Source organism: Polypterus senegalus, chromosome 4 (assembly GCF_016835505.1).
Source record: "Polypterus senegalus isolate Bchr_013 chromosome 4, ASM1683550v1, whole genome shotgun sequence".
NCBI lineage: Eukaryota > Metazoa > Chordata > Cladistia > Polypteriformes > Polypteridae > Polypterus > Polypterus senegalus.
In genome coordinates, this window is record NC_053157.1 from 243,736,848 (window position 1) to 243,881,026 (window position 144,179).

General features: G+C 40.3%; 3 protein-coding genes and 1 long non-coding RNA gene across 5 annotated transcripts; 2 read left to right on the plus strand and 2 right to left on the minus strand.

The window, feature by feature from the left end:
* Window positions 1–29,384: 29,384 nt before the first annotated feature.
* On the minus strand, window positions 29,385–69,025 carry LOC120528370 (zinc finger protein 665-like). 2 transcript variants are annotated; one of them, XM_039752525.1, is made up of 4 exons: window positions 68,677–69,025; window positions 52,287–52,832; window positions 35,233–35,718; window positions 29,385–30,588 (listed from the first exon to the last, which is right to left on the minus strand). In XM_039752525.1, exons 1-4 carry the CDS (start codon window positions 68,723–68,725, stop codon window positions 30,467–30,469), a joined length of 1,203 nt encoding a protein of 400 aa, XP_039608459.1. In that variant the 5' UTR covers window positions 68,726–69,025; the 3' UTR covers window positions 29,385–30,466. The 2 variants fall into 2 exon arrangements, with proteins under 2 accessions (XP_039608459.1, XP_039608458.1); XM_039752524.1 differs by lacking the exon at window positions 68,677–69,025 and adding an exon at window positions 56,646–56,786.
* LOC120528386 lies at window positions 56,851–67,141 on the plus strand. The gene is made up of 3 exons (XR_005633501.1): window positions 56,851–56,931; window positions 64,957–65,178; window positions 66,993–67,141. It is a non-coding gene; the product is annotated as an uncharacterized LOC120528386 (long non-coding RNA).
* An 11,775-nt stretch (window positions 69,026–80,800) lies between the features above and the next one.
* LOC120528972 lies at window positions 80,801–82,014 on the minus strand. Its single transcript, XM_039753040.1, has one exon. It carries the CDS (start codon window positions 81,980–81,982, stop codon window positions 80,801–80,803), a length of 1,182 nt encoding a protein of 393 aa, XP_039608974.1. The 5' UTR covers window positions 81,983–82,014.
* Window positions 82,015–97,701: 15,687 nt separating this feature from the next.
* On the plus strand, window positions 97,702–102,488 carry LOC120528380 (gastrula zinc finger protein XlCGF49.1-like). Its single transcript, XM_039752538.1, has 2 exons — window positions 97,702–97,724; window positions 98,891–102,488. Exon 2 carries the CDS (start codon window positions 98,962–98,964, stop codon window positions 99,751–99,753), a length of 792 nt encoding a protein of 263 aa, XP_039608472.1. The 5' UTR covers window positions 97,702–97,724; window positions 98,891–98,961; the 3' UTR covers window positions 99,754–102,488.
* Window positions 102,489–144,179: the final 41,691 nt, after the last annotated feature.

The following is a 144,179-nucleotide window of genomic DNA, read 5'->3' on the forward strand; positions in this document are numbered from 1 at the left end:
ATGTGGCAAGCAATTCTCACTCCTTAATTCTCTGTATAAGCATACGAAAAGTCATCCTGGCGAGAAGCCTTACAGTTGTACTGAATGTGGAATGCGATTCTCATATACCAGTTCCCTTCACAATCCTAAAATAATTCTGGTCAGATGCAAAGCTGTTCTGCCTGTGCTAAGCTTTTCTCAGACAGCACTACTCCTAAAGATCACATGAGAATTCATGCTGGATAAAAACCTTATTGCTGGCCAGATTGTGGCAAACGATTCTTATGTCCAAGCGCACTTCGCTGCCACAGAAGGATCCAAATTGGAGAGAAGCAGTACATCTGTTCTGAATGTGGTAAAGGGTACTCTTCCAGAAGAAGTTTTTGTAGACACACACAAAGACATATTGGAGTAAAGCTTGTCCCAGAAATGACAAATGATCTTTCCATTGGATCCTCAAGGGAAATAAAAAAATGAAGAAAAATCTTCTCAATTAAGGTAAATGACTCTAGTTGAAAATAGTTAATATGTACATAAGAATAGTGGAGAAAACACTGAAAGTAGCAAACAGATCCTAGATTTAAGGTGACCTCAGAGCCACATTTGAATTCTGTGGAAGAATAATTTTATGGTACTGGCATTCATCTTAAAGATTTAGAAATAAAGAGTAAGTAAATGTGGGAAAACAAATAAAGGTCAAGTGAACAACTAAATGTACACTGAAATATAAGATCTGGTTTAGGATAAGTACTTCGATGGTCAAGTAAATAAATAAATAATGTACCAGAAGAAAGGTGGATGTGATATACACCATGTACTGAAGGATGATTACGACATCAGCAGATGTAATATAAGCAACAAGAATGGACAATTGTTATCTGCACGGGTAGTGGTGCAACTCAAAGGTTTAAGAAGAGCAAGAATATAATACAACTGACTTTTATGTTATACTAGCAAAATACCCGCACTTCGCAGTGGCGAAGTACTGCCTTAAAATTTTTATTAAGAAGAAAATTAAACCTTTTTAAACTGAGGGAAATTATACCAATAATTATTTGTTAAGGATCTCTTTGTATACCACATTGTGAGTTTGGCCCTCCGGTTGTAATATGACCCAGCTGTACGCTGAACTTACTCTTGAGCATGCAACGTACAGTTGGCCATGTGAACAGTAATCTTGTTTCAAATCTCACAGCTTGGATTGCTGCTGTCATAATCGGTTTGAGTTTCATGGTTTGTTTCAATTACGACAGTATTTGTAGGACTTGTGTTTAAGTGACATTCGGCATCTGTCAAGCGTTGTAAGTATACAACCAGTTTCATCGATAACTTCACATCCAGCTTTTAAGAGTTTAAACATTCATAAACATCAAAGTGTCCACTACTGAAATCGTTACTTGTGAATCTAAGATGTTTAAGAGGCATTGGCGGTTGTCGAAAGGTGTAAAATATTTGGCCATTACGGTACACTTGAAAGCGACAACCAAACAATTCAGCGGCAGCCATCAACTCACATGCAGATCCATAGGTGAAGGGCTTAAGCCTTTCACTCTTCTAGTGTTCCTGTGTAGTCTAATTATCTCCTGTACCGTCATCAGTCCACACCTTGAACCTGTCCCAGTCATTCAATACATAAGACACAATGTTCCTCCGGATATCAAGAGCGAGCCTGATATGGCCGTGCAATATGTAACAAAGAGAATGGAAAAGGAAGGTGCCATCTCTGGGCATGGAAACCACTCGGTAAGTGACAGTTTTTTGATTGATGGTGATCATCTCGATAGACATGTTAATGGGGGTATTGTTGGAATGATAAAGGAAATGGGTACCTGAACAATGTAAAGCAAGTCTAAAATACCTACACAATAACTTTAATCGTAATAAATGAACAATAAAACAGCGGAGAAGCCGTGGATTAAATAAAAAGGCTGTAGTTATCAGAAGGGAGACGTGAATCCCGTGGCGAAGCAAGGAAGGGAATGTAGAGACCGATGCGATAGACGGTCTTATATAGGCAGGCAGCCAATAACGTGAGAGGCGTTGGGATGGGGGAACCTAATGCCGCCTGACACGGTGACCGAGCGGTAGGCTATGGACATATACGTACATTGGTTTCGGTTAGCGCAGGGAAGCCGCCTACCAAATTGAAGATGGGGCCATGAATAAGAAAGTTCAACGTGGCGGACGTTGTTGACCATTATGACCGTTACGCGTAGAATTTCGAAATGAAACCTGCTTAACTTTTGTAAGTAAGCTGTAAGAAATGAGCCTGCCAAATTTCAGCCTTCCACCTACACGGGAAGTTGGAGAATTAGTGATGAGTCAGTGAGGGCTTTGCCTTTTATTAGTATAGATAAATCATTTGGGTGTAAACCAACGAACCAACCAGAGTAGTATGTATACATTGATTGACACTGTATGCAAATTCAACAGTTTGTAAAGTGAACCTCTATCCTCATTTATTCTGACCATTCTGATCAGGCTGTGACAGACTGCTTTTGATAAATGCTTCCTCCAAGACATTTTGCTGAGGAGTAATTAAAAGATACAATGAACAGCTTTTCTCCTGCGTGATTACTAAATTGTCCTGTTAGAGGATGTCTCTTTTTTTAATTAGATGTTAAATTTTGAGCACAATTCACACTGGAATGAGCACACTGCAATACACACATAATTCACAAACAGCAGTAATCTTCTTCATCAACTTCTAGGTGCAAGAAAAACCTCTTTGTTGTCCGAAATATGGTGAATGCTTTTCAGACAACAGTGGCCTTCATTGTCATAAATGACTGCCTTACTTGTGGTAAGCCTCTTAGCTGTTCTGAATGTTGAAAGTGGTCATCCTGTATCAGCCATCATCAGCAACATGCAAGATTTCATAAAGGACTCAGAAATTGTACTGCAAGGACATCAGCCATACAGGGACTGATCATCTCTGCACCACTGCTGTGACATAAGATGGTGAACAATACAAATACCAGACAACAGAATGAAGTAGCAACAGTTCTGTGCGGAGATAGCAACTTCAACCATCAAACACAACTGAAAAAGTTCAATGTAATAATAAAAAATACTGAAATCAAATCCACAGTGCAGTGCCAGCTACCAGGAGGTGCCACTGACAAGGAGAGGAATATTTTTGTTTCAGAGATTTTGAGAGGGGACTTTATCTGAGTGGCAATGATCCTGTACCATCTCTGGGATGTCATCTGATGGCTGACGCCTGGACTGAGTGCAGACTTTCGTTCTTAACCCTGATAAAGAAGTCATTTAGTGATGTCAGCTGACAGCCAGTGCTGTCCAATCTGATACTGGAGGAGGACAGGAGACTAAAAAGAGAGCCGTCACATGACAGACTAAAGTATAGGGGCTTTATAAGACTTTTACACTAATAGGTTATCATTTATAAATGACTAGCAAAATACCTGTGCTTCGCAGCGGTGAAGTACTGCCTTAAAATTTTTATTAAGAAGAAAAGTAAACCTTTTTAAACTGAGGGAAAATATACCAATAATTATTTGTTAAGGATCTCTTTGTATACCACGTTGTCAGTTCGGCCCTCCAGTTTTGATATATTGATAGATAGATAGATACTTTATTAATCCCAAGGGAAATTCACATAATCCAGCAGCAGTATACTGATACAAAAAAACAATATTAAATTAAAGAGTAATAAAAATGCATGTAAAAGCAGACAATAACTTTGAGTAATGTTAGCATTTACTCCCCCGGGTGGAATTGAAGAGTCGCATAGTGTAGGGGAGGAACGATCTCCTCAGTCTGTCAGTACTACTCCTCTGCCTGGAGATGACACTGTTCAGTGGATGCAGTGGATTGTTCATGATTGACAGGAGTTTGCTTAATGCCCGTCGCTCTGCTACAGATGTTAAACTGTCCAACTTTACTCCTACAATAGACTCTGCCTTCTTAACAAGTTTGTTCAGGCGTGAGACATCCTTCATCTTTATGCTGTCCCCCCAGCACACCACCGCGTAGAAGAGGGCACTCGCCACAACCGTCTGGTAGAACATCTGCAGCATCTTATTGCAGATGTTGAAGGACGCCAACCTTCTATGGAAGTATAGTCGGCTCTGATCTTTCTTATACAACAACAACATCTATACTAATAAAAGGCAAAGCCCTCACTCACTCACTCACTCACTCACTCACTCACTCACTCACTCACTGACTCATCATAAATTCTCCAACTTCCCGTGTGGGTGGAAGGCTGAAATTTGGCAGGTTCATTCCTTACAGCTTCCTTACAAAAGTTGGGCAGGTTTTATATCGAAATTCTACGCGTAATGGTCATAACTGGAAGCAGTTTTTCTCCATTTACTGTAATGGAGATGAGCTTGAACGCCGTGGGGAGTTTCGTGTGACATCATCACGCCTCCCACGTAATCACGCAGTACATAGAAAACCAGGAAGACCTCAAAAAAGCGCTGAAGAAAACATGCATTATATAATTGAGAAGGCAGCGAAACAATAAGAAGCGAGCGAGTGACATATACAACCATATTCATGAGTTCTGCTACTTCGGAAACAAAGCACGATGTAAACCTACACTTTAAATTAAGTTCATAGACAGGCTGCGCTGGCGTTTGTAATTTAGTGCCTGCCCATATAAGGCCGTCCGTCAGCGCAATCCAATAGCAAACTCCCACTAAATATTCACGGGTGAAGGACTGTGCTTATGGAGAGGAAGATGAGATGGTCAGGGTGGTGTTTGACACAAACTCAGCTTAAACTGCGAGAGAAAGTTTTAAGTGCCAGGACTAAGGTAACATTAAATACAGCCATGGACATAGCACGAGATGGCACCAGCACAGCTGGGAACCTTCGATGCATGTACACCGAGTGGCTCACGTGAACTGACGAGTGCACAGATAAAAGCAACAGTTCCAAAGAGCTGAACAAAACCAATTACACAATTGAAAAGGCAGCAAAAATATGAAGCGTCTGATAAGCATATTCATAAATCCAACTACTGCGGAAACAAAGCACACGGTGGAAAAGTCAATGTCCCGCTAAAGGAAGACAGTGTAAAAAACCCGTGCATGCAGTGTGTCAGGTCTCAGATAAAGAAGAAGACGAGCTGTTTATTGATGCAGTAAGAAACGAATCGATGAATGAAACCTGTCATCTTTACAACGATTGACAAACACGGAATGTAACTTGAACACAACACATCCTACAAATACGAACCTGATTGAAAGAAATAATGATAATCAAATCCTTGATGACAGCAACACTCAGTAACACTCACAAAACAAATACTGTATATTGACAGTCATGTTACGTTATTTTTAAAATGTTCCCTTTTCTTTTCTAGCTTTTTAACACACTACTTCTCTATGATACGCTGGTATATATATATGTATATATATATATCCCGATCTACATACTCGAATAATGGATACTTTATTCGCCATCAATGATTGTTTTGGTAAAGCCATACTCAGTGTATTCATTAGATGAACGGTAAAAAGTAAGAGCGAGGGAGGATGACTTATTGAGGCATGTAGTGCGTCAACTCTATCTGAATTGCGATCACATTTGAAAAATATATCTTTTCAAGTTCTATTTAGTCCATATGTGTCAAACTCAAGGGCATGGGCCACATCCGCCCGCGCGTAATTATATCCGCCCGAGATCATTTTATATACTGTATTATTGTTATTAAAGCCCGGTAATATGAAGCGCTGGTAACACAATAAACTACAGATCCCATAATGCAGCGCTTCAGCTGCCTTGCCGAACACTTACGCGCTAATCAAGTCTACCTTATGATGCTGCAAGTTATTGCGAAGCTAGCTCACACGATGCTGAAGAGAAAAGTTGATTCTGAAAATAGAGCCTTTAAAAACCGATGGGAGGCTGAGTATATGTTTACTGAACCCGTGTGTCTCATTTGTGGAGCTAATGTGGCTGTAATTACAGAATTTAATCTAAGACGGCACTATGAGACAAAACATCAGGGTAACCTGAACCTGAATGCAATGCAGAAGATACAGAAAGCAGAAGAATTAAATAAGAATCTGACACTTCAGCGGACGTTTTACCCGTGCACAATCACAAAGTGATTTCAAGTGAAGCTGCTTTTATGGGAGACACAAATGCACCAGTGCACTTGCCCCACTTTCCCTGTTGCCAAGTAATGTTAAACCAAGTCGTCACTACGGTGTTCCCAAATACGCACTTTGCTGATAAACTGAGCGCACTGAGTTTGCACGGCGCTTTGGTGACTTTGAAGAACAAAAAGTCCGTCTACATGCGGCTCGAACCTTGTGCATGTTTGGTAGCACATATCTGTGTGAGAAGCTCTTCTCAGTGATAAAGACTAACAAAACAGCACACAGGAGTCGCCTCACTGATGAGCACCTGCAATCCATCCTGAGAATCTCCACAACACAGAACCTCACACCAAACAGAAACGAACCTGTGGCCAAAAAAGATGCCAGGCGTCCAGCTCTAAAATGACATATGAGCAAAGACAACTGAATGATTTGATTTGTTATTGCTGAAAGGAACACATTTTATTTATATTTCCAGGTTTTGTTATGCAGCATGTTCATATTTGAATTTGTATAATTTTGACAGGATATATTTTTATGGAGAGCAAAATCTTTTGGGATATTTAAAATCTAAGTTTATTTTTATATAAAATTACATAAGAGTAAAGAAATTTGAATGTTTGTTCTTTTAACGTTTACTTTATTTCTAACTTGTATAATTTAGACAGGATATATTTTTATGGAGAGCAAAATATTATAAGTTGTTTAAGGTTTGAGTTGATTTATTCAGGAATAATATTCCTGTCTGTTTTACCATTCCTACCAAAGATATTTCTGTCGACTAAATAAAAATTCCTTCTATTTAAAATTTAAATAGAACTTGAACAAATACGATAGTTCATAATATCCACGCAGACTTGCACGTAAGAGCGGAGTCATCCGTTTTAACAAACAGCGTATTGCACTGATAATGAAATAGCTGTGTGTGTATATATGTAGATATGTATGTATATGTATATATATGTTTATATATGTGTGTGTGTATATATATATATATATATATGTATATATATATATGTGGATGTGTGTATATATGTGTGTGTATGTATGTGTGTATGTATGTGTATATGTATAGATATATATATATGTGTTATGTGTGTGTGTAAATATATATATATATATATATATATATATATATATATATGACAGCAACACTCATCACTCACAACAGTGACAAAACAATAACATTGACAATCATGTTACGTTATTTTCAAAATGTTTCCTTTTCTTTTTCATTGCTTCTTTAACACACTACTTCTCCGCTGCGAAGCGCGGGTATTTTGCTAGTTTATTTCTATAGCACATTTTCATACAAACAGTAGCTCAAAGTGCTTTATATAATAACGAATAGAAAAATAAAAGACACAATAAGAAAACAAAATAAATCAACATTAATTAACATCGAATAAGAGTAAGGTTCAATTCTGCCAGGGGGGACAGAAAAAACAAAAAAACTCCAGACGGCTGGAGAAAAAATAAAATCTGTAGGGATTCCAGGCATATGAGAACGCCCAGTCCCCTCTGGGCATTCTACCTAACATAAATGAAACAGTCCTCTTTGGATTTAGGGTTCTCACGGAAGGGCTTGATGATGATGATGGTCACGTAGACTTCTGCCTTTAAATCCATCCATCGTTGTTGGAGCATCATGAAGCTTTGAGTAGGTGGAGGTGGCGCAGGCCACCACCACAAAGAAACCGGAAAAAGAAACAGAAAAGAGAGTAGGGGTCAGTACGGATTTTAGAGCCACCATGAGTAGTTAGTTATTATAAGGAAATTGAACATACAGAGTATAAGGATTAAGTTAAATTAAATTAAATTGAAGTTATAGAAAGGCCATGTTAAAGTAATATGTTTTCAGCAGTGTTTTAAACTGCTCTACTGTATCAGCCTGGCGAATTCCTATTGACAGGCTATTCCAGATTTTAGGTGCATAGCAGCAGAAGGCCGCCTCACCACTTCTTTGAAGTTTTGTTCTTGGAATTCTAAGGAGACCTTCATTTGAGGATCTGAGGTTATGATTTGGAATATAAGGTGTCAGACATTCCGATATATAAGATGGAGCGAGATTATTTAAGGCTTTATAAACCAAGCAGAGTAGAGCATCAGTATTGGCAGTCCAGTCCAATTTGTCATCCAGCTGCACTCCCAGGTATTTATAGGTCTGCACCCTCTGCACACAGTCTCCTCAGACGATCACGGGGTCCATGAGGGGCCTAGGCCTCCTAAAATCCACCACCAGCTCCTTGGTCTTGCTGGTGTTCAGGTGTAAGTGGGTTGAGTTGCACCATTTAACAAAGTCATTGATTAGCTTCCTTTACTCCTCCTCCTGCCCAATCCTGATGTAGCCCACAATAGCAGTGTCGTCAGCGAACTTTTGCATGTGGCAGGACTCCGAATGATATTGGAAGTCTGATGTATGTTGGCTGAAGAGGACCAGAGAAAGTACAGTCCCCTGCGGCGCACCTGTGTTGCTGACCACAATGTCAGACCTGCAGTTCCCAAGACGCACATATTGAGGTCTGTCTGTAAGATAGTCCATGATTCATGCCACCAGGTGTGAGTCAACTCCCATCTCTGTAAGCTTGTCCCTAAGGAGCAGAGGTAGGATAGTGTTGAAGGCGCTAGAGAAGTCCAAAAACATAATTCTTACAGCACCACTGCCTCTGTCCAAGTGGGATAGGGATCGGTGTAGCATATAGATGATGGCATCCTCTGCTCCCACCTTCTCCTGGTATACGAGCTGCAGCGGGCCGAGGGCGTGACGGACCTGTGGCCTCAGGTGGTGAAGCAGCAGCTGCTGCATGGTTTTCATCACATGTGACATCAGATCAACAGACCGGAAGTCATTCAGCTCACTAGGACGTGATACCTTTGGGACTGGGGTGACACAAGATGTTTTCCAAAGCCTTGGGACTCTTCCCTGTTCCAGGCTTAGTTTGAAGATGAGCTGTAGTGGACTCCCCAGTTTCAACGCACAGGCTTTCAGCAGTCGTGGCGATACACCATCTGGACCTTTGCTGGCATGAAGACTTCTCAGCTCTCTGCTCACCTAGGCTGCTGTAATTGTGGGTGGGGATGTCTCACCTATGCTGGTATCAAGAGAAGGATGGTTGGAGGATGCAGTACTCCGAGGTGAGAGTGGGTTATGGTGGTCAAACCTATTAAATAAGATGTTCATTTGGTTTGCTCTCTCCACGTCTGTCTCGATGGTGGCACCCCGCTTCAGGCTGCAGCCAGTGATAATCTTCATCCCATCCCACACTTCCTTCATGCTGTTATTCTGCAACTTCAGCTCCAGCTTTCTCCTGTACTGCTCTTTCGGCGCCCTGAGCTGGACTCGGAGTTCCTTCTGCACGCGCTTGAGCTCATGCTGATCACCGTCTTTAAAAGCCCTTTTCTTCTGGTTCAAAAGGCCTTTGATGTCACTTGTAATCCATGGCTTGTTGTTAGCATAGCAGGGTACTGTTCTTACTGGAAGTACAATGTCCATACAGAATTTGATATAATCAGTTGTGCAGTCAAAAGCCTCTTCAATGTTCTCACTATGTGACCCCAGCAGGATATCCCAGTCCGTAGTTCTAGTCTCGCAGAGCCTGCTGTGCCTCAGTGGACCACTTCCTAAATGAGTGTGTGGTTGTAGGTAGCGCCTTCACTCTTGGTTTGTAGTGAGGCTGAAGCAGAACCAGGTGTTACAGTCCACATACTGGAAGAAGGCAGGTAATGTTTTATCCAGCGTCACATGGTTAAAGTCTCCAGAGATTAGCACAAGTGCCTTAGGGTGCTGCGTTTGTAACTTAGCAACTGTGGAATGGATGATGTCACCCGCTATCTCCACGTTTGCCTGAGGGGGGATGTAAACAATAACAGCAATCACGTGTCCAAACTCTCTGGGCAAGTAATAGGGACGCAGACTTACGGCCAACAGCTCGATGTCCCTGCAGCAATTGGAGATTTTAATGTTTACATGTCCTGAGTTGCACCACTTTGTATTGACATAGAGAGCGAGTCCTTCTCCTTTCTTCTTCCCGCTGGTATTTGTGTCACTCTGTCCACTCTAACTGTGCTAAACCCGGGTAGCTCCACATTAGCATCTGGGAATGTAGTTGTTAGCCACGTTTCACTAAAACACAGCAAGCTGCATTCTCTGTAGGTTCTGACATTTTTCACCAGCACAGCCAGTTCGTCGATCTTATTTGGTAGTGAGTTCACATTTCCCATGATCACAGAAGGCACCGACGGTTTATAACGCCATTTTCTCTCAAGCTGCTTGGCTTTTATCTTATATTTTATCTTTGCGCCGGCTCAGCTGCCCTGATATCGTCTTCTTACCTTGTCAGGTAAATAGGGAACCACACCGGCATAAGCATTTCTTCTCAGTGCTTTAAGTTGACTATTTGAATAGGTGAGTCTTGGAGTGTAAAAATCCATGTCAAGTAGTAAATATAGTAAAAAGTGTCCAGGGAGCGATTCCATATAAATGAAAGTGGTAGAAGTGATCAGTGAAATAGAGAAAACAAAAATCGAAAAAAAAGGTAAAAAGATAAAGTCCACTCACATGCGGCGCCGGAAATTATACTAATTTGACCAAGCTCTGTGCTGAGCTTACTCTTGAGCATGCAACGTACAGTTGGCCATGTGAAAAGCAATCTTGCCTCAAATCTCACAGCTTAGATTACGGCTGTCATAATCGGTTTGAGTTTCATGGTTTGTTTCTATTACGACAGTATTTGCAGGACTTGTGTTGAAGTGACATTTGGCATCAGTCAAGGATTGTAACCATACAACCGGTTTCATCGATAACTTCGCATCCATCTTTTGAGAGTTTAAACATTCATAAACATCAAAGTGTCCACTACTGAAATCGTCACCTGTGAATCTAAGAAGTTTAAGAGGCATTGGTGGTTGTCCAAAAGTGTAAAATATTTGGCCATTTTGGTACACTTGAAAGCGACAACTGAACAATTCAGCGACAACCATCAACTCACATGCAGTTTCATAGGTGAAGGGCTTAAGCATTTCACTCTTCTAGTGCTCCTGTGTAATCTAATTATCTCCTGTACCGTCATCAGTCCACACCTTGAACCTGTCCCAGTCATTCAATACATAAGACACAATGTTCCTCCGGATATCAAGAGAGCCTGATATGGCCGTGCAATATGTAACACAGAGAATGGAAAAGGTAGGTGCCATCTCCGGGCATTGAAACCACTCGGTAAGTGACAGTTCTTTGATCGATGGTGATCACCTTGATAGACATGTTAATGGGGGTACGGTTGGAACGATAAAGGAAATGGGTACCTCAGCAATGTAAAGTAAGTCTAAGGTGAATCGCGCTGCAGTCGTAGTAGAAGAAACTCCAGGCAATCGACGAACAGATTCAGAAACTCCTGTCCCGGCGAAGATACCTTAAAGATCTGACGGCCCGGCTACTGGATAAACCATCCTCGCCATCTGTAATTGGTATAACATCAACCCCGCGTTGTGCCAACCTCACCCCCTCATCTCGTAGGAGCGACACCACTGATGACCTTGGCGGATTTCAGCTATGCAGGCGGGGGTTCAAGGCCAGAGCACCTCCATCGGCACAGGCGAGCATCCTAACTCAGAACCGGTTCGACCCTCTCTGCGTCCCCAGTTCGGCCTTAGCCCCTGGTGATGTAATAGTGGTAGGTGATTCTATTGTTAGAAACCTTAATATCGCTAGCCCTAATGGAAAATCGTTTGTTTCCTGTTTTCCCGGTGCTCGTGTCATGAGACGTACACCGGCAATCTACGAGAAGCACAAGAACAGGGCAGTTGCAGCAATCGTTTTGCATGCCGGCGTAAATAATATAAGGCACCGACAATCGGAAATCCTCAAGGCTGACTTCGCAGCTTTCATTAAAGACATGAAGGAGAGGACCCCATCGGCAAAGATCTTCATTTCGGGTCCACTACCTCTCATCAGACGATCCAACGAGTACTACAGTCGTCTGCTAGGATTAAACAACTGGCTTCAAATTTCTGCAAGAAGCAAGACATTGGGTTTATCAACAATTGGAACCTCTTTTGGGAAAGGCCGCGTTTCTTCAAGCGAGAATGGCCTGCATCCGAACATCTTCGGCGCCCGGGTCCTCTCCGAAAACATATATAAGGTAATTCGTTTATCTTGACTATCTATCTCTGCTCTTAACCCCTTCCGAAATGATAATGTTGTGCTAGGACATGATAAGTGTTTAATAGAATCTTCTGTTAAATTCCACAGCATTAATACTGTAATAACCAATCTCAATGCATGTAGAAAATCTAGGAAATACGGCATAAACATAAATATGGCATTATTAAATATTAGAGCTCTAACTAATAAAACGTTTTTTATCAACGATCTTATTAGTGATAAAAAAATAGATTTTATTGTACCAAGTGAAACGTGGCTCAGCTCAGAAGGGGTGGCTATTTTAATCGAATCTGCGCCTCCGGATTACAGTTTTACTCGTGCAGATCGCCAGGGAAAAAGGGGGTTATTTGGCAAACATTTACATGAGCCGGTTAAAATGTAAAGATGACAGTTTTTGTAAGTTCGAGTCCTTTGAGTATCTCGCCGTTGTTATCCATGGAGAATCTCAAGTTCTAGTATTATCTGTGTATAGACCTCCCAAATTCAACGTGTCTTTTTTTGAGGAATTCTCTGACTTAATGTCAATTTTAATTACTAACTATGACACACTCCTAATAGTTGTCGACTTTAATTTTCATATAGATAATCAGTGTGACCTAAAAGTAAAAGAATTTATGAACCTCCTGGACTTTTTTGATTTGAGACAGCTCGTTAATCAGCCTACACATAAAGCAGGTCATACGTTTGACTTAGTGATTACTAAAGGACTTAAGTTGATGTAAAGCAGGTCATTGATATCGGTCTATCAGACCATTTTCTTTTACTTTTTAATATAGAAATAATGATACAAAACACCATTGAGAAGCATATTGTTAAAAAACGCTTCTTTGACTCATCAGAAGCTTTAAAACTTACAAACATTCTAAGCAATCAGTCCGTTTATAGTGCCAACTATAATAGCAAGGATAATGTAAATAGTAAGGTGGAAAGATTTAATACTAAAGTGAGAGCTGCTGTTGACAGAGTCGCACCTGAAAAGACAGTTAAAAAATCTTCTAGTATTGTTAGACCATGGAAGACCCAAAGAGTGTCTGATTTAAAGAGAACATGCCGTAGAGCTGAGCGTAAATGGAGGAAGACTAAACTTACTATCCAGCACGAAATATTGAAGGTTAAAATAACAGAATACAATAACACAGTCCGTCTTGAGAGGCACTGCTATTCCTCTAAGATTATAAATAACAATGCTAGTAATCCCAGAGTCTTATTTTCTACAATTGATCGTCTTTTAAACCCAGGTAACACAAAGGAATGACCACAAAATACTTCCAGTGAAACCTGTGAGGCTATTGCTGTATTTTTCTATCAAAAAATTAATGATATTAGAGATAACATAGTATATCTCCCCAACACTAAGGATCCTCCTAAACCCCAGTACTCCATTATAAACAAATTCAATTCTTTCACTAGGATAGATAGATAGATAGATAGATAGATAGATAGATAGATAGATAGATAGATAGATAGATAGATAGATAGATAGATAGATTTACCTGATTTACAAAAAATAATATCTCAATTAAAACCCTCCACCTGCGTCCTTGACCCAGTACCATAAATTATTTTAAAGAAGTATCGGTTGTGCTAATTGACAATATTCTTGACATAGTAAATTCGTCATTAGATGTGGAGGTTTTCCCAGACTGTTTTAAGACTGCTGTAGTTAAACCCCTGCTCAAGAAAAATAAACTCTACCCCTCGGCTGTTGAAAATTTTAGACCCATCTCTAACCCGCCTTTCTTAAGTAAAATTCTGGAGAAGGCAGTCATTATGCATTTAAATGACCACCTCAATAAACCTGCTATTCTTGATAAATTTCAATCGGGTTTTAGAACAAATCACAGCACAGAAACTGCACTCGTTAAAGTAGTAAATGATTTGCGGGTTAATGCAGACAGAGGCCATTTATCTGTTCTCATCCTCCTCGATCTGAGTGCCGCATTCGACACCATTGATCATAATATTCTTAGAAATCACCTTAGTCAATGGGTGGGCCTCTCTGGCAGTGTCTTAAATTAGTTTGAATCCTACCTGGCAGGGAGAAAATTCTTTGTTAGTTGTGGTAATCACATCTCAAAGACACATGATATCCTATATGGTGTTCCACAAGGCTCTATCCTGGGTCTGCTGCTCTTCTCAATCTACATGCTTCCGTTAGGTCAGATTATCTCAGGTTACAACGTGAGCTACCACAGCTATGCTGATGACACACAGCTGTACTTATCAATAGCACCTGATGACTCCAACTCTCTTGATTCACTAACACAATGTCTGACTTTTATCTCAGAATGGATGAATAGTAACTTTCTCAAGTTAAATAAAGAGAAAATCTTAGTGATTGGCAATAATGGATACAATGAATCTATTAGAAATAAACTGGATACATTAGAATTAAAAGTCAAGACGGAGGTAAAAAGCTTAGGGGTAATTGTTGACTGTAATCTGAATTTTAAATCGCATATTAATCAGATCACTAGGACAGCATATTTTCACTTAAGCAACATAGCAGAAGTTAGACCTCTTATATCACTGAAAGATGCTGAGAAATTAGTTCACGTGTTTGTTTTTAGTCGACTAGATTACTGTAACGCACTCCTCTCAGGACTACCCAAAAAAGATATAAATTTTTAATAAGGTTTATAAAGCCTTAAATTATCTCGTTCCATCTTATATATCGGAATGTCCGACATGTTATATTCCAAATCGTAACCTTAGATTCTCAAATGAGCATCTCCTTAGAATTCCAAGAACAAAACTTAAAAGTGGTGAGGTGGCCTTCTTCTGCTATGCACCTAAAATCTGGAATAGTCTTACTGCCAAATGAATCCCGTTTACCCATCACCATTCCGTTTGCGAGGTGAATAATAGTCAGTCTCCAACAACCGCCGGTCTCTCTTAAACGCCGGGCCGTCCGAATAATTTTTTGAATAAATGCCAGGGCTACAATTGGAAGATATACGGTAAATTAAATTAGTTTTGTGTCATCTGCAGGGTTATGAGAGAGGCATTTGCTTGGGGGAAAAAAGGAAACAAAGTATAATGAATAAAAGCTTGTCTCTTTTGTCCATTTACAAAGTGCAGTGGGACGTCTTCACAGACTATATGTGCGCCTTTTGGGGAGCGTCGCGGCTGGTCTCCTGTAGGAGTGGGGGAGGGGGGTAGTGGGGGTTTGCTCCGACATTGACCGGCCAGGGTGGCGTTGTCTGTCTTCCACTCGTGCGCGTGACTCCCGCGACCTCATAGCGGAGGTGGAAGAGAAAGGGTGAAGCGCCTCAGAATTAGTTTGCTGCGGTTTAGAAAATTGATCCTGTAATGGCAGTGGTCCGGGCAGTACCTCGGGGAAGAGAAGAAAAATAAAAAAAAGCTTACTTTCAGTTTTATACAGAAGCGCAGTCTCGTATCAAAGGCTGGCACAGCTATGCGCGTGCTCGCCGACTGCTCGCACTTTGTAGTAAATGGTCGTGAAGGGTATTGCTGCAGACCGGAGACATTATGGGCGGATCTGAAGGCGGGATAACTGTAAATGCAAGTGGCTAATTGGCTAATTCAGAATTTCAACGAATGAGATTATTGTTACTCTATGACAATCAAAAATTCACCTGTCCAATTATCAACGTTTGAAGTTTCACAGTTCGTGATCCCTATCTCTTTGCGGTTCCGCCTTATAGAGTTTCCTCTTAAATAACCTGCCGTTGTACCAAACGATGAAACTCCATTAGACAAAAGAAGAAGAAGCGACAAAACTAATTTTTTTTGTATTTTTGACAATGGAAGTAAGAGTGCTTCGAAATGAAAACGTTTGAAAGTTGCAGTTTTTTTCGTACTTTTAATAACTTTGTTTTGCATGGTTATGTTTGTCCCGTGAACCTTTACATTTGTATTAATAATCATTTTTACTGTAGTAATTCATTTATATTCAGTGCTTGAAGTGGATCGGCACTCAGCGGTACCGGTAACTCTTCAAATTCCACAAGGCAAGTTTCACGGGAACTCCTCGACTGTGCATGGAAGACAAAAAGCAAACTTTTACAAGCATCTAGGAAACACTTGATCATTTATTCTATCTTAAAGTAGACTTTTGAGAAAGTTCAGACTGACTACAGTGGTGCACGATATTACCTTTTTCTCTTTTCAATTTAGTTCCTTATGTTGGAGTAATGTGTCTAAATTGTAATACCAAATAATCTGCGATGTTTTTGTACCGTCAATTTGAATAGAATTTCATGGTAGTTTTGTGCAGATGATGCCTGCCATTTCTAAACTGTTAAAGACTTTCCTGCAATGGGCAGTGCGCCACTAAATTATACGTGAGTCAGACTGACAGTCGCGATGTTCACAGAGCCTTTCGATTTAATTACAAAGGACATTTAGATTTTTGTTCCTTTTAGCCAGCTTGCTACGAGAATATCTTATGGAAATTGGATGTAAATCAAAAATCAGGTAAATAGCAAACACCCATTTGTTAAACTTGTAATTCACTTGTCGTGTTTGACTTTCACGTGTGTCTTTTTTTTTTTTTTTTCTTTTCTTTCCTTCTTTTCCTCGGACATCCCTGTTGGTTCAATAGACCGTGGAGTAGACACGTTGATGGTGTTTGAATATGAACTGTAGGCTTTATGTAGCTTTAGATTTGTGTTTAGATTGTGTAGGAGTTCAGTTCTTTATCTCTTATTCTCTCTCAGTCTGCTCTTTATCTGACTATGGAGGAACCCTTTGATTTATCTGCTCTCAGACTTTTAAAGATGCTGATAATATTTATTTTTTATCTTCATGTGTGGCATACCTTTAATTGTGGCATTCATTCAACATGCCCTCCACTATTAATGACACCTCTTTTAAAAATGTCAATTTTAAAAATATTTAATTCTTGATGAGGGCTTTGTTTTTCTTTGAATTAAATTGTTTCAATTAAAAGTCTGATGTTTCTAATTTTTTCATTCCAAGGTGACATTTCTTCAGCAAACAGGGATTTTTTTCTAACCCTTCTTATTAATTTTTACAAGGGGTGCCAATAATAATGGAGAGCACTGTATTTATCCTTTTTATCTTAGGATGACATGCCCGTGACTTGCATATTACTTTAGGTAGTGTCCAGATTGGGGTAGTCATAATACTCTGAAATAATTGATGTATTCTAAAAAACTTTTGAGATAACCAGGAACGAGAGTTTTTGTAGTGAAGCACAGAGTAATCCTCCCAGTTTGAAGTTCATTCCAAAGTGTCCACTTTTATGAGAAAACAGGAGTGTTCAGACCCAAACCAGACAGTTTGCACAAGACAAACACTACATGTGACAGTTTGATGTTTTATTTGTGTGTCCACCATGTAGGAGAGCAGCCTGGCTGTGTGGCTGAAGTGGGGCGGCTGACTCGAGAACAGGAGGCTCAGGTTTATGAGGCTGCAGAGATCAGCAGGGCCTCCAGGAGAACTCAACATGAAAAACTGTTGGAGTTCATCATAAAGGTCCATGGAGCAGATGATCACTTACTGGAAGCTAAGTTCAGATAACAAGTAAAACTTTGTTATTGTAATCTATCTAGTAGCAGAGAGCTATGATGACTTTAGAGCACCAAACTCTTGGATTTGCTTATCCAACAGGCTGTTGTATCTAAAAAGGTGTCATCCAAATGGTTCAAAAATGATGAAGATCCTAAAGGTCACCGGGTAATGACCTCTATACAGTAGAAGATGAAGAGCTGACAGATGGCCTCTACAACTACCTGATGAAGTGATCTCAAGAGCTGTAGGCACTTTTGAAAAGATCGACACCCCGAGTTCACATCATTCTGGATGAGCTGATGCCGGAGGCTCATTTGGCTTCAGTGAATCTCTGATGAGTACAGAAAGTGTCTCCATGAGTAAGAAGCAAAAGGTCTGATCATTGATGGACCAGCAGACAGTGAGTGGGACGTCATGTGGTGTTGGCGAGCAGACGGTCCTTTCTTTTTATTTTCAGCACCATTAGTCTGTTAATCAGAATACCATTTTACTTGTAGTGAATTTAGACAAGAATATAAACTAAACATATAGAAATATAAATATATGTTGAAAGTGAAATTTAAAATACGCGTCAATACACTTTTAGTATTGGGGAAAGTAAATCTTTTGTTTTGTTTTTTTAGTGAGTAAAGAGTTTGACACACTTGAGCGCCAACTGTTGGAGTTCGAGGACAGACAGCATTACTGAGGCATCTCAACTTGGGGTTCCATCTCAACGCCTCCTCTGATAAACGTGTCACTGGCTTTACTGGTCTTTGGCCTTTTTGATTTCTGACTGTTAAACTGACTGTGCATAATAGTAGAGTTGTGTAGATTTGATTTAACTATTGATGTAAATAATAAAGGACACTTTGTTGATTAAGTTGTGTATATTTGAAATTTTCTGTGTATCTGTTTTAGCCAATTCATGCCATCTGCATTTATTTTAATTTTTATAACTGCATTGTACAGTTTGATTACTTTTTTGAACATTAAAAGCAAACATGTCTATTCCCACTAAATATTCTTTATATATAATATATAGAACTGGGCGTACTTCAGTATATTCCCCGATCAGTCAGTTTGTACAAAGAAGATTATTTTTTCTTTCAGTTCAAATGACCCATCATTATTGTTAATTGTAAATATTTTTTGAAATGGTTGTACAATTTATACTGAATAATTATTAATAGCATTTTGTTTTTGGTAGTGACAATACTGAGTATTTTAATTTGTGCTGACCAATCACCTCATGTATTAACATAACTAGAACTGATAGATTTGAGCAGAGCCTCCTCGTGTATCAACACCGTCTACAAATGGCACTCACTTTACTGAACTCGCCGGTAATCCTACAGCTTAGAAACTGAGCATCCTGATCAAGACTTTGCTGTTCACTTACAAACAGAGTCTACAACAATATGGGTCTTACTTATCTTTATTTAGGAGTCACATTTTCAATAAAACTTGCATTGCCTTTAACAGAACATGCAGCTTGTATATACAGGAACAAAATTAAAGGAAAAGGATTGAATACTCCTGATAAATGGAGAGTGAAAACATGTGAAGCTCAGAATTCTAAAACCACAACTCAGAGCTAGAACCTCGTTATATGATGGTCTTGACATTGTGTGTCTGTGTGAACAGGTATGGTGATGTGTGGGGAACGAAAGGATGGAAATGAAAATGATTAACGTATAGAGAGCGGGCTGAATACAAAAACACCCTGAAAATCAAAGGGAAGAAATGATGTGGCAGGCAAGCGAGTCCATTTTGCCAAAATTTCATTGCAGCAACTCCAAATTGTACTCAGTAGTTTGTATACCCGCCCATTCACACCAGTAGCCTGCTTGCTGGAGGTCATTTTGTAGGCTCTGCCAGTGCTCATCCTGTTCCTCCTTGCCCAAAGGAGCAGATACTTGTGGGTCCTGCTGATGGGTTAAGGACCTTCTACGAGGGGCCCTGTCCAGCTCTCCTGGAGTAACTGCCAGTCTGTCTCTTGGAATCTCCTCCATGCCCTTGAGACTGTGCTGGGAGACACAGAAAACCTTCCGGCAATGGAACGTGGTATTGATGTGCCATCCAGGAGAAGTTGGACTACCTGTGCCAGCTCTGTAGGGTCCAGGTATGGTCTCATGCTACCAGTAGTAACACTGACTGTAGACAAATGCAAAATGAGTGACAAAACAAATGAGGAGGGAAAAATGTCAGTGGCCTCCCTCCACCTGTTAAACCATTAATTCCTGTTTTGAGGGTTGTCTCTTTTATTTTTGCCCCTCTAGTGCACCAAAACAGCTGACACTGATGCACAAGACCCTCTGCTACTTAACTGACCAGATCAATAGCCCACAAGTTTCATTCATTTGATGCTAGACTCTCATTCAAAAGTGTTCCTTTAAATTTTTTGGGCAATATATATATATATATATATTGTGAACTTTGACCCGGACACACACAGACGGACATCTTAAATTCACCACACACTGTTTAATTACAATAACATTTACACAAACAAGTCACGTGCACAAACCCCAGTGCCTCCAGCACCGATTACCCCAATGTCCAGGCCACACAGTCCTGTGCCTCTTTTCCTCCTGGTCGCCTCCAGTCCTCACTCCAGCTCCGTCCTCTTCCACCCGACTTCCACTGCTGACTGGAGGGAGGCGGCCCCTTTTATGGGAACCCGGATGGGCTCCAGCTGCTCCCCGGCACTCCTCCGCAGACACGCCCTTGTGTGGCGGAAGTGCCGCTCGCACTGAAGTCGTCCGGTGTCCCCTGTGTCTTCCCCGCACTTCCTGGTGTGGCGGAAGTGCGGGCTCCCGGATAATTAGGCACTGGGGCGCCGCATGGCGGTGGCCACGGGTCCCTACATGGCTGGGCTTCCAAGCCCTCTACCCGAGGCCTCCAGCATAACCAGGACGGACGCCCCCTCTCGGTTTGGAGGAGGCACAAGCCCTCCTCTGGTCCGTCTGGGCGTCCCGGCCGGACTCCAGCTCTGGCCGGGGACCACACGGGATATACCGGCATCGGGGCGCCGCCTGGCAGTGGTTACGGGTCCCTACAGGGCTGGGCTTCCAAGCCCTTTACCCGAGGCCCCCAACATAACCAGGACGGACGCCCCCTCGCGGTCTGAAGGAGGCACCGAGTGGGCGACCCAGCCGGACCACAATATATATATATATATATATATATATATATATATATATATATATATATATATATATATATATATATATATATATATATAAACTACATTGATGTAAACCAGTTTTTCAGTATAAACCTATGACAAACGAGAAAAAAAAATGTCTTACCAGAAATATTATTGTCAAAATAAATTTCCAGCTGTTCAGATTGAATTATTTAATGGCTATGACTTGACAGACTCAGTGCAGTGTGTGCTAAATGACAGTAAAGTGGAGTCGTTTACAGCTGTACAGGTTCTTATGTCAGAGCCATACTGGAGTATACAGACTCTCTATGCTCTTAATATGCAATTTGCTTGGATACTCATATAGGATGATGTCCAGCTCAAATATCTGTCTTCTCTATCTTGTTACCAGTCGTGATGCTGATGCCCATCAGTGCCTGTTGTACTGTTGGACTCCTGGCCTCCTCCAGTCTCAGAGACACTAAAGACAGGCTGATGTGTTCAGCACACCACTAGGACCTGATGGAGTCAAATGGAGGATAAATGAGATATGAACTACAAACAAACATCTGTCATGTTTTAATCTTTAAATGTAACTTTTGCATGAGTAATATGTGTTATAATAAACATATATTTGATGATCTTAAAGAGGTATTTAAAATCCCAAACGTAATAAAGATCCAGTTAAGTCAAATAATTGAATACCCTGATTAACAGGTGCACAGTCACAAAAACTGCAAAATTATTACTCTTTTGAAGGCACAATATTTACTCTTCACAGATCGTTTAACATAATAAACTTCATTATAAAAATAATAATTGAAATGTGACTATTAGTACTATGAGTGTGTCTTACATTTAACACTGATAACATGTAGAGACAGCCAATGGATTCTTTAAAGTCACTGTTTTATTGCCAGCTTTCTTAATGTTGTCTAATCCTGATACATGAACGTGAGAGTGTCAAGTATGTTATTTGTAATATTCTGTAATCACAATACAGCTAAAAACGAACTTGATTATGAGATCCACAGGTTAGAAACTCACTAGAGCTGCTGGTGTGTTGAGGACAGACATGAAGAGCGCAGAATATCTGACAGACATCAGCAAACAAAGAACTGAGGCTGATCTGCAGGCAGAAGGGGGGGCAATGGAATATTAGGACTGCTAAAATAAATAAACGTGGATAAATAGTAATGAAAGTAATAAAACGCATTTTAAAGTTGTGTATTATAGAAGTAAAGATTTAACTCGGACAGTTTATTCAATGTTTAAAATTGTAATACGTTTATAGCCCGTCTTTAAGGTGACCTGTTAAATGTAGGCGACTATTTCATTTGGACATTCGAGTAAACAGCAACAGTCAAACATTTGTTTTAATCTGCCTGACTCGATCAAGTAGAGCCCACACTTAAGTCCACGTCAATCGATTAAAATTAGGCGGACACAAAATTGTATTGTTATGTTCATTTAAATTTTCTTCAGACGTTGTTCTGTGACGATAAATATCTCATATCCAAACTTTTATTATTGTTATTTTTTCAGAATCGCTAATCATAAATGACGGTGGTAAAAATACACTGCAGTCTTAATAATGCACTCGACGGAGTGTTATGACATTGGCACTAGTAGACTATCGTCGCAGGTGTATTTTACGATTATACACTCTTTATCTTGACCGTCCACCTTTAGAAATTTCAAAGGGAGCAGGCTACTCTCTGAGTGAACATCGTGATGAAGTTTAGTATGCATTATATGCTGTAATACTGGCCTATGTAAAAAGTGCCCAGAGATTATGAATGATTTGGCATCACAAATAAATCTGTTTTGACCTGCTCAGAAAACTTACTAATTAAGGTCGATTTAGGCTACAAATGTTTACAGTTTTTATGTGCCGTCAGAAGCTGAGCCATGGGGGGGCGGTAGGCCTGATGTGTCCACAGAAAGTGCTGCTGGCACTGTGAAGGGTTTAGGTGAGGAGCTCATTATGGGATGGATTAGGTCAGTTTCACTATAACCAACTTTTATGCCTCATATTACTACAGACTGATTCTACTTCTTCTACATGTTAAGTTTGTAAATACACAAAATCCACTACTGAAAGTGAATAGAAGGTAAATAAGACTGTATTTATCAGTGAGACAAATTTTAATTGTTTTGTTAAAAGCGTGTAATTTCCATGTCAATCGTGCTAAAGCCTTACAGAATGTTGCTTTTTATTGTAATGCAGGTGCATATGAGTCTCATAGGAATACTGAGGTACTGAAGTGTGAGTAAAAGAGAGGAGATTAAACAGGCCACAGCAACTCAGCAGCAGAAATGTGAAGATGAGACTGTTGATCATAACTTTGATTACTTTGCTCGTCCTCAGTTACAGGACATAAATGCATCTTTTTTCATTTCATCCACAACAATCTCCATGTTGTCCTATATTTTCACTTAAGAAACATAGCTAAAGTTAGACCTCTTATATCACTGAAAAATGCTGAGAAATTTGTTCACACGTTTGTTTTCAGTCGACTAGATTACTGTAACGCACTCCTCTCCGGACTACCCAAAAAAGACAGAAATCATTTGCAACGAGTGCAGAATGCAGCTGCTAGAATCCTAACTAGGAAAAGAAAATCCGAGCACATCTCTCCAGTTTTAATGTCACTACACTGGTTACCTGTGTCATTTAGGATTGACTTTAAAATTATGCTTATGGTTTATAAAGCCTTAAATAATCTCGCCCCATCTTATATATCGGAATGTCTGACACGTTATATTCCAAATCGTAACCTTAGATCCTCAAATGAGTGTCTCCTTATAATTCCAAAAGCTAAACTTAAAAGAAGTGGTGAGGCGGCCTTCTGCTGTTATGCACCTAAAATATGGAATAGCCTGCCAGTAGGAATTCGCCAGGCTGATACAGTAGAGCACTTTAAAACACTGCTGACAACACATTACTTTAACATGGCCTTTTTATAACTTCACTGTAATTAAAATCCTGATACTCTGTATGTTCATTTCATCATAATAACTATTCATGGTGGCTCTAAAATCTGTACTAACCCCTACTCTCTCTTCTGTTTCCTTTCCGGTGTCACTGGCCTGCGCCACCACCATCTACTCAAAGCATCATGATGTTCCAACAATGATGGATGGATTAAAAGCCAGATGTCTGTATGACCATCAACATCAAGTGACTCCGTGAGAACCCTAACTACAAAGAGGACTATTTCATTTATGTTAGGTAGAATGCCCAGAGGGGACTGGGCGGTCATGTGGCCTGGAACCCCTGCAGATTTGAATTTTTTTCTCCAGCCGTCTGGAGTTTTTTTCTGTTTTTTCTGTCCACCCTGGCCATCGGACCTTACTCCTTTTCTATGTTAACTAATGTTTTATTTTAATTTCTTATTTTGTCTTTTATTTGTCTTTTCTTCAGTATGTAAAGCACTTTGAGCAACTGTTTGTATGAAAATGTGCTATATAAATAAATGTTGTTGTTGTTGTACCACAAGTTTACAACAGAAAAGATGGAACCAACTCTAAATGGTTGAAGTTCTGTGAAGAATATCAGTCCCTGTACTGTACTGTGTGTCTGGCATTTCCTTCATTTTCTAGTGATAGCCCTTTTATAAAGGGAGGCATGAAAACATGGAAACACGTTCACCAAAGAATAGGGCAGCATGAAGAAAATAAGATGCACAAAGATGGTGAAGATGTCCACTTTCTGAAAGCACAAATGGCAGATATCAGAAGCCTATTGATTAGCAACGAAATGTCATCACATGTTGAGCAAGTTAAAAAGAAACGCCAGGTGATGGAGCGTGTAGTTGATATTCTAAAAGTTATTGGCAAATGTCGCCTCAGCTTCAGAGGTGATAAAGAAGAGGCTGCTTATAGCTTAGAAAACATTGCTGTTAACCATGGAAATGTCCTCAAAGTGATTTTGAAATTAAGCAGATGTGACATTTGCCTTCAGCAGCATGTAAATGCCTGCATAGAAAGTAGCAAAAAGCAGCACGAAACTGGTGCAAAGGGCAGAGGCTCTCTAGTTACCTTGCTGTCTAAGGACATGTTCAATAAAGTTGTGGATGTAATCAGTCAACTCATAAAGAGAACAATAGCAGAGGACGTTAGACATGTTTTCTGTTCAGATTGACACAACGCAGCTCTAAAGACCAGTGCTCTATCATATTTAGATATTTAACGGATGTCATCCATGAAAGACTCATTGCCATAGTGGACTGTGAGTCACCTACAGGGCAGCATTTTGCAGAGAGAAGCTCAGTATTGACATCGGCACATGTGTGAGCAACTCAACAGATGGTGCAGCAGCTCATATGCAAGGTTTTCTGCCTTTCTCTCTCTTGTCCTTGCAGACACAACAAGCAGTATTGTAGAAAGTGCTTCCCTCTTCTCACTGCTTCATGAAATAGCAGTTTTCTTGAGAGAGTTGTCCAAGTGCATGCAGAAGTGGGAACAGATTCAGAGTCAGGACACACACCGCAGAAGACTTTGCCCAACAGGGCACACTAGGTGGTGGGCTAAGGATCAGGCACTGAGCAGCAAAGTATTTGGGTGTTTTGGGAATTCCTCAGGGAGCCTTGTTGTTTGAAGTGCTTTTGACTTTACACACCGTTTTAGAGGACAGGGCACAAAAGCCAACTGTGAGGTCCAAGGCGTAGGGATTCATAGAACGCCTTCTGAAGTATGAAACAGTGCTCAACACTCAAATTGTCCTACGCATTTTTGAGCAGACATCTCCTTTATCAAAATTCTGACAAACAAAGGGACCTGATATTATTACAGCTCAATGGCAGGTTGAAGGGACAGAGGACATTCTCAGGAAGAGTGCTAAGGACTTTAAAGGAGTTAAGTTTGTGCAGTGGGCTAACAGAAAGCTGCAGGAGGAAGAAGAGTGTGAGCTGGTGGTGCAAACTGCCCTTTCTGAGCGAAGGGGAGCTTACAGAAGATGAGCCATTAACATCAGCTATCACTCACTTCAGTGTTAATGTTCACAATGTCACTTTAGACACAGAGACTGACAATATCCATAAAAGGTTTTCTGCTAATGGAAAAGTTTGTTCAGATGTTGCCTATCTGGATCTTAGAAACTTTGCTCATGTGAGAGAAAATGGGCTTCCGAGTTCAGCTCTGGAAAAAATAATCAGATGTCTGCTTAAGTTTGACAGCAGAACTACAGTTGGCACATTATGTGGTGAACTGTGCAGCCTTGCATTCCAGTGGGAGAAGTTAAAGATGTCCCCCATGCAGTGTTATATTGTCAGGACAGCCAGTGAAATTTCACAAGGACGTCAGGAGGTTCTTTCCACGGAACAGCAAGATGCTGAATTAGAGAACAAAACCTGTTCCTCCTGTAAAAACTGCACCATTTGTACATATCTCATTCTCTCCCAGCACAATCTTCTAAATGGTGCATACCATGTGATTGGACTGGCCTAAAAGTTGTTATTAACAGTGTCCATCACACAAGTAGCCTGTGAGAGAAGCTTCTCAACAGTGAAGTTCATCAAAAACAGGCTGAGAAGCACTTCAGCCCAAAAGAACCTGCTGGATGCACACCTCGTACATGTGCACTGAGAAATAAATCCTCACGTCTGAGGACAATGATGGGATTAGAAACAAGGCTGCAGAAACCAGTTCACTGCTTGGGCATTCATTAATCCTTTACAGTTAGCCAGGTGTTCATGAAGATACAGAGGAAAAACAGAAAGTTACACTGCGTAACAAACAAGCAAAGATCAGTGCAAAGATTCAACTGTTCTGTTTCTCTTCTCGGCACTCAAATGTGGCACTTGGTGCCACGACCCACCTGCCAAGTTGTTTTGCCTGCCTATGGTAAAGTCTTCCCTGATGGAGGATTGCAGGAATCATGGGAAAGACAGGTCCTTTCATCGGATTGGCTGGCCCAGCGCTGTTTCAGCCAGGGTATGGCCAAATGGGGGATGCAGCTTGATGGATGAGGTCTCCAGGACAATAAAAATATCCAAATCTTATTATGTGATTTCATCTATTGTTAAATTCTGCTCCGTACTTCTAAAATTTTTATTTTTACACTGTATTGAGGATTTGTTCTGTTCTGTTTACAGTGGAACCTCGGTTCACGACCATAAACTCTGGTCGTAACCCGATTTGGTCGTGAACCAAAGTAATTTCCCCCATAGGTTTGTATCTAAATACAATTAATCTGTTCCAGACCGTACAAACTATATGTAAATATATTTTTCTTAAAGATTTTTAAGCACAACTACAGTTAATTATACCAAAGAATGCACAGCGTAATAGTAAACTAAATGTAAAAACATTGAATAACACTGAGAAAACCTTGAACAGAGAAAGATAACACTGCAAGAGTTTGCGCTATAGTTCTACGGACCGTTCGCTAAAAACACTTTTTTTTAATGAGTTTTAAGCGCAGGGGAAAAAAATGAACATTTGAAAAATCCGTAATTTAATAAACCACCAAGAAAAGTAACATTGCAACAATGTTCGCTACGATCCGATCACTGTAAACAGAGGTGGAGGTTAAAATCCCAATAGAAAAAAAAGTCTTCATTAAAAACAATGAGGTTAAAACAATGCTCGGATCTGTCTCTTTAAAAACAAGCCTTATGCGTCCAGCCGTCTCTCGCGAGCCTGTGTGTGTGTCTCTCTCTCTCTCTCTCACGCACTTGTGTGTGTCTCAAGTGCCTGTGTGTGTCTCTCTCTTGCGCACCTGTGTGTGTGTGTCGCGCTCGCTCTCTGGCTCGCTCGTTGCACAGGGAGAGACTGAACACGTGCGGAAATCATCGGCGCGCACAAACCGAAAGGGAAACTGGTCTGTTTGTATACCAAGTGTGTGGTGAAAAGGTTTGGCGAACTTTTTGGTCGTAAACCAATTTGTACGTGTTCCGAGACATTCGTGAACCGAGGTTCCACTGTATTGTATTGTATTGACCCCCTGCTATTGACACCCACTGCACGCCCAATCTACTTGGATAGGGGTCTCTCTTTGAACTGCATTTCCCAAGGTTTCTTCCATTTTTCCCTACAAGTTTTTTTTGGGAGTTTTTCCTTGTCTTCTTAGAGAGTCAAGGATGGAGGGCTGTCAAGAGACATGGCCTGTTAAAGCCCATTACGGCACTTTCTGTGTGATGTTGGGCTATACAAAAATAAACTGTATTGTATTGTATTGTATTTTATCTCCTGCCCATATAACATAGCTGGTCTCACTGCCATCCTGTAGACCTTCCCTTTCACTCTTGCTGATACCTGCTCTAAATCAGGGTGTCCAACTCTGACCCCACAGGGCCACAGTGGCTGCAGGTTTTCCTTCCTGACACTTTCTTAATCAGTAAAAAATTTCTGCTGTTAATTAATTTCTTTTCCATTACCTTGCCTTTGTTAATTGAAGAATCCTCTGAATTGATTCTTTTCTTCCTTAAATGGCAAACAAATAAAAATGAGATGTGAAGTGAACCAACGATTGACCAGCCAGAGGGTATCAACATGACCAGTTGGGGTATCAAACTCCCACCAGTTTCACTCTAACAAGTTTCTTAATTAGAAGCCAATTATTGTTGTTAATTGAACTCGTTATTTAATTCCATGGCTGTGCTCTCGTTTGACCGCAGCAGAAAGCAGATCAGCATCACCGAGACCTTCATCTTTCCTTATTTTCTGTTACTGTATGACAGCAAAGGTTATCTGGTCAAGTGTTGGGTCATTTTGTATTTCATTACTGTTTGGTTGCTAATTAAGGAATAAAAAAACAGATACGGGGTTTGAGTCTTAAACAGTAAATCAATTAAAATGAAGGGGAAAAAAGTTAATTAGTGGCAAAAATGGGTCATTAATTAAGAAACTAGTTAGAATGAAAACCTTTGGCCCTCCAGGATCGGCGTTGGACACCCCTGATCTAAATTAAACAAGAAAACAGTCAAGTCTCCATGTGTCTCGTGTGTTCTTGAAAACGGTGATGGTAAACAGGCGTGTGTGTGTAATGAAGAGTTACTGTAAAGGAGAAGACATCTATCCCACCATACAGCAATATATTGTACCTTGTTTTACAAAAGCAAAAAATATAAAATAAATAAATATTAAAAGATAAAATGACTATGAACATGTCTAACTGTCCTTACCTTATTACCTTAGTCTATCCCACTGGACTCCCTTTCACTCGTCTAAAGCATATCCAGCATGAGGTATTCTCAGTTTTACGTCTAAACCCAAAGCGTCAAGTTCTTCATCTGACCGGTGCTGTAGACTCCTTGAGGAGAGGTTTGCTTCAGCCATACACCTTGATACACACACAGCCAAGGGACTGGCAAAGCAGGGAATGGGATTAACAGTTGGATCAGCAATCTTGGATTCTGCCTCACGTGTGATGAAGGGTGTGAGGTCAAGCGTCGGTGATGTGGCACTTAATTCTAGGGAGGCAACAGTGCAACACGTCCTAACAACACAGTCAAGAAGGATAAAGATACAAAATGGCAACAGGCCACAATTACAATTTAGCATTAAAAACAGTTTATTAATTATCAATTCATTATTAACACCAAATGCTCATGTATTAATAATCTCTAATGTACAAGACCTCCAAGAACTCAAAGTAAAGAAGTAGAAAAAATATTTAAAGCAAAACAAAATGTCAAGAACGTTCACATTGTAACAGGCCTGGCTCATCTTGGATTAACTCTGCTGTTTATCTGATTAAACGCAGAAAGCAAGCTGATGAAATGTCGGCTAACATGAGCGCCGCAGAACAATCCCACCATTCAGGTGAGTCCTTCTGAATGAAGACAGACCAGGGAGGGCAGCTGGCTTTGTTCACGTCTTACAAGTCTGTCCTTCTCAGAGTGCCATCCACTTTGTGCTCCAGTCCCAAACTCCAAATGTGCTACGGGGTGCAGTGGTGTTGCTGATCTGGAAGTGGCACTCTATACAGGGCTGATGAATGGTGCCATAAAAATCAACAAAAGTGATTGATCACAAACGCTACATTACATGTTTGTATGATCTTTGTGATGACATTAAAGTTTCAGAACATGCTAACTGCTAAATAACAGACTTATTCAGTGTATGGTCACAGATTTGAAATCAAAAACACATGAACTCTGAAGTCTCAATGCCACGGCTGTCCTCAACAGTCCACTCAGGTGTGACTGACAGTTCTTTCCACCAATCACCTTTCTTCTTTTGTTTTCAGTTGGTACCTGCCTTTTCTATGCTGTCCTTTCTAAATTTTGTCCTCGTCACCTCTGCCACTGAGCATATTTCATCGATGTTACCTCTTCATTTTGTGGTTTGCATTTTTTTTCATATTTTTATGCCTCCTTGCATTTCATGGCCAATGTACCCTTTTTAGATAAGTCCTTGTAAGAGTCAAGATATACTCACACATTTGAGATCATCAATGAAAGGAAATGTAAAAAGAGTGTGGCCAATAAATGAAACATAAACTTACAAAATACAGAAAGTCCAAGCAGAGTGAACCAACGACGAGTAGTGAGGGGGTCAAATTTGACCTTCAGTGGTGGGGGTACAGAAGGGGTCAGTTCTGCTTTTTGGAGTTTTCTGTAAAGTAAATGAAGCCGAAGCTTTGTGTAGCTGACATTCTCAGAGCAGAGCTTTCTAATCGTCAATCCTGCTGTTGGAGTTTATTGAGCTCCTGTGGCCTCCAGCTTGTAGTTTTGACATGAAGAAACGTTGTCTTGGGAATCGATATGAAGAAGGTGCTGAACTCAAACTGAAACCTGAACAAACACATTCAGAGTATAAAGCGTTCATCACACACCATCCCAGTATATACTGACATGTAGCAAAGGAACTTCTGTTATATTTTTAGGTTAATTTATCAAATTAACAGCTGGGGCAGTAGAGATCCCTGTGTGTTTCTGCTTTGACTTTAATTTTTCTCCTATATGTCAGACAATAAAATCAGTTCATTTTCATTGTGTTCTGCATTCATTATGGCGTCCCATTTCTTATAACATACATATTATTATTATTTTAAATAATATTCCTTTTTGTACATCTATACTAATAAAAGGCAAAGCCCTCACTGACTGACTCACTCATTACTAATTCTCCAACTTCCCGTGTAGGTGAAAGGCTGGAATTTAACAGGCTCATTCCTTACAAAAGTTAGGCAGGTTTCATTTTGAAATTCTATGCGTAACGGTCATAACTGGAACGTACTTATGTACATATATACCGGCCATTGCCTGCAGCTCGGTCACCGTGTGAGGCGGGATTCCGTCCCACATCGTCACGCCTCCATTGTAATTGAGTGTCTGCCCTTATAAGTCCGTCTGTCAGCGGCAGTCCAATAGAAACACTCTACTGCTAAATATTCAGACGAAGATGAGATGGTCAGGGTGATGTTAGACACAAACTCAGCGAAACTGCGAGAGAAAGTGTTGAGTGCCGGGTCTTAGCTTACATTAAATAAAGCCATGGACATCGCGAAATCACACAAGATAGCACAAGCACAGCTGAGAAGCTTCGATGCATGTACTCCGAGCGGCTCACGTGAAATGACTATGAACGCAGTAAGCAGAGAACAAGCAAGACCTCCAAAGAGCGCTGAGACTTTTGATCACGTGAAATTGTCTGCAAAAAGTGGCGTCTCCTGCCCTGCCAAAATACTACAAAAGTCGAGCAGCCAGCGCGCGCGCGCGCGTAGCTATGCCAGCATTTGAGACACTGACGGAGCATCTGACTTAAGAGAAAGTAAACACTTTCCTCCTTCCCCTGAGCTATAGCCCAGACAACTGCAAACACGGGATCCCATTTCTAGACTGTGACAAACTAATATTAAGGTGCTTCGCACTTTCTTTTGCACATATACGATTATGAGGTCGTCAGGTTGGATTATGAAGACACGCACAGGAGTGGATGACCAACAGTTACCATCCCGGCCGGTTAATGGCAGGGCCATCTCTCCAGTCTAAATGAGACCCACCGAGACAGTCTCCAAAAGGCGTTCATCGTCAGCGAAGACGTCTCTCTACACTATATAAAAGAAAAAGGCAAGTTTCCTTTCTTTACACCTTTTTTCCTTTTATCCCAAACCAAAGCCTTTCTCTCTTAACACTGCAGAGGACAAAAAACTAATTTTCGTAAATTTCTGGTAATGCCGGTAAGGCACATTACCACAGGCAGAAATTTAGAAGTTTACATAGAAAATGTAATTTCTATTAATTTCTATACCACAGCCGTCGTGTAGCACCTATCAAAAGGGATCTGCTACCGAGAGATGATCCATATACATTTTAGCTGCTGTTAGTACAACTTACCTGTTGTGTTCTACTGTCTTTAAAATGCAGTTTACCCAAAACCACTCCAGTAGTGCTCATTGTATCTTTACTTCTTAAAATGTTAATGTTTTACTGTTTAATAACTTATAGACTACATTTTAATTTTTTCCCTTGCGCTCAGTGACCAAAGCCAATGGGTAATCAGCTATATATATACATAATATATAGATATATATACATAATATATACATATATATATATATATATATATACATATATATATATATATATATATATATATATACACATATCTACATTATATATACAAACACATACATACACAAACACACATATATATAATATATATATGTGTGTGTATATATAATGTAGATATTTATATATATATATATATATATATACTGTATATATAAATGTATATATATGTAGATATGTATATATATATATATATATATATATATATATATATATATATATATATATATATATATATATATAGACTCAAACCGATTATGACAGCAGCAATCCAAGCTGTGAGAAAACACTAAAAAGGAGGCGTATCAGACGTTGTGGTACATTTTCTGATGCAGGTAGACGAAAACAACTCCGTGACACTGCCGCCAAATACTCGCAGAAAAATCCACAAGTTAATAGACACACTGTTGCTAAATACTCGCAGGCTAATCCACAACTTAATAGAGACGCTGCCGCTAAATACTCGCATAGCGATTTGGGTAGTGAATACTTCGATGAATGAAACCTGTTATCTTTACAACGGTTGACAAACACGGAATGTAACTTGAATACAACATGTCCTCCAAATATGAACCTAATTGAAAGAAATAATGATAATCAAATCCTTCATGACAGCAACACTAATAACAGTGACAAAACAATTACTTTGACAATCATGTTATGTTATTTTTAAAATGTTTCCTTTTCTTTTTCATAAATTCTTTAACACACTACTTCTCCGCTGCAAAGCGCGGGTATATTGCTAGTTAATTGATATTCCTCATAACTGTGGTCCCCTATGCTAACCCTAACATGCTGTTGTGACTCCCTCTTCAGGTCTTAAACATTTCTCTTTGAACCCTGAATGTTTCATTTAATTCGTATTTAGATCTTAAATTCCCACTTTTGGACTCACCCTTGACATACAGCCGATGAATGTGTTTTGTTTGTAAAGACTCTTATCATTTATAAATGATAATCTAAATTAGTGTAAAAGTCTTATAAAGCCCCTCTACATTGGTCTGTCATGTGACGGCTCTCATTTTAGTCTCCTGTCCTCCTTGACTGTCCCTCCCCAGTATCTGATTGGACAGCATTGGCTATCAGCTGACATCACTAAATGACTTCTTCATTTTCAGGGTTAAGAACGGCTGTCTGCAGTCAGCCCAGGCGTCAGCCATCAGATGACATCCCAGTGACGGTACAAGATCATTGCTACTCAGGTAAGGCCCCATCTCCAAAGCTCAGAAACAAAAATATTCCCCTTGTTGTCAGCGGCACCTCCTGGTAGTTGGCACCGCACTATGGATTTGAATTGATTTCACCTCTCCATTTTTTATTTTTACATTGAACTTTTTCAGTTGTGTTCTGTGAACGAAGTTGTTATCACGGCACAGTACTGTTGCTACCTCATTCTGTTGTCTGGTGTTTGTATTTTTCACCATCTTATGACACAGCACTGATGCAGAGATGATCAGTCCCTGTATGGCTGACGTACTGACAGTACAGTCCTTAATGAAATCTTACATTTTGCTTATGATGGCTGATACAGGAGGACCACTTTCAACATTCAGAACAGCTAAGAGGCTTACCACAAGTAGGCCAATCATTTATGAATATGAAGGCCACTGCTGTCTGAAAAGCGTTAACCACATTTAGGACAACAATAAGGTTTTTTCTGGCACCTATAAGTTGTTGAAATAGATTCTTGTTATTTGTGAAATATGTGTTGTATTCCAGTGTGAATTCATATGTGGCTCTGAAGTTACCTTACATCTACGATCTATTTGCCACTTTCCGTGTTTTTTCCACTATTCTTATGTACTTATTAACTACTCTCAATTTGAGTCCTTAACCACATTCAGAAGCCTGAGGATCAAATGGAAAGATCACTTGACATTTCTGGGACAGGCTTTACTCCAAAATGACTTTGCGTGTGTCTCCGAAAACTTTCTCCAGAAGAGTAACCTTTACCACATTCAGAACAGGTGTACTGCTTCTCTCCAGTGTGGATCCTTCTGGGGTTTGACATGAGAATCGTTTGCCACACCCTGGTCAGCAATAAGGATTCTCTCCAGCGTGAATTCTCATGTGATCTCTAGGGGTCGTGCTGTCTGAGAAAAGCTTGCCACAGTCACAACAGCTTTGTTTCTTACCAGAATGAATTACTTTATGATTGTGAAGAGAACTGTTAAATGAGAATTGCAGTCTACATTCAGTATAACTGTAAGGCTTCTCTCCGGTATGACTTTTCTTAAGCTTATACAGAGAATTGAGGTGTGAGAATTGCTTGTCACATTCAAAGCAAAGTGGAGGTTTCTCTCCGGTGTGACATCTGATGTGACTTTTTATGGTGCTTTGTTGTGAGAACTGTTTATCACATTCAGGGCAACAATAAGATTTATCTCCAGTATGAGTTATAATATGGCACTGAAGTGTGCTTAAATATCAGAATTGATTCTCACATTCAGAACAGCAATGAGATTTTTCTTCAATATGGATTTTGGCACTTGGATAGAGACATTTTTTTGGCTTATATAACATTTGCCACATTCAGAACATACATACTGCAGTTTTGCTTGAGTGAGAATTTGGGTGTTTACTTGAAAAGAGCTAATGTTTAAAACCTTTTTCCACATTGAGAACAGCAATATGGCTTCTCTCCAGTATCAATTTCTGTGGGCCATTGAAAACTGTATTTGTCAGAAAATTGTTCTGCACATTCTGGTCAATAATGAGGTTTTTCTCCTGTGTGGCTTCTTCTGTGGTTCTGAAGACAGCTTCTCCTTAAGAACGACTTACCACATTCTGGACAACAATGCGGTTTTTCTCCTGTGTGGATTCTTCGGTGCCTCTGAAGATCGCTTACACATGAGAATGACTTACCACATTCTGAACAGGAATGAGGTTTTTCTCCTGTGTGGATTCTTCTGTGGTTCTGAAGATTGCTTCTCCTTAAGAATGACTTACCACATTCTGGACAACAATGAGGTTTTTCTCCTGTGTGGATTCTTCTGTGGTTATGAAGATTGCTTTTCCATAAGAACAACTTGCCACATTCAGAACAGCAATGAGGTTTTTCTCCAGTGTGAATCTTCATATGTTTATTAAGATCACTTTTGTGTGTGAATTGTTTGCCACATTCCAAACATTTTTTTCCAGTATGAATTTGGAGTTCTTTCTCCACTTGTTGTCGATCAGTTTTGATGGGTTCTGTCGGTGTTACTTCAGTAGCAGGGAGAAAACTGCACTGCAAAAAGGCTGCTGTCAGGTTCTCTGATCCTCTTGCCAATTTCTTCATATCTTTCTTTTTGTATTGAAGATAGGGCTGATCAAATGAAGGTGTAGAGAAGCTGCCATTCTTCTGTAAATCTGAAAGAACACAAACATTTTAACTATATTTCCCCCGGACACCGCCATCCAAGGCAACTTACAATATTTGAGACACAATTGGTTACATTTTTCTTGTCCTTCAAAACTGAAGCACAGGCAGGTCATGTGAAATGCTCATGGTCACATGGTGTCAATAGCTGAATTTGAACCTGCAAGTTCAGAGTTTGATGTCGAAATCCCTAAGCACTACCCGTCTTTTAAAATAAATAACACAATACAAGTTATGTGGTGGCATACTGGTTGATATTCCTTCCTCACACTAAGGTAGCATTTATGGTTTGGCCACTCCATGTTTGTTATTTATGTTCTGCTGCTGTCTGTTCAATTTCTCCACCTTTCTCTCATATCTGAAATACAGGCCTGTTCTGATCAATTGATCACAAATCAAAATCAGCCAATTTTCACTCCAAATGACTTGACTGATGATCAGCAAATTATCGGATCTTAACATCTAATCTTGAATGATAAAAGCATGCAAGACAAAGTTCTAACATTACCAAAATACAGAAACTTGTCCTCGCCAGTCTAACAGTTTTATTGCCCTCCTACAAGAGATAACAAATTTGTGGTTTGTAATATATGTGCAAGAAGAAGTCAGTAATGAAGGATTCTCTGCTAACACTTTCAAGAATACAAACCTTATTCAGCATTTGAGAAATCAACACAAAAGGGACTGGTGTGAAGAACGAGCTCTTAAAAAGCTGAGACGACCAGCAAGCTTAGTCTGGCTCAGAGGCCTACTCTCACTCGGCCTCCAATAACGGCAGCACTTAGAAAACTCAGCCTTATAATACTAACAGCAAGAACGCCAAAGACTTACAGTGACAGCAAAAACAGCAGAATTCGTAAGGCTGGACAACCAGCTTGATTCTCTTGATTCACTAACACAATGTCTGACTTGTATCTCAGAATGGATGAATGGTAACTTTCTCAATTTAAATAAAGAGAAAGCTGAAATTTTAGTGATTGGCAATAATTGATACAATGAGGCTATTAGAAATAAACTGGATACATTAGGATTAAAAGTCAAGATGGAGGTAAAAAGCTTAGGGGTAACTGTTGACTGTAATCTGAATTTTAAATCGCATATTAATCAGATCACTAGGAAAGCATTTTTTCACCTAAGAAACATAGCAAAATTTAGACTTCTTCAATCTTTGAAAGATGCTGAGAAATTAGTTCACACGTTTGTTTTCAGTCGACTAGATTACTGTAACACACTCCTCTCAGGACTACTCAAAAAAGACATAAATCGTTTGCAACCAGTGCAGAATGCAGCTGCTAGAATCCTAACTAGGAAAAGAAAATCCGAACACATTTCTCCAGTTTTAATGTCACTACACTGGTTATCTGTGTCATTCAGGATTGACTTTAAAATTCTTCTTATGGTTTATAAAGCCTTAAATAATCTCGCCCCATTTTATATATCGGAATGTCTGACACCTTATATTCCAAATCGTAACCTCAGATCCTCAAATGAGTGTCTCCTTAGAATTCCAAGAACAAAGCTTAAAAGAAGTGGTGAGGCGGCCTTCTGCTGCTATGCACCTAAAATCTGGAATAGCCTGCCAATAGGAATTCACCAGGCTGATACAGTAGAGCACTTTAAAACACTGCTGAAAACACATTACTTTAACATGGCCTTTTTATAACTTCAATTTAACTTAATCCTGATACTCTGTATGTTCAGTTCTTCATAATGGTGGCTCTAAAATCCGTACTGACCCCTACTCTCTCTTCTGTTTCTTTTTCCGGTTTCTTTGTGGTGGTGGCCTGCGCCACCACCACCTACTCAAAGCTTCATGATGCTCCAACAATGATGGATGGATTAAAAGGCAGAAGTCTACATGACCATTATCATCAAGTCCTTCCGTGAGAACCCTAAATCCAAATAGGACAGTTTCATTTATGTTAGGTAGAATGTCTAGAGGGGACTGGGCAGTCTCATGGTCTGGAATCCCTACAGATTTTATTTTTTTCTCCAGCCGTCTGAAGTTTTTTTTTGTTTTTTCTGTCCCCCTGGCCATTGGATCTTACTCTTATTCTATGTTAATTAATGTTGACTTATTTTGTTTTCTTATTGTGTCTTTTATTTTTCTATTCTTTATTATGTAAAACACTTTGAGCTACTGTTTGTATGAAAATGTGCTATATAAATAAATGTTGTTGTTGTTGTTGTGTAGCTACTTTCACTTCTGGAAGATGTCACCTTCTGGATCATATAGATGCACAATTCCATCTGCAAGTGAGTGTTTATTGACCGATTTATTTGTATAACTAGCAAAATACCCGTGCTTCACAGCGGCGAAGTACTGCCTTAAAATTTTTAATTTAGAAAACTAAACCTTTTTAAACTGAGGGAGATATACCGATAATTATTTGTTAAGGATCTCTTTGTATGCCACGTTGCCATTTCGGCCCTCCAGTTGTAATATGACCAAGCTGTGTGCTGAGCTTACTCTTGAGCATGCAACATACGGTTGGCCATGTGAAAAGCAATCTTGCCTCAAATGTCACAGCTTGGGTTGCTGCTGTCATAATCGGTTTGAGTTTCATGGTTTGTTTCAATTACGTTAGTATTTGTAGGACTTGTTGTGTTGAAGTGACATCCGGCATCTGTCAAGGATTGTAACCATACAACCGGTTTCATCGATAACTTGGCATCCAGCTTTCGACAGTTTAAACATTCATAAACATCAAAGTGTCCACTACTCAAGTCGTCACCTGTGAATCTATGATGTTTAAGAGGCATTGGCGGTTGTCCAGAGGTGTAAAATATTTGGCCATTTCAGTACACTTGAAAGCGACAACCGAACAATTCAGCAGCAGTCATCAACTCACATGCAAAACCATAGGTGAAGGGCTTAAGCATTTCACTCTTCTAGTGCTCCTGTGTAGTATAATTATCTCCTGTACCGTCATCAGTCCACACCTGAAACCTGTCCCAGTCATTCAATACATAAGACACAATGTTCCTCCGGATATCAAGAGAGAGCCTGATATGGCCGTGCAATATGTAACACAGAGAATGGAAAAGATAGGTGCCATCTCCGGGCATGGAAACCACTCGGTAAGTGACAGTTCTTGGATCGATGGTGATCACTTCGATAGACATGTTAATGGGGGTATGGTTGGAACGATAAAGGAAATGGGTACCTGAACAATGTAAAGTAAGTCTAAAATACCTAAACAATAACTATAATTTTAATAAATGAACAATAAAACAGCGGAGAAGCCGTGGATTAAATAAAAAGGCTGTAGTTATCAGCAGGGAGACATTAATACCGTGGCGAAGCAAGGAAGGGAATAAAGAGACTGGAGCGACGGACAGCCTAATATAGGCAGGCAGCCAACAACGTGGGATGTGTGGGGATGGGGGACCCAACGCCGCCTCACACGGCGACTGAGCTGCAGGCTATGGATGTATATATGTACGTAAGTAGGATTCAGTTAGCGCTGGGAACCTGCATACTAAATTTCGTGAAGATGGGGCCATGAATAAGAAAGTTCAACATGGTGGACGTTATTGACCGTTACGCGTAGAATTTCGAAATGAAACCTGCTTAACTTTTGTAAGTAAGCTGTAAGGAATGAGCCTGCCAAATTTCAGCCTTCTACCTACATGGGAAGTTGGAGATTTAGTGACATTAGTGAGTCAGTGAGTGAGTGAGTGAGTGAGTGAATGAGTGAGTGAGTCAGTCAGTGCGTGAGTCAGTGAGGGCTTTGCCTTTTATTAGTATAAACTAACAAAATACCCGCGCTTCGCAGTGGAGAAGTAGTGTGTTAAAGAAGTAATGAAAAAGAAAAGGAAACATTTTGAAAATAACGTAACGTGATTGTCAATTTAATTGTTTTGTCACTGTTGTGAGTGATGAGTGTTGCTGTCATATATATATATATATATATATATATATATATATATATATTGTCACGCATGCATGAGTAGGAGACCGCGGATGGATCTTAAAACACATCGAAGACGTTCGCCGCAGGGAGTGGCGGGTACTAACCTTTCTCCTTTGTTTTCCAGGACCAAAGACGCTCCGCCATAACTCTTTCCCGCAGTACGTCTACTTCCGCCCTTCCTCCGCCATCTTCTATGACGTCAGCAGTCCCACCATCCCTCATGCCTCTTTCCCAGCATTCCTTCACTTCCGGCTCCTCCCTTATAAAATTGCCACCGACGCCCAATATGGCGTCGCACATATGAACTGTTTAGTTTATAAGTTTGACCTGCATTTTTTTTTGCTATTGTGGATCGTCTACAATATATGGGGCTGGAATACCCCAAACCTTTATGCTGCTTGTTGTTGCATCTTTTACAATATATATATATAACACATATATATACATACACACACACACACACAAACATATAAATATCCATACATATATACACATTTTATATATATATATATATATATATATATATATATATATATATACATATATATATATATATATATATATATATATATATATATATATATATATATATATATATATACATAATATATACATATATATATATACACATATACATATATATATATATACTAGCAGAATACCCATGAGAAGTAGTGTGTTAAAGAAGTTATGAAAAGAAAAGCAAACATTTTAAAAATAACGTAAGATGATTGTTAATGTAATTGTTTTGTCATTGATATGAGTGTTGCTGGCATATATATATATATATATATATATATATATATATATATATATATATATATACACACACACACAGACACACATATATAAACATATAAACATATATATAAATATATATATATACACATCTATACACATACATATATATACATATACATATGTATATATACACACACATATATATACATACTGTATATACAACATATACATATCTACATATATACTGTATATACACATATATATACAAATGTACATATATATCTACATATATATATATATTAGGTGGGACTCGATTAAAAAATTAATCCAATTAATTAGAGGCTGTGTAAGAATTAATCTTGATTAATCGTATGTAATCGCACACGAATTTGCCCCAAATCGCAAATGTTTTTTTTTTTTTTTTTATTTAAAACGGTTTTAGTGGGCTTACAGAATCAAATAATAGACATGGACATGAATATTGTAAACTGAAGCTGTTTTAATTTCTGAAAAAAAGCCTTTAAACTGCATTTGAATTCAAAACAGAAACAAAAATATCATCCCTGGTTAAAATTGGGCAGACTTAAAAATAAAGTGGTAGTTTAAGTACTTTAAGTACATTTTCAGAATAGTATTGTCTTTAAATAATAATAACCAAAATTTCACCATAAAGTGCAGTTTTTCTTCTTAAAAAAATAAGTCAGAAACATAAAAGGTAATTTGACCAGCTTACTCTTTAAACTCTGAGTAACATTAGCCAAAATTATTTTGTACATTAGGCTAAAACAGTGTGATCATTGAACATTTTGTAATTAGATGTATTTAGAATTACTAACGGTCACGGAAGTCCAATGATCCCCAGTAAGAGCCACAAAGTCCGCTTTCTGTAATGCATCTAATTTTGCTTGCTTTTCAGTGTGCACAAAACCATGCTTTTATCAAGGCTTACTCGGGAAGTCGAAATGATCAGTCGTAGGAACGCGCTTTATTCCGACTCTAACATTTTTGTAGCTCTGATGTGTGCATCAGTGTAATGGATGTACCAGGAAATCATGCATTGACAAAAGTTCCCGTTTGCTTGGAATTGAAAGTGTGATTAAATGCGTTATTTTTAACGCGCTATGGAGTACATGCATCAAGCTTCTCAGCTGTGCTTGTGCTAAGAAAGGGAAAATTTTAAAAATAACGTAACATGATTCTGCGCTAACCTAATATTTTTCATACGTCCCAAACCAAGGAGATGCGAAGGTAAAATGAATCGGTAGCGCGTACATAGTCAGTACATCCCTCTCGGAATCGAACCTCGAATGTCGGCATTAGAGGCGAAGACTCTACAATTGCGCCACAGCGTGTGGCTTGTCTATGCTAAAGTATACATTTACATATATACCCGTGTATCGCAGTGGAGAAGTAGAAGTTATGAAAAAGAAAAGGGAACATTTTAAAAATAACGTAACATGATTGTCAATATACAGTAATTGTTTTGTGAGTGTTATTGAATGTTGCTGTCATCAAGGATTTGATTATCATTATTTCTTTCAATCAGGCTCGTATTTGTAGGATGTGTTCAAGTTACATTCCGTGTTTGTCAATCGCTGTAAAGATAAGAGGTTTCATTCATCGATTAGTTTCTTACTGCATCAATAAACAGCTCGTCTTCTTTTTATCTGTGATGTGACAAACTGCATGCACGTTTTTTTGTTTTTTTTACACTGTCTTCCTTTAGCGGGACATTCACTTTTTCCACCGTGTGCTTTGTTTCCGCAGTAGCTGCACTTATGAATATGATTGTATGTATAAGACGCTTCATATTTTTTGCTGCCTTCTCAATTGTGTAATTCGGTTTTGTTCAGCACTCTTTGGAACTGTTGCTTTTGTCTGTGCACTGCGTCAGTTCACGTGAGCCGCTTGGTGTTCTTGCATCGAAGGTTCCCAGCTGTGCTGGTGCCATCTCGTGTAATGTCAGCTAAGACCCGCACTTAAAAGTTTCTCTCGCAGTTTCAATGAGTTTGTGCCAAACACCACCCTGACCATCTCATCTTCCTCTGCATAAGCACAGTCCTTCACCCGTGAATATTTACCGGCAGTGTTTGTATTGGATTGCCGCTGATGGACGGCCTTATATGGGCAGGCACTAAATTACAAACGCTAGTGGCAGCCTGTCTATGAACTTAATTTAATATAAACTTACGGTTCACGCCGTGCTTTGTTTCCGCAGTAGCTGTACTTATGAATATGCTTGTATGCATCATTTGCTTCATAATGTTTTTCTGCCTTCTCAATTGTGAAATGGCGTTTTGTGCTGATCGCTGTTTGGAGTTCTTCCTTGTGCTCTACATACTTACGTAGGAGGCGTGATGATGTCACACGAAACTCCGCGGCCATCTCCAACTCAACTCCATTACATTATATGGGGAAAAATAGGTTCCAGTTATGACCCTTACGCGTAGAATTTCGAAATGAAACCTGCCCAACTTTTGTAAGTAAGCTGTAAGGAATAAGCCTGCCAAATTTCAGCCTTCTACCTACACGGGAAGTTGGAGAATTAGTGATGAGTCAGTGAGTGAGTGAGTGAGTGAGTGAGTGAGTGAGGGCTTTGCCTTTTATTAGTATAGATATATATATACACATACATACATCCACACATATATACATATCTACATATACACACACACAGTCTTTGGGGTGTGAGCAACTGTTGCTGGGGGTGCCAGAATCCATGAGGGAGGAAAAATGAAAAACATTATTTGTACAAAATCTTAATTTATTTATCCATTCCTAAATAATTAAATGGGCAGGCTATTTCGTATCAGTGCAATACGCTGTTTGTTAAAACGGATGACTCCTGCTCTTACGTGCAAGTCTGCCTGGATATTATGAGCTCTCTTATCTGTTCAAGTTCTATTTAAATTTTAAATAGAAGGAATTTTTATTTAGTCGACAGAATATTATTCCGGAATAAATCAACTAAAACCTTAAATAACTTATAATATTTTGCTCTCCATAAAAATATATCCTGTCAAAATTATACAAATTCAAATATGAACATGGTGCATAACAAAACCTGGAAATATAAATAAAATGTGTTCTTTTCAGCAATAACAAATCAAATCATTCAGTTGTCTTTGCTCTTATGTCATTTTATCAGAGCTGGACGCCTGGCATCTTTTTTTGGCCACAAGTTCGTTTCTGTTTGGTGTGAAGTTCTGTGTTGTGGAGATTCTCAGGATGGACTGCAGGTGCTCATCAGTGAGGCGACTCCTGTGTGCTGTTTTGTTAGTCTTCATCACTGAGAAGAGCTTCTCACACAGATATGTGCTACCAAACATGCACAAGGTTCGAGCCGCATGTAGACGGAGCTGGAGTATTTCTGCGGGAATGGAATGAATAAACTGTGCAGGCCCTGCAGTATCGTACTTTGCCTTCAGTGTGCCATTACACTGCAGCTCAATCACCTCCATCTGAATCTGCACAGGTGCAGTTTCCACATCGATGGCAAATGGGTTGCGAAACAACTCAAAATCATTTTTTTGTTCTTCAAAATCACCAAAGCGCCGTGCGAACTCAGTGTGCAGTGCGCTCAGTTTATCAGCAAATTGTGTATTTGGGAACACCGTAGTGCCGACTTGGTTCAACATTACTTGGCAACAGGGAAAGTGGGGCAAGTTGCACTGGTGCATTTGTGTCTCCCATAAAAGTAGCTTCACTTGAAATCACTTTGTGATTTTGCACGGTTAAAACGTCTGCTGAAGTGTCAGATTCTTCTTTACCTCTTCTGCTTTCTGTATCTTGTGCATTGCATTCAGGTCTTTCAGGTTATCTTGATGTTTTGTCTCATACTGCCGTCTTAGATTAAATTCTGTAATTACAGCCACATTAGCTCCACAAATGACACACACGGGTTTACCGGCAATGTCAGTAAACATATACTCAGCCTCCCATCGGTTTTTTAAGGCTCTATGTTCAGAATCACCTTTTCTCTTCGGCATCGTGTGGGCTAGCTTCGCAATAACTTGCAGCATCATAAGCTAGACTTGATTAACGCGGTAAGTGTTCGGCAAGGCAGCTGAAGCGCTGCATTATGGGATCTGTAGTTTATTGTGTTACCAGCGCTTCATATCCCCAGGCCATTAATAACAATAATATATAAAATAATCTCGGGCGGATATAATTACGCCAGGCGGATGTGGCCTGCGGGCCTTGAGTTTGACACATATGGACTAAATAGAACTTGAAAAGATATATTTTTTCAAATGTGATCGTGCAATTCAGAACATTGAGCCCGCGTGCTATTGTGGTTTTGCTTGCGTGCCTCAATAAGTTACCCTCCCCTCGGTCTTACTTTTTTACCGTTCATCTAATGAATACACTGAGTATGGCTTTACCAAAACAATCATTGATCGCGAATAAAGTATCAATTGTTCATAAAGCTTCAATTGATGATTTGTCTTTCTGCGTTAACCGCATATTTTTTCATACGTCTCAAACCAAGGGGATGCGAGGCAAAAAATGAATAAAGTGCATCCCCTCTCGGGAATCGAACCTTGGCGCCAGAGGTGAAGCCTCTATTATTGCGCCACGGCGTGTGGTTTGTCTATTTGAGCGTAGCAGTGTAATGCGGTTTTTGTTCAGCACTCTTTGGAACTGTTGCTTTTGTCTGCGCACTCGTCCAGTTCACGTGAGCCGCTGAATATGGTTTTATATGTCACTCGCTCGCTTCTAATTGTTTCGCTGCCTTCTTAATTATATAATGTATGTTTTCTTCAGCGGTTTTTGGAGTTCTTCCTGGTTTTCTAAGTACTGCGTGATTACATGGGAGGCGTGATGATGTCACACGAAACTCCGTCCCCCACTGCTTTCAAGCTGAATTCCATTACAGTAAAATGAGAAAAATAGCTTCTAGTTATGACCATTATGCGTAGAATTTCGAAATGAAACCTGCCCAACTTTTGTAAGGAAGCTGTAAGGAATGAACCTGCCAAATTTCAGCCTTCCACCTACACGGCAGGTTGGAGAATTAGTGATGAGTCAGTGAGTGAGTGAGTGAGGGCTTTGCCTTTTATTAGTATAGATTAATTAACCTGGCATTAGATGTTTTGACTAAAATCCCTTTTATTAGCCCTTCAGTGAATGTGTAGGTAGATGGGAGGAAAGGGACGCAGAGTTTTACCGAGCTGGTACATAAATATAAATTGTTATCAAGTGGACGTCGATTAGTTAGAAACTGTCATCAGCCCTCTTATTTGCATGTTGGGTAGAATGATACAAACCTAGTTTTTGGACCTAAATAAAATAAAACTAATTACACATAGTAAGCACTGAGTGTGAACAGTCACTATACAGTTATGAATTCTGTAACAGATGTTATAATCATAATGATTTTTTTCTCAAAATTAAACAAGGGTACAAGGACACGTATTTCACAGATGATTACAAATCTCAAACACATCAACCGCTCAGTGCCGGTGTCTCAACCACACAGACACACTCGGAGCAACAGACAACAGCCGAAAGATCCAAAGAAACATGAAGAAATTGTCAATAAAGATAAAAACTACATCTGAGTCAGCAGCATCAGAGGTGAATCTTTATCTCTGTGAACCTTATACCACAAGAGATGCTGGGCCACTGGCTTTCTGGAGGACCAATAAAAGTTGTCATCCTACCTGTGCCCTCCTTATACAAGTGGGGACAGCAAGGGTCTATTCAGTACAGCAGCACACGTCGTGGATGACAGGAGGACCAGACTGTCCTCAGAATATGCAGAGATGGTTATATTCTTAGATAAGAACCTGAAGCGTTCACCAAGACTGTCTCGTTTTTCTCTTGTCGTAGTCGATGGCTACAAATATCTAATTGAACATTTGATTTGATTAGAAATGTATAGTATGATTAAGACATGCCTTTTGTTTGGATCAGCTTGTTTTTGTTCCAGTATGTGTGCATTATGGGTAAATATTCTTTGTGTATGCTGTATGCAGTAGCACTTTATTATGGAATGTGAAGTTTACACATGGCTAAAAATACATTTATTATTTTGAAAAGAAAAACGACGGTATTATTATGATTACTAGCCAACACCTGTCGTAGCATATGGCGGTGTAAGAATAGGAACGAAAAAAGGTGAGAAAGGAATTCTTGAAAGACGCAGTTGTGAATAGGTGTTTTGCTGGAGATGACAGATAATGAGTCGAAAGATCTAACCCCAGAAAAAGCCACGTACAACTGACCATGGCTTAAGACTGGTTGTTGTAGATTAACGCAAATCTTTTCAAACGTTTGTCCTTGGGACTTGTTGATAGTCATGGAGAAGGCGAGTCTGAGTGGGAATTGTATGCGTTTAAATTTAAAAGGGACATTGGAGTCGGATGGAAGAAGAGAAATTCTAGGAATGAAGATTGTTTCAGAATTTTGATTAGCGATCTGTTTGCACTCAATATGTATATGTATTTGGGTAATGATGAGTCTTCTTCCGTTGCAAAGACCTTTTGATGGTATAATATTTTGGAGGCGCATGACTATGGCTACCACCTTTAGATGAAGGATACTGGGAGGCATACCAGTTGGTGTGAGGGTGTGGAAAAATTCCTGTGGGTACGTTAGTTGATCATTAGGATCATCACTAACCACTGTATCTACACTCTTGAGGGTCACTTTTCCACCCTGTATAAGATCAAGAACTTTGTTATTAATATGTAGAGAATCATCATTTGTGATGCTCAGTATTGCTCTTGCAGCAAGTTCTTGGGGAGTCACAGTTGAGAAATTAATATCACCGTAAAGTTGAGCAACTGGGTCTTGTTCTTGTGGTAAACTTTGAAAAGGTAGTTCTCCCGTGTCTCCAGTTTAACCTTCCCCATCTTGAAGAAGCCATTGAACAAATTGAGTTTCACTTTCGAGAGCTCTCATATTTTTTGTGAGTTTTAGGACCTTCATTTCATTCCACAGCCTGTGCTTGTTGATGCAAGAGGCAATGGTGAGGGCTCGAGAACCGCAGAAGATAACAGGCAGTATTTGGCATAAATCTCCACGGAGAAGAATGGTTTTATTAATGAAAGGTGCATTTTTGTGAGTGAGATCTCGCAGTAGTCTGTCAACAGCTTGAAATGCATAACAATGTGTCATTGGTGCTTCATCCCAGATGATAATTTTTGCTTCAAATATATTATTGGCATTGTTGGTATTTGGCTTCACGTTGCAGGTTGATGTTGGTGTGGTTTGAAGAGGTATTTTGAACACGGAATGTGCAGTACCGGCGCCAGGTAGCAAAGTTGCTGCGATTCTAGTTGAAGCAACCGCTATTTCCACGTCTCCTCTAAGTCTTACAGAATGAATGAGGGTTTTGTATACAAAGGTCTTGCCTGTTCCTGTGGGGCCATCAAGAAAGAAACATTTCTTGGAATGAACAGGTGGATTGTATATTGCCTGCAGTACTGTTTGTACAACTATTCGCTGATCGTCGTTAAGTTGTTGTGTGTAATCTGAAGCTACTTTTTGTTCATGGAGAATGTCAACACAGGTTGGAGTAAATGGTGGGATGAATTTGGTGACTGGGAGATGAAATTGTTGAAGAGTCATACCATAGCACTTGGGTATTTCATTTCCGAGACAGTGTACATTGTGGTAGTGTCAGTGAAATATTTAGTAAACAGGTCTTCGCAAATTGCCAGTTTGTGTGTTTGCCATAGGTCCGGGACGTTGACAGGTTCCCCAAAGGCAAAAATGATAGCAAAGAATTGTCTCATATGTACGGGCATCTTAGTTTGTTTAGCTTCATAAAGAGTGTTGTGCCAAATCTTGTCATCGTTAAGGAGACCTAAATCTTGACATGCTGCTTTAAATGAGCTGCATATGTTTCCATTTATGGTTCTAAGCTCCTGGAAAGTAGTAGCGCCTGGAAACCACGTTAAGAGGGCACGTAAGTAGTAGCGTTCAGAGTCTTGAATAGAGACAATTGGCATTCTACCTATAGCGTTACTTTTTCCAGAGTCGTCGCTTCCACATGCTAGCCTTGAAATCGAAAGTATAATAGTGTGGAATGTCTATATAGTGGAGTGATTTCGCATGAGTATGCATCTTATTCAGGTCAAACCATGCTGTTAGCATGGCTTTTCTCGTTGCTTCTCGATTTAAGGTTTCTTCTTCGAGACCTTCACGAAACAGGACAGTTTGTTGTTTGTGAAGATGGACAGGTAATCGTATAATTCTGTGAGATTTGTCTGATATACTGTTCTCACTAAGACGCCACATAGCTTCTGGAGCACTAACATATCTTCCGTCCAAGAAAGTCTTGATTTCATCATGAACCAAGTCATCGTTAGGATGTTCTTGCTGTAAGGTAATGGAATCTGCATCGTAACCTTTGTGAACATATTTGTAGAGATATTTGATGGACTTTATAGATGAGCAAACTTCGACATTAATATATGCATTGAATTTTTTACTCAACCAAAGGTTGTATGGAACTATCCATCGATTATCAATTATAAACTTGCCTATTTGTGCAGTTGGCCATTCTCTTCTATGGTAGATTGTGTACCCGTTAATGTTTTCTTGTGTGTGTTTCTTGTAATCTTTCGGGAATTGCTTGGTGCAAGTACCATCCTTCATGCACAATACCGTTGGGTTACCTGCTGTACCGCATGGTCTGTGTACTACACATATGTAATACTACATTTTTCTTTATGTCACTGTATCTGGACAATACTGTTATGAGTTTTATTCACATGTGCATGTTAACTGTGGCACACAGAGGCTCAGCAGTTAGAATTGCTGACCAAGCATTGGATTAGATAGCCAAAGACAACTGGAGGCTTGTGTAGTCAGCTTAAACACAGGTTAGGGTATTTCTGTCCTCTATCAGCACAAACCTTCTTTCCTTCTTGGGAGAATGAGAATCGACATGTAAGCACTATGATATTTCTGTATTTTGTGGGAGAGGAATTCAGCCCTTGTTTGGAAACGAGAAGACCAGCAAATGAAGCAAGAACCATATAAAAGGTCTGGACAGTGGCCAGACCCTTCGAGGCTGTGTCGACACCAGGTGTGTTGAAAAACCTCCCAGCGTAGGGACGGAAAAAATGGCTGACTGTGTTGATCCAGATTCCCACCTGGATAAAGTCTGTCCATATGCCTCCTCGTCTGTAACTGCGTAAAACGTCAGTAAATGTAAGCTAAAAGATATTTTGTCTCATGTGATTCTTGTACCGCCCGTAATCACTATGGGAGGGATATCGCCTTTTCTGGTATATTATGATATCGTCTAATTATTTAATAAGCCACAATATTAAAAGAACACATTTCCAAGAGAGCTAATGCCTCTGCAGGAAACAACATATAGTAACAATTTCAACTAACTTACGGTCAGTGTCAGGGTTAGAGAGTTCAGCAGAGACATATTTATCAATATCATCTTTGGTTCTTATTTTAGGATTATTGTGAAGAGTAAACAGCATGTGGGCGTGAGGAAGGCTGAGCTTCTGAAATTCGATTACGTAAATATAAGAGATAACAACCCCAATAAGATGTTGTTGTAGAATGTCTCTACGAAATTCCTGCAGCTTGATCCGAAAAACCTCGTACTACAATATCAGGTCTGTGCTTTCGCTGCATACAGAATTTGCTTTATTTTGTATGCGTACTTCAATAGTTTCTGCTGTGTCAAAAACACAACTGTCCATATCCTGGAGAGGTAGAAGTGTCAGCGTATAGTGGAGAGATTTGGTAATAAATTTGCCTGTGTATTTTAAAACAGTATGATCCGTGGCCAGGAGGTCAAGCTATCTGTAAACCCATGGAAGCAAATGCTAGAGAAGAGTTGTATTCTTGAATGCGTTCACGATAATTTTTACCTTCTGATGTTTGCTGTGTAAGAAGCTGTTGTAAAGACACAGGTGGCTCCCGCAAAGGTGGTAAAGCTACTTTACCGTCATGGCAGCACCTCGAGTACTTGTTGGACGTATTACGCTCAGCAGGCCAGTATAGTGCATGACAGTGTTTGCAGTGCTGGTCTGGACAAACCAATGTTGTACTCTTGGACGGGAAGACAGGAATGAGGTGAAGAAGTACCTGTGGTAACAGGAAGAGGATTGTGTGTATGTCTGTTGAGACTGCGTTGGTTTGGAAATGTTGCTTTGCAGATGTCGCATTGCAGGCCCGGTCTTAGGTATTATGGGGCCCTAGGCGAAAGGGGGGTCCAGGGCCCCCCCTGGAAGCTCTGCGAAATGCATGAAAATTAGACCAAGGAGACGTTTTCTTGTAACGTTATGAGGTCATCACCCTGCGTCCCTTTTTCGCCCGGAGTAGTTAGCAGCTACAATTTAGCCAGTTTGAACTGTTTCCATTGGGCACCACGTGGCGGTATGTAGCTAAGCCCAGCTTAGTTTTTTTGTATTTTTTCTTTTTTTAGTTTTTTTGTCCTTTATTTTTTGGGACATTTGAAACTTTTGTTACCAGCACCAACTCTCACAAAATTAAGCAAATCTCCTCTCTGAGACGCAATGAAAGCATCAGTATCAGCTTTTTTCTTTCGCTTAGCTGCTCCAGATTCGTATTTACGCTTCAAGGACATACTGACAGACAAGGGTTTCGTTCGTTCTCGCAACTCAGATTGCGGTTCTGCCTTCCTGCTCCCATGCCACCTGCTGCCACCGACGAGGTGGAAGGATTTATGAGATCTTGACTTCTTTCTTCTTCAACGAATGATGATGAGGGCTGATTCACTGATGTGAATGTTCGACCCATAGAGATCTTGACTCAAACCGCTCCGCTTTTAAAGACAGCCGCCCACACGGACACACCCCCGCTGGCGCACATAATTTAAACATGCGAGGGGAGGGGCGGGCCAGGGGCCCGGCCGCCGTCAATCCGGGGCAACCTAGACACTGGGGCCCTAGGCGGTTGCCTACTTCGCCTATGCCTAAGGCCGGGCCTGCGCATTGCAAGACTTGTGAATGAGTTTTGTTGTGTTTAGTCAGACAATCCTATGCAGTGAACATCTTATTGCATTTCTGGCACTCATATAGTTGTTGGGAAGAATGCCTTTTCTTGTGTTTACCAAGTATGGTTCGCATTTGAAAAGTTTTGTTGCAGGAATCGCACTGGAAGAATGTGTTTACTGGAGTGGGAGTCGGGTAATTTTTCAGCAGAGTGAATTTTTATGTGTTTGAGAAGTGCAGGTGAACATGCAAGTGATGTGGAGTGGTGACTCCAAATTGACCCGATGTGACTGTGGGAGATGGAAGGGCCCAAGATCATCTCCAATTGAAGATTTCAAATCACTGCCAACTTGTCCAGGCCCTGCTGCCTAAGCAAGTTCAGTCTGAGAGCAGAACACAAGATACGGAAAGAAGACCCTGAGACCCCTGAATGACATGTCTCGTTCAGGTAGCTCGTCACTGTTAACATCAAAGTGCACGAGATTACCATTAGAAAGATGAGGCACATATAAGGTGTGCACTGGCTTGAGCAAATTCACGCTTATTTAGTGCACAGGGGTGAGGATTTTATTCTTACTTCTTTCTTTCTTTTTGTGGACATTTCTGGCTTAACTGCCACACAACTTAAGAAATATACATGTGTTTAACAAAATATGACTGTTGATATTTTCATTGAATGTAATGCGCTGTTGGCCTAACATACGTCACAGCTTCAGTCAAAGCCTCATGATGTTCAAGTCATGCGCTCAACACTTTAGAAAACTTGGGTGAATAAGGAAAAATTTAATTTATCATTTATTAGGTAACCTATTGTTTGTTATCATGGGCCTGAGCAGGTGGACTTTTATCCAAGTTCAATTAACCGTGTCTTCCACTCTCATTTCAATTTTTTAAAAACATCAAAACACCGACCGCTAGAATTTATAAATGCTTTCTTTCTTTTATATTTAATCAATTACTCACTTATTCCAACACTCCCAGATGATTCTTCTCCTTCTCTCCCATTTCCCTCGGTGATTTTCTCTTCAGACAGTGATAACTCTGATTTCAGCTCTGCAGAATTCTCCTGTGTAGCCAGTCGTCCCGTATTAGTGGACCAGGGCTGTAAACTGGATGGAGATTCTTCACAGGCCTCGCGCTTGAAAATATCCTCAGTTTCATGCTTTTGAAGTTCAAGACTACCTGAGAAATAATTCAAATCCTCAGCTTTAATGGCAGCAGTCACCTCCCTGAACTCCTCCTCCTCTTTACAAACTGAAATTCTTTCTTCGTGATCCTCCAGCTTCACACACACATCCTCTGGTGTGAGCCACTCACAGGCCTCTTCTTTAATGTCCACCGTTCTTTCATCCACTCCATCTTCTTTGGCAGAGGCCATGCTCTGTGGGAAACTCTTCTCTCTCTTTAAAATGTCTGCCCTTCTCTTCTCAGATTCACTTCTCACATGGACAGCCCTGAGCTGGAGGCCATTAAACACCTCAGTGTACAGCCATGTGAAATGGGAAAGCACTGTGAAAATAAAAGTGGAAGAATTAACTTCATAAAGTCAGTAAAAATAATGAGCACACTTCAGGGTCACAGTTGATTTCCTCTTCTGCTTCACAGGTTAAAATTACAAATCACACAATTCATATGTGATCAAAGTGCACTGCAGACCTTCATTAAAGGGGATTTGCATACATTTCAGTGCCACCATGTATATATGACAACACTTTATCTACACGGCATCATCATGTTTGGACACAGCAATGGCAGGTCTAGTAAAGCCATCATATTTAGGGCTTTGTTGGATATCCTCGCTGGACTTGAACATTTGGAGGTTCATTCTGTTAAGTTGTTATATTCTATATCTTATATATGTACTCCTATTTGTGGGATTACGGGACTGCATCCCGACTGGGAGTAGGACATTCGGGGTTTGAGGAGAGTGGGTTTGTAGGAGGTTACTCGTGATGTTTTATGAGAGAGAAGAATAAAAAGCATGTGGCTAACATCAAAGGTGTTGTGTTGTTATTTAAGTTTAACATTCGTAGTAGAGAATGTCTGCTAATTATAGAATCCTGCCTGTATCTGACAAGAGAAAGTCATACGAGAGCTGGAAAAATGAAGATTTAATATGGACACGGGTTACTAGGCTTAGAAATAAACAACACACACTTGAGGTTGGACTGTCGCTTACAGGGACATCATTGAGATGTCAATTTGAGCAGAAGACCTGAACAAAGATGAAGGTGAGACTATTCTGATAGAAAGGCTTGATGTTGTGTTTAAAGGAGACAAAGGATCGTATCTATGAGGATATTCAGATTTTACAGAGTTAAAAGGGCGAGTGCAGTTTCTATGGTGGATTAGATCATCGATTTGAAGCAGAGATACTCCTGATGGGTAATTCCACGTCAAATCATCACACTTTTGGACCTCACTAACACAGATTTTAACAAAAACAAATTTTCTGGAGATGTTCATGACATTATAAAGGTAGCTTTAGTAAAAAATAGGCCAATTTTAAAATTTACTATTCAGATTTTAACATTATAATCACTCATAACATGGTCATTTTTTCATTTTGGAGATAGCATAGTATTTTCACAAACAATAGAGCTGGAAAAGATCTTTAAAACGACATGAGAACCATTTCTGAGGAACTTATATTCAGGTAGAAATAGCTAGTCAAATCCTAACCAGCACAGTATTCAAACTTTTTTATTTTAAATCTCATTATTATTGTTGATCCAAGAAACGTGCAATTTCAGTTCCATGGGTCACTCAGATTACCAAATCAGCAGGCCAAGTCTCGTTAAAATCTGTGACAATGAGGTCCATAAATGTGATGATGTGACATGGAGTGACCTGCATGTGTAGATATAACATGGCTGTCCCTGATGCTGTGTGAGCTTTAAAGCTGTTGGACACGACGCGTTTAGATACAAACCAAAGGCAGCTGGGATTAACAGCATGGATGGCACTTACTATTGCTTCAATGGAATTGGTACAATGAAAATTTTTGTAGTAAAGTCTGGTAACAATGGGTATTACTGTTACTCATGAAACTGTGTATTTCACCAGTAAGAGACAACACAACAGGTGGCATTCAAAATGCAGCAAGAAGAAGTCACCATTGCCAGGCAATAATCTGTCAGCCAAATATGGAAGGAGATCAAAATGCATTATTGTCAGAGCACTGGGCTAAAGAATGCAGAAAAATAAATGAACAGATGATAATAACAGAGGAGACTGAAATACAGAGAACTGTGAAGAATGAAACATGACGTAATTTACAAAAGAATCAAACTCGGGCACATTTAGTGTTTTGTTCGAATCTTTAGGATTAGCGGCAACTGATTCTACTTACACTCTCACAGTCTATGGAGAGAAATACTTAGACAACGACATTAGTCAGTCTGACCAGAATGAAGTCAAAAAGCTGAGGAACTCAAACATTTCAAACAGAAGAGCTTTCATATTTGGAGGTGGTGAAGTTGTGCATTCCACCAAACGAGTGAAAATTCCTGTAAAGTTTGGAGAGACATGATGTGGCACTGAAACAGAAGTGGTGCCAGCTGAATGAACAATGTTGTTCAGTAAAACATCCTTAAAAAGGGCAGGGACACGTTTAGATAATGAAAATGACAAAGCAGTGATGTTTAATCAGCCAGTGAAGTGGTAAAGTCGACGGTAAAGGTGACAATCGACATACCACCAGCAGTGAGAGAGGTGAAGAGAGAGATTTATCTAACACTACATCAGATAATGAAGACACTGGAGATGAGAAGGAGACTCTAAATTCTTCAGTCCCAGTAGAAGATGTCGATGCTGAAGTTCAGCAAAGTTCAGCAAACTCACAGGTTAAGACGGAGTCCTTGTATTTGTCTAAAAAAGGGGCAAACTGTGAGATATGTGGGCAGAGATGGTGGCATACAGATAAAGATTTAGATTGGGCTGGCAAAGCAGAAATTGGTAAAATTTAGAGTTTACAGATCCTGACAGCACTGCTGACAAAGAAGGGTCTGTTGACACATCAAGTGTGGATAATCTGCAAGTTGAACCAGAAATTAAAGAAATATGGGACTTGTGGGTGGAAATCACGGAGATATCAGCTGAGTCAGCAAAACAGGAAGAGATAAGCAGCTGGAAAAGAAAAAGGAGCATCTGAGGAGGGGGGAAACCACAAGATGGATATGCCCTTTAAAAAGAGACTTCAGCAGTAACCGTACCTAAAGACCACCTAGTGGCATGAGGGTCTGAGGGACAAGATAGGAGTGGGCTCAACGGGGATTCAACAACATGGGCATCAGAATCTGCTCACCAAGGTCTCTGACTCGGCACTGCCACTTTAAACAATGAGGAGAGACAGTTGAGCTCCAGCCCATAATAGTCGAGTCGCGGCTCTGCAGTTTTCACATTTTGTATTTAATCGCTTCATATGGTCCGACACAAACAGCCCGACTGGCTTGAGTCCGGTTCTTCATTTAACACGGCCATCTCTAGTAAGCTAAATTATCAAAGTGTACAGAAATACTGAAAGTAGTTGTAAAGGATAAAAAAGACATTAAATAAAACAATACCGTTTCAAATATCACAAAAATGTATTCGCAATGCCACGCCAGCTGTAGATTTTGCTGTATCCCTCCAGCAGCACTAGCTTGTTTGATGTTTGTATTTTTTTATTTCCCATTAAACAAATCAAAGTGTCTCTGTTACAGTGAAACCGCACGAGCATCTTTCCTGATAATACAAAAAAAATAATTTTAAAATTATTATCAGTACGAGAAAAGCTTGTGGAAACAAAAGCTAAACGCGTCCTGTAAAGTTACATCGTGCGACGCCACTTCAACAAAGTTACCGATGACGGCTTTAGAAGAAAAGGCAAAAAACACGAACAACACGCAGAGCTCGAGAAAAATCAGAAATGAACGACGGGGCCGTGCGGGAGTGAGCGGCTGAACAAGCGCGTGCCCGACAGACAGCACAGTTCAGAGCATGCGCGAAATCAAAAGGAGATGCGGCGCGGAAAAGTGCACGAGCGCAAAGAGGGCAGAAGCAATCCCGATTTAACGAGCCTCCGCCAAGTCAGATGTAGAATTACATTTTATGGGACACCGAACGGAAAATAAAGTAACGTAGCACTAGCAAAAAAAAAAGTAAACTCGCGAAGGTGCGATTTGCGGTGCCGCCTCCTCCTGCACGTAGCGCTCAAACACCAACACTTAAAAGCGAACCACGCGGCTCCTCCTCAAATTTAGAGCCGCTCAGCATGTCGCGATGTTCCTCACTGCTGGCATTCCCACCCGTACGCGATCCCCACGTTCGTCTTTGTCTCACCTTCCGCACCTTTACTTGATCTTATGGTCGAGAAGAAGTTGGAGCGCGAGGGTCTCATAAGAGCAAACTAGTGATGTGTTGCTAGATACATTGTACTGACTTGTCGAGCTTTCTAAGAGCCGCAATGATGCGGATTTGAAATAGGCCTGTCACGTGATTTTGAGGCACGTTAGCGTCATGACGTCATTGACATCTGCGTAATCAGTAGCCGATTGGTCAGCCCCCTCATCTGCTGAACGGCTTTGGCTCAAACCGTAAAAGCAGTTGGCCCAGCTGCATCTGTAAGGTAAGCTCACACGAGTTTAAATCTAAGTTGTGGTTCGCGTATGATCTCTGCCCAAAGTTTAAAAAATGACTTTTTAAAAAGAGTTATGTAGTACTTGTCTGTAAGTTAACAAATTCGTTTAGCAGACATTATGAACGATTCACATGTGACACCTCGTGCCTTGTTGTGGTCCACCTAGAATCTGTAACAAATTAATAAGCATATTTTGCGTAAGGCATCACGTATTATAACAATCCAGCGTCTCTTCTACCCCATGTCGATAATATCTGAGAGGCTAAGGAACGCTTCACCAAAGCCGACTTGTATATCCACAGGACGCTCCTCATTAAACGTTTTCACTATTCAGTTATTCCCAGATCTGTAGCTGATTTGTATTATTGATTTCCAAAAAGCAATGTGAGTAAAAGCGAGCTCTGCATAACTAATGACAACTGTCTTTAAAACAGAATCAGTGCAATCGACAGCATCTTCTGCAATTTAGGGAAAGCCTTCGGATTGCTGCGTTAATGAGACAAAAATGTTGAAAAAAAACTGCGAATTCATCCAGAGGTTGACATAAAGATCACTGAAGTACTGACAAGAAGGAGCAGCTGGATAAGCACATCTGGAGCCAAACTTACAAAAACATCTGACTTTGATAGCAACATCCTTTTTTTTGTGAATTCATCTTTTAATAAAAAAGGGGGTAAATAAGTAGTCTACTGAAGTGCAGTACAACAGAGTAAATCATTGATAGGAATAGAATTCTTGAAAGACTAATCTTTTGTCGTTTCTGTTTTCTTAAACCATCTTCTGTCCCACAATCCCCTGCAGTCACTGACACGTTTAACGTTTCCTGCTCCTCACCTGTCGTGTTACCCAAAGCATCAACACTGAGTTTCATTCAAGGTTTTACCAATCGTCTTGTCACACACATAAAATAAGACACACATTTCTTCTACATACGTGTTCAATAATAATAATAATAATAATAATAATAATAATAATAATAATAAACTGGCAGGAATAAGAGCCCTCATGGCATCAGGGTGAGGAGGTGCCTTGTCTCCCGTTACGTGAGCTCATCTGCCGCCCCTCACTTACACTGGCACGCGTTACACTGGGGGGCAAATACAATGGAGAATACCGACAATGTACACCTTCAGAAGTGGAATAAATCGACTGTACACTGAGGCATTCCATTGTCAAACGTAAAAATACAAAGGAGAACATTTCAGATAAATTACGAGTTTTGTTACTTGTAAACAATGCAACATAAATATTATATGTGTTGATACTTTTTATTTATTCTCACCAAACGTTACATGGTAAATGAATATGGATAATATATTTACAATAATTCTTATGAAAATACACTGTCAAAATATATTAATGAACAAACTGAGACACATTGGCCTTTTATCAAAAAGCGTGTGCTGTCATTTAGGACACAATGCATTGTTAACGTCACGCACTTTCTACTGACGCGATGTCACGAAGACAAAGAAACAGCGCAGTCCATGAAACTCACAGCCTCCTTGATTTCTGACCTCATGATTAGTTGTCAATATCATATAAATAAAGCCATTTTATTAAGATGGTAAGTCTGCTATAGTCAGTTCAAACATTTTAAACGGAGCGTTTATTGCATATATAGGAAAGAATATAAAACAGAATTTCAATGAAGCGGGACTCGTGAGTAGTAACGAATAATATGTGACACTGAGAAAATTATAATTCATAATAACGGGAACAAGTAAAAACTACGACTTCCTAAAACGGACACTATAAAGGTAGCCATTTCAATAACTAATTTAGGAGTCTTGTGTGTTCATTTCAATATCGATTTAAGAGCTCAGTAAGCCACTTGTTGTACTAAACTGCAGCTCAAACAGCACTTAACAGTAAAAAGTCTAACAACTCAATTTAAGACAATAAAACGAAGAGGCCGCGCCGCCGACAATGAAGGCTCACGCTGTCCGCTGTGTGTTTGGAAGGCGCTGATTGGCTGAAACTGTTTATGGCGAATTGTCCCAAGTTGGAAGTGCAGTACAGCGATCAGCAACGAAAAGACACATTTAGGCATGTTGGACAGTAGTTTATGTTATGTTTATCGACAATACAAATTCAGTGCAACACCAGGGTCTCCAAATACTCAAATAGGAAGCTTATTACGTTTTACAATGAAACTCTTTACGTACACAATATAATTGTCTGACTACTGCTGCCCACCATCCCTCGATTCGCTCGCTGTCGGTCCACAAGAGGAGGATCAACGACGCGACCCTCTGGGGTCTTCACTGAGAGACAGTTACAATACCATTGAGCCACCTAATGGGGTAATTAACGAGCTCCATACAACTGAACTACTACTTCTGTTCTTACTGTGGCGGATGGAGACAATATATGATGTTTGACCTATACATTAAAATGGTTTAATTGACACGAGAGTATCATTGTTGTATTCCCCTAATGAAGACGAAAAATTTACATTTATAGATTATTTGACGTACGGTTTTGAAGAAAATTAAGCGTTGCATAAAAAGGTTGAACGGTTTATCTAATCTTTATATATATATATATATATATATATATATATATATATATATATATATATATATATATATATATATATATATATTGTGTAGCGACCCGGCAGCAGCGCTGGCAGCGTGTTGCATTATGGGTAATTTATGTAAATAGCATTGTGGGTAATTTATGTAAAAGCTTATTGTTGCGTTAAATTAACCAAGTAATATAATTGTGTCTCCTGTTGTAATTATTGTATGTGTCTGTGCTCAACTGGTGGGGTGGGTTGGGTTGTTGCCATCCGGGGGTTATTTGAATGTAAATAGTTACCATCGATAAGAAAGATGGCTTCATTAATGACCTTGGCAATGGCTAAGCAAATGAGTTAAGCTTTGTTTTTGCTAACTATCTGCTCTAATAAAGAGATACAACAGGACAGAGCTGTGTATTGCTAAGATTTCTATCGAAGCAATTATTACCGAGACACTCGGAGTTGTGCGGTGTATGGGACACAAGTGCTCGCTACATAAAGAGCTGGGTGCAGCTGCGTGCATAACGCTGGCAGTCCGCTAGCCTACAGCTTGGGAGAGGTGAACGGCAGAGTACGGCTCTAAAAACTTTAAGACTCAACCACGGGTCGCTACAATATATATATATATGAAGTTGATATATGACAATATATCTTTGGCACAATTTATCAGACATAGGAAATCACAGCAATCCACAATAACAATAATGAATTGTCAGCAACTACCTGAATTGTCGTTCCAGGCCGTCACTTAATTAACTGAAGTGTTTAGTGTCAATACAAATGCCAAAATATAACTAGAGAGTTAAGTGTCAGAGAGACTCTCACAAATAGCCACTGTAAACAATTACAGTAAAAATACATTAAATTACTGTAATTTTTCACAGTAATAAACTGTAGTACAATTAATGGTACAAAAATGTATTTAAACAGAAAAATGTATGTATTTTCACATTTAAGCAGTGCTTTAGCAGCCATTGTCAATTAGTTGTTTGAATGTGTAAGAATATTTTTTAAGTAACTGTTGTATTGCCATTAATTCACATTCATTTTGTATTAAAACACTGAATGTTTGTAAAATACATATGTACTATTAAAGTTTTAATGTGGTTTTCTCAAATTTATGAAGTACCTCGTTTAGTTTTTTTTTTTTTTATACAAAATCCTAAATTTTACAGCTTCACCATATTTATTTAACAGATCCTTAATAAAACGATAATGTTAAACATTTGTTGATTTTTAAGTTCTTTAAACTTAATCGATACTAAATCAGTATAAGTAGCTTAGCCAAACACTGCCTTTAATGCTGAGGTATTGTTTTGCTACTTAGTAATCGAACATGCACGTTTAGTTTTTCATTATAGTTTTTTTTTTTTTTTTTACTGCTTTAATGATTTTTGTGTTTGGGTGGTTGTATCTTAGCTTCACACATTTTTCTTTTTATTAGTGTTTAAAAAATGATCTTTTTTTAAACAAGATGACATTTAAAATGTATATACATGTATTTTAATATCACGATTCAATTCGTATTGTTCAGCCAACAGTGACAAACTTTCAGCTTGCATATATTATGGTAAATAAATAAATGAACTACCAACTCAATTGCCTTTATATATTAACGTTTATCTGATTTCTGCTGGTATTTGTCAAAACCGAATTCCCCAAATGCATGAAGTGGGCCACAAAATTACATGCTTCATTCTGTCGCATACGCTATTTGTATTTATACATTCGCTGAAACTATTATTTTCATTTACTGCAGAAAACCGCAAATGGCGAGAACTCAGCAGTATAAATCCAAGCAGTTACAAGCTGTTTGCTCGGCGCGTCATTAAATTATTCCTCCACAGCCAGCACTCAGTAGCAGGTGTTTTAATTACTTCCGCCGTATAATTGACTCCACCTTCCGCCACGACGAGTGGCAACCTAATGTGATCGACAGACACGTGTTCGTCATTTCCCCGCCTCTCGTTCTCATTATGTCACGTGGTTGTTTAAGTAGTTGGTGTTCCAAACGTGTCGAAGAGTTGGTGAGTTACAGAAAAGTTATAAAGTGTGTTTAAGTTAGGGAGCAGTTTAAAAATACTTTACTTTTTGAGGGCAATTGAAATTATTTATTTTTGTTCTGAAATAACAAGTATGTGAATTTCCCCTTCTATCTATCTATCTATCTATCTATCTATCTATCTATCTATCTATCTATCTATCTATCTATCTATGAAGTAAGTCCCGTTTATCTTTTTTTATCTTTTGTTGAAACGCTAAGATGAACTTTAGTTTATTTCACCAGCTGCTCTTAAAATGATGTAAATGATATTAATTTTAAAGTAAGATAGAAAAGTGAGGCATTTTATATTTTTCATTTGATACTTTTGGGTAAAAAAATGTAATAACATTATATAAACAACCATCCATCCATCCATTATCCAACCCACTATATCCTAACTACAGGGTCACGGGGTCTGCTGGAGCCAATCCCAGCCAACACAGGGCACAAGGCAGGAACAAACCCTGGGCATTGCGCCAGCCCACCGCAGATATAAACATTTAAGTGAAACTAAAATGGTTACATGGTGTTTAATGCCCTCGGGTTATGGAGTTTTTCAAAGCCGAAACCGATAGAGAGGCCTTGGGGGATAAAAACACATGCTAAGTGGTAATCAAACACAAACAATAAATTCATGTTCTTTTACTGGTAACAGTACCAGAGTGTCAAACCCATTTTGGTGCTTTTTCAGTGCCTTTTGGGTGCAAAGTCGTGTTTCTTGCTTACCGCACACGTTTCAATTAGTCTGCACTGATTTTCATTTTTTGCAATGTTTATATGTACATTTTGTAAAGCAGTGTTCCCTTCCTTCAAGCCATATGTAGACCATTGTATTCCTCACAAAAGTGAAGCACAAGCAACTCTTTCATGTGGCCTTATATCTTGTAAACGTGAATTCATGAAATACAAAGCGTTCAAAAGTCACGTCTACAGAAACCATGCAAACTACACCCTCCCCAAATTGCCCAGTGCTCTGGGGTCATTTGTATGCACTTCATTGTTGTGCAAAAAGCAATGCAAGGATGAAAAGGATCTCTTTTTCTATCTTAGGTTACATATGGCCAAGAGTGAAGCTGTGACCTGCCCTTACAGAGGCTGCACAAAGAGTTTTAAGATGAAGTCTTCATTCACTGCACACATCTCAAGAAATCACAAGTCTAATTTTAGGAATAGTTGTTGTAGCTCTGGCCAAACTTCTTCCAGTATGTCATAGGAAAGCAGCTTGACAGAAAACCCCACAGAGGATGACATAGGTGATGGTGTGGAAAATCTAGAACAGTTATACTTAAGGAACCTGGCAATGTTTTATTTAAAATTGCAAGTTAAATATCTGGTACCATCTGCCACAGTCCAGAGAATTGTGGAAGAGATGGAAGACTTGAATGCCGTGTCTCAGAAATATATAAAACAGCAGCAGGAATTGGAATTGAAGAGCAAGTCATCAGTGTAGCATTATGAATATACTTCCCAACTGCCTCAAATGCAACATCTCTAAGAAGTGTACACACAAGAAAAAGTTTTTATCGATCATATTTTAATTATATAAAACCTGAGACTGTTTATCTTGGCACTGATGAAAACCGAAATCAAAGATATTTACAGTATGTACCTCTAAAGTTAACATTATTAGGGTTTTTAAGCAATAAAGATGTACTAAAAAAATGGACATGGAGAAGTGTTTTGGAACTACGGTCCAGTTTTTTTTCTGACATACATGATGGCTCCGTGTTTTGGTCAAATGTTCTGTTCAGCCAGTCTGCTAATTCTTTTTCATGATGTATTTGAGGTTGTCAATCCTCTTGGCTCAGCTAAGAAAAAGTACAAAGTTTTAGCTGTTTATTTGACTCTGGGAAATGTTCAGCCTCATCATCGTTGTAATCCTGACAACATGCAGCTGGTGATGCTGTGCCATGAGAAAGATTTTAAATGATTTGGCCAGGAAAAGGTGTTTTCAAAATGAGTAGAGGACATTAAGAACTTGGAGGAGTACGGTGTGGAAATGTCTGACTGCTTGTTAAACGGCAGTCTGTTTTGCATTGTTGTTGATAATTTGGGATCTCACAGCATTGGAGTATTTATTAAAAATGTCCGTAGCAATGAGTATTTTTGTAGGTACTGCCTTGTAAAAAGAAATGTCTTTGTAAGAGATGATTGTGCTACGGGTCCTGTGCGTTCAGTGGAGCAGCACAATGTGGCAGTTAACATGATGAGATCTTCTGAGATTTCAGAAGTTGAAGGAATTAAGTTTAATTCATTGTTTAATGTGCTATATTTTTTCATGTTTCACATCCTGGTCTACCTCCATGTTTAGGTCATGATCCATTCGAAGGTGTAGTGTCCAGTGATTTGGCTCTGTGCCTGAAGTACTTTGTACATCTTAAAAAATAGTTTTCTGCTTCTCAGTTAAATAGACGCAATTTGCAGTTTAAGTATGGTGGGTCAGATGCCAGCTCCAAGCCTTGTGAGTTTAGAGTCAAAAATGATCAACTTGGTGGACAGGCAGTAGAAAACTGGAATTTGTGAGACTTGTACCTGTGGTAGTAGGTGACAGAATATTAAACTACGGCGATTCTGTTTGGCAGCTTGTACTGCAGTGTAGAGAAATTGTAGCGTTAGTATGTGCACCACAGATATCTACTGCACAGGTTATGTACTTGGAAGTGATTCTAAAGGAATATCTTGAAGTGAGAAAAGAGTTATTTCCTGAAAAGCCTTTGAAACCAAAGCACCTTTACTTAAGGTATTATGCTGCTTTCATTCTTAAATCTGGTCCACTTATACACTTATGGACAATGAGATTTGAAAGTAAACATTCCTATTTTACGAGGTGTGCCAGACGTTTTCAGAATTTCAAGAACATTTGTCAAAGCCTTGCTGAACATCATCAACTACTTCAAGCCAATCTTTTTTCTGAGACTTTGTTTTCTGCTGACTTAGAAATAAGGAAAAGTATTCCTTTTTGTGCCAATTTGTACAATGAAACTGTGCTTAGAGCGTTGGAGGGCCTTGATTTTGATGAGACAGATACAGTTCTGTCAGAGGAGGTGCAATTTAAAGGTACACTATACAAAAAGGGATTTTTCGTGATTCTAAATAAAGGTTCAGATTTGGAATTTGGTGAAATTGAGATAATGGTAATCAAGGATAGTAAAAACCTGCATTTTATTGTTAGAAAATATTATTCTGCATTTTTACCACATCTTGGTTTGTTTCAGATGTACCAGGATGCTGAGTGTGTACGGTCTGTACCTTTTGAATGTCTTGGTGCCTTTTATCCTTTGCCAGCTTACAGAAGTCATGGAACTTCCAATATTTGCCTGAAACATATGCCATTATCAGTTTAATTTTATTTTAAATCACACGGGGGATGTACAATATATTGTTTATACTGTTTGTAAATAGACTTTTTTGGACAGCTTAGAAAACATGCCTTTCTTTACAGTTACAAATACGGAACAGGACAGAAATTGCACTCAGTTGTATGCTTTCATCAGATCAGTTTTCCCAAATTTGAATAATGAAGATTTGAAAGTTATTGTAGAGAAGATTCAGGATTTGGGAGTAAACCACACAGAAGATGTCCAGTACATAAAGGAGGAAGAACTGCTTGGTGTTCTGAAACCAGTTCAAGCACGGAAATTGATTTCTAGCAATTTAGTCACAAGTGAGTATCATTCATTGTTTGTGGTAGATTCTGTTCTTGGGCATCTTTGTTTGGACAATTCTTCATCAATATACAGTATTGCATTAACCTGAGCCAATATCTAATATATTTTACCAAAAATAGAAAAAAAATGTACTCTTTTTTTAATAATTGTAAATGCCTTTAATGGCCATGCCAGTTAACTTTTTTCTTTCATTTTTTAAGGTGAATATTTTAATCCCAATCCCTGTGGTTATTCACCCCCTGTCACTGAAATGTCTCTGTCTAGTTCGTGTTGTTCAAACATTAGTGAAGGTGGAGTAGACTGTGGTACCACTAGTAAGAGATGGATAGATGACTTCGGCATACCGTGGACAAAACTGCCATCTGATTTAATGGGATATTTGGAAAGAGGAGAGAGACGACTGCCCCCAAAAAGGCGAAGAGAACTGATTTGAATTGTGATAAGTGAAGTAATGTCAGTGTGCAAGATGCCGTTGAAAAGACACCTAATACACATAGCAGCAAAGATGGTTAATAAGTACCCGAGGTCATTAAAGGATGTGATTGAAGGAGATATCATTGGTAGTGGATATGACTCCTTACTGAAACAGCTCCATGCAAGAGCAGAAAATGTGAGACGGGATGACCACGCAAAAAGTAAAAGGAAGAAAGCAACATTCAGTGGAAGTGACACGGATGAAGTTTCACCACATCGACGGGCCTGCATACAAGACACGTATGGCTGTGTGAATTGGTGTCCTGATCAGATGCCACTGGGAGAAACAGTAGAAACCCAAAAATGTCATAAGAGAGAATTGAAGAAAATGCTTCTTTAGGGAATTCAAGATTCATCAATTATATCCCAGAATATGGTGGTTAAAATATTATTCGCAGAGAAAAGATATAATTAACAATGTGGCAGTGGAAATGCTTAAAACAGAATGGCCTTTCCTTTTTGAGAAAATTGGTATTGTAGTTCATTTAAGCAATTAACTGGATTTCATTTAGAAGAAACAATGAGGGAATCCCTTTCAACTAAAGGAAAGAGAGTTCTGGCCTACATGAGAAGCCTTGGAAGTGATAGACACAGAAAAGTTGTAGAAGTAAATGCCTTGTTGAAGACTGCTGAAAAAGCAACATGCAGCAAGTGACATGAGGCTCCAGAGGCACAGTCTTACTCCTGTTTGTATATTTCAATGAAAACGAAAATCTGATGTTCTACCAAGTCAGTGACACATGCTTAGCAAGTGAGGTATCTGAGTCTGCTCTTCCAGCATCACCGTGTATCATTTTCTGTGGTGAATATATAAGATGCTGAACTTCTCTTTTAAATATATTTTCCAACACAAAATGTTAAATATTAAAGAATTTTGTTCAATGTTCATATTTTTCAGCAGACTCTCTGCTGACTGCAAGTTCCTTCATGTTAAGTGTTGATAAAAATGTGGTCAAAGAGAATATTCCAGTGTTTTTAAAGGCCTTCGAGATGATGTTTGCTGCTTACTACATTTTCAATATTCAGTGTCCATCTGATGTAGGATCAACACTAGAATTCATACAAAGGCAAGTTTTAGTAAAACCCTATAGGTAGCTTATGCATTTCAGTTGTTTATTGGCATTATTGATTACATATATGTGTTTGTATGTTTGTAAAAGGTGGTGTGGTGTGACCGATGCAGTAGCAATGTCCAAGAATTAACAACTGTACTGGTATCGTGTGTCTTATTGTATTTTCACTTTGACTGTATCTGCCATTACTTCTAGATTCCCAAGTATAAAACATTACAAGTTTTTATGTTCACTTAAACTATAATTTTATTTACTTACCTCAGGTGTTTTGCCAACATCATCCCAGAAAGAGGCACAAAAGTTCAGCGGAGCAACTCAAAGAAACGGTATGCTGTAAACCCAAGAGAGCTCACCTTCATTTATGCAATTGCAGGTTTTGAATGGAGGCAATGAAAACAAAAGTATTAACTGAAAAAGGCAAGTTTTCACAATATTTTAAATGACCAGAGTATTATGATTTAAACAGATATTTTGAGAACATATCTGTGGCTTTATGCACTATTTACATGTTGCAATATTGCATGATTGTGTTATTTAATAATAAACTTTTACAAAGAGAGTTAGCCTTTAAGGAATATTGTAGCTCATTTACCTTTCTCATCTGCTTTGCAGGTACTGATGACTTGAGCCTTGAAATTTCACTATTTGAATGGTTGAAGTCAAGCCTGAAAGAGTTTACTACGGGTTCAAAGTTTTTGACTTGTAAAGAGACAGTAAGGGCAAATGATGCGCCTCTCTGAGTATTAACAGTCCAACATCATGCCTTCTGTGTCTGTACATACATTGTCAAGGTATTCAAAGTTGAAAATTTGTTGTGTCACAGTTAATATGGTTGTTAGTGAAAACAAAGCATACTTGGTCTATTGCTTAATCTGGTCTGCACTTAACTGTCAACACTGAATTTTTTCAGTGGGCTGACTTTGCTACAACATCTGAAAGTCTGCCAACCAATGAGGTCAAGTATTTTATGGGTACTTGGGTGTCCAGTTTTGAGTTGGAACGTATTAACATCTGTGATTTTTAAAGCCAGATAATGAACAAAGACTGGGTCAGAGACAGGAACTTTGGGGAAGACAAGACTAAGCTCTGTACCAGGTATGCTCTATTTTCACTAACCACCATGTTACATGTGACACAACCAAACTTTCAAATATGAAAATCTCACAACTGTTTGTAGAGGTACAAAAGCCACTCTGAGACAAACTGAATGTAATGGGCATTAAGGATCAGCATGAAGTATCACATTCAAATTTGCAAAAGTGAAACTTAATTGTACTTAAATGTAAACTTTTTGACAAAAGGAGTCAATGTACAAGTAAAGTGAAGTAGTTTATGAAGTTTATGCCTTTCCATCTCTTTTAATGTTACATTGAGTGAGAATAATATTGTGCAATTGTTAATATTTGTATGTACAGTTCCTGTATTTTTGCATAAGCCAACGTCTCTGCAAGGAGCCAAATTCAGGGGAAAATTGTTTATAAAGGTAACCTGACAGATTAGCTGGCTACTTCTTGATGTGTGTCTCCGAAAACTTCTTCCTTTACCACATTCAGAACAGGTGTTCTGCTTCTCTCCAGTGTGGATCTCTCTGTGGCAACTAAGTACGCTTCGACATGAGAATCATTTGCCACACTCTGGCCAGCAATAAAGTTTCTCTCCAGGGTGAATTCTCATGTGATCTTTAAGAGTCCTGCTGTCTGAGAATAGCGTACAACAGTTAGAACAGATTAACGTTTGGAGGACGGGAGAGGACGCTGGCGTTGAATGTTCGCCGCTTCTCCCTCTGAGTCTGAGTCTGAGTCTGATTTTGTAGTATTGTTTGTCGTGGATTTTATGCATTTTTTATCAAATTTTTGTTGTCTATTCACCTGTTGTCTGGACTTTCTGTTTTTTTTTTTGTTTGCCGTGGATTCTACGGATTTTTATCAAGATTTTGTGTCTACTCACCTGCCGTCGGGAAATTCTGCTTTACCGTTTGTTGTGGATTTTGCGGCATTATCTAGATGGTATATTTTTCTCCCTCTTCAGTTGGAATGGTGCTCAGCTATTCCAGTTTACAACTTCGCCGACTAAATCCTGTAACCACTCCTGGAATTAACATCCACATCATTAAAGAACTTGGACTTCTTCGCCGTCCTCGTTACATTCATAGAGGCTCTGGTCGGAAGTTCATTTTCAATAAACAGCAAAAGTGCTCTGCTACTAACATTCCATCCTTTTGGTCACCTGTCGCACGTGTGATGCGTCATCAGAGCACCGTTGTTTCAAATACTATAAACATTAGAAGTATCGCGAGATCTCTTCACTCTTGCGTGGAAACAACCGAGCCACTGTGAGAAATACCGCGAGATCCTTACATCCCCGGCTGGATTTATTTTGTGGAGCAGATTCCATGCTGCGTGGAGTGGATTTTAATGTTTTGAGACCTGTACTGAGATTTACTCCAAAATCGCTGGTCAAATTTGAATTGTTTAATACTCAATCCATCAGCAATAAATCCTCACTGATTGAAGAACACATCAGGGAGAAGGGACTTGACTTCATGTGTCTAACAGAAACCTGGCACCAGTCAGAGGCTTACTCTGCCTTAAATGAAGCATGTCCATCTGGCTACAGTTATTTGGAAGCAGCTCGCAGCACTGGGCGTGGTGGTGGTTTAGCCATCATCTATCGTCAGGTAATGGGGGTGTCCCTATTTCGTTACCTGTAACATCTTCCTGCGAGTGTCTTGCATTTAAATGCAAGCCCCCTTTTCCCATGACTGTTCTTCTTATCTATCGACCTCCAAAACCTAACTCTGCTTTTATTCCGGAAATGACTGATCTTCTCACAACATTGTGTGCCACCTCTGCCAACATCATAATCCTGGGAGATATAAATATTCATATTGATAATCCTAAAGGTTATCTCACTGTTGATTTTCTTGAGTTGTTAGATTCCCTCAACTTACAACAATATGTTGATGTCCCCACACACTCTAGGGGTCATACACTTGACTTGGTTATTTCAAACTTTGCTTTAATTAGTAAGTTACAGGTTTATGATCTTGGTATTTCAGACCACAAAGTAGTGTCAATGGAGCTACCCTTTTTCTCCCCTCGTACCAAACCAAAACGGCAGATTCATTTTAGAAATTTGAAGAACATCAATGTGGATGCCTTGGCCCTGGACCTTAAACTTCTTTCCACTGATCTTACCAGTTCCAGCTCTGTTGATGACCTCGTTGATCTCTACAACCAGTCTCTGAGCAGTCTCCTTGACTTTCATGCCCCTTTAACGTCTAGGTCCGTCTCATTTTCGTGCTCAGCACCATGGTACACCTGCGAGCTGCGAAAAATGAAGGCGGCTGCGTGTCCTTGAGCGGCGGCTCAAGGCTTCTGGGTTGACTGTTCACAAACAGGCCTATAGGGAACATAGAAGGGCGTATGCGGAAGCTTTGAAGGTTGCACGGTCCAGATTCTATTCTACCATCATTACAAATAGCTCCAGGGATCCAAAAAAACTTTTTCTACTATAAATCATCTTCTTAAACCTCCTTCATGTGCTCATTCCGAGGCCACTGATGAGAGGTGTAATCTGCATATCAATTTTTTCAGACAAAAGGTTTATAACATTCGCTTAAACCTCTCTACCATGGATTTTCTGTTATCCTCAACTGTCGACCGCTGCCTGAGACTGTCCAGCCCCTTTGCTCCTTCTCTGTTGCCACACGGGAAGAGGTGGAGGACGTCATCAGGAAAATGAAACCGTCTACCAGTTCCCTGGACCCTTTTCCCTCAGCCTTGCTGAAGGCCAACATTTCTGCTATTTCTACACTTATCACCAGGATTATAAACCAATCCCTTTTGGTTGGCCATATTCCTTCAGCACTAAAACTGCTGTCATCAGACCTCTACTAAAAAAACCCACCCTGGATCCTGAAGTTCTGTCTAACTATAGACCCATCTCTAATCTTCCATTTCTTTCTAAAGTTCTGGAAAAATAGTTGCAGTACAACTTCGTGATCATCTCAAACTGAATAATCTGTTTGAAAAGTTTCAGTCTGGTTTTCGCCTGGCCATAGCACGAAACAGCCCTGGTCAGGGTCACAAATGACCTTCTGATGTCAGCAGATACTGGTTCTCCTTCTTTACTCATTCTCCTTGACCTGACAGCTGCTTTTGATACAATTGATCATGATATTCTTCTTCACCGTCTGCAATACACCCTTGGACTTTCAGGAACTGTTCAAAATTGGTTTACATCTTATTTGACCGGTAGAACTGAGTATGTCGCACTTGGCAGCGCAAAATCTCACACCCATAATGTTACCTGTGGTGTTCCACAGGGCTCTGTGTTGGGCCCCATCCTTTTCAACATTTATATGCTCCCCCTTGGAAGTGTCATTAGCAGACATGGTTTTCTTTTCATTGTTATGCCGATGACACTCAGCTTTATCTTAGGACTACTCCCACCTCCTCTACTGCTCCTCTGCCAACATCTGCACTGACTATTTGTTTGGAGGAAATAGAGGCATGGATGAGGCTCAACTTCCTTCAGCTAAACAGATCTAAAACAGAAGCCATTTTAGTTGGCACACCACACCAGCTTCGTTCCACTACCATCACCAGTATCACCTTCTCTGGAAAAAATATACCTCTTTCTACATTTGTTACAAACTTGGGTGTTAAAATGGATTCTCAACTAACTTTTGACACCCACATTAAACATCTCTGTAAGTCATCTTTTCACCATCTCAGGAACATTGCTAAACTCCGTCCAACAATTACCCTGGCAGATGCAGAGAGGCTTGTCCATGCCTTTGTCTCGTCCAGGCTGGATTACTGTAATGCGCTCCTCATTGGGATTCCTGGCAAGAGTATCCAGAGACTCCAGTACATTCAGAACAGCGCTGCCAGGATCCTGATGAGGGTGCGAAAGCATGACCACATCACTCCTATCTTGAAAACCCTTCACTGGCTCCTGTACCACTTAGAATTGAGTACAAGGTTTCCCTCCTTACCCATCAGTGCATTTATGGATCTGCTCCCCTGTATTTACAGGAACTCCTTATCCCTCATACTTCCTCACGCACCCTCCGCTCTGTGCATACCAACACTCTTCAAGTTCCCAGAACTAAACTTAGCAGTATGGGTGATAGAGCCTTTTCTTCGGTGGCACCGAGGCTGTGGAATTCCCTCCTGACTACTTGAGAGCCCCACAGTCGATTGATGCCTTCAAACGAAGCCTAAAAACTTATCTTTTTAGAAAGGCTTTCTGTTAAATTATTTCTATAGATTTTTTTTGTTTGTTAATTTTATTCTTCTTTTGTAGCACTTTGAGATTGTTAAATATAAAGCGCGATATAAATAAAATCTATTATTATTATTATTATTATTATTATTTCTTACCAGAATGAATTATAATTGTGAAGAGAACTATTATAGGAGAATCACAGTCCACATTTAGTGCAACTGTAAGGATTCTCTCCAATATAACTTCTCCTATGATTATACAGAGAATTGAGGAGTGAGAATTGTTTGCCACATTCCAAGCAATGGTGAGGTTTCTCTCCGGTGTGAAGTCTGATTTAACTCTGTAGGGTGTTGTGTTGTAGAACTGCTTATCACATTCAGGACAACAATAAGGTTTCGCTCCAGTATGAGCTCTGATGTGGCACTGAAGTACGCTTAAATCTAAGAATCGTTTCCCCCATTTAGAACAGCAAAAATATTTTTCTCCAGTATGGATTTTGGTGTGTATATAAAGACTTTTCTTGTTTGCATAACATTTACCACATTCAGAACAGATTTACTGCATTTTCTCTTCAGTGTGAGTTTGTGTTTGTATTCGAATACACCTACTGTTGAAAAACCTTTTTCCACATTGAGAACAGCAAAATGGCTTCTCTCCAGTATCAATTTCTGTGTGCCTTTGAAAACGCAGTTTGTCAGAATATTGTTTGTCATATTCTGGACAACAATAAGGTTTTTCTCCTGTGTGGATTCTTCTGTATATCTGAAGATTGCTTCTCCCTGAGAATGACTTACCACACTCTGAACAGCAATGAGGTTTAACTCCAGTGTGAATCTTCATATGCTCATTAAGATCACTTTTGTGTGTGAATTGTTTGCCACATTACAAACAACATTTTTTTCCAGTGTGAATTTGGAGTTCTTTCTCCACTTGCTGTCGGTCAGTTTTGATGGCTTCTGTCTATGTTGGTCCAGTAGCAGGGAGAGAACTGCACTGCAAAAAAGGCTGCTGTCAGGTTCTCTGATTCTCTTGCTGATTTCTTCATGCCTTTCTCTTTGTGTTGAGGAGAGGGCTAACAAAATGAATGTGAAGAGAAGCTACCATTATTCTGTACATCAGAAAGAACACAAACATTTTAACTATTGTTTTTCCCTGACACCTTTATCCAAGGTGACTCATAACATTTGAGACACAATTGGTAACATTTCTCTTGTTTTTCTAACTGGAGCACAGGCTGATCATATTACTTGCTCGTTGTCTATATAAAAAGCTGAATTTGAACCTGCAACTTCAGGGTTTAATGTCCAAACTCCTAACCATTACCTACCTTTTAAAATAAATGAAACAGTACAAGTAAATTGTTGGCACACTGGTGTGCATTCCTTCCTCACACTGAGGTGCCATTTATGGTCTGGCCACTCCGTGTGTGTTCGTTGCATGTTCTGCTGCTGTCTATTCAATTTCTCCACCTTTGCTCATATGTGAAAGACAGGCCTAATTTGATCAATCGATCACAAATCAAAATCAGCCAATTTTAACATCAAATGATTTGACCGATGATCAGCAAATTACTTGATCTTAACATCTGATCATGAATGATAAAAAGCATACAAGAAAAAGTTCCAACATTACCAAAATACAGAAACACATCCTCGCCAGTCTAAAAGTTTTCCTGCCTTCCTATAAGAGATAACAAATTTGCGGTTTGTAATATATGGGTAAAAAGAAGTCAGTCATGGAGGATTCTTTGCTAACACTTTCAACAATACAAACCTTATTCAGCAACTGAGAAGTCAACACAAAATGGACTAGTGTGAAGAACAAGATTTTCAAATGCTGAGATGACCAGCAAGCTTAGTCTAGCTCAGTCACCTACTCTCACTCGGCCTCCAATAATGGCAGCACTTAGAAAACTCAACCTTATAATACTGACAGCATGAACGCCAAAGACTTACTGTGACAGCAAAAACAGTGGAATTCGTAAGCCTGGACAACCAGCCACTTTCAGTTCTGGAAGATGTCACCTTCTGGATCATTTAGATTAACAATTCCATCTGCCAGTGAGTGTTTGTTGACTGATTTATTTGTATAATTAATTAACCAGATATTAGATTTTTTTTTGATTAGCCTTTCAGTGAATGTGTAGGTAGATGGGAGGAAAGGAATGCAGAGTATAACTGAGCTGGTACATAAATATAAATCGTTATCAAGTGAACGTCAATTAGTTAGAAATTGTAGTCAGCCCTCTTATTGGCTTATTGGGTATAATGGTACAAGTGTAGTTTTTAGCCATACATAAAATAATACTAATTAATAGTCACTATACAGTTACAAATTCTGTAAAAGATTATCACAATGATTTTTCCCCATATTAAACAATGGTACAAGGACACATACTTCACAGATGATTACAAATCTCAAACACATCAACCGCACAGTGCCGGTGTCTCGACCACACAGATGCATTCGGAGCGACAGACGACAGCCGAGAAATCCAAAGAAACTCCCCGCCAACAGAACTACAGAATGCATGAAGAAATTGTCAATAAAGATAAAAATGATATTTGAGTCTGCAGCATCAGAGGTGAATCTTTATCACATACCACAAGAGATGCTGAGCCACTTGCTTTCTGGAGGAACAATAAAAGTCATTGTCCTACTTGTGCCCTCCTTATACAAGTGGGGACAGCGAAGGTCTGTTCAGTACGGCAGCACATGTCGTGGATGACAGGAGGACCAGACTGTATTCAGAACAAGCAGAGATGCTTATATTCTTAGATAAGAACCTGAAGCGTTCACCAAGACTGTCTCATGTTTTTTCTTGTCGTAGTCGACGGCTACAAATATCTAATTGAACATATTATTAGAAATGTGGAGTATGACTAAGACATGCATTTTGTTTTGCACAGCTTGTTATTGTTCCATTATGTGTGCATTATGGGTAAATGTTCTTTGTGTATGCTGTATGCAGTAGCACTTTATTATGGAATGTGCAGTTTATGCATGGCTAAAAATACATTTATTATTATGAAGAAAAAAAGGAATTATGGATATCAGCAGATTCTAATGGAATTGATGATCAATATCGACTCTAAACACTCTGATCAGAGTCTTCCTACCCAATAATGTGTCTGAATTTGGGTTTCTCTTCTTAATTTTAATGCATTTGATGATATTTACATCCTCTAGAACCTAATCTGGACGAAAAATAAACATACAAATATATCCACCTGTGTTAGGGGGCACAGTGTTTAGCACTGCTGCTTTATGGTTCGGGTGTTCTGGGGTCAAATCCTGCCCACGGTTGTTCTACATAGGAGCTCTGAATGGGATTTCTGGTTATTCTGGTTCAACCCCTAATCCCCCAAAACAAGCAGGTGAAGTGGAGGGGTGACTGCAAATTGATCTGATGTGACTGTGGGAGACTGAAGGGCCCAAGATCATCTCCAAGTGAAGATTTAACACAAATGGCAACTTATCCAGGTCATGCTGCCCCAGCAAGTTCAGGCTGAGAGCTGAACACAAGATGCTGAATGAAGACCCTGAGACCCCCTGAATGTCATCATTGCTCTTACAGGTAGCTCTTGTCACTGTTAACATCAAAGTGCACGAGATTATCATTAGAAAGATGAGGCACATATTAGGTGTGCACTGGCTTGAGCAAATTCACTCTTATTTAGTGCACAGGGCTGAGGATTTGATTTTTATTTATTTATTTCTTTTTGTGGACATTTCTGCCTTAACTGCCACATAATTTAAGAAACATACATGTCTTTAACAAAATATGACTTTTGATATTCTCATTGAATATAATGCGCTGTTGGCCTAACATACGTCACAGCTTCAGTCAAAGCCTCATGATGTTCAAGTCATGCGCTCAACACTTTAGATTTTTCCTTATTCACCCAAGTTTTTCTAATTTATTATTTATTAGGTAACCTGTTGTTTGTTATCATGGGCCTGAGCAGGTGGTCTTTATCCAAGTTCAATTAACCGCGTTTGCCACTCTCATTTCAATCTTCTAAAAACATCAAAGCAGCCACCGTTAGAATTTATAAGCACTCTCTTTCTTTTATATTTAATCACATTACTCACCTATTCCAACACTCCCAGGTGACTCTTCTCCTTCTCTCCCTCAGTGATTTTCTCTTCAGACTCTGATAACTCTGATTTCAGCTCTGCAGAATTCTCTTGTGTAGCTAGTCCTCCTGTATTAGTGGTTGAGGGCTGTAAACTGGATGGAGATTCTTCGCAGGCCTCTTGCTTGAAAATATCGTCGGTTTCATGCTTTTGAAGTTCAAGACCAACGGAGAAATCATTCATGTCCTCAGCTTTAATGGCAGCAGTCACCTCCTTGCACTCCTCTTTAAAAACTGAAATTGTTTCTTCTTGCTCCTCCAGCTTCACACGCACATCCTCTGGTGTGAGCCGTTCACAGTCCTCCTATTTAATGCCCACCATTCTTTCATTCACGCCATCTTTTTTGGCAGAGGCCATGCTCTGTGAGAAACTCTTCACTCTTTAAGTGTCTGCCCATCTGTGATATCCCGTGTAGTGAGAAGTGGCCCCAGCCTACACTCTGGACATCTGATAGTTCATGAACCGAACGGGATCAAATGGAGAGATGAGACACAGACAAAAATTGAAGGGTGAATGGTGCAAATTTATTTACAAGAGTGCTGTACATAAAGAAATATAGTAGTGTCAGGTGGGCTTTAAGACACAGTCCTTCAACCCTGACTCTTCAAAAATAAATAAAAACAAACAAAAAGGAAAAATATGGTGTATTTACAAAAACAGTGCACTCCTACAAAAACTACACACACACGCTCCAATAATGAAGGTTGTCTTCTTTTATCCCTGGTTCAAGACGTTCCTCCAGCAGGAAAGAAATATGCACAAAAACAAGTGTGTGTATATACAAAAATAAAACAATTGCACCAAACCCAAAAGTCAAAAACTATCCCAGCACCAAATAAGTATATATACCTCCACCAAAAATAATCACTAGGAGATATATAACTCTATATACAAAAAGAATATATACAAAAGAATATATGCAAAAGCCGCCAAAATTACAACTGCTCCTACAAATAGCTCAGCAGTGCTTATTCCTACCTCGCTCTTAGGTCCACTGACGACCCCTGTTGGCCGGTAACTCTTTAAATATAACCGGCAAGATTGTCCAGCCAATCTGCCAACATGTCTACCTCATGCACCTATCCCGGTAGACGGTAGCGCAATCACGCCACACGCCGCGACACGCCCCGAGCAACTATGTATTTAAAACCAAACTCCTGCGGGTCGCGCGCGCGTATAAGCCCTCCGGTACAGCCAACGGCTATGCTGAGCTCAAGCACGACCGTGGTTGACTCACCAGTAAGTAAAATCATTTCTCTTACATTATGGGATCCCCATCTCTGACTCAATCAATCAAATGCCGGCTTTCTCTTTTAGGCGCGCCGCACTTTAAACCGCCTGCACTAGGCAGGCTGCGAGGACACCGGAGCGTAAAAATGAACACATGCGGCGGAGCCTGTACTGGCCATTATACCGGCCCCACATGTGTCCAACACCCCGCGTCTCACAGCGCTCACCCGCTAGACGGCCCCGCGTTCCCGCGACAGCGCCTTGAACACACCAATGGTAAGTGCACTTTCATATAGCGAATATAAATGCTGCTACATACTTAAATTTGGTAAGACGCGACGCGCGCATTACCACACACCCTCCCCCTTAAGATTACAGGTCGCAAAGTCGGGACAAATAATCCGCCACGAGATTTTTCTTTCCCGACACATAGCGTACCTGAAATTTATAAGGCTGGAGCGACAAATACCAACGGGCCACACGTGCGTTTGAATGTCTCATTCGCTGTATCCATTGCAAAGCCCTATGGTCACTCTCAACTACAAACTCTGTTGACAAAAGGTAATATTTTAAACTATCTATTGCCCATTTAATAGCCAGTCCCTCCTTTTCCAACACTGCATATTTCTTTTCTCTATCAAATAGCTTCCGACTGATAAACAAAATAGGTCTCCTTTCTTCTCCTTCCCCCTGCATTAAAGCGCCCAAACCTTCCCCTGAGGCGTCGACCTGTAAAATAAAAGGTTTGGAAAAGTCAGGACAGTGCAGTAATACATTTTCACAGAAAACTTTTTTCAATGTATTAAAAGCATGTTCACATGTCTCTGTCCATTTGATGTTTCTAGGGGCTTGGTTTTTCAGGAGGTCAGATAGGGGTGCTGCAATGCTTGAAAAGTTCGGAATGAACCGACGGTACCACCCCACTAGTCCCAGAAAGGAACGGACCTGTCTTTTTGTTGCTGGCTGCAGACGATTCTGGATGGCAGCCACTTTGTCAACCTGAGGACGAATAATACCGCCCCCTATGGTGTAACCCAGGTATTGCACCTCGTCCTTACACAAAACTGTTTTTTCTGGGTTTATCACCAAACCAGCATCTTTTAGACGGTCGAAAACTTCAGCAAGGTGCTTTAAGTGGTCTTCCCATGATTGACTAAACACTACCACATCATCAATATATGCTCTAGCGTAGCCTTCTGCTCCTTGCAGCACTTTGTCCATCAAGCGTTGGAAATTGGCAGCTGCCCCATGTAACCCAAATGGCATTACGGTGAACTGGTATAGGCCTCCAGGCGCTCGAAATGCGGTAAGTGGCTTTGACTCTTCTGTCAGTGGTATCTGCCAATAACCTTTACATAAATCAATAGTTGTTAAAAATTTAGCAGGACCCAACTGCTCCACTAATTCATCTACCCTTGGCATGGGGTAGGCATCAAAAGCAGATATTGCATTAACTTTTGAATAGTCTACACAAAATCGCATTTGTCCATTTTTCTTTGGGACGAGTACAACAGGACTACACCATTCACTCACCGATGGTTCAACTATTCCAAGTTGTTTCATTTGCTCCAATTCCTCCTTGAAGACCTCCTGCAAACGTGCCGGGATGCGGAAATACGCAGTTCTCACTGGACCTGGGGAGGTAAGTCTTATATTATGTTGAATGAGCTCAGTCTTACCAGGCAGAGCTCCAAACAAACCCTCTGGAATGATCTGTTGGATTTCCTGTCTTTGTCTGTCACTCAGGTGTTCCAATGAGGGCAACAGTACAGCATCTGGTCTGGATGGCAAATACTGTTCCTCTGCCTCATCCTCCTCCAAGACACTTCGAATGAGAAACTGGAATGAAGGGTTAGTATTCTCATGCCAAGCCTTTAACATATTGATATGAAATGTCTGTTTTGGCTTCCGTGGATGGTCAGGCATCTCAATCTCATAAGTGACTGGACCTTTCTGTGCTGTCACCGTATAAGGCCCCTGCCACTTAGCTAGTAAGCTGCTCTCAGTAGTAGGCAGCAGTAAAAGTACCTTTTGTCCAACAGCGAGGTTACGTTCTCTTGCGGCTTTGTCATACCACGACTTCTGTTTGGTTTGTGCCTTCTCCATATTTTCTTTCACCATCTGGGATAGGTAAGCAAATTTTTCCTGTAAGTTGAGCACAAAAGTTAGCACATTCTTCGATTCTGCTCTGTCTTTATCTCCTTCTAGAGTCTCTCTTAGAACACTGAGAGGACCGCGAACGTATCGACCATATAGCAGTTCAAATGGGGAGAATCCAGTTGATGACTGCGGAACCTCTCGATATGCGAAAAGCAGGTAAGGTAACCATTGGTCCCAATCAGACCCAGTCTCATTCACAAACTTGCGCAACATCTGCTTCAATGTAGCATTGTATCTTTCTACAAGCCCGTCAGTCTGCGGATGATAGGGTGTGGTCCTTAATCCCCTGATTCCTAACAAACTATTTACTTGTTTCATCAGTTTGGAAGTCAGATTGGACCCCTGATCAGTCAGAAGCTCTCTGGGAATCCCTACCCTGGAGAATAGCTGTATAAGCGTCCTAGCTATACTACTGGCATTGGTCTTCTTGAGGGGAAAGGCTTCAGGAACCGTGTCGCATAATCACACACTACTAAAATGTATTTATAACCAGTGCGGCTCCGCTCTAAAGGCCCGACCAGATCGACTGCAATCCTGGAGAATGGCTCTTCAACAACTGGCAGTGGTATTAAGGGCACCTTATCTCCCCTTTTCACAGGTCCTACTTTTTGGCACTCGGCACATTCTTTAATGTATTTTGCCACATCTTTTGTCCAACCCGCCAATAAAAATGTCTAGCAAGCCGTTCTGATGTCTTTACTTGCCCCATATGTCCAGACCAAGGGCTGCTATGACTAAGAAAAAGCACTTGCTCTCTCAGATTCTTCGCAACACAGTCTCTGTCCACTCTCATCTTGGTGGTAAAGTATGTCATGCTCTATGACAAACTTTTCTCCGGTTTTAGCCTGGAGTCCCTCGCAGCCTTGTCAAAACAAACACGCAAGCTCGGGTCATCACGCTGAGCGGAGGCCACATCACTCGGGATGTCAAAGGCATCACCTGGAAGAATAGTAGGAGGTACAAAGTTACCAGCCTTCGGGGAACGCCCCAGAGCTTCTCTTGCCTCCTCTGACTCCGGGCTTTATGGTACGTGCGCGGGCTCTCAGTTATTGAAAAGGGCAGCTCATCCCAATTGTCATGGGATCTCTCCTTCTGCTTGGCTGCTTGAGCCCGTGTAACCACAAGTGCCTCTGCCTGCAGAGCACTCTGCAGCAAGTCTTCTATACCCGCACGCCCAACCCTAAAAGTACTGGGTATGGCATGTTATCAACGATTCCCATTGGCAACTCGTAACCTACACCTTTTATCTCCAGGTTTATCCTTACCAGAGGATAGGTGACCTCTTCACCGTGAACACACCTCAGAACTACGCTCTGCCCGACTCAACCACTTGGCCCTCCAGACACTCTCGTCTCACCAAAGACTGGGTGCTTCCCGTATCTATCAGTGCTTTGTACTGCCGTCCAGCTATAGCAACCCTCACCATCTTCTCCCGGTTTACTAAAGGAGTCATCTTTGTGGGCAGGGGACAGGGTTCAAAACAAAGCTTTGTCTCTCTCTTCTTGGGGCAATTCCTATGAATGTGGCCTTTCTGGTTACAACCGTAGCAAATCACTTCTTCCCTATAAACTCTTCTCTCAGGTAGGTGGACTGCACTAACTGGACCACGACCCGTATCAACCCGAGACATACCTTTGGGCTGTTCCATCGGTCTAGGTTTCATGCTGACTTTGTCTTCTCTTCGCAGATTCCTCGGACGATGAGCGGCCAAAAACACCTCTGCAAGGTCTGCAGCTTCCTTGGAGGTTTTAGGTCGATGTTCCTCCACCCAGGTCCGCAGTCTGCCATCGAACACCTGTAAAAGTTGTTCTAATAAAACAAAGTCAATTATTTGATCCACAGTGTGTTTATCAGGTTGTAACCATTTTGTACAAAGTTCTTTTAGGAGTGCCAGCAGCTCCTTCGGAGACTGTCCATGTTCCCACTCTACAGAGCGAAATCTAATTCTATAAGTTTCTGTGCTAATTTCAAATTTTTCTAGGATGGCCCCTTTAAGGCTGTCGTACCTCAAAGACTCCTCCGCTGGCATGGCCAAAAATGCTGCTCTGGCTCTCCCTGTCAGCAAGGGTACCAAACGGACTGCCCATTCCGACTTTGGCCAGCCACATACTGTCGCCATCCTTTCAAAGGTTGTTAAATAGTGCTCAATGTCCTCAGGCTCGGCAAACGGCATCAGGCGAGGATAATCCATGATTCTCACTGGTGAACCTCTGCTCCTCTCTGCAGGTTCTTCTGAGACTTGCGACCGTGACTGCTGTACTAGATCCACTTGTCCCTGGAGCTGGGTGAATTGGTGTTGGAGGCTCTTGAAACGATGTTCCAACCGCCGATCCTTGTCCTCCTGGACAGCTATGAACTGACGCAAGAGTGTTTCCACAACTCTGATGTCACCGGTGCTGGTGGTATCCTCTGTAGCCTGAGCTGTACTGGAGTCAACTCCATGTCCCCGATCAGGAGTTTCCACTCCAACCTGTTTTTTTGGAGCCATACTGTATCCACAGTCTTCGTCTGTGCTCAAAAAAAAAATGTTCTCTCTCTCTCAACTTGATCTATCCCACCGCTGCCACCAAACTGTGATATCCCGTGTAGTGAGAAGTGGCCCCAGCCTACACTCTGGACATCTGATAGTTCATGAACCGAACGGGATCAAATGGAGAGATGAGACACAGACAAAAATTGAAGGGTGAATGGTGCAAATTTATTTACAAGAGTGCTGTACATAAAGAAATATAGTAGTGTCAGGTGGGCTTTAAGACACAGTCCTTCAACCCTGACTCTTCAAAAATAAATAAAAACAAACAAAAAGGAAAAATATGGTGTATTTACAAAAACAGTGCACTCCTACAAAAACTACACACACACGCTCCAATAATGAAGGTTGTCTTCTTTTATCCCTGGTTCAAGACGTTCCTCCAGCAGGAAAGAAATATGCACAAAAACAAGTGTGTGTATATACAAAAATAAAACAATTGCACCAAACCCAAAATCAAAAACTATCCCAGCACCAAATAAGTATATATACCTCCACCAAAAATAATCACTAGGAGATATATAACTCTATATACAAAAAGAATATATACAAAAGAATATATGCAAAAGCCGCCAAAATTACAACTGCTCCTACAAATAGCTCAGCAGTGCTTATTCCTACCTCGCTCTTAGGTCCACTGACGACCCCTGTTGGCCGGTAACTCTTTAAATATAACCGGCAAGATTGTCCAGCCAATCTGCCAACATGTCTACCTCATGCACCTATCCCGGTAGACGGTAGCGCAATCACGCCACACGCCGCGACACGCCCCGAGCAACTATGTATTTAAAACCAAACTCCTGCGGGTCGCGCGCGTATAAGCCCTCCGGTACAGCCAACGGCTATGCTGAGCTCAAGCACGACCGTGGTTGACTCACCAGTAAGTAAAATCATTTCTCTTACATTATGGGATCCCCATCTCTGACTCAATCAATCAAATGCCGGCTTTCTCTTTTAGGCGCGCCGCACTTTAAACCGCCTGCACTAGGCAGGCTGCGAGGACACCGGAGCGTAAAAATGAACACATGCGGCGGAGCCTGTACTGGCCATTATACCGGCCCCACATGTGTCCAACACCCCGCGTCTCACAGCGCTCACCCGCTAGACGGCCCCGCGTTCCCGCGACAGCGCCTTGAACACACCAATGGTAAGTGCACTTTCATATAGCGAATATAAATGCTGCTACATACTTAAATTTGGTAAGACGCGACGCGCGCATTACCACACCATCTCTTCTCAGATTCTCTTCTCACATGGACAGCCCTGAGCTGGAGGCCATTAGACACCTCAGTGTATGGCCAAGTGAAATGGGAAAGCCCTGTGAGAATAAAAATGTATAATTAACTTCATAAAGTCAGTAAAAATAATCAGCACACTGCAGAGTCTCAGTGCCACCCTTGAGGTTTGGGTCAAAGACACATTTCTCTTGAAGAAGGATGAAAAGTGTGTGGCTAACATCAAAGGTGTTGTGTTGTTATTTAAGTTTAACATTCGTAGTTGAGAATGGCTGCTAATTATAGAATCCTGTCTGCATTTGATAAGAGAAAGGCATACGAGAGCTGGAAAAATTAAAAATTTAATATGGACACGGGTTACTGAACTTAGAAATAAAAACACACACACTTGGGGTTGGACTGTCGCTTACAGGGACAGCATTGAGATGTTAATTTGAGAAGAAAAACTTAACAAAGATGAAGGTGTGACTTTTCTGATAGAAAAACTTGATGTTGCGTTTAAAGGAGAAAAAGGATCATATCTATGAGGATATTCAAATTTTATAGAGTTAAAAGGGCGAGTGCAGATTCTATGGTGGATTAGATCATCGATTTGGAGCAGAGATACTCCTGATGGGTAAATCCACGTAAAATCATCACACTTTTGGACCAAAAAAAAAATTTTCTAAAAATATTCATGACAAAATAAGATAGTGTTAGTAAAAAAAAAATGGCAAATTTTTAAATATATGTTTTATTGCTATTCAAACTTTAATATTATACTCACTCATTACCTGGTAATTTCTTCATTTTTGGGATAGCATAGTATTTTCCCAAACAATAGAGCTTTAAAAGAGCCTTAAAACGATATGAGAACCATTTCTGATCAACTTAAATTTAGGTTGAAAAAGCCAGTCAAAGTCCTAGCCCAGCAGAGTGTTCAGACTTTGTGATCTTAAATCTCCTTATCATTGTACATTCTTGACATTAACGACTCTGGCCATTGTCTCACCTGTAACACATCCCCCCACGTACTTATCACACCCTTTCCTGGGTGCCATTAAAGAGCAGGGATCAAAGTCAGTGTTAACTAAGGCCTTTCAAAAAGTAATTTTTATATAAAAAATAGTCTCAGTTGATCTACCATTAATGAGATTAGAGACATTAACACCTTTGCCGCTCGGCCTGAGAGATCACAGAGCCAACCAGAACAATGGCTTTATGAGTGTCTCTTATTTAACATTGGCCACATTTCCAAATTGAAAAAAAAATAAAAGTTTAAATGTGCTTGGTGTGTGTGATATTCAACCTGAACATTAATAAAATACTATACATAGGAGAGTCTGAAGATTATTTAGAGCCTTCACTTTCCTTAGTTGCACTAAAGTTCAAAGTCTGTGGCCTTTATAAACCTGATTTTTTTGTATATGAAAATTGAGTCCATTGATTTTCATTGCATTTTAAAGGCAAAAATCACACTTTGATAAATCTTTCCTTGGTGTAAAGACAACAAAATATGTGCATAGTGTTTGGATATATGGTTGAGTAATCCTGAGAGTCATATATGTTGGTACGATTTTAACACGCAGGGCACATGTGCATTGCCTCAAGTATACATTTACTTATTATGCTGATGCCTTTACACTTAATGACTTACAACATCCGTGATACATTTGGTTATAATTCTTTTAGTTTTCCGATTAGAGCACATGCAGTAAAACAAGCAGAATGTAAACATCATTAAAAAGTTGCCAGCGTGACAAATTTAAGTTTAAAAGGGGAAAATATGAAAAAAGCGTGTAGTTAATCAGTTTGATATTTTCATTGAGGATGGGAGAGAGGTATTGCATGACTATTTCTAATATATGTACAGTATATATTATACATTCAGAAGAGCATGATTAAAAATATATAATATACTTGTGTGCTAATGTTGTCTAACTATACTTTTAAGTGTTTATTTTATCAGGTTAATCAAATGAAAATATTTTATTGCCAGTGATAGGACATTTGTTAAAATAGCCTGGTAAGGAGATCATCAGTTTTGGTGCACAGAAAACAAACAACTTCCTTCTCTTTCTTATTTGTAAGATTATGTATTGCATGGCTGAGGGAGAATGCAGGGCAGCGGCCATGCAACCTCCACCCACAGAATCGAGAAAGAGCTCTCAATCTGTCAATCCTCTCCATGTCGGGCCCGATGAGGTTTCCCGTGTTAAGTCAAATTAAGCCACAGGCTCCACTCCTGGTGGTGCCCTTAACATCAATTCCTTTACGTTTCCGCTTTGCAATCATACTCCCCCTGGAACCCAAATTTTGATATACAATTTGTGCATATTTGTTGCTTTTTTTCATCATTTTGCTATGTCCACCCATTACTGGTCATTGACTTTACATATACGAATTAGAACAGGTTTTGCAATTTTCTCCAAACCTAAAGGTTCCACTGCAATTCCTCAGAGATAAATGCACTCAGGAGATCCTGGCGAATATTTTGATATGCAGTGTCTGCATGTTTAGTCTTTTTTTCATCAATTAAATGTGTTCATCCATTACTGCACATTGGCTTTAGATATATTGTACAAATAACAACACAATAGACATCCAGATACTTCAAGAACAATTGGGAGAGACTGACAAACATGGCTTTCTTGAAGGTGTAGCCTTGACTTCGAAAAGGGTAAAAGGCAAAATCCATAAACCAAATCTCAACTATGCAGCCTTCCCCATACCCAATATAGCAGTACATGATCTGGAAGTCCCGACATCTCTCCAGTGCCTGCTGCACTGACTGTGGATCCCATCAATTCCCAACAGAGACTGTTATGTTCTGATGACTATACTATTGTGGCATATAGTAACCTGCACCCAGTCACCAAGCCACTTTCTCATTTTGAGTCAAGTAAGAAGAATAAAACCAGTACAGATATTACCTTACATGTCCTTTGTTCATTCCTACTGTGTGGCTGCTATTGCACATTATCACCATGAAAACCAAAGTAGGCTGATTACACTCAAATAGACACAAATAGACACAGGTAGAGGAAACTCTGATTTACAATTCAAGGCTGCTGTGGACCTCAACCAGTCATCTGACTGGGGTTTGGGGTGAAAGAGTAATCTATCCATTAAGTAGCTGATTATTTCCAAAGTTTCACTCAAAAGACTATGCTGGTGATAAAGGCTTCAAAATACAGCAATCAAGCAAAATCAAATTGATTATCTGTATTTACTATCCTGATTTTAATACCCCCAAAAGGTTTTCCATCTTGCAGATATCAGGGCAAGTCGAGGGGCACATCACCTATGGGCTAAACTCCTACTGGGCTGCTGAGTCAGGAACTGACAGACCACAGTAACATTCAGAAAGAATTTTCATCCACAATAAGCTGCTGCCTCTGCCGTTGCTTTGTTGTTTTTGAGTGTTGTGCTAATAATTTATTTGTTTGTTTGAGTGTGTTGTGGCAAACACTTTAATGAATGAACTCTGCACACTTACCCCCTGGTTGTTTCATTGTAGGACCACCGCCTTTGGAGCTGCCGACGAGTGCACTGTGGATCTTCTTGCCTCTTTCTCGTTTCTGAAGATGAGGAGATCAGCCGAGCAGACAATGCCAGCGGCCACACAAGTGTTTACATCAGAGGCTCACTTGGGCTTTTTAGTTTGTTTTTCTCCATTGATGGCATGTGCTGTGTGTGTTACCTTCCTGTCTTGAATCCCATAATGCCTACTATGTTGTCATCTTAATGTAGTCACTCGTCATTAATGGGAGGACACAAACACAGGAGACCCCGGGGGGCTGACGGTAAATGTCTCAGTGATTTCAAGAGTTACGACTACACCATAAGGTTTCTGGTTTCACAAAATGGAGATTGGGGATTTCACGTGGATCTGTTAGGCCAGTGGGATCTGACAAGATACGAATGAGGACTTGGACAGGAGACGTGAGGACGTGATGGCGGGTTTAGGGCCTCTCTGACTCAGTGGCACGTCATTTATTTCCACTGAGTGCAGATGGCCTGGACCAGGAAGAGACTGGAAACAGTGAGAAAGAACAGGAAAAAAATTAAACAGAAACCTGCCACCAACAGAAAGACACGCTAAGTGCAAATCAAGCAGTGTATGATTGGGTCGAACAGGAGTTATGATATGTGGTTTTTACACCAAGTGCCAGAGCCTCAATAATCCTTTATGAGACTCCCCTCTTGGGATCTGACTACCTTACTTTATGTGCAACAGCAGCTGTGTATGCCAGCATTTCTCAACCTTTAAGTATTTGCAAACCAAGTTTTCATAACAGTTTTAATCGCACCCCCCTAACATTTTTTTGAAATGTAGATGCATATTTTATTATACCTACTTAACTTCTATCAACATTTATCTAACTCTATATTTATTGTTCTAGTATCAGAATGTAGCTTAAGTTAATTTGTTTTGCTTTCAACAGATTTTTTTTTCATATTTTTAATTCTTGTTTTCTTTTTTCATATCTTTGCGCCCCCCTTATTGTTACTTCGTGCCCCCCTATTGGGGCCCGCCCCACAGGTTGAGAACCACTGGTGTAGGTGGAATGAACAGAAGACACTTATTCGACTTTAACACCAAAGACGGCCTCGTGCTTGGGAAGTGGTGGTTTGAGGTCAGTGTCTGTGCCATTTCAGGAAGAGACGAGAAACAGTGAGGAAGAAACCTGCCAGAAACACCATGTAAACTACATTTTTCACAAAAAGGTATATACACATCAACTATGGAACCTTTTTCCACTGAAAAACAATGACAAAAAGTTGTACATTTTTAGGTCAATAAATAATTGGCTACAATTTTTTTAATAAGTGGTAGAACTGTACTTGACACAACGTGCATCCCTTAAAAAAGAGACTTGCTTTCAGTGTATTTTAAATATAAAGATTCCTCTGCAAAGGCTGAATTGTCAAAGGAATCAGAAAATTTTTCTGTAAATTTTGATATGCAGTTTGTGCTTTTAAAGGGTTTTTTCTGATTTTTCACATTCACTTACATATACGCATGAGCACAGCTTTTAGCAGATATCTCTAAAACTCAAGTTTTCACAGCAATGGCTGAATGATCATTGGAATCAGAAAATTCTCCTGTAAATGTTGATATGCGGTTTGTGCTTTTAAAGGCTTTTTGACCTGATTTTTTTGTATATGGCCATTGTCTCACCTGTAACATATCCCCCCACGTACGTATCACACCCTTTCCTAGATGCCATTAAAAAGGAGAGATCAAAGTAAGTGTTAACTAAGGCCTTTCAAAAGGTAATTTTTATATAAAAATAGTCTCATTGATCTGCCATTAATGAGATTAGAGACATTAACACCTTTGGCGCTTGGCCTGAGAGAGCACAGAGCCAACCAGAACAATGGCTTTATGAGTGGCTCTTATTTAGCATTGGCCACATTTGAAATTTAAAAAAAAAATAAAAGTATAAATGTGCTTGGTGTGTGTGTGATATACAACCTGAACATTAATAAAATACTATACATAGGAGGGTCTGAAGATTATTTAGAGCCTTCACTTTCCTTAGTTGCACTAAAGTTCAAGGTCTGTGGCCTTTACAAACCTGATTTTTTTGTTTATGAAAATTTAGTCCGTTGATTTGCCATTCATTTGAAAGGCAAAAAATCACACTTTGATAAATCTTTCCTTGGTGTAAAGACAACAAATAATCCTGAGAGTCATATATGTTGGTACTATTTTAACATGCAGGGCACATGTGCTTTGCCTCAAGTATACATTTACGTATTATGCTGACGCCTTTACCCTTAGAGACTTACAACATCCGTGATACATTTGGTTATAGTTCTTTTAGTTATCTGATTAGAGCACATGCTGCAGGGCAAGTGAATTAATCAGGCTGACACAGGGACAGTAGTGGGCTTGATATCTATGAAATTATTAGTATTAAAAGTTTAATAATAATATCAGCCTTATTACATAGAGACTGTCATGTTTATATATTCTTTAAATTGGCAATTTGGCACACAAAAGTATAGATACATCAGCTACATAACCGATACCCACTAGACAACCGGGTCAAACATTTGAAGATTTATGCTATAATTGGTAGCATTTTACTTAACATATTCCCATATTGTCTTTAAAAAAGAAATTTGTTTTGCAGTTTAAATTTTTATTCAATTTCATTCTTGCGTTTTTCTACCCAAAAAGGAGGAGTTAATTAATTTTTTTAAAGTTTATGAACTCTCTTAGTCTTTGCTAAAGGAACATCGAGTCTTGAGATAAGCTCATAGACATTAACGACTCTGGCCATTGTCTCACCTGTAACACACCCCCCCGCCCCCCATGTAAGTATCACACACTTTCCTGGGTGCCATTAAAGAGCAGGGATCAAAGTCAGTGTTAACTAAGGCCTTTCAAAAGCTCATTATTATATACAAAATGGTCTCAGTTGATCTACCATTCATTTAGAAGGCAAAATTCTCACACATACATGCATACATACATAAAAACAACAGAGTAACTGAACACAAACAGTCCTCAGTGAATCAGCACAGATACAGGCTTGAGGGACTCACTCTGGCAAATAGCACAGTTTAAAAGTTTCTGGCCTAACGACTCTGAATGAGGCTGGAAATGCGCCATTGACACACTGAAAAGCTTTTTATTTCTACAAAGTAAAATGTCCATAGATTGTTTAGCTACCACACTTTCAGTGCTGGCATCAAGGAACCTGGGTCAGAGGTCAGTGTCAATACATTGCCAGGCCCAAGTTTGTCTATGACAAATCTCCTGATCAATCTGCCTCTGCCAGTCATTTCAAACGTGAACATGACACACTGAAGAGCCTTCCCTTAATGAAAAAGTTTAAAATAATATTAGGATCCTTAGAGCAATGCATTTCTGTCCCATTTTAATATGTAGGTGGCAGATATGCTTTAATTGAGGGACACTAGACTGACATTGGCACTGCGACCAGTGTGGAAACCAGACTGGAATTTCTCAAATAAATTGTAATTTGTAAGGTGTGACTGAAGCTGACTGGCAACAACTTTTTCTAGTATTTTAGAGAGAAATGGTAAATTTGAAATAGGCCTATAATTATTTAGTATGTGTGGGTCTAGGTCTGACTTTTTAAGTAATGGTTTAATGACTGATATTTTTAGTGCATCAGGTACTGTGCCATGCAATAATGAATTATTGATAATGTTTAGAATAGGCGCTACAAGAACATCCATTGCACTTTTTACTAGTTTTGTTGGCACTGGATCTAGGGAACAAGTAGTGGGCTTCATTTTAGAAATTAAAGTTAAGACTTCCTGCTCAGTTACAGGATTAAAATTACTAAAGTGCTGAATGCAATGTGCGGCAGGGTCTGCTAAGCTAGTATTTGGTTTGTACTGTGATGCTGAGATCTGGGATCTTATATTTTTAATTTTCTCATTGAAGAAGTTCATAAAGTCTGTACTGCTAATATCTGTTGGTATTTTGCACTGTTGATCTGAATTCCCATTTGTTAATTTAGTGACTGTTCTAAACAGTACCCGAGGATTTTTATTATTGCTATCTATTAATGTAGAATAGTATTCTGAGCGAGCTTTAAAGAGAGCTTTTTTATATTTATTTACACTCTCTGTCCATGTATTTTGAAAGACATGTAGCTTTGTTGTTCTCCATCTGCGCTCCAGTTCTTGACATTCTAATTTAAGAGCTCGAGTATTTTCATTAAACCAGGGAGAGTTTCTATGTGCTTTAATCACTTTTGTTTTAGGGGAGCCACTGTGTCCAGAGTATCTCTCAAGGTCACATTATAATGTGATGTTAGCTGATCTCAATTGTTTTCCACGTTTACATTTGATGTTAACTGATCTAAATGGTTTTCCACAATTACAATTGACTCAAAGTATCTATACATTTTGAAGCAGAATTATAATCTAGATGTTGCACTGTCTTTGCTTTAATCTGTGAGTGCATTGGTATGGGCAGAACTAAATCAAATGTAATTAAGAAGTGATTGGAAATAACTACATTTAATGGAGTAATATTTAAATTTTGAATTTCAACTTTGTAAGTTATAATTAAATCTAATGTGTGGTTATGATTATGAGTTGGACCTTTGACAATCTGACAAAATCCTACTGAATTTAACAAATAAGTAAAACATTTGCTAAAAGTGTCAGTTTCCACATCAATGTGTACATTAAAATCTCCCATCAGAACTACGTGATCATATTTTATAGCCAAATCAGACAGAAGGTTGCTAAATTCAGTCATGAACAATGAATATGGCCCTGGTGGTCTGTAGACTAGCACTATAATTGTGTTGGAATCTGTTTTAATATTTAAAGTGAATGCCTCAAAGGATGTAAAGTTGCCTAAATATTTAGAAGTGATTTGCATTTTGTTACAATGAATTATTCCAAGGCCTCCTCCTCGACCAGAATCTCTACACTTATGAAGGAACGAGTATCCATCTGGTGACACCTCAGGTAGGGGAACAGTGTCACATTTACTAAGCCAGGTTTCAGTGATAAGACACAGATCAGATTTTCTACTTAATATAATATCATTTACCAAAGCAGCTTTACTGATGAGAGTGAATGTTCAATAAGCAGAATTTAAAACTGCATGCTTCTTTCTTAAATGCTGATATATTTTTTATTTAATTTGAAGTTAATTTCTATTACAGGTGCCCCTGGTGGAGGGTCTGGTTTTATCCCTTGGTCTAATTATACACCTTGTTTTTGCTTATCAGTTAATTTAAGGTTTGCATCAAGACTAAATTTAATGGATGCCCCACAACAGGGATTATGGGTAACAGCTTCAGGACAGTAACAGGTGGGATAAACAACAGCCTGTGATTTAAGATCACATGACTACAGCCTGTATGGTACTCTGATCAGTCAACGAGACAGTTTTGTTGCCATATTTTGGGATAAAACATAAGATCCCCTCCAGTTAGGATGGAGAACATCTCTTTTGAAAAATCCAGGCGTTTCCCAAAAATCATCCCAAATGCATCCAGGTGAAGAAGTCAGGAGATGAATAAAACAAAGGTGGAGGTTCACATAATATCCCATCAGGAGATGAAAATTAAGCAGAAAGCATGCAAGGAAATATATTAAGAATCGCGATTATAGGACAGTGGCTGCTGACATAAACTAATACATAAAAACGAAGTTAAAACATAGATTAGCGAGACAAGCAGATGGCAAGCCACACCAGTCGTAATAATAATATGTCCCACATGATTAGTTTGCTAACTGGAAATCTCCAGCTATAACGTCCACATATTTGAGTGAATAGTAAGAAGATAACGGTGTCTCTTAACATTACTGTTCTCATGATGTATGTTTGAAACACAGGAATAATAATATCCCTTTTTACTTTCATTATAATGTGACACTTTATAGGAGGATAAGATAAAACTTATTCAGCACCCTTTTGAAACAGTAAATTTTATTTGCCAAGGTGCTGAGAAATTAAAGTTAATTTAAAATGCTTAGATAGCATAAGTCTGAGACTAAGAGATATTTCTGCTCGTCCCAAGTAACAATAATTACTGTCATTCTTACAGCGCCCGTCGGTTCAGTGATTCTGCCTTACAATAAGAGGGCAGTTCAACCTTGCAGTGGGCGTGTCTTGGTGTTTTTGATGTATCGTTATGGTTGGGCGTCCCGTGAAAGACTTTGAGGGCGTGTCGCGGTGTTGTGGGCGTTCCGTGTATAATATAGTAGATATCTACCGCGTGCAGCAGTTACTGTCTATTTGCTCTTATGACACCCTCGTGCAGAGACTTTTCCACGGCCACAAGATCAAGCAAAGGTGCAGAAGGTAAGACAAAATCGAACGTGGTGATAGCGTGCGGGTTGTTGAAGAAGATCACGACATGTTGAGCGGCTTTAATTTTAAGGAGGTGCCGCGTGGTTCGCTTTTAAGTGCTGGGGATTGAACGCTACGTTTTTTAAGGCGGCACAGCAAATCGCAACTTCACGAGTTTATTGTGAATGACGGGGGTCGCGCACTTCTTAGCTGGTGCTAAATTAATTTATGTTGCTACATCTGACTTGGCGGAGGCGCGTTAACTCGTGATTGCTTCTGCTCTCTTTACGCTCGTGCACTTTTCCGCACTGCTTCTCCTTTTGATTTCGCGCATGCTCCGAACTGTGCTGTCCTTCGGGCACGCGCTTGTTTAGCCGCTCGTTCCCGCACGGCCCCGTCGTTCAGTTCTGATTTTTCTCGAGCTCTGCGTGTTTTTTGCGTTTTTTCCTTTTTCCTCTAAAGACGTCATCGGCAAACTGTGTTAAAGTAGCGTCGCACGATATAACTTTACAGGACTCGTTCAGGTTTCATTTCCATTAGTTTGATTTCATTTTCTGTATGTTCTTATCAGAAAAGATGCTCGTGCGGTTTCACTGTAACAGCGAGACTTTAATACAAACATTAAACAAGCTAGTGCTGCTGGAAGGATACAGTAAAATCTACAGCTGGCATGGCATTACGAGTACATTCTTGTGATATTTAAAACGGTTTTGTTTTATTTAATGTCCAACTACTTTCAGTATTTCTGTACACTTTGATTGCTTACTAGAGATGGCCGTGTTAAATGAAGAACAAGCCTGTTTGTGTCGGACCACATGAAGCCATCAAAATACAAAATGTGAAAGCTGCAGAGCCGCGACTCGACTATTATGGGCTGGACCTCAACTGTCTGCCCTCATTGTTTAACAACAAACTTATTTGCGATATAATTCTCTAAAAGTTTAAATCGTTCGATTATCGACATTATGGCTGAATCAATTATTAATAAAATAAAAGTTTTAAAAGTTAATTTTGGATCTCTAGCACATTCCTCTTTCGATTCGGAATCAAAACTTCTTTTTCTTCTTCGCTGTCTTACATTATCCTAAAATGCTGGTTCATCGTCTATGTCTTCTGTAATTTTGCGCTGTGCCTTTTATTATCGATTCAAATGATTCATCTGTCCTGAAATCATTCAAGTAATGTTTAAGCTTTTTTTTTTTTAAATTTCAAGAGCTTCATTTAAGTTAAAATTGTGACTTTGTACCTTTTTCCTAACGAAAAAAAAGAGAACATATACATTTAATATGAGTTCACTTTGAAATGAATGTGTTGGCCTGAAATTTGAAGTTTATTTTAAAGCGAGATTTATTTCTTTTGTTTGTAATTTTAAGGGTCTCATGGTGTCGATTTTGCTTTCCCATCTTATATTGGAGGGCGGCACGGTGGTGTAGTGGTTACGCTGCTGCCTCGCAGTTAGGACACCTGGGTTCGCTTCCCGAGCCCTCCCTGCGTGGAGTTTGCATGTTCTCCCCGTGTCTGCTTGGGTTTCTTGCCACAGTCCAAAGACATGCAGGTTAGGTGAGTTGGCGATTCTAAATTGTGCCCTGTGGTGGGCTGCCCCCCTGTCTGGGATTTGTTTCCTGCCTTGTGCCCTGGGTTGGCTGGATTGGTTCCAGCAGACCCCCGTGACCCTTTAGTTAGGATGTAGCGAGTTGGATAATTTGCTTTCCCATCTTATATTGGGCAATGGATTCAAAGTTAATTGTTTTAAATATTTAAATTACATGTTCCAGCATTTCGTACACAAAGAAAATATTTTATAAGCTTATTGAATGATACTAAAAAAATTAACTGTTTCAAGTGAAATTTTTGCAGCATCACTGACGATTAATTATTCCTTTTCCAAGAAAGGGTTCCAATACAATATGGCGTCACTCGGTGGCTCTGAGAGCCGTGCCTTGACCTTTCTTTCTTTCTTTCTTCCTTCATAAACACCACCCATGGAGTAAGCCATATTATCACAAAACTGCATCCGCTGGGAAAACCCCTTTAAATTCCCCAGAAACAAACACCAGTATACAATAACATTTGTGCTGTCATTTTATTGATTCCAGTAAACCGGCTAATTCTGAACATTTTTGTTACAATATTGATGCTCCATATTTTGGTGCAGTTCTAGCAATAATGCGCACAACGAGAAGAAGCCTCACACGAAAAATGAATACATTTTATTTGTTGTGGACTTTTTTCCGTCAGCTTTTGGTGCCCTCTGTAGCTTAGTGTCGTTATGCGATGCACACCCACTTGTGCCGGCCCTGAGTTGAATGTTTACTCGCCTATCACGATGTTGAGAACGCGGTGCTCTCAGCTATCTGTGCTTTCGTCAACTACAACATAAATTTTCTTGCCACTAATCTTTCGAAGAACGCCCTCCATATGTTGTTCATAGTCACAGGCCAATGAGTTTGACGAAGACTGCCCTCAGTGCCTCCCTGTTTTCAATGCTTAATAAAGATAGGACACATCTTCATCATTCTTTCGAGTGGTATGTCCGACTCTGCATACAAAGATAAAAAATCCTCCACAGACTGGCGCCTTGCATCTGACGATTTTGTAGTTTCTGCTGTTGTTACCTGAAGATGCACACCTATTGATCTTAATTTTTCCTTGTTCTTGAGATGGGTTTTAGGTTTGACGCTGTCATTTCAAGTATCTTCTTGTGTCCAGTCTATGGTGTGCTGGCATAACTTGCAGAAAAGTAATTGTCCAGATTTGTAAAAGTCACAGGGATATTGTTTTGCCATCAATGTTGCAGTTAAGCTCATGTTTTTTTTAGTTTTTTGGACTTTTGGGGTATCTGATTTTGCTCGCTTTGACATTTCTGTCTCATAGAGCTATAGCTAATTCACATGTATTTAACATGAAAACATACAGGAAAGACGCACAAACAGAGAGAGAGAGAGGCATGACTGAATTTCTACAAAGAGTTGTGTTCACTTGAAAAACAACAAACTACAAAATAGTATCTGACTGATAGGACTACAGCGTATTCAATCGTTTTAATATATTGGGCAGATTTGTAACAGTCATCCCTTCAGTCTCTAAATTCCGCACATTTATAAATCTAAAATCCATTTTTCTGTCTTAATTCTGTCATTCCATCTTTTTCATCCAGCCAGTAATAAACTGTGGTGTCCACTTGTGAAACTTCTCCAGCTGTCTTCAGCGTGATCTTCTTTACTTTATTGCACCAGTGAAGTGCTGTGACTGTGAGACCAATCAGACATTTCTGAGCCTCCGGTTTTCTTGCACTTTAAGCCTCCATAGGTGGACGAATATCAGTTTCATGTGTGACAGTAATACCCATTGTTACCAGACTTGAATTTACTACAAAAATTCTAATTGGCGGCAATTCAATTGACGTTAAAATACGTGCCATCGATGATGTTAATGCCAGCTACCTTTGGTTTGTATCTAAACACATCATGTCCAACAGCTTTAAAGCTCGCACAGCATCAGGCCCAGTGTGTGTTTTTTTTATTTCTAAGCTCAGTAACCCGTGTCCATATTAAATCTTCATTTTCCCAGCTCTCGTATTTCTTTCTCTTGTCAAATGCAGGCAGGATTCTATAATTAGCAGCCATCCTCTACTACGAATGTTAAACTTAAATAACAACACAACACCTTTGATGTTAGCCACATGCTTTTTATTCTTCTCTCCCATAAAAAAACACCCATCATGAGTAACCTCCTACGGAACCACTCTCCTCATACATAAGATAAAGAATATAACAACTTAACAGAAAGAAGCTCCAAATGTGCAGTTCAGCACAGTCCAGCGAGGATATCCAACAAAGCCCTAAATATGACAGCTTTAATAGACCTGCCATTGCTGTGTCCAAACATCATGGTGCTGTGAAGATAAAGTGTTGTCATATCTACATGGTGGGGCTGAAATGTATGCATATCCCCTTTAATGAAGGTCTGCTGTGCACTTTGATCACATCTGAATTGTTTGATTTGTAATTTTAAACTGTGAGACAGAGGAGGAAATCAAGACAAATGTCCTTGAACCAAACCTTATGGAGAGCACTGTGACCCTGAAGTGTGCTCATTATTTTTACTGACTTTATGAAATTAATTCTACACTTTTATTTTCACAGGGCTTTCCCATTTCACTTGTCCATACACTGAGGTGTCTAATGGCCTCCAACTCAGGGCTGTTCATGTGAGAAGTGAATCTGAGAAGAGATAGGCAGACAGTTAAAGAGAGAGAAGAGTTTGCCACACAGCATGGCCTCTGCCAAAGAAGATGGTGTGAATGAAAAAACAGTGGACATTAAAGAGGAGGACTGTGAGTGGCTCACAACAGAGGATGTGCGTGTGAAGCTGAAAGATCACAAAGAAAGAATTTCAGTTTTTAAAGAGGAGGACGAGTGCAAGTGGGTGACTGCTGCCATTAAAGCTGAGGATTTGAATGATTTCTCAAGTAGTCTTGAACTTCAAAAGTATGAAACTGAGGATATTTTGAAAGAAGATGCCTGTGAAGAATCTCCATCCAGTTTACAGTCCTGGTCCACTAATATCGCACGACTGGCTACGCTGGAGAATTCTGCAGAGCTGAAATCAGAGTCTGAAGAGAAAATCCCCAAGGGGAATTGGAGAGAAGGAGAAGAGTCACCTGGGAGTGTTGGAATAAGTGAGTAATATGATTAAATAGAAAAGAAAGAGAGTGTTTATAAATTTTAACAGTGGGTGCTTTGATGTTTTTAGAAGATTGAAATGAGAGTGGAAAACACAGTTAATTGAACTTGGATAAAGACCATTTGCTCGGGTGCATGATAACAAACAATAGGTTAGTGTTTAGCGCTTAACTTAGACATCATGGAGCTTTGACTGCAGCTGTGATGTATGTTAGGTCAAAAAGCGCATTATGGTCAATGAAAATATCAAAAGTCATATTTTGTTGGAGTCATGTATATTTCTTTAATTGAGTGGCAGTTAAGGCAGACATGTCCACAAAAAGAAAGAAATAAATAAGTAAGAATAAAATCCTCAGCCCTGTTCACTAAATAAGAGTGAATTTGCTCAAGCCAGTGCACAGCTAATATGTTCCTCATCTTTCTAATGGTAATCTCACGCACTTTAATGTTAACAGTGACAAGACCTATCTGTATGAGCCATGATGACATTCAAGGGGTCTCGGGGTCTTCATTCAGCATCTTGTGTTCTGTTCTGAGACTGAACTTGCTGGGGCAGCATGACCTGGATAAGTTGCCATTTGTGTTAAATCTTCACTAGGGGATGATCTTGGGCCCTTCCGTCTCCCATAGTCACATTAGGTCAATTTGGTGTTACCACTCCACTTCACCTGCATGTTTTTGGGGATCATTCAAGATCAGCTGTTAAGATCAGCTAATTTTGATTGAAAATTGGCTGATTTTGATTTGTGATCGATTGATCAGATCAGGCCTGTCTTTCACATATGAAAGAGAGGTGGAGAAATTGAACAGACGGCAAGAGAACAAATAAAGACCACACATGGAGTGGAAAGACCATAAATGGCACTTCAGTGTGATAAAGAAACACCAACCAGTGTGCCGCCAGTTCACTTATACTGTTTCATTTATTTTAAATGGTTGGAAGTGCTTAGGAATTTGGACATCAAACCCTGAAGTTGCAGGTTCAAATTCAGCTATCGACACCATGTGATCACGAGCAAGTCATGTGACTTGCCTGTGCTCCAGTTGGAAAAACAAGAGAAATGTAACCAATTGTGTCTCAAATGTTGTAAGTCACCTTGGATAAAACATGTCAGGAAAAATAATAATTATAATAATATTTAAAATGTTTGTGTTCTTTCAGATTTACAGAAGAATGGCAGCTTCTGTCCACCTTCATTTGGTCATCCCTCTCTTCAATACAATGAGAAAGGTATGAAGAAATTAGCAAGAGGATCAGAGAACCTGACAGCAGCCTTTTTGCAGTGCAGTTCTCTCCCTGCTGCTGGAGTAACACAGACAGAAGCCATCAAAACTGATCAACAACAAGTGGAATGTGGCAAACAATTCACACAAAAAAGTGATCTTAATGAGCATATGAAGATTCACAATGGAGAAAAAACATATTGTTGTCATGAATGTGGTACGTCGTTCTCTAGGAGAAGCAATCTTCAGCGTCATAGAAGAATCCACACAGGTGAAAAACCTCATTGCTGTTCAGAGTGTGGTAAATCGTTCTCACGTATAAGCAATCTTCAGACGCACAGAAGAATCCACACAGGAGAAAAACCTCATTGCTGTCCAGAATGTGGTATGTCGTTCTCAATGAGAAGCCATCTTCAAACACACAGAAGAATCCACACAGGTGAAAAACCTCATTGCTGTTCAGAATGTGGTAAGCGGTTCTCTAGGAGAAGCGACCTTCAGCATCATATAAGAATCCACACAGGAGAAAAAACTAATTGCTGTCCAGATTGTGGTAAGTCATTCTCACGTATAAGCAATCTTCAGACGCACAGACTAATCCACACAGGAGAAAAACCTCATTGCTGTCCAGAATGTGGTAAGTCATTCTCACATCTATGCAATCTTCAAACGCACAGAAGAATCCACACAGGAGAAAAACCTCATTGCTGTCCAGAATGTGGTAAGTCATTCTCAAGGAGAAGCCATCTTCAGAGGCACAGAAGAAGCCACACAGGAGAAAAACCTTATTGTTGTCCATAATGTGGCAAACAATATTCTGACAAACTCAGTTTTCAAAAGCACACAGAAATTGATACTGGAGAGAAGTCATATTGCTGTTCTCAATGTGTAAAAAGGTTTTTCAACAGTAGGTGTTTTCGAGTACAAACTCACACTGAAGAGAAAATGAAGTATGTCTGTTCTAAAAAGTGGCAAATGTTGTGCAAGCAAGAACAGTCTTCATAGATACGCCAAATTCCATACTGGAGAAAAAAAATTTTGGTGTTTTGAATGGGTGAAACGATTCTTAGACTTGAGCGTACTTCAGTACCACATCTGAACTCACACCTGCGACAAACCTTTATTGTTGTCCTGAATGTGATAAGCAGTTCTCCTAACAAAGCACTCTACAGAGTCACATCAGACTTCACACCTGAGAGAGACCCCACCATTAACTGGAATGTGGGAAGCAATTCTCATGCCTCAGTTCTCTGTATAATAATAGGAGAACTTATACTGGAGAGTAGCCTTACTGAATGTGGAATGTGATTCTCCTATAATAGTTCTCTTCACAATCATAAACTAATTAATTCTGGTAAGAAACAATGCTGTTTTGACTGTTGAAAGCTTTTCTCAGACAGCACGACTTCTAAAGTTCACATGAGAACTCACTCTAGAGAGAAATCTCATAGCTGTCTAGAGTGTGGCAAACGATTCTCACGTCAAAGTGCACTGAGCTGCCACAAGGATCCACAGTAGAGAGAAGCAGTACATCTGTTCTGAATGTGGTAAAGTGTACTCTGTCATATTGAAATAAAGCCTGTCCCAGAAATGACAAATGATCTTTCCATTGGCTTCTCAATGAAAACAATTGAAGAAAAATCTTCTGAATGCTTTAAAGGACTCCAGTTGAAAGTAGCTAATAAGTTTATAAGAATAATGGCGAAAACACTGAAAGTATAAACAGATCGTAGATGTAAGTTCACTTCAGAGCCACATATGAATTCACAGTGGAATGAGCACACTGGAATACAGCAGCAAGGATCTTCTTCAACAACTTATAGGTGCAAGAAAAAACCTTATTGTTGTCCTAAATGTGGTAAATGCTTTTCAGACAGTGATGCCCTTCATATTCATAAATGACTGTCTTACATGAGGTAAGCCTCTTAGCTGTTCTGAATGTTGAAGGTGGTCCTCCTGTATCAGCCGTCATCAGTAACATGTAAGATTTTATGAAAGACTCAGAAACTGTACTGCCAGGATGTCAGCCATACAGGGACTGATCATCTCTGCACCAATGCTGTGACATAAGATGGTGAACAATACAAACAGCAGACAACAGAATGAGGTAGCAACAGTACTGTGTAGTGATAACAACTTCAACCACAGAGCACAACTGAAAAAGTTCAACGTAATAATGAAAATAATGGAGAAATCAAATCAAATCCACAGTGCAGTGCCAACTACCAGGAGGTGCCACTGACAACAGGGGAATTTTTTTTGTTTTGGATCTTTGGAGATGGGGCCTTATCTGAGTAACAATGAACTTGTACCGTCTCTGGGATGATGTCTGATGACTGACACCTGGGTTGAGTACAGACAGCCATTTTTAACCCTGAAAGTGAAGAAGTCATTTAGTGACGTCAGCTTACAGCCAATGCTGTCCAATCAGGTACTGGGGAGAGACAGTCGAGGAGGAAAGGAGACTAAAAAGAGAGCCATCACATGACAGACCAATGTAGAGGGGCTTTATAAGACCTTTACACTAATTTAGGTCATCATTTATAAACGGTAAGAGTCTTTACAAACACATTTATCAGCTGTTTGTCAAAGGTGAGTTCAAAAGTGGGAAATTAAGAAGATATAAATAAAATGAAACATTTAGGATTTAAAGAGAAATGTTTAAGACCTGAGAAAAGGAGTCACTACAGCATGCTAGGGTTAGCACGGGGGACCACAGTTGTGAAGAATATCAATTAATATGCAAAAGGAACATTATTTATAATAATAATAATGTTTTGAAAACAGCTGACCCAGCTGTTCATTTGATAAATTAACCTAAAAATATAACGGCTTTAACTTTGCTACATGTCAGTATATCCTGGGGTGGTGTGTGCAGGATGCTCTATACTCCAAATGTTTTAGTTCAGGTTTGAGTCTGAGTTCAGTACCTTCTTCATATCGATACCCAAGACAACGTTTCTTCACGTTGAAACTAGAAGCTGGATGCCACAGGAGCTCCAATAAACTCCAACAGCAGGATGGACAATTAGAAAGCTCTGCTTTGAGATAGTGTCAGCTACACAAAGCTTCGGCTTCATTTATCTTATCTAAAAAGGGTACACTGGCAATGAATTGCAAGAAGGTAGACAAATATAAAAAGTGGAAACCACAAAATGAAGAAGTGACATCGATGAAATACGCTCAGTGGCAGAGGTAACTTGGACAAAATCAGAAAGGACAGCACAGAAAAGGCAGGTACCAATTGAAAACAAAAGAAGAAAGTTGATTGGTGGGAAGAACTGTCAGTCACTCCTGAGTGGACTGTTGAGGACAGCTGTGGCATGCAGACTTCAAAGTTCATGTGTTTTTGATTTCAAATCTGTGACCATGCACTGAATAAGTCTGTTATTTATTTGTTAGCATATACTGAAACTGTAATATCATCACAAAGATCAGCATTTTATTAATACATGAATTACATTCCAATAGGTTGTGCACTGCTAATGATAACACTGAGGTCCATGCTGATCACTTATATTTCATCCCAGCTTATTAAATGCCACATTCCTTTGATATTTCTGTACGTTGTCTTTATTTCTTGAGTGACTGAAGTAAATGTTAGGACAATGGATGTTGGAAATTGCTGCCTTCTTGCCCAGGGTGTTATCAACGCTGAGAAGTTCCACTTGAATAATAATAATTCTTTATATTTTTATTTTGCTTTTCTCAAAACTCTTCTACACAGGGAGTGGGGAGCAACTTCAACCACCACTAATGTCCAGCATCCACCTGATGATGTGACAGCAGCCATTTTTGTGCCAGTATGCTCACCACACATGAGCTATCAGTTAGCTAATGACAGAGAGGGGACGATTAGGGGGACACAATGAAAAGGCCTTGGAGGGCAGTTTAGCCAAGACAAGATACACAGGGATGGTTTAATAACCACAGTGGGACGGGACTTCAGTTTTATGCCTTATCTGAAGGACAGCACCATTTATACAGCACAGTGTCCTCGTCACTGCACTAGGGCAATGGGATCCACATTCAGACCACCGGTTAAGCCCCTATTGGACTCACCAACACCTCTTCCTGCAGACACCCAAGATTTTCCTAGATGGTCTCCAATCCAAGTACTGGCCAGGCCTGAATATGCTTAGGCTGAAGTAGATTACCTGATCTGAAGTGCATGTGGTGTGTCTGCTGGCTACAGAAGAGCATGTGTGGCAGACGTAAGACCCTCTTGGTTGGGAATTGGCATAAAACCAAATGTTATATGAGCCTTCATGTGTCTCAGAGACATCTGTACATTTGTTAGTGCTGGTGACAGCGAGTCTCAGTGTGGGACACTGAGAAGTGACAGGCTGGAGGGGTCACTCTTATGTACTTAAGTGGAATGAGTCTGAGGTGGGCTATTACAGTGGAACTGGCATCAGGGCATCACTTATACCCAATTGTGTGACTAGGATCTGTGTGTTAATCGATGGGTGCAGGAGTAGACGAGCCTGTTCAACAGACTTGATTAAGTCTTACAAATCCTGAGATAATATGACTTGAATAACCAAGAAAATGTATAAAACTGTGAAGGAGCTGAGAGTGGTGAGCGCCTGCTGTGTCAGCCTGCGGGCCATCAGCCTCTGTGTGGAGCTGGTGTACATGCCCATAGTCTGCGTGTTTCTCCAGAGCAAAATTGCTTTCCACGGGTCATTACCCACATGGTTCGCTCATCTGCAAAGGCTTTTAACAATTTTCACAGCTGATTCTACTTTGCCGTTAGCTTTAGGGTACCTTGGGGACAAAGTAATGTGCTCTACACCCCACTCCCGAGCAAACTGTTTTGTCACGGTAGGTCCAATACTCCCTAGTGGCCACAGGTGTTTCCACCTTTATGTCAGGCCATCTATTCAGCACTACTGACTTGAGGATTTGCAGGTGTTCGTCACTCTCGGTGGACTTTTTGATATGTGACAGATGCTGGCGTGTGACATTCAAATAGCCTGGGTTATGTCCTCTATATCGTTCTGTTTAATGTACATGCTGCACACTGAATGCTGGACATGTGGTGTGTGTGTTCTGTGAGAGCGTATCGTGGCTCTGCTCAGCGTGTCGCTCACATACATAATCAGGCCCGGTTTAGAGGTTACTTCCAGAGCGTAGTTTTGGAGTGAGAGTAGCATACTTTGACGTCGTTTTGGGGCGCTAAGCAGAGGTTTCTTAAAGATTGCGACTAGCAGTTTGTGGTCAGTTTCAGCAGTGATCTCCCCACACTATACAGATAGTTATGAAAGCGGTGGCAGGCAAACACAATGCTTACACATTCCTTCTCGATCTGAGCGTAATTCTGAACGGTTGCGGTGAGAGCTCTGGAAGCAGATGCTACAGGCTGCCCTTCCTGTAGCAGGCAGCAGCCGAGGCCATTCTGACTGGAGTCACTCTGTACTGTTATGGGCTTGTTAACATCGTAATATCTTAGTATTGGCGCTGCATCGATAAGGTGCTTGACTTCATCCACGGCCCTCTGGTGCTTCAGCAGCCTGCAGTGCCACTATGTGTCTTTATCCAGGAGACTGCGTAAAGGCTTGCACACCTCTGAGAGGCGGGGCATGAATTTCGACAGGTATGTAATGAATCAGATGAACCTTTGTACACCCTTTGAATCTGTGGGAGCAGGCATGTCTTTTATAGCCCTTACCTTCTCTGGTTCTGGCTTGAGACCCTCAGCTGAGAGTATGTGTCCAAGAAAACGAACTTCGTTCAGTTTAAACTGCAGCTTGTTGATGATCAGTCTCAGCTTCACTTTCCTGCAGCAGTCCATTAGGGCAATTATATTGGTGTTGTGGTCGTGAGTGGCCTCCACCAGAGAGTCTTCGCAACCCAGAATAAGTGTATCATCCACAATCATCTCGACATCGTGCAGGCCAACTAATAATTTGTGTTGTTTTCTTTGGTACACCTCAGAAGCTACTGACACGCCAAAGGGTAGCATGAGCCAACGCATCCGCCCCTATGGTGTCCAGAACATTGTAAGGAGGCTGCTATGGTTGTCTAATTTAATTTGTAGGAAGGCGTCCACCAATGAAAAAAGATGGGCTTTGGACAGCTTATAAAGGACATCTTTGAGTGTCTCATTATATAGTGGGACCTTTTCAGAGCTTTGTTCATTGCCTTTGGCTCAATGCAGATTCAGATTTTCCCAGCTTTTTTTACTATGGCCATGTTGCTTATCCATTCTGTGGGGTCAGTCACTGGGGCTCGATGGCCATCACGTATGTGTTTGTCCAGTTGGGCTTTGACAGCTGTCCTGAGGGCAACTGGAACATTGCACAGTGAGCATTGAACTGGTGTGACAGTCCCATCCAGGTCAAAGTGTACTTCCCCAGGGAGAAATTTGATAGAATTCTTGAATACGTCCTGGTATCCAGTGGTAAGTGTTCGGTCAGCATCTCTGTGATATGGCCTTCTAAATTATGAAGTTCTTCTGATATTGTGATGTGCATCAGTCCCTAACGCTCACATGTTGAACCTGATAGGAGTGGATTTTGATTTGCTTCATCTATTTCAAATTCTGGCATGTGACTATGTCCCTTTATCCGACATTCCGTGCGGAAAAGGCCCACTGACTCCATCACCTCCCCCGAATACAGTATTAGTCTCGTCTGGCTAGCAATTAGCTTAACATTGGGTGCTAGCTTATGTTTATCTCGTAGACTCATTACATTGCACGTTGCTCCAGAGTCCAGCTGGTCGGGTGCCATGGAGCTGTAGGTTGGCAAACCACTTTTTCCCTCGGGAGCTGGGTGACCCCGTCGTACTGGTGGTGTATATGTGTCTGTCAGCGTCGTCGTCCTCCTCCTGCTCAAGCTCAGCTTGGGTGACTACCGTATGCAGCTGACGCTGGTCTTATTTCGCTTTAAGGCACATCATCGCAAAGTGGTTGAGAGTTCCGCTGATTCGGCAAACCTTAAAAAGCTGGGCACGTGGCTCTTCCCCGGTTGTGTGTGCTGCCACAGTACTTGCACTTGTCAGCGCTCGGAAGTCATGACTTGTGTGTACCTTGTTGTGCTTGCTTTTGGATGGCATTAATTATGTCATCCGGTTTAGCCTGCGTTAGCTCTTTCATTCGCAAATCTGTTTGCTCCGTAGCTTGGCAGATGTCGATAACAGATGCCAATTTAAGTTCCCGTTCTCTTAGCAAGCGGGGTCGTGTGCTTTCATCAGCAATACCTAACATCAGCCTGTCTCTTATCAGTTTGTCTTTCAACTGTTCATAATCACACGTTACGGCTTTCTGCCTTAGTTTAGTTACAAATACGTCTACTGTCTCACCTTCCTCTTGCTTAATGGATTCAAAGAGAAAGCATTCAAATATGACATTCTTTGTCGGCTTGAAATGCCTCTCCAGGGCTGTCAAAATGGCGATGGCATTCTTTTGCTGTTCCTCCATCAAGTGCAGATTGTGTCGGTAGACATGTCGGCACTCAGTACCCATTACTTGTCTGAGGGTGGTTGCTTGTACATCTGCGGGTTTCTCTTGCAGTCTGGTGGCTAACATAAAGTCCTGAAATTCCGCTTTAAACATCTCTCATATCATAGCCATGTTGCCGGACATCTTCATCTCGATTGGAGGTGGTATGGCATTTGTGTACATGGTTGCTTGGTTATAAAGTAAATGGCTTTTTGGCAGATTCAAGTGAACTCCGTCTGCTTTATTTTATCTGTGCATTATAGTCAACTGCCGACTGGAATCTTTCTTCTCTCTTGGAGGACCGAGGAAATGCCTCTCACACTCCTTCATCTCTGTGTTTTTAATCTGTGAGATTCTTGTTAACTTGTCTCATAACAATCAGTTTTGGCATGTTTGGTTAGGGGTTGTGTGAGTTCCTGTTGCTGAATTTTAGGATGGTTTAGGCGATTAGTCGTCCAGTATTGCCTTTGGTCTTTTGTGTTTCTTGTATTGACATTTATCATATTGGAGGATCCCTTGAAGAGTTTTGTTTGGGTGAGTTTCTAGTTGGGTAAATAGTTTGATAGAACTCTTCTGAATGGACTGTTGAATTGACAGGGATTTGGTGTCTTGATGAATCAAGTCGTTGGTTACATACCATGGTGCATTGAGTGCCATTCTTAGGGCTTTGTTTTGAAGGCACTGAATCTGACGGATGAGTACATTGGAAGCGTATCCCCATACTGGTGCTGCGTACATTAACTGAGCTCTGATGATGCTTCTGTACAGAAGTCCTTTGTTTGTAGTGCTCAAGTTACTTTTTCTATTCATCAGTGGGTACAGTTGGTTGAGTGATCTTCTTGCTTTGGATATACTTTCAGTGATGTGATTTCTCCACATTAGGTGGTTGTCTTATATAACTCCCAGGTATTTTGCTGTGTTTTTCCATGAAATGGGACGATCAAACATTGTTATGGTAAAAGATGGTGGTTTGTGCCTTCTGCTAAAAAGAATTGCAGTGCTTTATTCTGGGTTGATGCTGATTCTCCACGTTTGAAACCATTGCTCCAGGGATGTGACTGCCTCTTGTAGTCTTTTAGTGACAACCCAAGTTTAGGTGTACTTGTACAGTACTGCAGTATCATCTACATATTGAGCCACTGTTGTGCTACTCGTCTTTGGCATATCACTTATAAAGATGTTGAAGAGGATTGGTGAAAGTAGTGAGCCTTGAGGGACACCGGCAGTCATTTTCTTGTTGTGATGACGTGATGCCATTTAACTTTATCTGGAATTTTCTTTCTTTAAGAAAAGAGTTTGTGAGGTGAACTAGGTAACTTGGAATACCTGCTTTAATCATTTTGTAGGGAAGGCCTTTGTGCCACACATTATCAAATGCTTTGGATACATCAAGGAAGATTGCTCCGGTGGATCTATTAGTGTTGAAGCCTTCGGTGATGTATTCCATTACTCTCAGGAGTTGATGAGTGTTACTGTGTTCAGTTCTGAAGCCATGTTGTTCTTCATTGATTTTTTGTAGCTGTTCTATTTATTTTTGAAGTTTTTTCAGTATTACTTTCTCAATGGTTTTAGCAAGAGTACTAAGTAAACTGATTTTTCTGTAGTTCTGTGGGAAAGATCTATTTGTTCCTGGCTTAGGCAAAATGATGACATCAGCAGTTTTCCAGCATTCAGGGAAATGTCCTAGTCTCATTACCATATTGGCAATGTTGGTTATTGCAATTGTGAGGTAGTGCTCTGAGAGCTGCATTCGGGATGCCATCTGACCCTGGTGCCTTCTTAGTGTTAAGATGATCAGTGATGTTTCTGATTTCTGCTGGAGTAGCAAAATCAATGACTTCTGGTGTGTTTGTTGATAAAAACTGGTTAGTTTCTTTATTTACTCTTTCAATGTGTTGGATATCTGCATTTTCAAAGTTTCCATTTCAGATAATGTTTGTGACCATTTTTGATTCCTGATAACATTTACAGTGATCCCTCACTAAATCGCGCTTCGACTTTCACGGCTTCACTCCATCGCGGATTTTAAATGTAAGCATATCTAAATATATATCACGGATTTTTCGCTGGTTCGCAGAATTCTGTGGACAATGTGTCTTTTAATTTATGGTACATGCTTCCTCAGTTTGCTTGCCCAGTTGATTTCATACAAGGGACGCTATTGGCAGATGGCTTAGAAGCTACCCAATCAGAGCATGAATTACGTATGAACTAAAACTCCTCAATGATATACGATATGCTTCCCGCGTGGTGCTTGATTGTTTGCTTTTCTCTGTCTCTCTCACTGTCTCTGCCTGACGGAGGGGGTGTGAGCAGAGGGGCTGTTTGCACAGAGGCTGTTTGCCTAGAGGATACGGATGCTCCTCTAAAAAATGCCGCTTTATAGCGGTGCTTCGGCATACTTAAAAGCCTAAAAGCACGTATTGATTTTTTGATTGTTTGCTTTTCTCTCGCTCACTCACTCTCTCACTATCTCTCGGACATTCTCTGCTCCTGACACGCATTCTTTGAAGAGGAAGATATGTTTGCATTCTTTTAATTGTGAGAAAGAACTGTCATCTCTTTCTTGTCATGGAACACAGTTTAAACTTTTGACTAAAGGGTGTTATTTCATGTCTAGAGGGCTCTAATAATGTTAACAGTGTGGGAGAGTTTATAAGGGCTTAACATATATAAAAATAACCATACAAACATATGGTTTCTACTTCGCAGATTTTCACCTATCGCGGGGGTTCTGGAACGCAACCTCCCCGATCGAGGAAGGATTACTGTAGTGCTTCTACAATTTCAGTTGAGAGTGTATTCATTTTTAGGCAGTCTTCTGGGTTACATTGTTTTTGCCACTTTCTTCGAACTCTATTCTTTTCTTTGATTTTCTCTAGTTGCCAGTTGGAAATGGAGGACAGATGATTTCTGTTAATATTATGGGCTTTGTATGAAGCATTTACTATTGCTTGCTTGATGCAAAGACTAAGGGATTTTGCTGCATGGTCTAGCTGTTGGGGTGTTTTGATTGTTGGTAGAGGACCCAAGGATGATTCAAGTTTTCTTGTGAAAGCAGGTCAGGATATTCTTTTGTTATGTCATTGTGTTTTTTGGTGATACTGTTTGGTCCATGTAACTCCAGAAGTACAGGGTTGTGGTCAGAGCTCAGTTCTGCAATGGAGCTGATGAGTAGAGAGTGTGTTATATTTTGGAGAATTGCAATGTCTATTACATCAGGTATGTATCCATTAGTGTGGAAAGGCATTGGTTCTTCTGGTCCTATCACTATTAGGTGGTTTCTGCCTGCAAAATTGAGGAGAGACCTCCCTCGTTTATTAGTAGTTTCACTTATTAGCATTACATCAATTAAATGCCAATCCAAAAATTCTTGAAATTCTTCTTTTATGTTTTGTACTCCGTTGGTGTTCCAGATGGTTAATCTTAAATTATTAGGTGTGTGTAATAATTTAGGAGCCATCAGAGAAAATCTTTACAACAGCAGGAATTGAGCACAGGATTATACAGGGTGGGCCATTTATATGGATACACCTTAATAAAATGGGAATGGTTGGTGATATTAACTTCCTGTTTGTGGCACATTAGTATATGTGAGGGGGAAAACTCGCTGCATGTCACTGGAGAGTGGCATTAGTCGAACATCCCTTCGGTGGATATTAGCTACTCACATATGGCACCCTTACAAACTCTAGCTACTGCAGCATCTCAACGAGGATGACCGAGATCGGCGCACTGAATTTGCAGAATGGGCAAAACAAAAATTGAAACAGGACCCTCAGTTTACGCAGAAGATTTTGTTCAGTGATAAGGCAAACTTTTATGTGAATGGTGAAGTTAACAAACAAAACCACCGCTATTGGTCTGACACTAACCCACATTGGATAGATCCCTCCAAGACTGTTGGAACAAAAAAATTGATGGTATGGTGTGGTATATGGGGTACAAAGATAGTGGGGCCATTCTTCATCAATGGAAACCTCAAGGCCACTGGATATGTGAAATTGCTACATGATGATGTGTTTCCCTCTTTATGCACGTTCCCTGAGTTTTTCCAGCAAGATGGTGCACCACCACATTATGGGTGTCAGGTCCGAGCATTCCTAGATGAACAGTTTCCTGGAAGGTGGATTGGTAGTCGTGGGCCAGTTGAATGGCCCCCAAGGTCTCCTGATCTGACTCCCTTAGACTTTTATCTTTGGGGTCATCTGAAGGCAATTGTCTATGCTGTGAAAATACGAGATGTGCAGCACCTGAAACTACGGATACTGGAAGCCTGTGCTAGCATTTCTCCTGCGGTGTTGCTATCAGTGTGTGAAGAGTGGGAGAAGAGGGTTGCATTGACAATCCCATACAATGAGCAGCACATTGAACACATTTTATAAGTGGTCAGAAACTTGTAAATAACTCATGAAAGAATAAAGTTACGTTAAAACCAAGCACACCATTGTTTTTCTTGTGACATTCCCAATAAGTTTGATGTGTCACATGACCCTCTTCCTATTGAAAAAACAAAAGTTGGATCCAAAATGGCCGACTTCAAAATGGTCACCATGGTCACCAACCATCTTGAAAAGTTTTCCCCCCTCACATATACTAATGTGCCACAAACAGGAAGTTAATATCACCAACCATTCCCATTTTATTAAGGTGTATTCATATAAATGGCCCACCCTTGTAGTTAGAATATCTGTTCCAGTTCTTGCTGCACATAATTTATCAATGAGGGACTTTGCAAAATTTAGTAATCGTCTGGCTTTGGGGCTGGAAAAAAAGGTTTGTTAGGCTTAAAAGAGCAGAAACGTCATTTTCCTCAGAGGGACCAGCAGGGTGAGCCCCAGGCCTGTTCATCTGAGAAGCAAAGTTCCTTTCTAAGAGCGTAGTGGATGTAATTCGCTCTGCGTTCTGCCTGTCTGTTTTGTTTACTTTATTGTGACGTGATCCATTTGAAGTAGGAGGTGATGGATTTGCGGGCTCCACTAGGCAGGTGTCTTTTCATACAGCGTCAGTGTAGCTGATTCCTGCAGTGACTGCTCTGGATGATAGTGATGTGGGTTGTGGCTGCTTCTTAAGAGGATTGTACACACATCCCCTTTAGTTTGCAGGGTGATCCTGGTGGCAGTTTGCACCTGTTGCCTTTTCCTCTCTTGGTTTGTTGCAGTCACGTGACCAGTGGCTGTCGGCACAGCCCGTACATCTGGATGTGCTATAACACATGTTAGCAACATGGCCATATATATGGCAGTTGTGGCATTGACCAATCTCGGGTTTATTAATTAAAATTTCTACTACTCTACACGTAAGAAAATTGAATCAGTAATTTGAAATATGTGCTTACCTTCTCCTTTTCTTGTTAAGTGTACAGGCATCAGTGGGTAGGGAAGACGCTGAGGGCCTGCCTTCATTCTGCACACTTTAATAACAGGAAAGCCGCTTTCTTTAATTAAGAGCTGTTTCTATGTCTTCTTCACTTACAGATGTGGGTACACCACGTATGACTACTTTCAGTGGTTTTGCCGATTCCAACATCCACATAGCAAAATCTTCAGTATAGTTTAGTGTTGTTTTTTCAGTGTTAACTTTTTCTGAGTTAATAAGTGTTGATTCTGGTGTTGATATGAGGACATCAACACTTGGAGTGTTACAGAGTGTTTAGAGTGAGTGTTATTTTGGGGAGTAGGTGTACATTACACCAGCAAAGAGTGGATTTGATTTCTGGCGCTAGCTGGAACAGCACTTACTTTTTCTTTGATGGCGGCCATTACAGATTGCACTGCGAGATGATAGATAAATTAAGGTGAGCATGACACGTATTTTTTAACAATCTACCGACTGAAAAACAATTGAATTTCAATCAGTGCAGTTTTACAATAGCAAGTCTCATCTTGGAGAATCTCATGAAAGACCTGAAGGTTGTGGTATATCTGGATGACTTGGTGGTTAAAGGGAAAACTGAACAAGAGCAACTAGTAAACTTTCAGAAGGTGTTGGGGTGTCTCCAGGAGAGTGGTTTAAGGGTGATAAAGACAAAATGTGAGTTTGGCAAGATGCAAATTGAGTATTGGGGTCATGTGTTAAACAGTAAGGGGATTTATACATCAGCAGCAGACAAAGTTAAAGCCATACAGGAATTTCCAGTTCCCACCTGTCAGAAGGACTTGAGAGCATTCTTAGGACTAGTAAACTACTATGGCAAATGTGTGCCAAATCAAAGTACAGTACTATTACAGAACCATTCAAAGAAAATATGTCCTGGAGGTGGAAAAAAACGGTAACAAAATGTTTTTAGCAAATGTCAAGAGTTGCTGATGTGTGGTGAAGTCCTTGTGCATTATGACCCAAGTCTGCCCCTCATCCTAGCTTGTGACGCTTCTGCACATGGCCTTGGAGCTGAGATTCAACACACTATGCCATCCGCCATATTGTGTATGCATCTCGCTCACTGGCTCCAGCAGAAGTAAAATAGGCACAAATCAGATAAGTAGACTTCACCTTGATTTTCAGAATCAAGACATTTCACCAGTATTTATGGGGGAGGAAATTTCAATTGGTTACAGATCATAAATCACTGCTAAGTTTATTTGGAGAACACAAAGGATTACCTTCAATGTCTGCTGCTCGTATCCAGAGATGAGCCATCCTTCTGTCAGCTTATGATTACCAAATTGAATATCGATCCTTGGAGGCACATGGCAATGCCGATGGACTTTCATGATTTCCCTTTCCAGAAATGCATGATCCTGTAACAAGGGCCTTGTCTGAAAAGATTCACTCCCTGTTAGTTGAGCATTCACAAGATGCCCCATTAAAGGCACAGCAAGTTGCAAGAGTATTGCACACAGACAGTGAGTTGTCCAAGGTTCTCAGATTTATTATGGAAGGTGGAAAATTGAAAACCATATGACATTCGAAAAGATGAAATTTCAATTGAGCAAGGTTGCATCTTATGGGGAATGAGAGTATCACTGCCCTTTAAAATGAGAGAAGCAGCATTAGCAGAGCTGCACAATGGACACACAGGAATGGTGAAAATGAAATCCCTGGCTCGAAAAAATGTACAGTGGCCAGAAATAGATTGCAACATTGAGAAGGTCTGCAAACAGTGTTAGAGTTGTCAGGTTGAATAAAAGATGACAGGACAAGTTCCACTTCACCCATGGGAATTTCTTGGTGCTTGTTGGAAAAGGTTACACCTTGACTTTGCAGGTCCATTTTTAGATGAAATGTTTGTGATCATTGTGGATGGCTATTCTAAATGGATAGAGTATTTAGGATGCCTGATATTAACTCTATAGCAACAATTTCCAGATTGAGACGGTGGTTTGCATCATATGGTCTGACAGAACACATAGTTACAGACAACGGCATGCAATTCACTTCAGAGGGGTTTCAAACTTTTGTGAAGCAAAATGGAATCAAACACATCACTAGCGCTCCTGGACACCCAGCCACCAATGGACGAGCTGAAAGGGATGTGCAGACGTTCAAAGGAGGCATTAAAACATTGGCACATTTATCACTAGATAGTGAAGACAAAGTGTCATTATTCTTAATGTAATATCACACTCCTCCTAACTGCACAACGGGTCAGTCTCCTGGTCTTCAAACCAGGTTGGATTTTATTAAGCCTGATGTTGCTGTTCCAGTAAAAGAAGCAGTCGCTGCAGAAGTTCCATCAGGACCAACATGCAGTAGACAGGTCATTCAGTGCTGATGACACAGTATATTTTAGGAATACAACAGGAGGTGGACCAATGGGGATTCCTGGGACAGTAACTGAACAAACGGGACCGGTGTCTTACAATATTAAAGGAAATTGGATTGATTATCTGAGGACGCTTCCGGGAGTTTTATGGATTGATTAACTGAGAATGTGCGAGTCTGACTGGGGTCCCAGACGAGTGCGCCTAACCAATCGCCGAATTAAATGTAGTTTATTTTAATACAAACTATTAGCTCAATCCTTTATGTAGCAGTCTTTAAATGTATAGGTCTTAATTAACCTATAAGGTGTATGTGTGAGTGCATATTGAGAATACTGTATGCTGGGTGTGTATCAGCATATGTACCAGTCTACATGAATCATGTTTTATTTCAAAAATAACTTACGGCTGAATCCTTTATTTATTTTTTCTAGAAATGTATATTCAAATAGATTCTTCAAGCCATTATGATGAAACAGGTAAGAATATTTTTTAAATTGATAAAGTGTTTACAAATTTCCTACCGGTGGTTGTGTGCACGTTCATGCGTGGTGTTTACAAAGTTCCTACGTGTGGGTGCTTGTTCGCACGAGCGCACTTGCCTGTGATTACACATGATCTTGTAATATAGGCGCTTTCATTGTAAATTAAAATGCAAAATGTAATTATTTTCATTCAGTATTGTCGAGCCCAAAGTCCGCAGGGTTTTTAGAAGCGTCATGTATTGTTGAATCATAGGGTAAATTAATATTATAACATGTGCCTGTATTTATGAGACCTGGTTGTCTAATCTGGAAAAGTTTCTGTCCACCTTAGTGTATGGAGTCTACATGCGCTTTGTTACAAATAGCCTATCATCTGCCAGAGTCAATCTAGCCATCATTAAATAGAATTTTTTATAGTGCTGTGCTTGTATAGGTCTGAAGTGGGACTGGGTTGTCGCGTAATAAATCCTCCCGGGTTTATCAGCTGCCTGTATGTGTGTGTGACAGTGTGTGTGACCTGTTATTTTAAACAGCCTATTCATTTTGTTTTCGCTTCGGCAGGCCATGGGCTTTGGGAATGTTATTTTAAAGAACTTACGCATTTTGTATGTGCGCCTCTGGGTGTGTTTGTGTGTGTGTGTGTGTGTGTCTGGCCTGTTGTTTTAAAGAGCATATACATTTTCTTTTTTTTTTTGTAGATGAAAATCCTTTACAGAATGAAACAGTTTCTCAAAGGGAATCCCCAGAGGTGTGCAACCTCAGTAAGTGTCATTTTCAGTTTATCCAAGAAACACAGGGGTACAGACGTATCTCCAGATGTTGTAAAAAGAGGTCTTTAACTGAAAAGGGCATACAGTACTTTTCTTTTCAGGCTCCCTGGGCGTTTTAACTCAGTTTTTGAATGGTTCAGAAAATCTAACCCAGTACCATAACTGGAAGACTCCGCAATCACCACCCTCCTCTGAGATCAGAGACCAGCATTCTCCCACGCCCTCTGACAGCCGCGGACGGCCTTCTCCCGTCCCCTCTGACAGCATCGTTCAGCCCGCCGGGTGTCCTCTTCACCGACAATGACTCACTCTGACCTCGTCTCTCGTTATTCCCTTCTGCCTGAACATGAACAGAGGCATTGAGAAAGGCTGCAAGAGCTGACTGAAAACCTTGGCCTGTTACTGCAGCAAATTGTAGAATCACAGGGTCCTATGTACAATTCCGCACCCAATATGTGCTTCTATTTGATGAATATGTACTATGATTTTTACATGGTTCTAACCCGAAATTAAAGAATAGGTATTATATTACTTTTTTGCATGAAAAATAACATTGACTGCTATTATTATTATTATACTCTGTGATTATAACTGTCACCTTTGATTAAATTTAGGTTATCCCTGAAAACGGGTCAAGCGGCAGCAACGGTAGCAGCAGTGACAGCAATGACAGTGACCGCAACGTCGGTGATACAGACATGTGAGTGTGAATATCCTGCAGGGCGTAAAGGTAGGAAAAGACCGTCCAGTGAAAACCTGAGACTATTAAAAGAGATGTCTGACAACCTTGAATATTCTATAAAACCCCCTAAAATCCCCAGCACTCCACGATCTCTTGAAATTGTTCAATCACCATTCCTCGTAACACATCCAATCAACAATTTTGACCTGATTAACAATGCGCTTCAGGTTCTAAATTCTGATGAAATAGCCATAGTTAATGCTCTGCTGGAGCTTTTGAAGAATACCTCTTCTGAGGTCAGTACGTCTTCAGTCCCTTCACCACCGCCTAATGCCCTAGACACAAATGTAATATCCCCACAAACTTCTACCTCAGGGATCTCACGTACATCGTGTACATCATGTACCTCAGGGCCCAGTAAGGCCCATCTTCAACACTCGCCTGTTGAGGCTTTAACAGAGTCGAGTAATTCACCCCCGCATCCTCAGACGGGATCAGGAGTGACTAAAATCGTCCCGGGTAAACTTGAATCTCGAAACCAACTCTCCACAGCCCTCTACCTCGCATACGGAGAATACTTCGTCTCCAGAGGCGTCAGTAAACCCTCCACAAACCTTTACCTCGCATATGGAGAATGCTTCATCTCCAGAGGCGTCAGTAAACTCTCCATAGCCCTCTACCTCGCATACGGAGAATACTTCATCTCCAGAGCCATCAGTAAATTCTCCACAACACTGTACCTCGCATTACAGAGAATCCTTCATCTCCAGAGCCTTCAGTAAACTCCCCGGAAAACTCCCCCTCTCAATTAAATAATTTGTCTATCACGGAGCGTCCAAAATGTAACAATATCGAGATTAGACACCGCTTCAATTTTTCTGAGGCCTACACACTTGATTCATTCGCCGAAGTATTTCATCATATGCACGAGACGCTTCAGCAAATTTTAGACAGTTTTAAGAGCACTTTGAATCCTCAGGAACTAGAATGTAACTAGAATAATGGGCCGAATCTCTCAGCCCCAATGTTTTTTCCCTAACCCTGGCGGGTACACTCTTCTGTCGAGGACTTTTTTCATCAAATTGAGTTACTTCTCCAGAGTCACGCCACTATTTTAGCCGATTCCAGACTGACACTAATCATTCAGGTAGTCAGGGTTCCGGCTGTTGGAGGGACTACTAGGCGTAAAGCCTGTACCCTTTTCAATGATATAATCGTTCAAAAGAAACGGAAGCACCTATGGATCTCCTTCAACTCAGATGATCAGTGCTGTTTTGCCAGGGGATTGCTGGCTGTATTAAACGACAGGTTCAGAAACAATCAGAAATTGTGTGAACAAGAGGCTTGTCAACTGCACATCAGGGACAGGTTATCAACGGATCAGAAAGTAACGTTTTCAGATGTAGAAAAATTTGAAAGGCTCATAGGTATTAAAATTATCGTTTGGTACCGGGCACCGAACGCTAGAGCTCTTTTTTGCACCATGAGCATTATTATGGTATTTTGAATCTAAAAGGCTTTCTGGGATTTGACTACATCTGCAATTTCTGCTACACGGGATATTCTAACCCGTCACAACATCGTTGCGAGCAGCACTGCAACGTCTGTTTATCTACAGACTGTCGAGCAGTTGACTGGGAGGCTTTTCAATGTACCAATTGCCATTGTTTCTGTCGATCCAGGGTTTGCTTCAAACTCCACAAAACGCGTACATTTAATGAAAAGATGCGCCGGTCTGAAAGCCTCTGCGATACCCATAAAGTCTGCGCTCTCTGCAACCAGAAATACGTTGTGAATGTCGAGTCAAAACCTCACAAGTGTCGACACAAACACTGTCGCGTTTGTAGAGAGGTCGTGAAAGAGTCGGATGAAAATCATCAGTGTTTTATTCAAAGCTTACCGGAAAGACCGATCCACGAAAACTACGTGTTCTATGATTTTGAGTGCTGTCAAGATGATGGAACCCATATCCCCAATTACATCCACTGGATGCATTGGAACAGTCAATCGTGGAGATAGGCCAGTGAGGATTGCGTAGCAAAGTTCTTCCACAGATATTGATTTCCGAAATACCAAGATTACACGTTCATAGCTCACAATTCTAAGGGGTATGATGGCTTTTCCTTATGAAACATCTCGTCCAGAGCAGACAAACTCCGTGTGTTACAGCTCAGAGGTGTAAACTAATGTGCTTCATAGAAGAAGATTATAACTTGAGATTTATCGATTCGTTGAACCTCTTACCTATGAAATTGAGCAGTATGCCCAAAGCCTTGGGATTCCAGGCTCAAAAGGGTACTTTCCCCATTTCTTTAACACCACTGAAAATCAAAATTATATCGAATCATACTCCAAACCTAAATATTACGGTTTTGAGCACATGATGAGACAGGAAAGAGAAGAGTTTTTGTCTTGGTACGACTTGATTAAAAGCGGTATCTTCAACTTTAGAGAAGAAATACCCTACTATTGTTGAAACGACGTGGTTATTTTGAAAACGGCGTGCATGAAATTTAGAGAGGAAGTGCTCAGGATCGGTAATATCGATTCTTTTCAGTGTATGACCCTAGCTTCTCTCTGTCTGTCCATGTACAGACAAAACAGCATGCTTGATAATGCAATCGGAATCATTCTGAGTGATCATTACAAAAGCACTCACAAAGCTTATTTTAATGTTTCTATTCAATGGCTGATGTTTCTTTCCGAAAAGGAAAAAATAAACATTCGGCACACCCTAAATCACGGTGAAGTCAAGATGGGGTCCTTTTATTTAGATGGTTACGCTGAAGTTCAGGGTGTCCCGACGGCCTTTGAGTTCGCTGGCTGCTTTCATCACGGATGTCCAGAGTGCTATGAGGCGCAAGCCAAACATCCTCTCACCAGGGCTCCTTATGGCGAATTGTTTCAAACGTCTGACGACAAACTCAAGAAATTGCGTGAAAAATTTAATCTGATGGTGAGAGTCCTTTGGGAACATCAATGGGAAAGCATGAAAAAAGAGGACTCGAAACTTCAGAATTTCTTAAGGTGCTTTGAGTTTCCTGAATTTATCAATCCCCTTGACACCCTGTATGGAGGGTGCACCAACGCGATCAAATTATATCGTAAGGTTCAAGGCGACGAGCAAATGCATTATTATGATTTTACAAGTCCGTACCCTTATGTCAACAAAACAAAGACCTACTCGATTGGCCATTCAACCTTTGTTTTTCAGGAATTTGGCAATCTTAAGAAATACTTTTGGCTCATTAAAATAACCATGTTAGCACCTCGCAATTTGTATTTTCCAGTCCTCCTTTTAAGAATTTGTGATAAATTGAGGTTCGTTCTGTGTCGTGCGTGTGCAGAAACCCAGACGTCCACCGGCCTTTGCCGTCACAATGATCGGGAAAGGTCTTTAACAGGAACCTGGTGCAGCATCGAGATACTGAAGGCCTTAGATAAAGGGTACCGAGTTTTAAAAATTCATGAGATATGACATTACGAACAGAGTACCGTAGATTTATTTTCCGAGTACATTAAAATTCATCTGAAAGACAAACAGGAGGCCTCTGGCTGGCCATCGTGGGCCCGGGACAAAGTGTCCCACCTGCCCTATGTGGACGACTATTTCTTGAAAGAAAGCGTATTATTGGAGAGTGAAAACATAGCTTCCAACCCCGCTAAGAGACAAATTTCCAAGCTATTTCTGAATTCTCTTTGGGGAAAATTCGGTCAGAAGCCTAACCAACTGACCACGATGTTTGTTAAACACACCCAAGAATTCTTCGATTACCTGTTCTCAGACATGTATCGGGTCTCCTATTTTGGCTTAATCAGAGACAAAATCGCTCAAGTGCAGTGGAGGTATGCAGATGATTGATACGTTCTACTCGGACCCGTCAATGTTGTGATCGCCGCTTTCACCACAGCCTATGCCCGCCTGGAGTTGTACGAATTGTTGGATCGTTTAGGGCGAGGATTCTGTATCATGATACAGATTCCGTTATCTTCACAGCCTCGCCCGGACAGTACACTCCAGCGAACTAGATCCTGACAACTTCATAGAAGAATTTGTTTCTGGGGGGCCGAAAACGTACGTGTACAAAACATTCAAAGGCAAGGTCTGCATGAAGGTAAAGGGCATTACTCTCAATCAAGAAATGGTTCAAGCTGTAAACATATACTCATTAATGGATCTAGTGCATAGTTTTGTAGAACACGATGTTACGAAAGAAATAACGGTTCACGGCACGCAGATTCATAGGAACAAAAAGAACCTGATGTTGCAGAATCGTCCACTCAGAAAAAGATTCAGAGTGGTGTACAACAAAAGGGTTCTCTTGCCCGATTTCACATCTCTCCCCTATAGATACTAAAGAGGGTTTTGACGTTAGACTTCAACATCCTTTCTAAAAATAGTCTCAGGACCCTCCTGTTCGGGTAAATCACATTATGTGAAAAAGCTTTTGGAGCACGCAGATCGTGTACTTTCTCACCAACCTGACAATATAGTCTAGTTTTATAGCTGCTGGCAGACTCTGTAAGACGAACTGTTAGCCCAATTTCCCAATATCAGATTTTTGGAGGGGTTACCTGCCTCATTAAGCGACGATGAACTATTACCGCCTGACCGAGTGAACTTGGCGATCGTCGACAATTTGATGGAACAGGCGAGCCATAGCCAAGAGATAGAGAGGGCCTTCACAAAATATACTCATCACAGGAATTTGTCCATCATTTACTTGGTCCAAAATTTATTTTATAAAGGCAAGAAAAGTAGAACGATAAATCTGAATGCCTATTACATTACCCTGTTTAAAAACCCTAGAGATAAGCTACAAATTAGGAATTTAGCGCGTCAAATGTACCCCGGCAGGGTGACATTTTTCTTGGAGGCCTTTGAGGACGCTACGTGGAACCCTTACGGTTATCTGTTGGTGGATCTGAAAGCTCAGACGCCTGACGAATTTCGTTTATGTACCGGATTGTTTCCTCCCGACTCGCCTGCAGCCTACGTCGTGAAAAGATAAAGACGGGCAATTTCCCGAGTATTTGAGAAAGAGCCGGCATGTCGATCAGAATAAAAAGAAATCTCCCTCTGCTCAAGACCCTGCACAGGGTCTCCTGTCACCTAAGAAGCTGTTGAGCGAGGCTCTGGACGATTTCCTTTACGCTCTGGCCGAAATAGCTCTCAGTACTTTAAAAGGCCACTTACCCCTGACTTCTAGACAGTTCAAGTTGCTGAAGAAGCATCATTGGTCCGTTAAAAAACTCACCGTTAAAAAGAAAAAAGCCCTTTTAAATCAGAAAGGAGGGTTTCTCGGGGCCCTATTAAGCGCTGCCATTCCTTTCATTGCTAGTTTAATAGGTTTGAGAATATAAATATGGAATACACGTGCAAGATGTACCTGGTCTCTCAACAAAAATGGCTCAATGGCATCAGAAAGCCCCAACTTCCACCGACCTTTTAAGCGCTACGGAAAGTGAACTGGATAAACAAATGAAACTCATACTTGAACGCGGTGACTTGAGCACCGATGCAAAAGTAAAACTTTATGCGTCCATCTTACAAAGATACCTGACCTTTGTGAAAAAAACGGATAAACAATCTGTTTCTCTGATGTTATTGCTGCCTGACGAGAGCCAGGAGGAACCTTCAGGAGCTCTCAAACAGTCTTCTAGTACCCCAGAAGAAAGGGTGTACGACGATATTTTGAAAAGAGCTCCGGATAAATCAAAGAAATATACCAAAATTATTTTACAGAAAATGTTGCATCACCCTAATACAACCTACTGGAATGACTTGGGAGTTTGTGTTTTGTGGAGAACCTTTACCCGGTACGAATATGGTCAATCTAATGCTAAACTTAACTGCCCGTCACAACATACCGTCCTATCAGAGACCCAGGGTGGAAAGAATTTATTAAGGCTCTGGCCGGTTTGAACATTCCGACCTCTGCCGTGCCGAACATCGACACAATAGAACTTCTAGAGAGTTTCAAAACTTCTACCCCAGATGGGGCCTATGCCTCTGCTGCTGATGCTTCCGATACACCTGTGGCCAAGAAAACCAAATCTCACAAAAAGAATGAAAGGATTCCTTATTGAAATGTAATTATATTTTTGTTTTTAATAAAATATTACATTTGATTACACAGGCGGTCTATTCTTTATTAAGATAATGACCGGGCATAGAACTTTGCATTCAGGGATGATCCTGAAAACCTCTGGAAGCGTTCTTAGACAAAGTGTTGACAAACTTTTGAACCATATCATCGTTCTTTGTGACTTCATTAAAATACAGGTTCATAATCTCTTTATATGAACGTCCTTTCCCTATGTGATGCATGAAAAAAATACAATGTTGTCTGCAGTTGTTTGAAAAGTAACTTTGAAGCTGACGGATATGGTGAATAATGTTTTTACAGTTTCTGTTGAAAAAGCTGTATATTTCCTCAGGAAAATAGATAAAGTCTGGTGGGGCGCCATAGGAATCAAAAAATTCTCCAGTTCTGTCTTCTCTGAGATGTATCGCCAACCAGTATTCTCCGGTTTGATTTTGATAGTGAGTATTGATGACGATCATGGTTGGGAGATCCGTATCTTTTCCAGCAGTTGGTCACACCCCAGCACTCCGTAAAACAGATTTTCTGTGTACGGGTTACTGGACAGGAGTTTGTCGATCTGCAGGGTGTTCATGCTTTTTTAGTAATCATAAAGTATGTTTCTTCTCTGGTTTATTTTAATGATGTTGTCAAAGAGGGCATACACTATTAGATTCACAGTATGGGGTAGGGGTTGTCGAAAGCGGATTTCAAATCTCATGTTCCCGGTTTTCCTCAAGGAGAAATGGTCTCCGCATTCTTGATCGGGCATCAGATCAAAGGCAAAGGGGGTGTATCCCTGGGAGAATTCAGAGCGGTTGATAGGTAGAGGCAGGTCTTTCAAATGCTTTCCGGAGGCCAACATGAGGTTGTAATATTCTCGAGCTGTGATGTCATTAGCAAAATCAGATTGTAATGGTTTGGCTGGAATCTGCTCTCCATCCAAATACAAGGCCAGGAATTCCACATGGTTATGCTTGAAATTGAAGGGGTTTCTGGCTAATCCCCTGAAAAGGCATCATTATCCACCAGGCCTAGGACCACGTACTTGGGTATTTGTCCCAAGAACAGGTTCTCCTGATTGCTCACTCGTATCCCAGCTGGAATACTGAGAACTTTCATATTCACTCTTTCCACGGGGTACTTGGCATTGGTGGTGGTGAGAGCATGGGCATGCCCTATTTTCACCGCCGGTGAAACTTTAATTTTCTTGACAAAAAGAGCGGCGGATAAAATGTTTACTTTGTAACGCTCGGCATCTCCAGACATCAGACAGAATTCAATTTTGCTCTGTACCATTTTTATTCTGACGTCCATCCCGTTTAGAATTAATTTTTCTTGAAAAAATAGGTCGGAATGAATAGGCCCGAGGAGTTCTACTGTTATAACCTGGGTCGTATATCCATTTCTTTTTTTGAAACCCTCATTCGGTCCGTCCATTACGGTGTTTTCATGTTTGTTGGCCGTGTCTTTCTAAAAAAGACCCTAAGCAAATTGGAACTTGAGAGTTTCATTGCTGTAATTTAACAATTCCTTAAAAAGGGCCCTGTATGGGTAAAGGCTGGAACTCTGGGATATTAAACGAACTCCCAAGGTGACGTCCACTTGTGAAAATAAGGTGGCTATCGAATAATTAACAAAGGCTACCCTGGCCACTTGGCCCGGATTAGTTCCGTCAGAATTGATGATTTTGCATCGGACATGTAGAAGCGTGTTATTCAGGTCCAAGTAGTCTTCCACATTCCCGGTAATCAGAAACTCCAATGGGGCGACTTCTGATAGAGCTGAGAGAGGGGGGACCTCGACGTAGATGCTTTTCTCTACTCTAATCTGAGTATAGGGTACCGTAAACAAGTCCAGTTCGGATTTCACACACTCTTGAGACATTCAATGAACGAAAGACATCTTGAGTTAAAAAATGTTTTTTGATTTCTTTTTTCTGTGGGCGCGGGACTTATCCTTGCGTCGGAGAGAAGAAAATGATGTAAAAGCTGAACGGCGCGTATTTTTGATGATCGGGGCGGCTCGTGATCCGGGCGGTCTCTTACGTTTAGTTTTCCTTATCACCATCAGACCCGACCCCGCTTGATTTTCTTCGCTTCCTCGTGTCATCGCTCCTGACATGGCCCCTGCCACCACATCTTTGACAATATTCTTAGCGGCTGATTTAATGTGGGGTTTGACAATTTCAAATCCTCTTTTTAAGAGAGGCAATGCCCGTCTAAACAATCCGCTAAATATTTCGCCGATCCCAGAACCGTACATCACCGGGGCCCCAGAAAACTCGAGGAGACCGTTGCCCGCTTGGGCTTCATAATACTGCACGTAAGGGCTAGGGTCCAGGTAAGATCTCATCTCCGTATTAGTCATGTATACAACTTTTACAGGGTCTGAAATGTAACTTGACAGAATGACTTTACCAAACTGAAATGGAACCGGTTTGTTCTGATCCGTCTTTATTTTAATGGTCAAAGTATCAAACTGATTCTTGCTGACCAGAGCGTAGTGCGGCCTGTCGTATGTGATTGTATAATCTTATTCATCTCATCCTCAATATGTACGCATCTCAAGAGAGGGACGTAGCTGCCTCTGACTCTTTGGTGAGACACAATGTCACTGTAGACATGCAAGGTATAAAACCCCGCTCTGATATCCACGGGGTAAGGAGCTTCATTCACCAGACCTATGTTCACGGCCGTATGAGCTCCTAAATGCCTACCCAACTGTCCCTTGACATGCAAAGATTCATCCTTCACGGTGCTTACGGCGTAGATCTTCGCTCAATAGTGCTGTAGCGGAATCTCATGGTGTTTTCAGGTATTTGAGTGTTAGCTGAGCCGCCCTCGATAACTTTGGGTTCTTTCGCCAATGCTTCATTCATCTTTGAGGTTACTTTCTCGAGTCTACAGTAATAACCTGCTGGAATAGTATATTATTTAACTATTTTCGGGGACACCACAATAAAGTTATTATCATGTTTATCTAGGGTATTCCAGGTGTGCGGATACTGAATTTCGGCCAATGCAACTTCCCAGGGACCCTGTAGTTCGATGGTTTGATGGTAAATTCGGCGATGGTATTATTAGGGAAAACATCCCGGGAGGAATTGCTGGGAAGAATGATGTAAAAGCTTTTTCTCTCCATTGTGAACAGTCTGCGAATGACATACTATTTTTCATTCTCAGTATTTAATGTCTTGCGCATAGCTTTCAGGGATCCAACTGTTAAACTTTTTGGGCCATCTGAGCCATTTGACCAAAATATGCTTTTTTGTACGGATATTTTTTTTTCGCCAAAATCTTTTCAATCCTGAAGATGTCAGGCCCTCAAATCTTATAACTCTGTGTCGTTAAAGGAACCTATAATGTCTTCGCCGTCATAATCTTTGAGCTTGTAGACAGGCAGATCCCTAGGGACTAGTTCAGAAACGGTAAATACCTCATCTGAAAATGTTTGTTCGTAGCCCTTGGTAAAAGGATTGCGGGCTTTCGACACTCTCACCATATCTTCGACTTTGAATTTATATTTTACACTTCTTTTGGGTTTAATTAGACCGTATAAGTTTTTAAAGATTTTCCAAGAATTGGAACTATTCACCTCAGCTGGGCTCATTTTTATGCCTCAGTGATAGCTGAGATTATAAAATTTCACCAAATCCTGTAGCCCAGGCAGATAGGACCAGGTATTCTGGGAGCTGAAATAACGCCACATTTTGGTTTTCAGAGTTCGATTGAACCTCTCCACCACCGAAGCCTTTAATTCACTAGCGGTGGTGAAATGTTTTATGCCGTGTTTATGGAGCAGGCTTTGAAATTCCCGATTGAGAAACTCTTTACCGCTATCTGTCTGAAGTTTGACGGGCTCTACCTTCCTCCAAAATATCTCGAAAAGCCCTTTTATTTATTTGCCCATTTTGTTTTTCAGAACCCTGACCCAGGCATATTTAGAAAGAATATCTATACAAGTCAGTAGATACTTGTAGCCTCGGTTATACTCTGCCAGGTTTGTCATATCCGCCAGATCGATCTGCCATTGCCTGTCTATATTGGAAACATACACTTTATTCCTTTAAAATGGATTCTGGCCAATTTATGGATCGTGTAGGTGTACTGCCCCGATTACCAGTTGGATACCTCTTGGTCCCCAATACGGTGCCCGGCATGCAAGAGAGCTCTTTTCAAGGATTCTTTACCCACCCAAGGCCCCCGGGTTCTCAGAGTTATAATATGTTTTTTAAAAGACCTGCTCCATCGCCGGTGATGAAACAGACACTGACACAACTTAACAACTTAGAAAATATTTATTTAGGATTCTGAATTGTTCAGACTGCTGCGGTTTCAGGTTCAGAAAGACCCATCAGTTATATAATATCATCAAATTCCAGGTCATATTTAGTCCACAGGTTCATATGACCCTCATGATTAATATTACGTTTACAACACTTGTTTGCACATGGCGGGTGACACAGTAGGAGTATTCATCCATTTGATAAAATGACTGCCTTACAGTATCATAAATAGAGCTGGTAATTTCAAATTCATCTACAGTCTTTTCAACCACTGTGTCTATTTTGGGAATCGGCAATAGAATATTATAATATCCCAGAACTTTCACCGCCAATCGCTTCAGCCAAGACTTACGGAAAATCTTCAGAATCTTCTGAAAATGACCTTGTCGGTATCCGATTTCAGGTTCAAAGAGGCAGGTATGTCTAGACTGTCCCGGGTGATTTATATCATTGCCTTGACATTCTTTTTTCTGGTCGTAGTAGACAATAATGTCCAGCAGAGACGTCATCAGTCCTTTAATAAGCTGCAGGGCCTTTTTCCAGGTTTCAGACAGCACCCCATCAGGGCAGTCCATATCTGTCTCAGAAACTCCAATCGACATCGGTTCCTCTGGAACTTGTTTTTTCACCAAATGTTGTCCTGGAGCTAGGTAAGAGGTTTCCATCTGATCACCATTAGCGAAGACGGGGTAAGAACTCACCGGCCCTGGAGACTGAAATCCACCGTCGGTCTCAAGGTCTGTAGCCCAGAAAGTGTAATCAGGTCGTACAGTAAAATAACATGGGTCGCATTCTTAGCGGTCCTGAAAGCCTTCCACCCAGCCCTAGTTATAAAATTGATAAGAATCAGGCTTTGAAGCCTCAGGTTTTGGAGCCTGAGGCAAAAACCCGGAGGATGTTACGCTGACCTTCCGTCATTTCAGAGTCTGTAGCTGTCACAATGCGGAGAGCGCTAAATGCTTCAACAAATGCTGAGGTCTGGTCATCCGTCTGGATCCCGGGACTAACAGGTGGAGTATTTAGGGTAAAAGGGAGGGGCATGACGTAAACTAAAGTTGGGTTTCCCTTATTGTCGCCGTATGATTCTAACTTGGTTTCACACGATTTGGTCCGACCCACGTCCGCCGCTTCAGCTTTAACTCCATTGCTCCAACAATGATGGATGGATTAAAGGAAGAAGTCTACGTGACCATCATCATCATCAAGCCCTTCCGTGAGAATCCTAAATCCAAAGAGGCTTTAAGAAACTCGGGCAACAAACATCTTTTAACCCCGCGGATCCAATGCTTGGTTGGGACCTCTGTCCTAGATTCCATTTTCCCAGTCAGAGTCTTTAGAAAATGCTTGGCTGTTTTATACAGCACTTTCAGAAGCTGTGGGAAGCCTATAGTTAAGTGCAGCCTGACTCAGATCATGTCTTTGATCTAACAGTTTGTCATCTTGCCGCAGCAATAGGCAAGATGACAAAAGAATCTGTCTGTGAGATGGAAAAAAGCAGCTTGACTTAGTTGAAGCAAAGATGAGATATTTTAATTTCGTGTTCATCTTAAAATCATAGATAAAACAAAATGCTTCGCTTTTTAGGCTTTCGGCAGGGAGCACACGTCCTCCAGAGAGAGGTCTGGGAAGTGTGGGGGACTGGGAAGTGTGGGGAGGCCGACCATCTGGTGCTGTCTCACCCCAGGGGCCGAGGCAGGCCCTTCAGGCCGGCAGGGTACGGATGTGAACGTCCTCGGACTGGTGCAGGGCGATTTTGGGCATATCTGATCTTGTCAGGACAGGCCCCGGGCATATCTGGGCTTGTACTAGAGAGAGGGCGGGGGCCGAGTCAGTCCCCGGGCATGTCTGGGCTTGTCGAAGTAAAGGCTGTAACATGCCCGGGCTTGTCCTGGGGAGAGGGAAGCGGTGGTGAGTTCAAGCAGGGGGCAGACATCCATCAAACGGCCCTAGATAGTTTATTGAGCCAATCAGGTCCAAGGGGAGGGTTCAAGGCGGAGTCTGGGCGGGGACAGGGAGCCAGGGAGCCAGGAGTCAGGGAATTTCGTCGTGACGTCATCAGAAGGCGATGGGGCGGGACTTCCGGTCTTGCGTCATCGGGGTGGGACTTCTGGTATGACATCATAAAGTGGGGCTTAAACGTCATTAATCTTTTTTTTTTATTATTAATTTTATTGCAATCCATACAAAGCAGACAAGATTTTACAAAAAGAAAAATTGAGTTAAGAACAGATCGATCCCCACCCCGAGAGAGACAGCAAGCCAAATGGCGTAAAATTTAAGGCTTGTAAACATACCTAAATTAATAAGTTCTCTGTTCTTCATGAACTTATTTTAAAATATTACTGATTAGATCCTGCCATGTTTTGAAAAAAGTCTGTACGGATCCTCTAACTGAGTATTTGATTTTTTCCAATTTCAAATAGTATAACACATCAGTTTCCCACTGACTTAAAAGAGGAGAGTTTGGGTTCTTCCAGTTTATCAGAATAAATCTGCGTGCCAACAGTGTAGTGAATGCGATCACAATTTGTTTGTCTTTCTCCACTTTAAGCCCCTCTGGAAGAACCCCAAACACAGCTGTTAATGGGTTAGGAGGGATTGTGAGTCCAAGGCTGTCTGAAAGGTAATTAAAATTTTTGTCCAGAATAATGTTAATTTGGTGCAGGCCCAGAACATGTGTCCCAGTGAGGCTGGGACTTGGTTGCAGCGTTCAGAGGTTGGATCATGTCCTGGAAACATTTTGGAGAGTTTTAGTCGAGACAGATGTGCTTGATATATAATTTTGAGTTGTATAATTGTATGCTTTGCGCATATGGAGCTCGAGTGAATTCTCTGCATTGCTACTTTCCACTCTTTTTCTGATATATTAATTGAGAGGTCATTTTCCCAGTGTCCTCTTGGATCTTTGAAAGGGAGGGATTGTAAAATGATTTTATATATTGTAGACATGGTGTCTAAGTCCTTGAGATTTAGCAACATTTTTCCAGCATGGATGAGGGTGCAAGATGAGGAAAATCTGAAAGGTTCTGTTTAACAAACTTCCTGATTTGAAGATAGTGAAAGAAATGTGTAGCTGAAATGTTAAATTTGGAATGTAATTGTTCATAGGATGCAAAGACGTTGTCTATATAAAGATCTCTAAGCAAGTTAATTCCAAATTTTTCCAGATATTAAAACTGCATATGTTTGTGAAGGTTGAAAGAGGTGTTTCTCCGTCTTAAAATGCTTTCTACATTGGTTCCAGATTCTAAGTGAGTGGAGCACAATTGGGTTATTAGTGTATTGCCAATAACGTGTGTTTATTGGAGCACAGAGCAAGGAATATAAAGAAGTACTGCAGGATTTTACTTCTATTGCGGTCCAAGCCTGTGTATGTTCTTCTATTTGTGTCCAGGTTCTTATCGCCTGTATATTTGCTGCCCAGTAATAAAACTGGAAGTTAGGTAGAGCCATGCCACCTTCTGCCTTTTGTCTTTGTAGGGTCGCTCTTTTGATGTGTGGATGTTTTGAATTCCAAATAAATGAGGTTATTGTTGAATCTAATTGCTTAAAGAATGATTTATTAATGTATATTGGGATGTTTTGAAATAAAAAAGGAGTTTAGGAAGAATATTCATCTTAACAGTGTTAATTCTTCCAGCTAGTGTGAGATGAAGGGTTGACCATCTATGCAAGTCTTGTTTAATTTTTTCCATGCAGACGGTGAAATTTTGTTGATAAAGAGCTTTATGTTTACTTGTGATGTTTACCCCGAGGTATTTAAACTTTTCTGCAATGATAAAAGGTAGGGTGTCTAATCTAATATTATATGCTTGAGAGTTCACTGGAAAGAGTACACTTTTATTCAGATTAATTCTGAGACCAGAGATCTTTTGAAATTCTGTGAGTGCTGCTAAGACTGCAGGCACAGAATTTTCTGCGTCTGATATATACAGTACCATGTCATCTGCATATAATGAGATTTTCTGTTCCAGTCCTTCTCTGCTAATCCTCTTTATCTGATCAGTATTTCGACAATGTATTGCCAGTGGTTCAATGTAGTCTGTGGTTCAAAGTAGTCTGAGCAAATGTTGTTGATGCAAACTGAAGCTTCTGGGTTAGTATACAGTAATTTAATCCATGCACAAATGATTGGGCCAAACCCAAACTTCTCCAATGTAGTAAAAAGGTATTTCCATTAGTCGTTGCAGTAATCATTTTGACAGAAACCCCATGCCTATAACTACTCATGCAGCAGGAAAGCGTGAGCCTTCATTGTCGGCGGCGAGGCCTCTTCGTTTCATTGTCTTAAATTGAGTTGTCAGACTATTTACTGTTAAGTGCTGTTTGAGCTGCCGTTTAGTACAACAGGTGGCTTACTGAGCTCTTAAATCGATATTGAAATGAACACACAAACCTCCTAAATGAGTTATTGAAATGCCTACGTTTACAGTGTCCGTTTTAGGAAGTCGTAGTTTTTACTTGCCCCGTTTTTATGAATTATAATTCCTCAGTGTCACATATTATTCGTTACTACTCGCGAGTCCTTTCATTGAGATTCTGTTTTATATTCTGTATATGCAAACATTTTAAACGGAGCGTTTATTGAACTGACTATAGCAGACTTGTCATCTTCTTAAAATGACTTTATTTATATGATATGACAACTAATCATAAGGTCAGAAATCAAGGAGGCTGTGAGTTTGCATGAACTGCGCTGGTTCTTTGTTTTCGTGACATCGCGTCATTAGAGAGTGCGTGACGTTAACAATGCATTGTGTCCTAAATGACAGCGCACATGCTTTGTGATTAAAGGCCAATGTGTCTCAGTTTAATATATTTTGACAATGTATTTTAATCAGAATTATTATAAACATATTAACCATATTCATTTCCCACATAGATATGTAACATTTGGTGAGAATAAATAAAAGAGTAACTGCACAAATAATAGTTATGTTGCGTTGTTTATAAATAAGAAAACTCATCGTTTATCTGTAAAGTTCTGCTTTGTATTTCTACATTTGGCAACTGAATGCTTCAGCGTACAGTCGATTTATTCCACTTCTGAAGGTGTACATTGTCGGTATTTTCCATTGCATTTGCCCACCAGTGTAACGCGTGCCAGTGTAAGTGAGGGGCGGCAGACGAGCTCACGTAACAGGAGACAAGGCACCACCTCACCCTGATGCCATGAGGGCTCTTCTCGTAAATATTAACATCTTGAGCTTCTTCTCATTCCTGCCAGTTTACTATTATTATTATTATTATTATTATTATTATTATTATTATTATTATTATTGAACACGTATTTAGAGGAAATGTGTGTTTTATTTTACGTGTATGCCAGAAAGGTCGGTAAAGCCTTGAATACAATACAATACAGTACAATTTTTTTTTTTTGTATATCCCAAAATCACACAAGAAGTGCCACAAAGGGCTTTAACAGGCCCTGCCTTGTGACAGCCCCCCAGCCTTGACTCTCTAAGAAGACAAGAAAGAAAATCTCTCGAAAAAACCCTTGTAGGGAAAAAATGGAAGAAACCTTGGGAAAGGCAGTTCAAAGAGAGACCCCTTTCAAGATAGTTTTGACGTGCAGTGGGTGCCAAAAAGAAGGGGTTGCATACAATACACAGAACAGAACAATTCCTCAATACAGTGATAAAATAAAAATTTTAGAAGTACGAAGCAGAATTTAACAGTAGATGTATCACATAATATGATTGGATTTGTTTAGAGTCCTGGAGACCTCATCCATCAAGCTGCCGCCCCCATTTGGCCATTCCACAGCTGAAATAGCGCTGGGTCAGCCAATCCGATGAAATGACCCCTCTACCTGACGATTAATGCGATCCTCCATCACAGATGACTTTACCTTAGGCAGGCAAAACAAATTGGCAGGTGGGCCGTGGCACTAAGTGCCACATTTGAGTACCGAGAAGAGAAACTTAGTGTTGATGCTTGGGTAACAAGACAGGTGAAAAACTGGGAACGTTAAACGTGTCAGTGACTGCGGGGGATTGTGGGACTGAAGATGGTTTAAGAATACAGAAACGACAAAAGCTTAGGCTTTCAAGAATTCCGTTTCCATCAATGATTTACTCTGTTGTGCTACACGTCGGAAGACCACTTATTTGACCCCTTTGAAAAGATAAATTCACAAGGAAAGGATGTTGCTGACAAAGTCAGGTGCTTTTTGAAAGATTGGCTCCAGATGTGCTTATCCAGCTGCTCCGTCTTGTCAGTACTTCAGTGATCTTTATGTCCACCTCTGGAAGAATTCGCAGTTTCTTTTCAACATTTTTGTCTCATTAACGCAGAAATCCCGAGGCTTTCCCTAAATTGCAGAAGACGCTGTCGATTGCACTGATTCTGTTTTAAAGACAGTTGTGATTAGTTATGCAGAGCTCGCTTTTACTCACATTGATTTTTGGAAATCAATAATACAAATCAGCAACAGATCTGGGAATCACTGAGTAGTAAAACGTGCGCTGATACAAGTCGGCTTTGGTGAAGCGTTTCTTAACCTCTCTGATAAGATCGACATGAGGTGATTACACAACAAGGAACAAGGTGCCCCATGTGAATCATTCATAATGTCTGCTAAACGTATTTGTTAACTTACAGACAAGTGCTACATAACTCTTTTAAAAAGTCATTTTTTTTTGTTACTTTGGGCAGAGACCATACGCGTGCCCAACTAGGATTTAAACTCACGTCAGCACACCTTACAGATTCAGCGGAACCAACGCTCTGAACCAAAGCCGTTCAGCAGATGAGGGAGCTGACCAATCGGCAACTGACTGCGCAGATATCAATGACGTCATGACGCTAGTGTGCCTCAAATCACGCGATGGTCACATTTCAAACTAGCATCAGAGAGGAGCTTCGAACGCTTGACAAGTGAGTATCCAGCAGTACATCACTAGTTTGCTTTTATAAGACCCCCGCGCTCCGACTTCTTCACGGCCATAAGATCAAGCAAAGGTGCGGAAGGTGAGACAAAGTCGAACGTGGTGATCGCGTACAGGTGGGAATGCCAGCAGTGAGGAAAATCGCGACATGATGAGCTGATTTATGTTTGAGGAGGTGCCTGACGCCGCGTGGTTCGCTTTTAAGTGTTAGGGATTGAGCGCTACGTGGATGAGGAGGCGGGGTAAAGCAAATCGCACCTTCACGAGTTTACTGTGGATGACGGGGTTCGTGCACTTTTTTTGTTAGTGCTGCGTTACTTTAATTCCACATGTGACTTGCCGGAGGCTCGTTAAATCGGGATTGCTTCTGCTCTCTTTGAGCTCGCGCACGTTTCCGCGCCTTTTCGCCTTTTGATTTCGCGCATGCTCCGAACTGTGCTGTCCGTCGAGCACGCGCTTGTTCAGACGCTCGCGCTCTGCGTGTTCTTTGTGTTTTTTCCTCTAAAGACGTCATCGGCAAACTTTTAAAGTGGCGGTGAACGATGTAACTTTACTGCGCGCGTTCAGGTTTCATTACCAGCAGTTCGTCTCATTCTGAGACCTATTAGAAATAATTTTAAGTATTTCTTTTTTGTTCTTATCAGGAAAGATGTTCGTGCGGTTTAACTGTAACATGGAGGGTTTGATTAGTTTAATGGGAAATAAAAAATACAAACATTACAGAAGCTACTGCTGCTGGAGGGATACAGTAAAATCTACAGCTGGCATTGCATTACGAGTGTGTTTTTTTGTGATATTTAAAACGGTATTGTTTTATTTAATGTATTTTATCATTTGCAACTACTTTCAGTATTTCTGTACACTCTTATTCTTTTGCTTACTAGAGATGGCCGTGTTAAATGAAGAACAGGACTCAATCCAGGGTAGTGGTGAACCCATCAGGGCTGTTTGTGTCTGACCATATATGAAGCCATCAATTATGACACCCTCGTGCTCAGACTTCTTCACGGCCACAAGATCAAGCAAAGGTGCAGAAGGTAAGACAAAATCGAACTTGGTGATAGCGTGCGGGTTGTTGAAGAAGATCGCGACATGTTGAGCGGCTTTAAATTTAAGGAGGTGCGCTTTTAAGTGCTGGGGATTGAACGCTACGTTTTTGAGGCGGCACAGCAAATCGCAACTTCACGAGTTTATTGTGAATGACGGGGGTCGCGCACTTCTTAGCTGGTGCTAAATTAATTTATGTTGCTACATCTGACTTGGCGGAGGCGCGTTAACTCGTGATTGCTTCTGCTCTCTTTACGCTCGTGCACTTTTCCGCACTGCTTCTCCTTTTGATTTCGCGCATGCTCCGAACTGTGCAGTCCGTCGGGCACGCGCTTGTTCAGCCGCTCGCTCCCGCACCGCCCCGTAGTTCACTTCTGATTTTTCTCGAGCTCTGCGTGTTTTTTGCGTTTTTTCCTTTTTCCTCTAAAGCCGTCATCGGCAAACTGTGTTAAAGTAGCGTCGCACGATATAACTTTACAGGACTGGTTCAGGTTTCATTTCCATTAGTTTGATTTCATTTTTCTGTATGTTCTTATCAGAAAAGATGCTCGTGCGGTTTCACTGTAACAGCGAGACTTTAATACAAACATTAAACAAGTTAGTGCTGCTGGAAGGATACATTAAAATCTACAGCTGACAGGGCATTACGAGTACATTCTTGTGATATTTGAAACGGTTTTGTTTTATTTAACATCTTTTATCCTTTCCAACTACTTTCAGTATTTCTGTACACTTTTTGATACTTTAGCTTACTAGAGATGGCCGTGTTAAATGAAGAACAAGACTCAAACTAATCAGCCTGTTTGTGTCGGACCACATGAAGCCATCAAAATAAAAAATGTGAAAGCAGCAGAGCCGCGACTCGATTATGGGCTGGAGCTAAACTGTCTGTCCTCATTGTTTAAAGTGGCAGTGCCGCCTGAGAGAACCTGGTGAGCAGATTCTGATGCCCATGTTGGTGATTCCCTGTTGAGCCCACTCCTATCTTGTACCTCAGACCCTCGTGCCACTAGGTAGTCTTTAGGTACGAATCCTGCTGAAGTCTCTTTTTAAAGGGCATATCCATCTTGTGGTTTTCCATCTCCTCAGCTGCTCCTTTTCGATTATCACCTTTACCATTGACTTTACGTAGTCTAGGATGGTGGGCCCTTCCAAGAGCACCTCCACGTCTGACACATTTCACAAATCCACCCTGTCCAATGACATCTGCAGGTCCCTTCCATTCTGCACAGTCCACTGTTTTGTCATCCACTTTGTCTCAGATTTATCATTTTCTGAATTAACCTGTCTCTGGAGTGCTCTCCGTATTCGGTCTGAACACTCGGCTTCAGTAAATGCTCTTCTTGGAGTGTGCAGTGCTGGAATATGTGCTCCACTGACACACTCCTAGTGGTGCCTTCGAGGGTGGGTGGTCTGTCCACGAGAACACAAGGAAGATTTGGATTTCGGCCAAACACTGGCTGATATGAGTTGTACCAATAAATATTATGCATGATATACTTTACGATTAGTGCCCCGTGGCGCTAATCTGGCACTAACCAGTCACATCCAGTATTCTTTATCACTTTCTGTATAATTTCTGCGAGTGTCTGATTGTGTCTCTCAGGTAGTCCATTACCCCAGGGACTGTATGCAGCGGTGGTCTTTGTTTCAATGTTAAAATTCTCACCCATCTTTCTGATTCCCCACCATTATCACTAAGTAGTTTCTGAGGAGCTGCATGTACTCTTATCTTAGAACAAATGAATGAATTGTGTCAAAATTTCCGATGGTCTCTTTGTCTTTGCAACACTTCTTACACTGAAACGTGTGAAGGTGTCAATGATGTGAAGACCCAGGACTCCTGTTTGAAGTTCATGTCAGTCTATAGCCAACAAAGCTCTAAATATGACGACTTTAATAGACCTGCCATTGCTGTGTCCAAACATGATGGTGCCGTGTAGATAAAGTGTTGTCATATCTACATGCTGGGACTGAAATGTATGCAAATCCCCTTTAATGAAGGTCTGCAGTGTACTTTGATCACATCTGAATTGTTTGATTTGTAATTTTAAACTGTGAGGCAGAGGAGGAAATTAAGAGAAATGTATGTTTGAACCAAACCTCATATATAGATAAATGGATACTTTATTAATCCCAAGGGGAAATTCACAATGGAGGGCACTGTGACCCTTAAGTGTGCTCATTATTTTTACTGACTTTATGAAGTTAATTCTCCTACATTTATTTTTACAGGACATTCCCATTTCACTTGTTCATACACTGAGGTGTCTAATGGCCTCCAGCTCAGGGCTGTCAATATGAGCAGTGAATCTGTTAAGATAAGGGCAGACTTTTAAAGAGAGAAGAATTTCCCACAGAGCATGGCCTCTGCCAATGAAAATGGTGTAGATGAAAGAACGGTGGACATTAAAGAAGAGGACTGTGAGTGGCTCACACCAGAGGTTGTGTGTGTGAAGCTGGAGGATCATGAAGAAAGAATTTCAGTTTTTAAAGAGGAGCAGGAGTGCAACGGTGTGACTGTTGCCATTAAAGCTGAGGATTTGAATGATTTTTCCATTGGTCTTGAACTTCAGAAGCATGAAACTGAGGATATTTTCAAGCAAGATGCCTGCGAAGAATCTCCATCCAGTTTACAGCCCTGGTCCACTAATACGGGACGACTGGCTACACAGGAGAATTCTGTAGAGCTGAAATCAGAGTCTGAAGAGAAAATCACTGAGGGAAATGGGAGAGAAGGAGAAGAGTCACCTGGGAGTGTTGGAATAAGTGAGTAATGTGATTAAATATAAAAGAAAGAGAGTGTTTATAATTTCTAATGGTGGGCACTTTGATGATTCTAGGGGATTGAAATAAGAGTGGAAAACACGGTTCATTGAACTTGGATAAAGACCACCTGCTCAGGTGAATGATAACAAACAATAGGTTACCTAATAAATGATAAGTTAGAAAACTTGGGTGAATACAGAAAAATCTAAAGTGTTCTTCACATGACTTTAACATCATGGAGCTTTGACTGAAGCTGTGACGTATGTTAGGCCAACAGCACATTACTTTCAATGAGAATTTCAAAAGTTGTATTTTTCTTTGGATCTCTCGGCTGTCGTCTGTCGCTCTGAGTGCTTTTGTTTGGTCGAGACACCGGCACTAAGAAGTTTGTGTGTTTTGTGATTTGCAATCATCTGTGAAATATGTGTCCTTGTACCATTGTTTAATTTGGGGATAAAAATCATTATGATAATAATACCTGTTACAGAATTTGTAGCTGTACAGTGACTATTCACACTCAATGCTTATTATGCATAATTAGTATTATATTATTTAGGTCTAAAAACTAGGCTCGTACCATTCTAGCCAACAAGCAAATAAGAGGGCTGATTACAATTTCTAACTATCGGTACGTCCACTTGATAACGATTTATATTTATTTACCAGCTCGGTAAAACTCTGCATCCCTTTCCTCACATCTACCTACACATTCACTGAAAGGCAATTATAAGGGATTTTAGTCAAAGTAGCTAATGTTTTGTTAATTAATTATACAAATACATCTGTCGATCTAAATGATATAGAAGGTGACATCTTCCAGAACTGAAAGTGGCTGGTTGTCCAGGCTTACAAATTCCACGGATTTTGCTGTCACAGTAAGTCTTTGGCGTTCTTACTATCGGTATTATAAGGTTGAGTTTTCTAAGTGCTGCCAATATTGGAGGCCGAGTGAGAGTAGGAGACTGAGCTAGACTGAGCTTGATGGTTGCCTCAGCCTTTGAACAGCTCGTTCTTCACACCAGTCCGTTTTGTGTTGATTTCTCAGATGCTGAATAAGGTTTGTATTGTTGAAAGTGTTAGCAGAGAATCATCCATGAATTACTTCGTTTTGTACGTATATTACAAACCGCAAATTTGTTATCTCTTGTAGGATGGCAGCAAAACTATTAGATTGGTGATGACGTGTTTCTGTATTTTGTTAATGTTTAAACTTGGTCTTGCATACTTTTTATCATTTAAGATCGGATGTTAAGATCAGCTAATTTGCTGATCATCGGTCAAGTCATTCGGAGTGAAAATTGGCTGATTTTGATTTCTGATCAATTGATCAGATCAGGCCTGTCTTTCACATATGAGAAAAAGGTGGAGAAATTGAACAGACAGCAGCAGAACATGTAAAGACCACACATGGAGTGGCCAGACCATAAATGGCTCCTCAGTGTGATGAAGGAACTCCAACCAGTGTACCACCACTTTACTTGTTTTAAAGCAAATGAAACAGTACGTGGGTAGTGGTTAGGAATTTAGACATCAAACCCTGAAGTTGCAGGTTTAAATTCAGCTATTGACACCATGTGACCTCGAGCAAGTCACGTGACCTGCTCCAGTTGGAAAAAAAAGAAAAATGTAGCCAATTGTGTCTCAAATATTGTAAGTCGCCTTGGATAAACATGTCAGGAAAATAATAATTATAATAGTAGTTAAAATGTTTGTTTTATTTCAGATTTACAGAAGAATGACAGCTTCTCTCCACCTTTATTTGCTCAGCACTCTCCTCAAAACAAAACGAAAGGAATGAAGAAATCATCAAGAGGATTAGAGAACCTGACAGCAGCCTTTTTGCAGTGCAGTTCTCTCCCTGTTACTGGAGTAACACATACAGAAGCAATCAAAACTGATCAACAGCAAGTTGAGAAAGAAATCCAAATTCACACTGGAGAAAAAACATATTATTGTCATCAATGTGGTAAGTCGTTTTCAAGTAGAAGCATTCTTCAGAACCACAGACGAAGCCACACAGGAGAAAAGCCTTATTGTTGTGCAGAATGTGGAAAGTCCTTCTCATGGAGACGCAATCTTCAGATTCACAGAAGGATACACACAGGTGAAAAACCTCATTGTTGTCCCGAATGCGGTAAGTCTTTCTTAAGGAGACGATGTCTTCAGACACACAGAAGAATACACACTGGAGAAAAACCTCATTGCTGTCCAGAATGTGGTAATTTGTTCTCAAGCAGAAGCAATCTTTACAACCACAGAATAATCCATACAGGAGAAAAACCTCATTGCTGTCCAGAATGTGGTAAGACGTTCTCAACGAACTACCATCTTCAGGACCACAGAGGAATCCACACAGAAGAAAAGCCTCATTGCTGTCCAGAATGTGGTAAGAGGTTCTCGAGGAGATGCTATCTTTTGAAACACAGAAAAATCCACACAGGTTAAAAACCTGATTGCTGTTCAGAACGTGCCAAACAATTTTCTGACAAATGCAATTTTCAGTGGCACACAGTAGCCACAGAAGCAATATTGCTGTTCTCAATGTGGAAAAAGGTTTTAAACATTAGCTCATTTCAAGTAAACACACAAACTCCCAGTAAAGCAAAAATGCAGTATGTATGTTCTGAATGTGGCAAATGTTATACAGGCCAGAAATGTCTTTATCCACATGCCAAAATCCATACTGAAGAAAAATCTCTTTGCTGTTCTGAATGTGAGAAATAATTCTTATATTTAAGCACACTTAAGAACATCATCAGAACTCATACAGGAGATAAACTTTATTGTTGTCCTGAATGAGATAAGCAGTTCTCACAACAAATCACCATAAAAAGTCACATCAGACTTCACACCGGAGTGATACCTCACCTTTGCTTGGAATGTGGCAAACAATTCTCACACCTCAATTCTCTTCATAATCACAGGAGAAGTCATACTGGAGAGAAGACTTACAGTTTTACTGAATGTGGAATGTGATTCTTAAATAACAGTTCTCTTCACAAACATAAAATAATTAATTCTAGTAAGAAACAAAGCTGTTCTGACTGTGGCAAGCTTTTCTCAGACAGCACAACTCCTAAAGATCACATGAGAATTCACTCTGGAGAGAAACAGTACACCTGTTGTGAATGTGGTAAAGGGTACCCTTCCAGAAAATGTTTTTGGAGACACATATAAAGTCATATTGGAGTAAAGCCTGTCCCAGAAATGAAAAATGATCTTTCCATTGGATCCTCATACAAAGAAAAATGAAGAAAAATCTTCTGAATGCGGTAAAGGACTCGAGAGTAGTTAATAAATAGATAAGAACAGTGGAGTGGAGAAAACACAGACAGTGATAAAGAGATCCTAAATGTAAGGTAACCTCAGAGCCATATATGAATTCACTCTGGAATGAACACATAGGAATAGAACACATATTTCACAAACAGCAAGAATCTTCTTCAACAACTTATAGATGCAAGAAAGAACCTTGTTGTTGTCCTAAATGCAGTTAAAGCTTTTCAGACATCAGTGGCCTTCATAGTCATAAATGACTGGCTTACTTGTGGAAAGCTTCTTAGCTATTCTGAATGTTGAAGGTGGTCGTCCTGTATCAGCCGTCATCATCAACATGTAAGAGTTCATGAAGGACTCAGAAACTATACTGCCAGTATGTCAACCATACAGGAACTGATCATCTCTGTACCAGTGCTATGACATAAGATGGTGAACAATATAAACACCAGACAACAGAATGAGGTAGCAACAGTACTGTGTGGTGATAACAATTTCAACCACAGAACACAACTGAAAAAGTTCAATGTAATAATGCTAGAATGGAGAAGTCAAATCCACAGTGCGGTGCCAACTACCAGGAGGTTCCGATGATAACAAGGGGAATTTTTTTTTTCTGAGCTTTAGAAATGGGGCCTTACCTGAGTAGAAATGAACTTGTACCGTCTCTTGGATGCCATCTGATGGCTGACGCCTGGGCTGAATGCAGACAGCCGCTCTTAACCCTTATAATGAAGAAGTCATTTAGTGATGTCAGCTGACAGCCAATGCTGTCCAATCAGATACTAGGGAGGGACAGTCGAGTATGACAGGAGACTAAAAAGAGAGCCGTCACATGACAGACCAATGTAGAGGGGCTTTATAAGACTTTTACACTGATTTAGGTTATCATTTATAAACGATAACTATCTTTACAAACCAAACACATTGATCAGCTGTGTGTCAAAGGTGAGTCCAAAAGAGGGAATTTAAGAAGATCTAAATAAAAATAAAATGAAACATTCAGGGTTAAAAGAGAATTGTTTAAAACCTGAAGAGGGTGTCACAGCAGCAGCATGCTAGAGTTAGCACGGGGGACCTCAGTTATGAAGAATACCAATTAATGTATAGAAGGATGATTCTTTAAAATAAAAATAATAATTTCATGAGATATGGGACACCATAATGTATGCAGAACACAATGAAAGTGAGATGAACTGATTTTATTGTCTGACATATAAGAGGAAAAGGAAAGACAAAGCAGAAAACACACAGGGATCTCTGCTGACCCAGCTGGTAATTTGGTAAATTAACCTAAAAACACAACGGATGTTACTTTGCTCCATGCCAGTATATCCAGAGGTGGTGGGTGAAGGACGCTGTATACTCCGAATGTGTTGGTTCAGGTTTCAGTTTGAGGACAGCACAGAAAAGGCAGGTACCAACTGATGACAACAGAAGAAAACTGGTTGGTGGAAAGAACTGTCAGTCACTCCTGAGTGGACTGTTGAGGACAGCCGTGGCATGCAGACTTCAGAGGTCATGTGTTTTTGATTTCAAAATCTGTGACCATGCACTGAATCAGTCTATTATTTATTGGTTAGCATGTTCAGAAACTGTAATATCATCACAAAGATCACACAAACGCGTAATGTGCCATTTGTGATCAATCACTTTTGTTGATTTTTATGGCACCATTCATCATCCCTGTATAGAGTGCCACTTCCAGATCGGCAACCCCACTGCACCCCGTAGCACATTTGGAGTTTGGGACTGGAGCACAAAGTGGATGGCACTCTGAGAAGGACAGACTTGTAAGACGTGAACAAAGCCAGCTGCCCTCCCTGGTCTGTCTACATTCAGAAGGACTCACCTGAGTGGTGGGATTGTTCTGTGGCGCTCCTGTTAGCCGACATTTCATCAGCTTGCTTTCTGCGTTTCATCAGGTAACCAGCAGAGTTAATCAAAGATGGGCCAGGCCTGTTACACTGTGAACGTTCTTGACATTTTGGTTTATTTTAAATGGTTTTTCTGCTTCTTTATTTTGAGTTCTTAGAGGTCTTGTAAATTAGAAATTATTAATACACAAGCATTTGGTGTTAATAATGAGTTGAAAATTAATAAAACTGTTTTTATTGCTAAATTGTAATTGTGGCCTGTTGCCATTTTGTAGCTTTATCCTTCTTGACTGTGTTGTTAGGACTTGACTGTTTCCTTGTTTAATTTAGATCAGGGGTGTCCAACGTCGATCCTGGAGGGCCGCAGTTTTTCATTCTAACCATTTCCTTAATTAATGACCCATTATTTCTGATAATTAACTTTTTCCCCTTCATTTTAATTTATTTGCTGTTTAAGACTCAGACTCTTTATCTGTTTCTTTTATTCCTTAATTAGCAACCAAACAGTAATGAAATACAAAATGACCCAACACATGACCAGATAACCTTTGCTGTCATACAGTATCAGAAAATAAAGAAAGCTGAAGGTCTCGGTGACGCTGATCTGCTTTCTGCTGCGGTCAAACGAGAGCACAGCCATGGAATTAAAAAATGAGTTCAATTAACACCAATAATCAGCTTCTAATTATGAAACTGGTTAGAGTGAAACTGGTGGGAGTTTGTTACCCCAACTGGTCATGTTGATACCCCCTGGCTGGTCAATCGTTGGTTCACTTCACATTTCATTTTTATTTGGCTGCCATTTATGGAAAAAAAGAAGCAATTCAGAGGATTCTTCAATTAACAGAGAAGGGAATGGAAAAGAAGTCAATTAACAGCAATTATTGGTTACTGATTAAGAAAGTGTCAGGAAGGAAAACCTGCAGCTACTGCGGCCCTCTGGGGTCAGAGTTGGACACCCTGATTTAGATCAGGTATCAGTAAGAGAGAAAGTGAAGGTTTACAGGATGGTAGTGAGACCAGCTATGTTATATGGGCAGGAGACGGTGGCACAGGAGACAGAGCTGGAGCTGGCAGAGTTAAAGATGCAAAGATTTGCATTGGGTGTAAAGAGGATGGACAGGAATAGACATGAGGACATTAGAGGGTCAGGTAATGTGGGACGGTAGGGAGACAATGGCAGAGAGGCGGGATTGTGTTGGTTTGGACATGTGCAGAGGAGACATGGAGGGTATACTGGGAAAAGGTTGCTAAGAATAGAGCTGCCAGGTAAGAGGAGACGAGGAAGGCCTAAGAGGAGGTTTATGGATGTGGTGAGAGAGGACATGCAGGTGATGGAGGTAACAGAGCAAGATGACGAGGACAGTAAGAGGTGGAAGAAGATGATCCACTGTGGCAACCCCTAACGGGAGAAGCTGATAGCAGAAGACAAAGAAAACGTCCACCTGAGAGCTGCATTTGACAACACGACCTCAAACACCCTGGCGTTTTTGGAATAGGCAGTTTAATGTTTAAGTGAGGTCGGACTTCAGTTTCTTTTAGCCCTTTGTTTATACATTTAATTTCCAGCATACTTTGTCCAATAATATAAAAGAAAATTAAATTTATCTTCTGTGGACACAGAGCTGGTGTGATGTAATGTAAAGCTCCTATTTAGTTTCATTATTCCAAAGGACCTTCTCCAGCACTGTGGTTTGTCAACATTATTTTTAGAAAATCCAGAAAGTGTACCTTGATCTCGGACGTCAGCCTGAGTCTCTCTTGATGTTTTATTTTTTTTTTCTTCTCCTTTTAATTTCTCGTTCTTTTCAATTTTGGTTCAGCTTTACTCTGTTGGTCTCATCAGGGATGATGCTACAGTTCTGCAGGTCCTTAAACATCTTGATAATATTAGCAGTTCTGCT

Bases quoted from the DNA above. Each gene is read 5' to 3' on its own strand.
- LOC120528380 (XM_039752538.1), top strand. From the start codon at position 98,962: ATGAAGAAATTAGCAAGAGGATCAGAGAACCTGACAGCAGCCTTTTTG.
- LOC120528370 (XM_039752524.1), bottom strand. From the start codon at position 56,703: ATGAGACCCTCGCGCTCCAACTTCTTCTCGACCATAAGATCAAGTAAA. The intron at 35,719-52,286 runs GTGAGTAATTGA...GTGTTCTTTCAG, and splicing joins ATCTGGGAGTGTTGGAATAA to ATTTACAGAAGAATGGCAGC. The intron at 30,589-35,232 runs GTAAGTCATTCT...GTGTTTGTTCAG, and splicing joins TCATTCCTGTTCAGAATGTG to GTTTCAGTTTGAGTTCAGCA.
- LOC120528972 (XM_039753040.1), bottom strand. From the start codon at position 81,982: ATGGCTCCAAAAAAACAGGTTGGAGTGGAAACTCCTGATCGGGGACAT.